At 44.7% G+C, this 135,000-nt stretch overlaps 3 protein-coding genes across 9 annotated transcripts in view; all 3 read left to right on the top strand.

The window, feature by feature from the left end:
- LOC118363952 (ras-GEF domain-containing family member 1C-like) overlaps nt 1–25,369 on the top strand; it is a 52,704-nt gene extending 27,335 nt beyond the window's left edge. For 2 of the 3 annotated variants that reach the window (XM_052488106.1, XM_052488108.1), the window contains exons 2-14: nt 1,911–2,140; nt 8,174–8,296; nt 8,479–8,616; nt 13,325–13,549; nt 14,824–14,898; nt 15,209–15,310; nt 15,833–15,935; nt 16,013–16,092; nt 18,709–18,804; nt 18,905–19,000; nt 19,375–19,498; nt 19,609–19,681; nt 20,816–25,369. In XM_052488106.1, the coding sequence (XP_052344066.1) occupies nt 1,922–2,140; nt 8,174–8,296; nt 8,479–8,616; nt 13,325–13,549; nt 14,824–14,898; nt 15,209–15,310; nt 15,833–15,935; nt 16,013–16,092; nt 18,709–18,804; nt 18,905–19,000; nt 19,375–19,498; nt 19,609–19,681; nt 20,816–20,867 (1,506 nt within the window). In that variant the 5' untranslated portion in view covers nt 1,911–1,921 and the 3' untranslated portion in view covers nt 20,868–25,369. The remainder of the gene's footprint in view (nt 1–1,910; nt 2,141–8,173; nt 8,297–8,478; nt 8,617–13,324; nt 13,550–14,823; nt 14,899–15,208; nt 15,311–15,832; nt 15,936–16,012; nt 16,093–18,708; nt 18,805–18,904; nt 19,001–19,374; nt 19,499–19,608; nt 19,682–20,815) is intronic. The other variant, XM_052488109.1, reaches the window with a different exon arrangement.
- A 6,654-nt stretch (nt 25,370–32,023) lies between these two features.
- On the top strand, nt 32,024–47,730 carry clk4a (CDC-like kinase 4a). Of its 5 annotated transcripts, none has more exons than XM_035744129.2 (12): nt 32,024–32,192; nt 32,740–32,894; nt 34,001–34,247; nt 34,942–35,041; nt 35,417–35,483; nt 43,010–43,126; nt 43,443–43,609; nt 43,958–44,052; nt 44,211–44,340; nt 45,779–45,861; nt 46,522–46,692; nt 46,875–47,730. In XM_035744129.2, the coding sequence occupies exons 2-12, from the start codon at nt 32,740–32,742 to the stop codon at nt 47,022–47,024; spliced, it is 1,482 nt and encodes a 493-aa protein (XP_035600022.1). In that variant the 5' UTR covers nt 32,024–32,192; the 3' UTR covers nt 47,025–47,730. The 5 variants fall into 5 exon arrangements, with proteins under 5 accessions (XP_035600022.1, XP_035600021.2, XP_035600024.1 ...); XM_035744128.2 differs by having other exon boundaries at nt 32,027–32,107; XM_035744131.2 differs by having other exon boundaries at nt 32,041–32,227.
- Nucleotides 47,731–55,493: 7,763 nt separating this feature from the next.
- Nucleotides 55,494–120,126, top strand: LOC118363951 (collagen alpha-1(XXIII) chain-like). The gene is made up of 3 exons (XM_052488105.1): nt 55,494–56,120; nt 59,290–59,359; nt 119,863–120,126. Exons 1-3 carry the CDS (start codon nt 55,824–55,826, stop codon nt 119,925–119,927), a joined length of 432 nt encoding a protein of 143 aa, XP_052344065.1. The 5' UTR covers nt 55,494–55,823; the 3' UTR covers nt 119,928–120,126.
- The last annotated feature ends 14,874 nt before the right edge of the window (nt 120,127–135,000 follow it).

Genomic DNA, 135,000 nt, shown 5'->3' with positions numbered 1-135,000 from the left:
TTAACATACTTAATTACAATTTCAATCATAATGGAATTAATTAAGGTCATATTTCATAGAACTCTGGAAACACTGAGCAGTTACTTTAAAGGTCGACTTTGGGTAAAAAACTAAAATATAGAGAGTGATGTCTTGAGATCCAGATGAGGGGTAGAGAGAGGGATGAGGGGTAGAGAGAGAGGGATGAGGGGTAGAGAGAGATGAGGGGTAGAGAGAGAGGGATGAGGGGTAGAGAGAGAGAGGGATGAGGGGTAGAGAGAGATAGATGAGAGGTAGAGAGAGAGAGGTGAGGGGTAGAGAGAGAGATGAGGGGTAGAGAGAGAGGGAGAGATGAGGGGCAGAGAGAGGAATGAGTGGTAGAGAGAGAGACCAGGGGTACAGAGAGAGAGAGATGAGGGGTAGAGAGAGAGATAAGGGTTAGGGAGAGAGATAAGGGTTAGGGAGAGAGATAAGGGTTAGGGAGAGAGATGAGGTTTAGGGAGAGAGATAAGGGTTAGGGAGAGAGATGAGGGGTAGAGAGAGAGAGATGAGGGGTAGAGAGAGGAATGAGTGGTAGAGAGAGAGACCAGGGGTACAGAGAGAGAGAGATGAGGGGTAGAGAGAGAGATAAGGGTTAGGGAGAGAGATAAGGGTTAGGGAGAGAGATAAGGGTTAGGGAGAGAGAGATGAGGTTTAGGGAGAGATATGAGGGTTAGGGAGAGAGATGAGGGGTAGAGAGAGAGAGATGAGGGGTAGAGAGAGGAATGAGTGGTAGAGAGAGAGACCAGGTGTACATAGAGAGAGAGATGAGGGGTAGAGAGAGAGATAAGGATTAGGGAGAGAGATAAGGTTAGGGAGAGAGATAAGGTTAGGGAGAGAGATGAGGGGTAGGGAGAGAGATAAGGGTTAGGGAGAGAGATAGGGTTAGGGAGAGAGATAAGGGTTAGGGAGAGAGATAAGGGTTAGGGAGAGGAATGAGTGGTAGAGAGAGAGACCAGGGGTACATAGAGAGAGAGATGAGGGGTAGAGAGAGAGATAAGGATTAGGGAGAGAGATGAGGGGTAGGGAGAGAGATAAGGGTTAGAGAGGGAGATGAGGGTTAGGGAGAGAGATAAGGGTTAGGGAGAGAGATAAGGGTTAGGGAGAGGAATGAGTGGTAGAGAGAGAGACCAGGGGTACATAGAGAGAGAGATGAGGGGTAGAGAGAGAGATAAGGGTTAGGGAGAGAGATAAGGGTTAGGGAGAGGAATGAGGGGTAGGGAGAGAGATAAGGGTTAGGGAGAGAGATATGGGTTAGGGAGAGAGATAAGGGTTAGGGAGAGAGATGAGGGTTAGGGAGAGAGATAAGGGTTAGGGAGAGAGATAAGGGTTAGGGAGAGGAATGAGTGGTAGAGAGAGAGACCAGGGGTACATAGAGAGAGAGATGAGGGGTAGAGAGAGAGATAAGGGTTAGGGAGAGAGATAAGGGTTAGGGAGAGGAATGAGTGGTAGAGAGAGAGACCAGGGGTACATAGAGAGAGAGATGAGGGGTAGAGAGAGAGATAAGGGTTAGGGAGAGAGATAAGGGTTAGGGAGAGGAATGAGTGGTAGAGAGAGAGACCAGGGGTACATAGAGAGAGAGATGAGGGGTAGAGAGAGAGAGATAAGGGTTAGGGAGAGAGATAAGGGTTAGGGAGAGAGGAAACAGAACACTTTCTTACGGCAAAGGTCTCGACGGCGACAGTATGACACACATTTCCCCTCTTGTATTGCATCGTCATTCGAGACGGCCTGCTGGGGGTTCCATTTCCCCCAACAACGGAGGCTGTGGCTGGCAGGTTGTAAAGTCACTGGGATGGAATGAGTGTGTAGTGGAGACTGAACTTGAGATAACGCTCTGAGAGGGTAAACAGCTAGCCTGCTGAATGTATCTCTCTGTCTGTCCATCCCAGCCAGGAGAGGAATGCCCCAGACTGTGTTCCCAGCAGCAGGCACCATGTTCACCCCCAGTGGCTTCAGCCCCCACCTGGCCTCCACCTGCTCTGAGGCTGACCCTGAGGAGGAGGGCCCCCAGGAGGCCAGAGGACCTGGGGCTTGCGTGGCCGACGGACCCCCCATTACCTCCGCCTCTCTGGACACTCTCATCCAGCACCTAGTGCCCACCACAGACTACTACCCAGAGGTAAACACTACACTGGTTGTAGTGGCCCCAGCCTCAGCAGTATAAATAGTAGTAGGAATATAATGTTAATGAAAATGGAAATACTGGATGTGTTTAACCCATTGTTTCCCTCCACAGAAAGCCTATGTGTTTAACCCATTGTTTCCCTCCACAGAAAGCCTATGTGTTTAACCCATTGTTTCCCTCCACAGAAAGCCTATGTATTTAACCCATTGTTTCCCTCCATGGAAAGCCTATGTGTTTAACCCATTGTCTCCCTCCACAGAAAGCCTATGTGTTTAACCCATTGTTTCCCTCCACAGAAAGCCTATGTGTTTAACCCATTGTTTCCCTCCACAGAAAGCCTATGTGTTTAACCCATTGTCTCCCTCCACAGAAAGCCTATGTGTTTAACCCATTGTTTCCCTCCATGGAAAGCCTATGTGTTTAACCCATTGTCTCCCTCCACAGAAAGCCTATGTGTTTAACCCATTGTTTCCCTCCATGGAAAGCCTATGTGTTTAACCCATTGTCTCCCTCCACAGAAAGCCTATGTGTTTAACCCATTGTCTCCCTCCACAGAAAGCCTATGTGTTTAACCCATTGTCTCCCTCCACAGAAAGCCTATGTGTTTAACCCATTGTTTCCCTCCACAGAAAGCCTATGTGTTTAACCCATTGTCTCCCTCCACAGAAAGCCTATGTGTTTAACCCATTGTCTCCCTCCACAGAAAGCCTATGTGTTTAACCCATTGTTTCCCTCCACAGAAAGCCTATGTGTTTAACCCATTGTTTCCCCCCACAGAAAGCCTATGTGTTTAACCCATTGTTTCCCTCCACAGAAAGCCTATGTGTTTAACCCATTGTTTCCCTCCACAGAAAGCCTATGTGTTTAACCCATTGTTTCCCTCCACAGAAAGCCTATGTGTTTAACCCATTGTCTCCCTCCACAGAAAGCCTATGTGTTTAACCCATTGTTTCCCTCCACAGAAAGCCTATGTGTTTAACCCATTGTTTCCCTCCACAGAAAGCCTATGTGTTTAACCCATTGTTTCCCCCACAGAAAGCCTATGTGTTTAACCCATTGTTTCCCTCCACAGAAAGCCTATGTGTTTAACCCATTGTTTCCCTCCACAGAAAGCCTATGTGTTTAACCCATTGTCTCCCTCCACAGAAAGCCTATGTGTTTAACCCATTGTTTCCCTCCACAGAAAGCCTATGTGTTTAACCCATTGTCTCCCTCCACAGAAAGCCTATGTGTTAACCCATTGTTTCCCTCCACAGAAAGCCTATGTGTTTAACCCATTGTTTCCCTCCACAGAAAGCCTATGTGTTTAACCCATTGTCTCCCTCCACAGAAAGCCTATGTGTTAACCCATTGTTTCCCTCCACAGAAAGCCTATGTGTTTAACCCATTGTTTCCCTCCACAGAAAGCCTATGTGTTTAACCCATTGTTTCCCTCCACAGAAAGCCTATGTGTTTAACCCATTGTTTCCCTCCACAGAAAGCCTATGTGTTTAACCCATTGTTTCCCTCCACAGAAAGCCTATGTGTTTAACCCATTGTTTCCCTCCATGGAAAGCCTATGTATTTAACCCATTGTTTCCCTCCATGGAAAGCCTACATGTTTAACCCATTGTTTCCCCCCACAGAAAGCCTATGTGTTTAACCCATTGTTTCCCTCCATGGAAAGCCTATGTGTTTAACCCATTGTTTCCCTCCACAGAAAGCCTATGTGTTTAACCCATTGTTTCCCTCCACAGAAAGCCTATGTGTTTAACCCATTGTTTCCCTCCACAGAAAGCCTATGTGTTTAACCCATTGTTTCCCTCCACAGAAAGCCTATGTGTTTAACCCATTGTTTCCCTCCACAGAAAGCCTATGTGTTTAACCCATTGTTTCCCTCCATGGAAAGCCTATGTATTTAACCCATTGTTTCCCTCCATGGAAAGCCTACATGTTTAACCCATTGTTTCCCTCCACAGAAAGCCTATGTGTTTAACCCATTGTTTCCCCCCACAGAAAGCCTATGTGTTTAACCCATTGTTTCCCTCCATGGAAAGCCTATGTGTTTAACCCATTGTTTCCCTCCATGGAAAGCCTACATGTTTAACCCATTGTTTCCCCCCACAGAAAGCCTATGTGTTTAACCCATTGTTTCCCTCCATAGAAAGCCTATGTGTTTAACCCATTGTCTCCCTCCACAGAAAGCCTATGTGTTTAACCCATTGTCTCCCTCCACAGAAAGCCTATGTGTTTAACCCATTGTCTCCCTCCACAGAAAGCCTATGTGTTTAACCCATTGTTTCCCTCCACAGAAAGCCTACGTGTTTAACCCATTGTTTCCCTCCATGGAAAGCCTATGTGTTTAACCCATTGTTTCCCTCCACAGAAAGCCTATGTGTTTAACCCATTGTTTCCCTCCACAGAAAGCCTATGTGTTTAACCCATTGTCTCCCTCCACAGAAAGCCTATGTGTTTAACCCATTGTCTCCCTCCACAGAAAGCCTATGTGTTTAACCCATTGTTTCCCTCCACAGAAAGCCTATGTGTTTAACCCATTGTTTCCCTCCACAGAAAGCCTATGTGTTTAACCCATTGTTTCCCTCCACAGAAAGCCTATGTGTTTAACCCATTGTTTCCCTCCACATAAAGCCTATGTGTTTAACCCATTGTTTCCCTCCACAGAAAGCCTATGTGTTTAACCCATTGTTTCCCTCCATGGAAAGCCTATGTATTTAACCCATTGTTTCCCTCCACAGAAAGCCTATGTGTTTAACCCATTGTTTCCCTCCACAGAAAGCCTATGTGTTTAACCCATTGTCTCCCTCCACAGAAAGCCTATGTGTTTAACCCATTGTTTCCCTCCACAGAAAGCCTATGTGTTTAACCCATTGTTTCCCTCCACAGAAAGCCTATGTGTTTAACCCATTGTCTCCCTCCACAGAAAGCCTATGTGTTTAACCCATTGTTTCCCTCCACAGAAAGCCTATGTGTTTAACCCATTGTTTCCCTCCACAGAAAGCCTATGTGTTTAACCCATTGTTTCCCTCCATGGAAAGCCTATGTATTTAACCCATTGTTTCCCTCCATGGAAAGCCTACATGTTTAACCCATTGTTTCCCTCCACAGAAAGCCTATGTGTTTAACCCATTGTTTCCCCCCACAGAAAGCCTATGTGTTTAACCCATTGTTTCCCTCCATGGAAAGCCTATGTGTTTAACCCATTGTTTCCCTCCATGGAAAGCCTACATGTTTAACCCATTGTTTCCCCCCACAGAAAGCCTATGTGTTTAACCCATTGTTTCCCTCCATAGAAAGCCTATGTGTTTAACCCATTGTCTCCCTCCACAGAAAGCCTATGTGTTTAACCCATTGTCTCCCTCCACAGAAAGCCTATGTGTTTAACCCATTGTCTCCCTCCACAGAAAGCCTATGTGTTTAACCCATTGTTTCCCTCCACAGAAAGCCTACGTGTTTAACCCATTGTTTCCCTCCATGGAAAGCCTATGTGTTTAACCCATTGTTTCCCTCCACAGAAAGCCTATGTGTTTAACCCATTGTTTCCCTCCACAGAAAGCCTATGTGTTTAACCCATTGTCTCCCTCCACAGAAAGCCTATGTGTTTAACCCATTGTCTCCCTCCACAGAAAGCCTATGTGTTTAACCCATTGTTTCCCTCCACAGAAAGCCTATGTGTTTAACCCATTGTTTCCCTCCACAGAAAGCCTAAGTGTTTAACCCATTGTTTCCCTCCACAGAAAGCCTATGTGTTTAACCCATTGTTTCCCTCCACAGAAAGCCTATGTGTTTAACCCATTGTTTCCCTCCACAGAAAGCCTATGTGTTTAACCCATTGTTTCCCTCCATGGAAAGCCTATGTATTTAACCCATTGTTTCCCTCCATGGAAAGCCTACATGTTTAACCCATTGTTTCCCCCCACAGAAAGCCTATGTGTTTAACCCATTGTTTCCCTCCATGGAAAGCCTATGTGTTTAACCCATTGTTTCCCTCCACAGAAAGCCTATGTGTTTAACCCATTGTTTCCCTCCACAGAAAGCCTATGTGTTTAACCCATTGTCTCCCTCCACAGAAAGCCTATGTGTTTAACCCATTGTTTCCCTCCACAGAAAGCCTATGTGTTTAACCCATTGTTTCCCTCCACAGAAAGCCTATGTGTTTAACCCATTGTTTCCCTCCATGGAAAGCCTATGTATTTAACCCATTGTTTCCCTCCATGGAAAGCCTACATGTTTAACCCATTGTTTCCCTCCACAGAAAGCCTATGTGTTTAACCCATTGTTTCCCCCCACAGAAAGCCTATGTGTTTAACCCATTGTTTCCCTCCATGGAAAGCCTTTGTGTTTAACCCATTGTTTCCCTCCATGGAAAGCCTACATGTTTAACCCATTGTTTCCCCCACAGAAAGCCTAAGTGTTTAACCCATTGTTTCCCTCCATAGAAAGCCTATGTGTTTAACCCATTGTCTCCCTCCACAGAAAGCCTATGTGTTTAACCCATTGTCTCCCTCCACAGAAAGCCTATGTGTTTAACCCATTGTCTCCCTCCACAGAAAGCCTATGTGTTTAACCCATTGTTTCCCTCCACTGAAAGCCTACGTGTTTAACCCATTGTTTCCCTCCATGGAAAGCCTATGTGTTTAACCCATTGTTTCCCTCCACAGAAAGCCTATGTGTTTAACCCATTGTTTCCCTCCACAGAAAGCCTATGTGTTTAACCCATTGTTTCCCTCCATGGAAAGCCTATGTGTTTAACCCATTGTTTCCCCCCACAGAAAGCCTATGTGTTTAACCCATTGTTTCCCTCCACAGAAAGCCTATGTGTTTAACCCATTGTCTCCCTCCACAGAAAGCCTATGTGTTTAACCCATTGTCTCCCTCCACAGAAAGCCTATGTGTTTAACCCACTGTCTCCCTCCACAGAAAGCCTATGTGTTTAACCCATTGTTTCCCTCCACAGAAAGCCTATGTGTTTAACCCATTGTTTCCCTCCACGGAAAGCCTATGTGTTTAACCCATTGTTTCCCTCCACAGAAAGCCTATGTGTTTAACCCATTGTCTCCCTCCACAGAAAGCCTATGTGTTTAACCCATTGTCTCCCTCCACAGAAAGCCTATGTATTTAACCCATTGTTTCCCTCCATGGAAAGCCTACATGTTTAACCCATTGTTTCCCCCCACAGAAAGCCTATGTGTTTAACCCATTGTTTCCCTCCATGGAAAGCCTATGTGTTTAACCCATTGTCTCCCTCCACAGAAAGCCTATGTGTTTAACCCATTGTCTCCCTCCACAGAAAGCCTGTGTGTTTAACCCATTGTCTCCCTCCACAGAAAGCCTATGTGTCTAACCCATTGTTTCCCTCCACAGAAAGCCTATGTGTTTAACCCATTGTCTCCCTCCATGGAAAGCCTATGTGTTTAACCCATTGTTTCCCTCCACAGAAAGCCTATGTGTTTAACCCATTGTTTCCCTCCACAGAAAGCCTATGTGTTTAACCCATTGTTTCCCTCCACAGAAAGCCTATGTGTTTAACCCATTGTTTCCCTCCATGGAAAGCCTATGTATTTAACCCATTGTTTCCCTCCACAGAAAGCCTATGTGTTTAACCCATTGTCTGCCTCCACAGAAAGCCTATGTGTTTAACCCATTGTCTCCCTCCACAGAAAGCCTATGTGTTTAACCCATTGTTTCCCTCCACAGAAAGCCTATGTGTTTAACCCATTGTTTCCCTCCATGGAAAGCCTATGTATTTAACCCATTGTTTCCCTCCACAGAAAGCCTATGTGTTTAACCCATTGTCTCCCTCCACAGAAAGCCTATGTGTTTAACCCATTGTTTCCCTCCACAGAAAGCCTATGTGTTTAACCCATTGTTTCCCTCCACAGAAAGCCTATGTGTTTACCCCATTGTCTCCCTCCACAGAAAGCCTATGTGTTTAACCCATTGTCTCCCTCCACAGAAAGCCTATGTGTTTAACCCATTGTTTCCCTCCACAGAAAGCCTATGTGTTTAACCCATTGTCTCCCTCCACAGAAAGCCTATGTGTTTACGTTCCTGCTGTGTGCTCGTCTGTTCATCTCTCCTCCTGAGCTGCTGGCCAGACTCTGTGACACCTGCATCAAACAACAACAGTTGGACCAGAGTCCAATGGACACGGTCAGCACTGCTTACACACACACACACACACACACACACACACACACACACACACACACACACACACACACACACACACACACACACACACACACACACACACACACACACACACACACACACACACACACACACAAACCCAAACTTTCCATCCCAGTGACTCTGACTGTGTCTACTCACAGGCTAAAGTGAGGAAGTTTGGTCCCAAGATCCTGCAGCTGCTGACTGAGTGGACAGAGACGTTTCCCACAGACTTCAGAGAGGAGAAGATGGTGGGCCTTTTCAAAGATATCATCCACAGGATAGCACCCTGTGATGAGGTGAGAGGGAGGGAGGGAGTATGAGAGGCTACCATCCATACTCTCAGAAAGGAGACTCAGTCGGGTGAATGGGTGTGGCACTCTGAATGTACAAAACAGTGCAATGTTATGCATTCCTCTTCTACTGCATTACAGGAGAGAGCGGGATAGGGGGAGAGAAAAGAGTAGAGAAAGAACGAGAGAGAGAGAGAGAGGGAGGGAGGGAGAGAGAGAGAGAGAGAGAGAGAGAGAGAGAGAGAGAGAGAGGAGAGAGAGAGGAGAGAGGAGAGGGAGAAAGAGCGAGAGAGGAGGGAGAGAGCGCGCGAGAGAACGGAGAGAGAGAGGGAGAGAGAGAGGAGGGTGAGAGAAAGAATGAAAGAGAGAGAGAGAGGGAGAGAGAGGAAGGAGAAAGAGAGAGAGAGCGACGGAGAGGGAGAGGGGGTGAGAGAAGAGAGAGAGGAGGGAGAGGGAGAGAGAGAGAGAAGGAGAGAGAGAGATGGGTCACAACTCCTGCAGCTCTGTCGCACGCTGGGTCTGTCCATAGTCAATGGTAGGCTTCGAGGCGACTCCTATGGTAGGTACACCTACAGCTCATCCCTTGGGAGTAGTACTGTAGAATACTTTATCACTGACCTCAACCCAGAGTCTCTCAGAGCGTTCACAGTCAGCCCACTAACACCCCTATAAGAAAATAAACAACAACGAAAAATAGTTTGATGAAGAATGCAAAAACCCAAGGAATAAAATGATTAACCTATCCAACCAAAAAGATACAGACCCAGAAAACCTGGATCTACGCCTTCACTATGACGAATCACTTACACTATACACTAAAAATACTTGAATCAGTTCTTGAACCCATTATGAGGGACAAACACCAAATTGAAATGGGACAAACACCAAATTGAGACTCCATGTACAACGTAAAACACCAAGTAATGCATGCAGAGCAGAATTAGGCCGATACCCGCTAATGAACCAAATCCAGAATAGAGCCGTTAAATTCTACAACCACCTAAAAGGAAGCGATTCCCAAACAAGCCATGAACAAGCCATCACCGACAGAGAGATGAATCTGGAGAAGAGTCCCCTAAGAAATCTGGTCCTGGGGCTCTGTTCACAAACACACCCTACAGAGCCCTAGGACAGCAACACAATTAGACCCAACCTAATCAAGAGAAAACAAAAAGGAAAACAATCAAGGAAATCAAGGAAATCAAGGAAATCTTTGACTATTTACAGACTCAGTGAGCATAGTCTTGCTATTGAGAAAGGTCGCTGTAGGCAGACCTGGCTCTCAAGAGGAGACAGGCTATGTGCTCACTGCCCACAAAATTATCAAAATCCAGAAAAGAGACTTTAAATTCTACAACCACCTTAAAGAAAGTGATTCTTCACTTGAGAGGTTAACAGTTGTTTCCCTTTCCAATAAAGCCCTTAAATTGAAATTGAGAGGGAGAGAGAGAGAATAGAAAGAGCGACGAGGGGTTCTTGCATTGGCTCTGCAGCCTCAAGGAAAGAGAGAGAAAGAAATGGATGATGATGAAGGATTAGGGGGGCATGGGGATGAGGGGGAGGTAGAGAGGGATGGAAAAGGGAGAGCAGGAAGGGGAGGAAGAGCAGGGAGGGGAAGTGGAGTAGGATGAAAGGGGGTAGATGCGAAGAAGGAAGAAGAGGGATGGAGAGAGAGCAAGAGGAGGGTGATGGTGATGAATTTGCAGCTATTTGTGGTTGCAGAGCAGGGCCCAGGCAGTGTTCTGGCTTCAGGTCATTTATGACACGCTATGGGTGATTTACTGAGACTCGACCTACCAGCCCCAACCACCAGCCTTACAGCCACACAGCTCAGCGGGGGATGGACACACACACACACACACACACACACACACACACACACACACACACACACACACACACACACACACACACACACACACACTGTGGGGAACACAACACACACTCACACACACAGATGAAAAGGGACACATGCTCGCACGCGCACGATGGTGTGAAAGAGGGGTGTAAAACTGTGAAGGAGAGGGATGTAGTCTGGAGAGATGATGAGGGTGATGATTATGATGTTGATTGTGATGATGATGAGGAGGAGAATGCTGATGATATTGGGGGTGATGATTGTGATGGTGATGATGATGATGATTGCGGTGATGGTGATAATGCTGATTATTTATTTTATTTATTTAAACTTTATTTAACCAGGTAGGCCAGTTGAGAACAAGTTCTCATTTACAACTGCGACCTGTCCAAGATAAAGCGAAGAAGTGCGACAAACACAACAACACAGTTACACAAAAACAAAAGTACAGTCAATAACACAATACAAAAATCTATGTACAGTGTGTGCAAATGTAGAAGGGTAGGTAGGTAGGCAATAAATAGGCCCTAGAGGTGAAAATAATTACAATTTAGCATTAATGGAGTGGAGATGATAAATGATAGATGTGCAGATGATGATTTGCAAGTAGAGATACTGGGGTGCAAAAGAGCAAGAGGGTAAGTAATCATTTGGGGATGAGGTGTGATATTTACAGATTGGCTGGTACAGGTAAGCTGCTCTGATAGCTGATGCTTAAAGTTAGAGAGGGAGATATAAGACTCTAGCTTCAGAGATTTTTGCAATTCGTTCCAGTCATTGGCAGCGGAGAACTGGAAGGAAAGGTGGCCAAAGGAAGTTTTGGCTTTGGGGATGACCAGTGAAATATACCTGCTGGAGCACGTGCTGCGTGTGGGTGTTGCTATGGTGACCAGTGAGCTGAGATAAGGAGGGGCTTTACCTAGCAGAGACTTATAGATGACCTGGAGCCAGTGGGTTTGCGACGGATATGTAGTGAGGGCCAGCCAACGAGAGCATACAGGTCGGAGTGGTGGGTAGTATATGGGGCTTTGGTGACAAAACGGATGGCACTGAGAAAGACTACATCCAGTTTGCTGAGTAGAGTGTTTGGGGCTATTTTGTAAATGACATCGCTGAAGTCAAAGATCGGTAGGATAGTCAGTTTTACGAGGGTATGTTTGGCAGCATGAGTGAAGGATGCTTTGTTGCGGAATTGGAAGCCGATTTTAGATTTAATTTTGGATTGGAGATGCCGAATATGAGTCTGGAAGGAGAGTTTACAGTCTAACCAGACACCTAGGTATTTGTAGTTGTCCACATATTATAGGTCAGAACCGTCCAGAGTAGTGATGCTAGTCGGGCGGGAGGGTGCGGGCAGCAATCGGTTGAAGAGCATGCACTTAGTTTTACTTGCATTTAAAAGCAGTTGGAGGCCACGGAATGACTGTTGTATGGCGTTGAAGCTCATTTGGAAGTTTGTTAGCACAGTGTCCAAAGAAGGGCCAGATGTATACAGAATGGTGTCATCTGCATAGAGGTGGATCAGAGAATCACCAGCAGCAAGAGCGACATCATTGATATATACAGAGAAAAGAGTCGGCCCGAGAATTGAGCCCTGTGGCACCCCCATAGAGACTGCCAGAGGTCCGCACAACAGGCCCTCCGATTTGACACACTGAACTCTATCTGAGAAGTAGTTGATGAACCAGCCAAGGCAGTCATTTCAGAAGCCAAGGCTATTGAGTCTGCCAATAAGAATATGGTGATTGACAGAGTCCAAGGCCTTGGCCAAGTCGATGAAGACTGCTGCACAGTACTGTATTTTATCGATGGTGGTTATGATATTGTTTAGGACCTTGAGCTGAGGTGCACCCATGACCAGCTCGGAAACCAGATTGCATAGTGGAGAAGGTACGGTGGGATTCAAAATGGCCGGTGATCTGTTTATTAACTTGGCTTTCGAAAAATGTAGAAAGTTAGGGCAAGATGGATATAGGTCTATAAAAGTTTGGGTCTAGAGTGTTTGGGGATCTCAGACGATACGAAAGATAGGTTGTATAGGCTAGTAATAGGGGTTGCAACCATTTCTGCAGATTATTTTAGAAAGAGAGGGTCCAGATTGTCTAGCTCAGCTGATTTGTAGGGATCCAGATTTTGCAGTTCTTTCAGAACATCAGCTTTCTGGATTTGGGTGAAGGAGAAGTGCGGGGGTTGCTGCAGGGGGTGCTGAGATGTTGGAAGGGGTAGGGGTAGCCAGGTGGAAAGCATGGCCAGCCGTGGAAAAAATATTATTGAAATGATCATAGATTTATCGGTGGTGACAGTGTTTCCTATCCTCAGTGCAGTGGGCAGCTGGGAGGAGGTGCTCTTATTCTCCATGGACTTTACAGTGTCCCAGACCTTTTTTGAATTAGTGTTACAGGAAGCAAATTTCTGTTTGAACTGACTAACTGACTGAGTATATTGGTTCCTGACTTCCCTGAAAAGTTGCGGGGGCTATTCGATGCTAATGCAGAACGCCACAGGATGTTTTTGTGCTGTTCAAGGGCAGTCAAGTCTGGTGTGAACCAAGGGCTACATCTGTTCTTAGTTCTACATTTTTTGAATGGGGCATGCTTATATAAGATGGAGAGGAAAGTGCTTTTGAAGAGCAACCAGGCATCCTCTACTGACGGGATGAGGTCAATATCCTTCTAGGATACACGGGCCAGGTCAATTAGAAAGGCCTGCTCGCTGAAGTGTTTTAGGGAGCGTTTGACAGTGGTCGTTATGATGATTGTGGTGATGATGATGAGGAGGGTGAGAATGATAATGATGGTGTTGATCATGATTATTATTAGTTGTCTAATCATTCTAAAGTATATATTTCCTTTCCAGGCGTATTGGAAGACACTGAACCAGGTTTTGCAGACACTGAACCAGAAGCTGGCAGCCATCGCCCAGGGAGAGGAGAGCATTGTCAAAGTGAATGCCTCCTCAGTCTCCTCAATCTCAGACAAGCTGGTGGGCTTCAAGACCAAGCCTCCACCTATCCAGAAGGATATACTGTCTATCTGCAATGACCCATACACACTGGCACAGCAACTGACCCATGTGGAACTGGTAAGAAGAGTGGTAGGAAGAATGTGAGGAAGGAATGAAAGGAGAGAGAGGAGATGAAAGAGAATGAGATAAGGGTGTGATCGGAGGGAGAGATGATGAGAAGAGGAGAGAGGGGGAGGGAAGAGGAAGGCAAACAGGCAAAGACAGAGAAAGACTATGAGAGATAAATGACAATAAGAGAGAGAGGACGCAGAGGGGAGAAAGGAATAGACACAGAAATTAATTGGAGAATCAAGACAGAGAGAGAAAGAGAGAGAGAGAGATGGAGCACCTAAATCTTCCAAACAAACCAGGGGATATTTAGTTCTAACATTTGCTTGATTACCAGCTGTATTAGCTTTGAATGGTCCTCTGTTAGCTTTAGCCTACAGCTAATTAACAGGCTTTGAATGGTCCTCTGTTAGCTTTAGCCTACAGCTGAGTAACATACTTTGAATGGTCCTCTGTTAGCTCTAGCCTACAGCTGAGTAACAGGCTTTGAATGGTCCTCTGTTAGCTTTAGCCTACAGCTGAGTAACAGGCTTTGAATGGTCCTCTGTTAGCTCTAGCCTACAGCGGAGTAACAGGCTTTGAATGGTCCTCTGTTAGCTCTAGCCTACAGCTAATTAACAGGCTTTGAATGGTCCTCTGTTAGCTCTAGGGCCATCCTCCGTAGGCCTGAGTAAGCGTGTATCCTGGTCTGAAAAGCGCGACATCATCTCAAAGTCAGTGGTTTGCCTGGTGCCTTTAAGGGAATACATCCAGTTGATGTATATGACCTGACAGCTTTACACACACACACACACACACACACGCACGCACGCACGCACGCACACACACACATGCACACACACACACACACACACACACACACACACACACACACACACACACACACACACACACACACACACACACACACACACACACAGGGTGAGGGAAGGGGAAGCGGCTTACTTTGGGCTCCCACTAAATGTTGGGACAGATTTGTGACAGATCTCTTAGCTGCATTCCTTTCAGAGTTTGGGTCAATCTGTGGGTGAAGATGTACTGTAGCTGTGGGTGATTCTCTTTGTTGATATAACAACAGTGACATAGTATGTGTGTTTTCTTATGTTTGTGTATTTTTGATTTGCGTTGCTTAGCCTGTGCATACCAGGGTTCAGCTGTTGCTTTAATGGAATGTGAGATTTCTCAATGATTCATGACTTCCTGTATTGCTTGGCTTCTATTACTGAGATGAATCTAGTTAATATGCACGGCCATGTAGCTCTACTCTGCTCTCTCTGTTTCAGGAACATCTCAGTTATATCGGTCCTGAGGAGTTTGTCCAAGCCTTTGTTCAGAAAGACCCACTAGATAGCACTCAGGTATAGTATAATATACTGCATATCAAAACCTTTTCAGTGGGAATAACATTATAGTACACCGTTGTGTAAATCATTTGTTTACTTTTTGAAAAGAGAGAGAGAGAGAGAGAGAGAGAGAGAGAGAGAGAGAGAGAGAGAGAGAGAGAGAGAGAGAGAGAGAGGGAAAAGAGAGACAGAGAGAATGACAGAAAGGACAGAGCGAGAGAGAGAGAGAGAGAGAGAGAGAGAGAGAGAGAGAGAGAGAGAGAGAGAGAGAGAGAGAGAGGCCCTGTCTGGTCCTGATTTGCAGTATTCTGTGTTTGTGTCCCAGCAGCCGTGTTTCAGTGAGCAGAAGAAGAAGACCACTAACCTGGAGGCTTATGTCAGGTGGTTCAACAGGCTGTGCTACCTGGTAGCTACTGAGATCTGTATGGTAAATGACGTAAATTCACGTTATTCTCTTCGTTCTGGTCCCGTATTGCTCATTTGGTAGAGCATGGTGTTTGTGATGTAAGCGCTGTGGGTTTGATTCCCGTGGCCACCCATATGTAAGCATGTATGCATGCATGACTGTAAGTCCCTTCGGATAAAAACGTCTGCTAAATGGCATGTATTATGATATATTATATTATGCCAGTCTTTCCTCACTGAGGTTGATGATTCATTCATGGTTCTTTAGTGTCACCTGCTGGCCATGTAACATTACTACACTCCTATACCCTTTTGTGAGGCATTGATACTTTCTTCCCAGACCAGGGCCTGTATCCACAAAGCGTCTCAGAGTAGGAGTGATGATCAAGGATCAGGTCCCAACCTCTCCATATAATCCTATTCATTATGATCTAAAAGGCAAAACTGATACTAGATACGGGCCCTGGGGACAAATACTGTATTATTTTGCATGTCATTTACATCCATTATATCCTACTAGCAGCCTGTGTCTATCTCCTCTCAGCCTGCTAAGAAGAAACAGAGAGCCCAGGTGATTGAGTTCTTCATCGACGTGGCCAGAGAGTGCTTCAACATTGGCAATTTCAACTCCCTCATGGCCATCATCTGTGAGTACATCATACATGACCCAAATACTACTATATTTGGCAAAACACCGATATTTGACTTGTGTCTGCTCCTCTAGCTGGTATGAATATGAGTCCTGTGTCTCGGTTGAAGAAGACATGGGGTAAAGCCAAGACTGCCAAGTTCTTCATCCTGGAGGTAAGACTAGCCAACCAGCACAGCCTTAGATATATACCTTGTTAGAATTTGTATGATTTCATTGTTGTTATTATTATTAAACAGTAGTTGTTAAAGTTCATTGTTCTTTGGTTTGGGATGAATTGTTAAACTCATCCCAAACCATCTCAAGGTGTGTTTTGGGTCACTGTCCTGTCCTCACAAATGATAGTCCCACTAAGCACAAACCAGATGGGATGGCGTATCGCTGCAGAATGCTGTGGTAGCCATGCTGTTTAAGTGTGCCTTGAATTATAAATACCAGCAAAGTAACCCCACACCATCACACCTCCTCCTCCATGCTTCACGGCGGGAACCGCACACGCAGAAATTCCCGTTCACCTACTCTGCGTCTCACAACGACACGGAGGTTGGAAACAAAAATCTCAAATTTGGACTCATCAGACCAAAGGACATATTTCCACCAGTCTAATGTCCATTGCTCATGTTTCTTGGCCCAAGCAAGTCTCTTCTTATTATTGGTGTCCTTTAGTAGTCGTTTCATTGCAGCAATTCGACCATGAAGGCCTGAATCATGCAGTCTCCTCTGAACAGTTGATGTTGAGATGTGTCTGTTACTTGAACTCTGTTAAGCATTTATTTGGGCTGCAACTTCTGAGGCTGGTACCCCTAATGAACTTATCCTCTGCAGCAGAGGTAACTCTAATGAACTTATCCTCTGTAGCAGAGGTAACTCTAATGACCTTATCCTCTGTAGCAGAGGTAACTCTAATGAACTTATCCTCTGTAGCAGAGGTAACTCTAATGAACTTATCCTCTGTAGCAGAGGTAACTCTAATGAACTTATCCTCTGTAGCAGAGGTAACTCTAATGAACTTATCCTCTGTAGCAGAGGTAACTCTAATGAACTTATCCTCTGTAGCAGAGGTAACTCTAATGAACTTATCCTCTGTAGCAGAGGTAACTCTAATGAACTTATCCTATGTAGCAGAGGTAATTCTAATGAACTTATCCTCTGTAGCAGAGGTAACTCTATTGAACTTATCCTCTGCAGCAGAGGTAACTCTATTGAACTTATCCTCTTAAGCAGAGGTAACTCTAATGAACTTATCCTCTGTAGCAGAGGTAACTCTAATGAACTTATCCTCTGTAGCAGAGGTAACTCTATTGAACTTATCCTCTGTAGCAGAGGTAACTCTAATGAACTTATCCTCTGTAGCAGAGGTAACTCTAATGAACTTATCCTCTGTAGCAGAAGTAACTCTAATGAACTTATCCTCTGTAGCAGAGGTAACTCTATTGAACTTATCCTATGTAGCAGAGGTAACTCTATTGAACTTATCCTCTGAAGCAGAGGTAACTCTATTGAACTTATCCTCTGTAGCAGAGGTAACTCTAATGAACTTATCCTCTGTAGCAGAAGTAACTCTAATGAACTTATCCTCTGTAGCAGAGGTAACTCTATTGAACTTATCCTATGTAGCAGAGGTAACTCTATTGAACTTATCCTCTGAAGCAGAAGTAACTCTAATGAACTTATCCTCTGTAGCAGAGGTAACTCTAATGAACTTATCCTCTGTAGCAGAGGTAACTCTAATGAACTTATCCTCTGTAGCAGAGGTAACTCTAATGAACTTATCCTCTGTAGCAGAGGTAACTCTAATGAACTTATCCTCTGTAGCAGAGGTAACTCTAATGAACTTATCCTCTGTAGCAGAGGTAACTCTAATGAACTTATCCTCTGTAGCAGAGGTAACTCTAATGAACTTATCCTCTGTAGCAGAGGTAACTCTAATGAACTTATCCTCTGAAGCAGAGGTAACTCTAATGAACTTATCCTCTGTAGCAGAGGTAACTCTATTGAACTTATCCTCTGAAGCAGAGGTAACTCTAATGAACTTATCCTCTGTAGCAGAGGTAACTCTATTGAACTTATCCTCTGAAGCAGAGGTAACTCTAATGAACTTATCCTCTGTAGCAGAGGTAACTCTAATGAACTTATCCTCTGAAGCAGAGGTAACTCTAATGAACTTATCCTCTGAAGCAGAGGTAACTCTAATGAACTTATCCTCTGTAGCAGAGGTAACTCTATTGAACTTATCCTCTGTAACAGAGGTAACTCTATTGAACTTATCCTATGTAGCAGAGGTAACTCTATTGAACTTATCCTCTGTAGCAGAGGTAACTCTATTGAACTTATCCTATGTAGCAGAGGTAACTCTATTGAACTTATCCTCTGAAGCAGAGGTAACTCTAATGAACTTATCCTCTGAAGCAGAGGTAACTCTATTGAACTTATCCTCTGTAGCAGAGGTAACTCTAATGAACTTATCCTCTGTAGCAGAGGTAACTCTATTGAACTTATCCTCTGAAGCAGAGGTAACTCTGGTTCTTCCATTCCTTTGGCGGTCCTCATGATTGCCCCTGTATATAGCCTCATTATTGTTATTTTATTGTCTTTTTTTACTTTAATTTATTTAGTAAATATTTTCTTCACTCTACTTTCTTATAACTGGGCTTGTAAGTAAGCATTTAATGGTAAGGTCTGTTGTATTTTGCGCATGTGACAATTACATTTTTATTTCATTTGACTAATATATTATTATTTTACTATAATAATATTATTTTACTATACAGCATCAGATGGACCCTACTGGAAACTTCTACAACTACAGAACAGCACTTAGGGGAGCCGTCCACAGGTCCCAGACTGCTAATAGCATCAGGGAGAAGGTACAGGCCATCATTCACTTTGTAACTATCCTTACCTGACCCCTACTCATGCACTGAAACCAAGGACACACATCATTAACTCTCTCTCTCTTTTTCTTAGATTGTTATTCCCTTCTTCAGCCTATTGATCAAAGACATATACTTCCTGAATGAGGGATGTGCCAACCGCTTGCCCAACGGCCATGTACATTTTGCGGTAAGGCTGAAAAGTTCATACTAATACGTACAAATGTGGATTGTACTCTCTCAATTCAATTCCAATGGCTTTATTGGTATGGTAAATATGTTTACATTGCTAAAGCAATCTCTCTCTCTCTCTCTCTCTCTCTCTCTCTCTCTCTCTCTCTCTCTCTCTCTCTCTCTCTCTCTCTCTCTCTCTCTCTCTCTCTCTCTCTCTCTCTCTCTCTCTCTCTCTCTCTCTCTCTCTCTCTCTCTCTCTCTCTCTCTCTCTCTCTCTCTCTCTGTCTCTCTCTCTGTCTCTCTGTCTCTCTCTCTCTCTGTCTCTCTCTCTCTCTCTCTCTCTCTCTCTCTCTCTCTCTCACTCTCTCTGCTTTCTTATTTTGTTTTCAGAAATTTATGGAATTGGCTCGCCAGGTGGGAGAGTTTATGACATGGAAACAGATAGAGTGTCCGTTTGAGACAGACAGGAGCATCCTCCACTACCTCCACACTGCTCCCATCTTCAGTGAGGACGGTAAGACACGGTCTCACCTAACATGAGTCTTGAAGTAAAAACATTTAATCACACATTACAGTTAAACATTATAGTCACATATCATATATATTTATTCATTTCATCCCTAGGCCTCTACCTGGCATCCTATGAGAGTGAGAGCCCAGAGAACCAGGTGGAGAAGGACAGATGGAAAGCACTCAGGTATGACAGATATCAGTGATGTAACATAATGAGTCAGTGATGTAACCCAATGAGTCAGTGATGTAATCTAATAAATCAGTGATGTAATCTAATGAGTCAGTAGCCTAATGAGTCAGTGATGTAACCTAATGAGTCAGTGATGTAGCCTAATGAGTCAGTGATGTAGCCTAACAAGTCAGTGATGTAACCTAATGAATCAGTGATGTAGCCTAATGAGTCAGTGATGTAACCTAATGAGTCAGTGATGTAACCTAATGAGTCAGTGATGTAACCTAATGAGTCAGTGATGTAATCTAATGAGTCAGTGATGTAACCTAATGAGTCATTGATGTAACCTAATGAGTCAGTGATGTAACCTAATGAGTCAGTGATGTAACCTAATGAGTCAGTGATGTAACCTAATGAGTCAGTGATGTAATCTAATGAGTCAGTGATGTAATCTAATGAGTCAGTGATGTAACCTAATGAGTCATTGATGTAACCTAATGAGTCAGTGATGTAACCTAATGAGTCAGTGATGTAATCTAATGAGTCAGTGATGTAACCTAATGAGTCAGTGATGTAACCTAATGAGTCAGTGATGTAACCTAATGAGTCAGTGATGTAACCTAATGAGTCAGTGATGTAATCTAATGAGTCAGTGATGTAACCTAATGAGTCATTGATGTAGCCTAATGAGTCAGTGATGTAACCTAATGAGTCAGTGATGTAACCTAATGAGTCAGTGATGTAACCTAATGAGTCAGTGATGTAACCTAATGAGTCAGTGATGTAATCTAATGAGTCAGTGATGTAACCTAATGAGTCAGTGATGTAACCTAATGAGTCAGTGATGTAATCTAATGAGTCAGTGATGTAATCTAATGAGTCAGTGATGTAACCTAATGAGTCAGTGATGTCGCCTAATGAGCCAGTGATGTAACCTAATGAGTCAGTGATGTAATCTAATGAGTCAGTGATGTAACCTAATGAGTCAGTGATGTAACCTAATGAGTCAGTGATGTAACCTAATGAGTCAGTGATGTAACTTAATGAGTCAGTGATGTAACCTAATGAGTCAGTGATGTAGTCTAATGAGTGACATAGTCTTAGCTTGTTAAAACCACCTACATTTTCCCTCCTATCTGTCTCCAGGTCTAATATTCTGGTGAAGACAAAAGAGCTAAAAGAGCACCATGGCAGCTAACCCTCAGGCCAGCCCAGCGAGGGATGGAGGGAGGGAGTGGAATCACTGCACTAAAACAAACTGTGAAGGAGCCTAGCTGGTGCCAAGGTGTTTTTCTACACATGAAGTATAGAAGTGATGAAACAATAATGATGAACAGGATTCATCAACATCATGACCAGTAAAAACACAATGGAAGAACAAAGGTCAACAAGCAGTGAAAAGTGAAGCTACTGTATGCACACTAACTGGGGGAGTACAATGGGGTACATAATAAGGGATAGATCAATCCCGCAATCTTGGTGTTTATTTACTCTTTATCATCTTTCTTTGTCTCTCCCTCTCTCATCTTTCTCTCCAACGCCTTGTGTAAGTTTTCTATTGTACTGTTAGAATCCTTTAAAAGTAAGAGTAACTATGATGTGAAGGGTGCTGGCTTGCCCACTTAGCTGCCGGACTGTGTTTGGTCCTCTACTACTGAAGACTCCTTCTAAAGACCACTACTGAAGACTACTACTGAAGACTACTACTGAAGACTACTTCTAAAGACTACTTCTAAAGACTACTACTGAATACTACATCCAAAGACTACTTCTAAAGACTCCTACTGAAGACTACTACTGAAGACTACTTTTAAAGACTACTTCTAAAGACTACTTCTAAAGACTACTATCGATGACTTCTACTAAAGACAACTTCTAAAGACAACTTCTAAAGACTACTTCTAAAGACTACTTCTAAAGACTACTACTAAAGACAACTTCTAAAGACTACTATCAATGACTTCTACTAAAGACTACTTCTAAAGACTACTATTGATGACTTCTACTAAAGACTAGTATTGATGACTTCTACTAAAGACTAGTATTGATGACTTCTACTAAAGACTACTATTGATGACTTCTACTAAAGACTACTATTGATGACTTCTACTAAAGACTACTATTGATGACTTCTACTAAAGACTAGTATTGATGACTTCTACTAAAGACTAGTATTGATGACTTCTACTAAAGACTACTATTGATGACTTCTACTAAAGACTACTATTGATGACTTCTACTAAAGACTACTATTGATGACTTCTACTAAAGACTACTATTGATGACTTCTACTAAAGACTACTATTGATGACTTCTACTAAAGACTAGTATTGATGACTTCTACTAAAGACTACTATTGATGACTTCTACTAAAGACTACTATTGATGACTTCTACTAAAGACTACTATTGATGACTTCTACTAAAGACTACTATTGATGACTTCTACTAAAGACTAGTATTGATGACTTCTACTAAAGACTAGTATTGATGACTTTTACTAGACTACTTCTAAAGACTACTATTGATGACTTTTACTAGACTACTTCTAAAGACTACTATTGATGACTTCTACTAAAGACTACTATTGATGACTTATACTAAAGACTACTTCTAAAGACTACTATTGATGACTTCTACTAAAGACTACTATTGATGACTTCTACTAAAGACTAGTATTGATGACTTCTACTAAAGACTACTATTGATGACTTCTACTAAAGACTAGTATTGATGACTTCTACTAAAGACTAGTATTGATGACTTCTACTAAAGACTACTATTGATGACTTCTACTAAAGACTAGTATTGATGACTTCTACTAAAGACTAGTATTGATGACTTCTACTAAAGACTACTATTGATGACTTCTACTAAAGACTACTATTGATGACTTCTACTAAAGACTACTATTGATGACTTCTACTAAAGACTACTATTGATGACTTCTACTAAAGACTAGTATTGATGACTTCTACTAAAGACTACTATTGATGACTTCTACTAAAGACTACTATTGATGACTTCTACTAAAGACTACTATTGATGACTTCTACTAAAGACTACTATTGATGACTTCTACTAAAGACTAGTATTGATGACTTTTACTAGACTACTTCTAAAGACTACTATTGATGACTTTTACTAGACTACTTCTAAAGACTACTATTGATGACTTCTACTAAAGACTACTATTGATGACTTATACTAAAGACTACTTCTAAAGACTACTATTGATGACTTCTACTAAAGACTAATATTGATGACTTCTACTAAAGACTAATATTGATGACTTCTACTAAAGACTAGTATTGATGACTTTTACTAGACTACTTCTAAAGACTACTATTGATGACTTCTACTAAAGACTAGTATTGATGACTTATACTAAAGACTACTTTTAAAGACTACTATTGATGACTTCTACTAAAGACTAATATTGATGACTTCTACTAAAGACTAGTATTGATGACTTCTACTAAAGACTAATATTGATGACTTCTACTAAAGACTAATATTGATGACTTCTACTAAAGACTAGTATTGATGACTTTTACTAGACTACTTCTAAAGACTACTATTGATGACTTCTACTAAAGACTACTATTGATGACTTATACTAAAGACTACTTCTAAAGACTACTATTGATGACTTCTACTAAAGACTACTATTGATGACTTCTACTAAAGACTAATATTGATGACTTCTACTAAAGACTAGTATTGATGACTTTTACTAGACTACTTCTAAAGACTACTATTGATGACTTCTACTAAAGACTACTATTGATGACTTCTACTAAAGACTACTATTGATGACTTCTACTAAAGACTAATATTGATGACTTCTACTAAAGACTAGTATTGATGACTTTTACTAGACTACTTCTAAAGACTACTATTGATGACTTTTACTAGACTACTTCTAAAGACTACTATTGATGACTTCTACTAAAGACTACTATTGATGACTTCTACTAAAGACTCATATTGATGACTTCTACTAAAGACTAGTATTGATGACTTTTACTAGACTACTTCTAAAGACTACTATTGATGACTTCTACTAAAGACTAGTATTGATGACTTATACTAAAGACTACTTCTAAAGACTACTATTGATGACTTCTACTAAAGACTAATATTGATGACTTCTACTAAAGACTAATATTGATGACTTCTACTAAAGACTAGTATTGATGACTTTTACTAGACTACTTCTAAAGACTACTATTGATGACTTCTACTAAAGACTAGTATTGATGATGACTACTACTGAGTACCATGAACCACTGGAGATACATCCTGCATTATATCATTCCACATACATAAATACGTGTGTGTGTGTGTGTGCGTGCGTGCCTGCGTGTGTGTGTGTTTGGGTGTGCATGTGTGCATGGTCTCAGTTGAGGGGCTTATTCTTATTCAAATGTAAATCTCTCATCCTCAGTGGAGAGACTGTTGTTGAAACCATGAAACCAGGATATTTTCATCTCCATGTCTGAATCTAGTCTACCTGTACATTGTAGGTGTGGAGGGCTGGAGATATCAGCATTGTCTACTCCTATGCGAAAATGGATTGTGCCATGAAAGCGACAGCAAAACAATCAATCATGGCAAGAGCCAGGCCTGTGTATAGATTGTGTATAAAGGACTACTTTTCCCATGTACCCCTGACATCTTTCTGGTCTCCAGGAAGAAGTCTCTCTCTGACTGATGTTCAGTTGTCAGATATTTATGGTTTTGTTGTTCTTTTATTTTATTCCTCTATTGAAAATGAAGTCTGCTAAATGTCATGCAAAAGACAGTGTTTTAAAGGGGCATTATATGTAGGGTTCCACCACTGAAATACTGAAGATGTTTTAGGCCATTGGAATATGAGCTAAATGATCAAATGGATACTTTCACCAAAAACATCTGCCATTGTCTTTCTACTGTTGGAGAGGGAACGTTGTGCCAGTTTGTCACTACTAGTTGTTACAATTATCCAGGTTCTTTTAACTTGAAACTTGCTGTTGTTTATGACTTTGTTGTCCTGTGGGATAATCACATGTTGTGATCCCTGGGGGTGATCATAAAGGAGGAATATGGTGGGGGAGGGATGTGTGTTATTCCATGTTTTTAAGAGACAGTTTGATTCAATTTTATATGATTGGTGTTCAAGTGATGCACCCATCGCCCTGTCATTTTAACAACAGTCTGGTTCACTCTCTCTCTCTCTGTCTCTCTCTATCTCTGTGTGTCTCTGTCTCTCTCTCTCTCTGTCTCTCTCTATCTCTGTGTGTCTCTGTCTCTCTCTCTCTGTCTCTCTCTGTGTGTCTCTGTCTCTCTCTCTCTCTCTCTCTCTCTCTCTCTCTCTCTCTCTCTCTCTCTATCTCTGTGTGTCTCTGTCTCTCTCTCTCTGTCTCTCTCTCTCTCTCTTCTCTGTAACACACTGAAGACAGGTACATACCCCTAAACACTTTCCCTGCCCAGTTACCTACACCCGTGCCATGCCACACTGTCTTGTAGGATCAGGAGGCATCCAAGGTAACAGTTTTCAGTGCAGTGTTTTCAGTGAAGAGTGTTTGCGTGTGTGACACCCTGAAGCAGGCAGATCATTGATACTTTTTTGTTTACTGGCCAGTTTACAGGATTCTGGCCCCATCGATAGCACATTGGAAAGAGGCCGACTTAAATAAATGGCTTTTAATAAAATGCATTCTTGGCACGGTGTGCTGATTTCATAGTAGCAGGCCCATAGGTCTGTAGCCTACATTGTAGTCTCATGAAAAACGTTTTATGCACCCAGATCTAGGGGAGGTATGTTCTGATGGGAAACATTTTAGCCCATGGAGTAGAAATAGTGTTAGTGTCTTCATACCTCCTATTTGCAGAATAAGGAAGTTGACAATACCAACTAGAGGCAACGAGGTTATTAAGGACACAGTCAAAAGTAAAGATGCTCAACGTGGTTTCCATGTGTGAAAAATAAATGTACACTGGGAACACTAAAATAACACATCCTAGATCTGAATGAATGAAATATTCTTATTAAATACTTTTTTCTTTACATAGTTGAATGTGCTGACAACAAAATCACACAAAAATGATCAATGGAAATCAAATTTATCGACCCATGGAGGTCTGGATTTGGAGTCAATTAAAGTGGAAAACCACACTACAAGCTGATCCAACTTTGATGTAATGTCCTTAAAACAAGTCAAAATGAGGCTCAGTAGTGTGTGTGGTCTCCACGTGCCTGTATGACCTCCCTACAATGCCTGGGCATGCTCCTCATGAGGTGGCGGATGGTCTCCTGAGGGATCTCCTCCCAGACCTGGACTAAAGCATCCGCCAACTCCTGGACAGTCTGTGGTGCAACGTGGCGTTGGTGGATGGAGCGAGACATGATGTCCCAGATGTGCTCAATTGGATTCAGGTCTGGGGAACGGGCGGGCCAGTCCATAGCATCAATGCCTTCCTCTTGCAGGAACTGCTGACACACTCCAGCCACATGAGGTCTTTTGCAGGGCTCTGGCAGTGCACCTCCTGCTCCTCCTTGCGCAAAGGCGGAGGTAGCGGTCCTGCTGCTGGGTTGTTGCTCTCCTACGGCCTCCTCCACGTCTCCTGATGTACTGGCCTGTCTCCTGGTAGCGCCTCCATGCTCTGGACACTACGCTGACAGACACAGCAAACCTTCTTGCCACAGCTCGCATTGATATTCCATCCTGGATGAGCTGCACTACCTGAGCCACTTGTGTGGGTTGTACCACTAGAGTGAAAGCACCGCCAGCATTCAAAAGTGACCAAAACATCAGCCAGGGAGCATAGGAACTGAGAAGTGGTCTGTGGTCACCACCTGCAGAACCACTCATTTATTGGGGGTGTCTTGCTAATTGCCTCTGATTTCCACCTGTTGTCTATTCCATTTGCACAACAGCATGTGAAATGTATTGTCAATCAGTGTTGCTTCCTAAGTGGACAGTTTGATTTCACAGAAGTGTGATTGACTTGGAGTTACATTGTGTTGTTTAAGTGTTCCCTTTATTTTTTTGAGCAGTGTATATTATCATCTTTTGGCTAAATGACAAACAACATAACATTTAGTAGTGCTTATCTATGCTCTTCTCTCATCCTCTCCATCATTGGTTGTTTGCACTGTTGCTATGGAGTGGAAGTAGTTTTCAGCTCTTCTCACCTCCTATGTTCAGAATAAGGACGTTGACCATACCAAGAGACAATAAGTGTGAATACAGTCTAACAGTGCTGCCAATAGCCACAGGACACGGAGGACAGCCACAGATAAACTATATATACAAAAGTATGTGGACATGCCTTCAAATTAGTGGTTTCGGGTATTTCAGCTACACTCGTTGCTGACAGGTGTATAAAATCGAGCACACAGCCATGCGATCTCCATTGACAAACACTGGTAGTATAATGGCATGACTGAAGAGCTCAGTGATTTTCAATATGGCACCATCATAGTATGACACCTTTCCAACATGTCAGTTTGTCAAATGTCGGCCCTGCTAGAGCTGCCCTGGCCAAATGTAAGTGCTGTCATTGTGAAGTGGAAATGCCTAGGAGCAACAACGGCTCAGCTGCTAAGTGGTAGGCCACACAAGCTCACAGAATGAGACTGCCGAGTTCTGAAGCATGTAGCACGTAACAATCGTCTGTCCTCGGTTGCAACACTCACGACCAAGTTCCAAACTGCCCCTGGAAGCAACGTCAGCACAATAACTGTTCATCAGGAGCTTCATGAAATGGGCCGCACACAAGCCTAAGATCACCATGTGCAATGCCAAGCGTCAGCTGGAGTCTTGTGAGGTCCATACAGAAATGGTTTGATCGAGATCAGTGTGGAAGAACTTGACTGGCCTGCACAGAGCCCTGACCCCAACCCCATCAAACACCTTTGGGATGATTAGGAATGTCGACTGTTATCCAGGCCAAATTGTATCTAGACACTGTTGGCCTAGAGCACACAAAGAATTACACCTACCTTGGCCTAAACATCAACACCACAGGTAACTTCCACAAGGCTGTGAACGATCTAAGAGACAAGGCCACAAGGGCCTTCTATGCAATCAAAAGGAACGTAAAACTCAACATCCCAATTAGGATCTGGAAAATAAAATACCCTCTATGGCTGTGAGGTCTGGGGTCCACTCACCAACCAAGAATTCACAAAATGGGACAAACACCCAATAGAGACTCTGCGTACAGAATTCTGCAAACATATACTTAGTGTACAATGCAAGACCCAAAACAACACATGCAGAGCAGAATTATGACTATACCCACTAGTTATCAAAATCCAGAAAATAGTTGTTAAATTCTACAACCACCTAAAAGAAAGCAATGCCCACACGTTCCACCACAAAGCCCTCACCTACAGAGAGATGAACCTAGAGAAGACTCCCCTCAGTCAGCTGGTTCTGGGGCTCTGTTCACAAACACAAAAAAATACTACAGAGTCTCAGGACAGAAACAGATTTAGACCCAACCAAATTATGAGAAAGCAAAAAATAACTAATTGACAAACTGGAAAGAATCAACCAAAAAACAGAGCAAATTGGAAAGCTATCTGGCCCTCAACAGAGAGCACACAGTGGCAGAATACCTGACCATTGTGACTGACCCTAAATTAAGAAAATCCTTGACTATGTACAGACTCAGTGAGCATAGCCTTGCTATTGAGAAAGGTTGCCGTAGGCAGACCTGGCTCTCAAGAGAAATCAGGCTATGTACACACTGCCCACAAAATGAGGTGGAAACTGAGCTGCACTTTCTAACCTCCTGCAAAATGTATGACCATGTTAGAGACACATATTTCTCTCAGATTACACAGACCCACAAAGAATTCAAAAAACAAATAAAATTTTACTGAACTCATATTGGGTGAAATACCACAGTGTGCCATCACAGCAGCAAGATTTGTGACCTGTTGCCACATGAAAAGGGCAACCAGTGAAGAACAAACACCATTGTAAATACTAGGCCACTCGGGAGGCCCCAGTATATGTCTCCTTATGGTAATACTGCACTTCTCCTGACATACATCTTGTTCTTGTCCTCTCAAGGGATGCCATTTAACCAGCTGTCACAATCTCCATATAATCAGCACACAAAAGCCTCGGGATTCAGTGCTCAACAATGCATCCCACTTGTAAAGCAGATGCTTTGTCTTGATGTTCTTCTTTCCTCCCATTCACTCCTTGAAGGAGAGCTCTCCTCGTCCCAAAATAGCCCAGAATGCACCGCACATTGACGACACATGTGCAACGTACACAATACGCGTTAATACGATTTCAATGGAGTTTCCCCATCTCCGCAAATGTGTCGGTAGGTGGCGGTAGTGCACCATAACGTTGGTTGCAACCACTGATAACCCCCACCGAAGAAGAACATTAGAACAAAGATGTTTTAAAGTTCCATGTCCCCTCCTTCAAAAATAGACAATTCAAGAATTTAAACCTGTTGTATTGATATAAAAAATAACGGTGCATCTTTAATTGCTATGAACTTTATAATTGGCTTACTTATTTTTATACTACGCCGTGCATCTGTTGCAGAATGAGGGGGTGGATTCCTGCAATTTATTCTGGTTGGTACTGCCTCGGAGGACAGTGTCTCCCGTGAACCCTGTTGAAAGAGACATTTTTACCAGAAAAGTATCATATGACTGAAATGTATTTTTATTGACAACAATGTAGCTGTACCTTAATAAGAATAAAACACTCTTCAAAGTGCTCCTCGTATACAGCATAGCCCTTTCTTCTGGTCCTCGAAGGACTTCGGCAGACTGATGTCTCTACGGCTGATGTTTCTCACCCATATCTTCCTTCAGAGTAGTTGCAAAAGTGTTTAAGGTTTAATCTCACATTTGATTGAATTTTTTTTTTTTAAATGTAATTACCGGCTGTGTTTTCCATTTTATGGAAATATGACTGACTCTCGTCTCTCTTGAGACCTGCAAGAGCAGCTTGCAGCTGCAGAAGAGACCTCAGCAGTTTCTAGGAATCTACAACACCAGTTGTTTTTTAACCTCTTTCTCTGGGACCCCCAGCCATTGTGTGTGTATAGGTCAGTGTTTAGTTTAAAGTGTATGGTTGTGTTCTCAAACCTTGTTCTCGTATACCTCTACTTCCGAGTGGCGCAGCGATCTAAGGCACTGCATCTCAGTGCTTGAGGCGTCACTACAGACACCCTGGTTAGATTCCAGGCTGTATCACAAACGGACTGTGATTAGGAGTCCAATAGGATGGCGCACAATTGGCCCAGCGTCATCCGGGTTTGGCTGGTGTAGGCCGACATTGGAAATAAGAATTTATTCTTAACAGCTTGCCTAATTAAATAAAGGTTACATTTAAATATTTATATATAATAAATTACACACTACACTGACATTTGAAATAGTCCTTTAGATACTTGTGAGTCTGAGGACACCTCCTGTCAACCTGAACCTCCTGCAGACCACCATAACTACATTTGGCATCATCTGCTGGATTTGGGTCTATGCTCATTAACTCCTGTTCTCTTTCTCACCTCTACTGTACTTTCTGCTGGATGTTGGTCAATGCTTAAGTTCTCCTGTTTTATAGTTCATTTAGTAGTGTAGTGGTAGTATATTGTAGTTTGGAGATAATAGTTTATGATTATGTCCTCTATCCATGTTATTCACCCTAAATGTTTTTAATAGTCCTATACAGTTCATTTAAACAGTAGCCATGTGGTTTTTCTCTCTGTATGTGTAAGGGGATTGTGATGTGAACTCCAGAAGTGAGCAGAAAGGCAGTATTTCTTGCTACTCCTGTGACCAGTGTCCAAATGAGGACCTTACTGATCTTGTCCTGCTATAGTTAGTAGTGTATATGGACTCCATCCCTGTAGTCTGCAGACTTCTGGGGTCTACGTCACACTCCTTCTCTTCAATCAAAACTGACTCATTCCTCCATAACAACCAGTGCCTGATTAGCAACACCCCCAATATGAAGAACATATTATAGAATAAAGACCCACACTTTATCCTGTCCTGTGAAACATTAGAACAAGGACCCACACTTTATCCTGTCCTATGAAACATTAGAACAAAGACCCACACTTTATCCTGTCCTATGAAACAGAATAAAGACCCACACTTTATCCTGTCCTATGAAACAGAACAAAGACCCACACTTTATCCTGTCCTATGAAACATTAGAACAAAGATCCACACTTTATCCTGTCCCATGAAACATTTTCAGTTGCTGTCCTTAAACCTGATTGATCTTGTGAAGCGATGCTCTAATGCTACACATGGTGTATGTCTTTTGGAACATTTTCCTATTGAGGGGATGTATGTGCAGTGTGTTCTGTCAGGTTGTGATGAAATGCTCTACTTTCATGGGTTCGATATGTTCTATATTTTTCAACATGTTAACAGGCATTTAATAAAAGGTGCAACCTTTTGAATTTTGTCTATTTTCTGAAGATGCAAATAATTACAGTATACTATATTTTATGGTATTCTAACCTAATCTTATCAGAGGGCAACAGAACATAAGTAGTTGCCTAGACAATGTTTTACAGACATCTACCATCATTTAAGGAGGTACTTAGTGGTGTTCTACAGCTCGATAAATTACTTTGCAATGACTCAGTGTGACAAATGATGGCTTTTATTGATTGTACAGCATACCCTGGGATAGTCTCATATGTAATATAGCTGGACACATTAGTAAACAAACGTTAGCTGGCCATGCTGCCTCATGCTAGCTATGTTAAACCCAGCTGTAGTTTTGTTTCACTATTGGTAGCTAGTTGGTTTAATCTATCAGTGATCATTTCTTTGGTGATTGATTCGATGGGTAGTCATGGATACAGCACACTACTGATTACACAGCCAACAACATGTGCCTCACCATGCAATAATTACTCCAAATGCATCTTCTCATTATTTATTACATACCTTGGAAACTGGAAAAATAATTTTCCTCCCTTGCTCTGCACAGTATTGCTGCACATCGTTTCATATTTGTATCTCCGTAATAATTGTAATAGTTATCAGTATCTTTGACAACAAACACATGAGATTCCAGCTCAACAATTTAATAATCAAACTGGAAATTATCTTTGCGTAATGATTCGTTTTTTGTACTGCTTCTCCCTCACTTAAACTAACAGAGAACAGTTTACATTAAACACGGTATTTATTGATGACATATGTTTTGGAAACAGAAAACATCAATCGAGAAGATTTGCAGATTGTCGGCCATAATCCATTTTTTTCCCACTGCCACTCACTGGGCTTCCTCTTACTAATTTATTTGGTAGCGCTAGGAAACGCCAACCGGATGCTTCACATTTATACATCCTGTGAAATATCTGTCTCATTGTTCTATCTATGACAAGAACTTCGAGCAGCAGCAGAGTTCGCCATTTTGGAAGGCAGCTTTGTTCGTACACAAAAGTACAGATAAAACCATCGGGTTTTTTTTTTGTTTCGTTTTTTAAAAACCTATTAGTTGTTTGGGGTGCATCAGTCGATATATAAAGTGAGGACAGATGATTTGATGTGTAATACTACAATGTAAACATATAATCTTATATTAATCTTGCTAGCCTTCACGTTTCGTCGACGAACCAGGAAGCTAACGTTAGTAGGCTGGCTTGCCAATGTACAGATCGCTAGTTATTACTTTCTGAAAATTGTTGGCGTTGACGCTAACATTTATCAGATGCATGTTGTTGACGTTATCTGAAGAAGTTAGTCAAGCAGTTAGAAAGGTTTCACTTGGATTGTTGTTAATTTAGCTAGCAAGTTAACGTTAGGTAAATTAACGTAGCTAGCATGTTAGAACAAATACATCAGTCGGTGTCTGTAGAGGATAAATTGACCATGATTAGTTAGTTAGCGAATGCTAGAAAATATTGTACGCTATTTACTGGTTTATGGTTGAATTTACTTCATGACATCTAGAAGATTAACTAGCTATCTATATGTAGATTTGAATGATATTTTAGTTTGTTGGCACTGCAGCTATCCATGTGACGTTAGCTCGTTTTAGCTATTAATGTGAACGTTCATCACTTGTGTGGCAGATGCGACAGGCAAAGCGAATTCGTTCCCCTGGCGTTTGGCTCAGTGAGTTCAGCTGGGTGGAGAGCCGAAAGCGCCAGAAGCGAGATGATTCGAATAGCAGTGCAAGGGAGAATAAATCTCGAAGACGTCAACAACCCCTCAAAACACATGAAGGGTAAATATGACCCAATTTCCTCCCCCACCCAACATAACTTTTATAGGCCCCACCCACAACCAACCCCTAGATCTCTTCCTTTTTACATCTGGCTGGTCATTCTGTCTCTTCAGTTATGTTGGTAGGATCCAGCAGCTATACACATGCCAAATGTTTTCACAGCAATATATTAATGTGGTGAGGACAAGCCATCATCTTATAAATAACTAGTGAAATCTAATCTCACAGCATACGTTAGGCCAACGTTTATTTCAGGAGAATCTGCCTCTTTCCCTGCCCTTGACAGACGTGGTCACAATTAATTTTTGAAGTTGGAACTCTTTATTATTGGAAGTCACTGTCATTTGCCAATATATCACTGTACATTTTATTGCTGGAAGGTAAAACCATGTCTGGTTTCTGTGTCCGTCTCATTGAGTTTGTGCTTTGTGAGAGATGGAGGTTTATGGTGGAAGTTTCCAGGGCAGAATGGGTAGGGAAGCTCTAATAATAAGTCCCCCAGCAACGCAGACCTTTTCCTGGAAGAGACCTGATACCACCAGGGTGCCATCATGACTCTCTCTGACTCTGTGGGGCTCTGGAGGTCCAAAGACTCAGATCACATTCCCCTGCTGAAAGAGCTTCACAGATTCCTCACTGAACCAAAACAACTGTCGTAGCGGACACCTGTGCTTTCGATTTGTGTGTGTTGGTGTGAGAGAGGTAGAAGGGGATTCTGCTGTATTGGGGCGGGGGGGGGTTGTGCTGTGCTTTGAGTACACATACATTCAAGCTGGCTGCTCATATTTATAAGGTTGCTACATGATATGTACTAACAGCTCTTGAGACATATTGCCTGGCCAGTTTGTTGCGTCAGTTTACCCCCAAAACTAGGAATTTACACTATGCTCCACTATGTTAGGCTTTCACACCAAGAACCTCGGAGTGATGATGTTACACTCTGTAGTTGTAAATAAGCTTGTTACTAATTAAATATGTTATATATTAAGCCCCTTGGGATAGGGTGTCGAGGAGGACGTAGGTCCCGGCCATTAGAACCAAGCAGTGGGTAAGTAGGCAGGAGAAGGAGTCAGTCACTTAGCTATCTTGTTGTTTCTCTCTTTCAGGCACTACCTGGAGACCCACAGCCTGAACCAGCAGAGGATAGAGTCTAAGGACAGGAGGGCCAGAGAAGCCAGCCTGGAGATGGGCTACGACGAGGACAACAGGGCCGCCGCCACCAGGGACAGAGATCGGGAGAAGGACAAGGAGTGGCACCACTACAGCAAGTCATCAGGGCGGAGTGGCAAGAGTGGCCGTAGTAGCCGCAGAGGCCGGAGACGCAGCCCTTCTCATCAACGCTCCTCTTACTCGGTATGAGAACATCTTACAGTCTTCTCTCCTTTCCAACCAACTCCCTATATGGTTATTAGTGGTGTTAGCTTTTCTTTGTCAATCTTTCTCAATATGTACCACAGTGAAACACAGATGGGTTAGAATTATGGATCCAATGTTAGTACCAGAATTCACTGAATACCATCTAGGCATAACTGTAGCAGACTAAGCACAAACACCTTTACAAGGCTTCAATAAGAAGAGTCAAGGGAAAGGGAAACGTTATGTATCAGTCATTAACAGTCAGAAGATAACCAAAACTGTATCTTGAAAGACACAAAAATGCATATTTGCCTATTCTACTAGACTGATGGTTTATAATGTTTTGTACCGCTTACTTTGAGAAAGTCTCTCACATGAACCTTGTTGTTGCCATGTTTCTCTTCTGTAACACCCACTATGTGGTGACGCCCCCTATGCCTTTCTCTGGTGGGGCTGAATTTGAATGTGCTGCTCCCGCTGTGGTCCGCTGGCGCTGCCTGGTTCGCAACCCACCCACTCTGAATGGGCCGATCCATCCGAAATCTCTCCCCCACATCCGATCCCCCCCTCTGCCCGCTGAATGAATGAATGGCACGTTCCGTCCCGTTGTGGTGGCCTGGCCTGGTGATGGTGTTCTCTCTGGGCCGGTGATGGTGGTTGATGGTTGATGATGGTGGTGATGGGACAACAGAGGAGCCATCATCGCAGGAGCAGGAAAAGATCCCGGAGTGTTGAGGATGATGACGAGGGTCACCTGATCTATCACAGGGGAGACATGCTAAGAGCCAGATGTATAGAATATATCACTTTTCTCTCTCTGTCAACTAGCTATCTGTTATGTTGTTGCTTTTTCATATGGTGTAATGTTGCAAAATTCTATTCTATTGTAGACACTTGTATTTGAGTGGGTAGGGTTTATCATTGTATTGTTAAATGTGGATTAGTTATTACACCTCACTACATAACATCATTATTAGTGTGATGTGTGTACTGTGTATTATGTTTTGTTGGCTTGGAGCCCTGTCCTGTTCTAGTTAGACAGTATAATGCTAAATCCATATCAAACAAAGCAGCTAGGCAGACATTATGTGGCAGATCAGGTGTGATGGTAGTGGATGCCAGTCATCACTGCTCTGGTTCTAACTAATGCTCTTTATTCCCTGTAGATGAGATTGTGTCAACTCTAGGAGAAGGAGCCTTTGGGAAAGTCGTGGAATGCATCGATCACTCTAAGTAAGTCGCTCACTGGAAAGGTCTGGATGTCACTGTGACAATGCTACCCCTCTCCCCTTTCAATTCAATTTAACAGCTTTATTGGCATGGGGAAACATATGTTACATTGCCAAAGCAAGTGAAATAGATGATAAACAAAAGTAAAATAAGCAATCTAGAAAATAACAGTAAAACATTACATGAACAAAAGTTCCAAAATAATATACATTTCAAATGTCTGTGGAAATAGTTCAAGTACAAAAGGGAAAATAAATAAACATAAATATGGGTTGTATTTACAATGGTGTTTGTTCTTCACTGGTTGCCCTTTTCTTGTGGCAACAGGTCACAAATCTTGCTGCTGTCATTGCACCCAGTAGATATGGGAGTTTATCAAAATTGGTTGTTTTTGAATTCTTTGTGGGTCTGTGTAATCTGAGGGGAATGTGTGTCTCTAGTTTGGTCATACATTTGGCAGGAGGTTAGAAAGAGCAGCTCAGTTTCCACCTCCATTTTATGGGCAGTGTGCACATAGCCTGTCTTCTCTTGAGAGCCAGGTCGGCCTACAGTGGCCTTTCTCAATAGCAAGGCTATCCTCACTGAGTCCACATAGTCAAGGCTTTCCTTAAGTTTGGGTCAGTTACAGTGGTCAGGTGTTCTGCCACTGTGTACTCTCTGTTTAGGGCCAAATAGCACTCTAGTTTGCTATGTTTTTTTTTGTTACTGCTTTCCAATGCGTCAAGTAATTATCTTTTTGTTTTCTCATGATTTGGTTGGGTCTAATTGTGTTGCTGTCCTGGGGCTCTGTTCACAAACAGACCCCACAGAGCCCCAGGACAGCAACACAATTAGACCCAAGTCATGAGAGGACCTGCTTGCTTAGGGGACTCTTCTCCAGGTTCCTCTTTCTGTAGGTGATAGCTTTGTTTTGGAATGCTTGGGAATCTCTTCCTTTTAGGTGGTTGTAGATGTAACAGATGTGAAATGGCTAGCGGTGGTGCGCGCTAATAGCGTTTCAATCGGTGATGTCACTTGCTCTGAGACCTTGAAGTGGTTGTTCCCCTCGCTCTGCAAGGGCCGTGGCTTTTGTGGCACGATGCGTAACGATGCCTCGGGAGTGGCTGTTGTTGATGTGTGTAGAGGGTCCCTGGTTTGAGCCCAGGTTGGGGCGAGGAGAGGGACTGAAGCTATACTGTTACATAGAGTTGAACGTCCCTTTCCTGGATTTTCATCGTTAACGACTATCGGCATAATTCTTCTCTGCATGCATTACTTGGTGTTTTACGTTGTATACTGAGGATATTTTTGCTGAATTCTGTTTCAATTTGGTGTTTGTCCCAATTTGTGAATTTCTTGGTTGGTGAGTGGACCCCAGACCTCACAACCATAAAGGGCAGTGGGTTCTATGACTGATTCTAGAGGTCGACTGATTAATCGGAATGGCCGATTTACTTGGGGCCGATTTCAGGTTTTCATAACAATCAGAAATCGGTATTTTTGGACACGGATTTGGCCTTTTTTAAATTTATATTTTTACACCTTTTATTTAACTAGGCATGTCAGTTAAGAACACATTCTTATTTTCAATGATGGCCTAGGAACAGTGGGTTAACTGCCTTGTTCAGGGTCAGAACGACAGATTTTTACCTTGTCAGCTCGGAGATTCAATCTTGCAACCTTACAGTTAACTAGTCCAGCGCTCTAACCACCTTGCACTCCACAAGGAGCCTGCCTGTTACGCGAATGCAGTAAGAAGCCAATGTAAGTTGCTAATCATAATCACTAGTTAACTACACATGGTTGATGATATTACTAGTTTATCTAGCGTGTCCTACATTGCATATAATCGATGCGGTGCGCATTCCCGATAAAGGACTGTCGTTGCTCCAACGTGTACCTAACCATAAACATCAATGCCTTTCTTAAAATCAATACACAAGTATATATTTTTAAACCTGCGTATTTAGTTAATATTGCCTGCTAACATGAATTTCTTTTAACTAGGTAAATTGTGTCACTTCTCTTGCAACAGAGTCAAGGTATATGCAGCAGTTTGGGCCGCCTGGCTTGTTGTGAACTGTGTGAAGACTATTTCTTTCTAACATACACAGCCAACTTTGCCAAACGGGGGATGATTTAACAAAAGCGCATTTGCAAAAAAAGCACAATCATTGCACGACTGTACCTAACCATAAACATCAATGCCTTTCTTAAAGTCAATACACAGAAGTATATATTTTTCAACCTGCATATTTCGCTAAAAGAAATCCAGGTTAGCAGGCAATATTAACTTCTTATGGTATAGGGGATGGTTGGGCAAAAAACAGGGAAAATGCAGCGAGGCAATTTAAAAAAAAATTATATCAAAATCAAGATTTCATTAAATCACACATGTAAGATACTCAATTAAAGCTACACTCGTTGTGAATCCAGCCAACATGTCAGATTTTTTAAAGGCTTTTCGGCGAAAGCATAAGAAGCTATTATGTGATGATAGCACAATCGTAAATAAAGAGGGTAGCATATTTCAACCCTGCAGGCGCTACACAACGCAGAAATAAAATATAAAACATGCATTACCTTTGAAGAGCTTCTTTTGTTGGCACTCCAATATGTCCCATAAACATCACAATTGTTCCTTTTGTTCGATTAATTCTGTCCATATATATCCAAATGTCCATTTTATTTGACGTGTTTGATCTAGAAAACAGCTTCCAAAAAACGCAACGTCACTACAAAATATTTCAAAAGTTGCCTATAAACTTTGCCAAAATATTTCAAAGTACTTTTGTAATGCAACTTTAGGTATTTTTAAACGTTAATAATCGATCAAATTTTAAACTGGTGTATCTGTGTTCAATACAGGAAGACAACAAACCAACGCTACTTTTCACGTCTTGCGCTCTCAACAGTGTTACCTAGTCCCTAGATGGCCTACTTCTTCATTGCACAAATGAATAACCTCAACCAAATTCCAAAGACTGGTGACATCCAGTGGAAGTGGTAGGAACAGAAAACAGGTTCCTAAGAAATATAATTTGCCAATGAGAACTCAGTGAACAGACAGAGACCAAAAATAAATACAATCTGAACGGTTAGTCCTTGGGGTTTTGCCTGCTACATAAGTTCTGTTATACTCACAGACATGATTCAAACAGTTTTAGAAACTTCAGTGTTTTCTATCCAAATCTACTAATAATATGCATATCTTATATTCCTGGCATGAGTAGCAGGAAGTTGAAATTTGCCAGAATTTTACGTAATTATGACATAACATTGAAGGTTGTACAATGTAACAGTAATATTTAGACTTAGGGATGCCACCCGTTAGATCAAATACGGAACGATTTAGTATTTCACTGAAATAATAAACGTTTTGTTTTCCGGATGCGACCATATTAATGACCAAAGGCTCATATTTCTGTGTGTTATTATGATATAATTAAGTCTATGATTTGATAGAGCAGTCTGACTGAGCGATGGTAGGCAGCAGCAGGCTCGTAAGCATTCATTCAAACAGCACTTTCGTGAGTTTTGCCAGCAGCTCTTTGCAATGCTTCAAGCATTGAGCTGTTTATGACTTCAAGCCTATCAACTCCCGAGATTAGGCTGGTGTAACTAATGTGAAATGGCTAGCTAGTTAGTGGGGTGCGGGCTATTAGCGTTTCAAACGTCACTCGCTCTGAGACTTGGAGTAGTTGTTCCCCTTGCTCTGCAAGGGCCGTGGATTTTGTGGGGCGATGGGTAACAATGCTTCGAGGGTGGCTGTTGTCGATGTGTTCCTGGTTCGAGCCCAGGTAGCAGCGAGGAGAGGGATGGAAGCTATACTGTTACACTGGCAATACTAAAGTGCCTAGAAGAACATCCAATTGTCAAAGGTATATGAAATAGAAATGGTATAGAGAGAAATAGTCCTTAAATACTATATTAACTACAACCTAAAACCTCTTACCTTGGAATATTGAAATCTCATGTTAAAAGGAACCACCAGCTTTCATATGTTCTGAGCAAGGAACTTAAACGTTAGCTTTTTTACATGGCACATATTGCACTTTTACTTTCTTCTCCAACACTATGTTTTTGCATTATTTAAACCAAATTGAACATGTTTCATTATTTATTTGAGGCTAAATAGATTTTTATTGATGTATTATATTAAGTTAAAATAAGTGTTCATTCAGTATTGTTGTAATTGTTATTATTACATTTTAAAAATCGGCCAATTAATCGCTATCGGCTTTTTTTTGGGTCCTCAAATAATCGGTATCGGCTTTGAAAAATCATAATCGGCCGATCTCTAACTGATTAAATTATTTTTTTGCCAGATCCTAATTGGTATGTCGATTTTTATGGTCCTTTTGATGGCATAGAAGGCTCTTCTTGCCTTGTCTCTCAGATCGTTCACAGCTTTGTGGAAGTTACCTGTGGCGCTGATGTTTAGGCCGAGATATGTATAGGTTATTGTGTGCTCTAGGGCGATGGTGTCGAGGTTGATTTTGTATTTTTGGTCCTGGCAACTGGAGTAATGTAGGGTATGTAAACATTATATTAAGTGGCTACTGATACATTTTTTACATGTTTGGCAGCAGCCACTCAATGTTAGTGGTGGCTGTTTAACAGTCTGATGGCCTTGAGATAGAAGCTGCTGCGCCTTCTTCGCCACTGTCTGTGTGGGTGGACCAATTCAGTTTATCCGTGATGTGTACGCCGAGGAACTTAACTTACTACCCTCTCCACTACTGTCCCATCGATGTGGATAGTGGGGTGCTCCCTCTGCTTTTTCCTGAAGTCCACGATCATCTCCTTTGTTTTGTTGACGTTGAGTGTGAGGTTATTTCCCTGACACCACACTCCGAGGGCCCTCACCTCCTCCCTGTAGGCCGTCTCGTCGTTGTTGGTAATCAAGTCTACCACTGTAGGGATGTCTGCAAACTTGATGATTGAGTTGGAGGCGTGCAAGTGCAAGGCCACGCTGTCATGGGTGAACAGGGAGTACAGGAGAGGGCTAAGAACACACCCTTGTGGGGCCCCAGTATTGAGGATCAGCGGGGTGGCGATGTTGTTACCTATCCTCACCACCTGGGGGCGGCCCGTCAGGAAGTCCAGTACCCAGTTGCACAGGGCGGGGTCGAGACCCAGGGTCTCAAGCTTGATGACAAGTCTGGAGGGTACTATGGTGTTAAATGCTGAGCTGTAGTCGATGACCAGCATTCTCACGTAGGTATTCCTCTTGTCCAGATGGGTTAGGGCAGTGTGGTTGCGATTGCGTCGTCTGTGGGCCTATTGGGGCGGTAAGCAAATTGGAGTGGGTCTAGGGTGTCCGGTCGGGTGGAGGTGATATGGTCCTTGACTAGTCTCTCAAAGCACTTCATGATGACGGAAGTGAGCGCTACGGGGCGGTTGTCATTTAGCTCAGTTACCTTAGCTTTCTTGGGAACAGGAACAATGGTGACCTTCTTGAAGCATGTGGGGAAAGCAGACTGGGATAAGGATTGATTGAATATGTCCGTAAACACACCAGCCAGATCGTCTGCGCATGCTCTGAGGACGCGGCTGGGGATGCCGTCTGGGCCTGCAGCCTTGCGAGGGTTAACACGTTTAAATGTTTTACTCACGTCGGCTGTAGTGAAGTAGAGTCCGCAGGTTTTTGGTAGCGGGCCATGTCAGTGGCACTGTATTGTCCTCAAAGCGAGCAAAGTTGTTTAGTCTGTCTGGGAGCAAGACATCATGGTCCGCGACGGGGCTGGTTTTCTTTTTGTAATCCGTGATTGACTGTAGACCCTGTAGACTTATCCCAATCCACGTGATCAAAGTAATCTTGAAGCGTGGAATTAGATTGGTCGGTCCAGCGTTGAACAGACCTGAGCGCGGGAGCTTCCTGTTTTAGTTTCTGTCTATAGGCTGGAAGCAACAAAATGGAGTCGTGGTCAGCTTTTCCGAAAGGAGGGTGGGGGAGGGCCTTATATGCATGGCGGAAGTTAGAATAACAATGATCCAGGGTTTTACCAGCCCTGGTAGCACAATCAATATGCTGATAGAATTTAGTCTTGTTTTCAGATTAGCCTTGTTAAACAGCTACAATGAATGCAACCAGTTACATAGAGTCAAATAAAGTTTGTTCAGGGCCATCGATGTGTCTGCTTGGGTGGGGATATATATGCGGCTGTGATTATAATCGAAGAGAATTCTCTTGGTAGATAATGTGGTCGACATTTGATTGTGAAGAATTCTAAGTCGGGTGAACAGGTGACTTGAGTTCCTGTATGTTATGATCACACCACGTCTCGTTAATCTTAAGGCATACCCCCCCCGCCTCTCTTCTTACCAGAAAGATGTTTGTTTCTGTCGGCGCGATGCGTGAAGAAACCAGCTGGCTGTACCGACTCCCATAGCGTGTCTCATGTGAGCCATGTTTCCGTGAAGCAAAGAACGTTAGTCTCTTATGTCTCTGAAATGCTACCCTTGCTCAGATTTCATCAACCTTGTTGTCAAGAGACTGGACATTGGTGAGTAGTATGCTAGGAAGTGGTGTGCGATGTGACCAGAAGACCGCTTTGTCTGCCCCTTTTACGGCATCGTTGTATTGGTTCGCTCACTGGGATCCGATCCATTGTCCCCGGTGGTGGGCAAAACACAGGATCCGCTTCGGGAAAGTCGTATTCCTGGTCGTAATGATGGTGAGTTGACGTTGCTCTTATATCCAGTAGTTCCTCCTGACTGTATGTAATAAATCCTAAGATTACCTGGGGTGCTGCGGCCTTTGTGGAGCGATGGGTAACGATGCTTTGAGGGGTGACTGTTGTTAATGTGTGCAGAGTGTCCCTGGTTCGCGCCCGGGTATGGACGAGGGGACGGTCTAAAGCTATACTGTTACACTTACGGAGATCATCCATTCACCTACACTGCGTTTCACAAAGACATGGCGGTTGGGACCAAAAATCTCAAATTTGGACTCATCAGACCAAAAGCCCGATGGAAATCTGTCCAATGTCCAGTGTTTCTTGGCCCAAGCAAGTCCCTTCTTATTATTGGTGTCCTTTAGTTGTAGTTTCTTTGCAGCAATTCAACCATGAAGGCCTGATTCACCCAGTCTCCTCTGAACAGTTGGTGTTGAGATGTGTCTGTTACTTGAACTCTGTGAAGCATTTATTTGGGCTGCAGATTGACGCTGGTAACTCTAATGAACCTATCCTCTGCCCTAGAGGTAACTCTGGGTCTTCCTTTCCTGTGGCGGTCCTCATGAGAGCCAATTTCATCGTAGCACTTGATGGTTTTTGCGACTGCACTTGAAGAAATGTTCAAAGTTCTTGACATTTTCTGGATTGACTGACCTTCATGTCTTAAAGTAATGATGGACTGTCGTTTCGCTTTGCTCATTTGAGCTGTTCTTGCCATAATATGGACCTGGTCTTTTACCAAATAGGGCTATCTATTGTATACCTACAGTGTGCTCTCAAACTTAATATCTCTGTTTCTCTCTGTCGTTCTAATCTGAAAGCCTCAATCTCTTTCACAGTTAGATATGTGTGTCTCGTCTGTGATTTCAGAATTGGTTCTCGTGTGGCACTGAAGATCATTAAAAACATTGACCGGTACCGCGAAGCAGCAATGGCTGAGGTGGAGGTGCTGGAGCAGATGAACTCTCTGGACTGTGACCGGAGATAGTAAGTCACGACATGTTATTAGAACAAGCCCCATACATAAACAGAAATCATGTAGACTTTCCATTACGAGGATGATGTGCAGTCTCGCATACAAGTAGTTGGTTATCTGCCAGGCGTACACTTTAATTATGGATTGTAACTTAAATATCCCACTTTAATGATCGGTGTGTCATCAATATCAGACACCATTGTTTTGTCTTGCCTAGCTACATAATCCACTAACTGTGATTGGCTCTGAATAAGATTCTGCTATATTACTGAAATGTAAATCCCTCTTCTTTCTTTCCTCCCCTCTCTCTCCCCTCTGCCGTCTCAGTGGATGTGTGAGGATGCTGGACTGGTTCGACCACCACGGTCACGTGTGTATATCGTTTGAGCTGCTGGGGCTCAGTACCTATGACTACCTGAAGGAGAACAACTTCCAGCCATTCCCAGTAGAACACATCAGGATCATGGCCTATCAGATCATCAGGGCCGTACGATGTGAGTAGTTACCATACAATTACACTTTATAACATGCTGGAATAGTCATTTCATTGGATTTCTGTGGTAGTAAGCACCACCAACACTGGATAAGAGCAATGCTACATGTCTCAACTTAAAGGTTATTGTGTGTTTCCCAAATGGAACCCTATTCTCAATCTAGTGCACTACTAAGTATTTAATTTTGGGGGGGGATAAGTCACCGTTTAGGAGACATACACTACATGAAAAGCTGTTGGGTTATAGTGGGGACTTCAGAGTATATTCCATTGTGGTGTAATAGAACAAAGGGTTGTCTACTCTCCTGCCTGTGTTGACAATGTTCTCTGTGGCTGCTGTTTGTTTCAGTCATGCATAAGAACAAGCTGACACACACTGACCTGAAGCCCGAGAACATTCTGTTTGTGGACTCAGAGTACGACATCAAGTACAACGCCAAAATGGTACGAGTCTGTTACCTGCCACATTGATCTGTGCTGACAAAACACTCACCATGAATGAACTGTGAAGTTGACTGATTTGGTTGTCACCCCTTTTTGAATTTGTGTGCTGTCTGACTCAATCAAATGAATATTTGTCATGACTCATATCTGCCCTACAGAAGCGCGACGAGAGGACGTTGAAGAACCCGGATGTGAAGGTGGTTGATTTTGGCAACGCCACATATGAACACAACCACCACACCTCCGTAGTGTCCACACGCCACTACCGCGCTCCAGAGGTCATTCTGGGTAAGACACATACTTCCTCAATGCTAATTCATGATATTACTGATGTTATGTGATAATGCTGCTTATCGTTGTTGTCTGATGAAAACTTAATCTTCAAAACAGAAACAATTAAAAACTTCAGAAGCTATTTGTAATACATTTTCTTGGTCTTAGAGTCCTGAAATGTTTAGAGTACATTAAGGGGAGTTACTGATTTCATTAAATGTACAAAACTGAAAATGAGGAATAACAGAGTTCCAGGGTTTTCATCAGACTGCGACATTACTCAGACCTAGACTGCATCCAGGTGGCATAGGGAACCATTTGGGCTGCATCCCTGTTTCTCTGTTGCTGATGTCACGCTTCTCTCTCTGTGTAGATCTGTGGAGTCTGGGTTGTAATGCTTCTCTCTCTGTGTAGATCTGTGGAGTCTGGGCTGTAATGCTTCTCTCTCTGTGGAGTCTGGGCTGTAATGCTTTTCTCTCTGTGTAGATCTGTGGAGTCTGGGTTGTAATGCTTCTCTCTCTGTGTAGATCTGTGGAGTCTGGGCTGTAATGCTTCTCTCTCTGTGGAGTCTGGGCTGTAATGCTTTTCTCTCTGTGTAGATCTGTGGAGTCTGGGTTGTAATGCTTTTCTCTCTGTGTAGATCTGTGGAGTCTGGGTTGTAATGCTTCTCTCTCTGTGTAGATCTGTGGAGTCTGGGTTGTAATGCTTCTCTCTCTGTGTAGATCTGTGGAGTCTGGGTTGTAATGCTTCTCCCTCTGTGGAGTCTGGGCTGTAATGCTTCACTCTCTGTGTAGATCTGTGGAGTCTGGGCTGTAATGCTTCTCCCTCTGTGTAGATCTGTGGAGTCTGGGCTGTAATGCTTCTCCCTCTGTGTAGATCTGTGGAGTCTGGGTTGTAATGCTTCTCCCTCTGTGTAGATCTGTGGAGTCTGGGTTGTAATGCTTCTCCCTTTGTGTAGATCTGTGGAGTCTGGGCTGTAATGCTTCACTCTCTGTGTAGATCTGTGGAGTCTGGGCTGTAATGCTTCTCCCTCTGTGTAGATCTGGGCTGGGACCATGCCTGTGACGTGTGGAGTCTGGGCTGTAATGCTTCACTCTCTGTGTAGATCTGTGGAGTCTGGGCTGTAATGCTTCTCCCTCTGTGTAGATCTGGGCTGGGACCATGCCTGTGACGTGTGGAGTCTGGGCTGTAATGCTTCACTCTGTGTAGATCTGTGGAGTCTGGGCTGTAATGCTTCTCCCTCTGTGTAGATTTGTGGAGTCTGGGCTGTAATGCGTCTCCCTCTGTGTAGATTTGTAGAGTCTGGGCTGTAATGCTTCTCTCTCTGTGTAGATCTGTGGAGTCTGGGCTGTAATGCTTCTCCCTCTGTGTAGATTTGTGGAGTCTGGGCTGTAATGCGTCTCCCTCTGTGTAGATCTGTAGTCTGGGCTGTAATGCTTCTCTCTCTGTGTAGATCTGGGCTGGGACCATGCCTGTGACGTGTGGAGTCTGGGCTGTATCCTCATAGAGTACTACCTGGGATCAACTCTCTTCCAGGTGGGGGACTGTCGGCTATCCACAGTATCATCATACTAATAATACCTTCTGAATCATGTATTCATCTCAAGCTGTTCTATGCATAGGTAGATCACAGGGGTTTTCCTGCATAGAAAAGGTAAGTGTTAAGGGTCGCCTAAGTCCATACATTTTTTTTTTATATAATAATCATAATTTGTATGGAAAGACATTTTCAGTGTAAACTTGAAACGACTAAAACCAGATAATGTATGTGGAAAATATATATATTTTAAAAATAAGATCATATTTGAGAACTATTAATTGCTTAAATAAAAGCTACACAGTCAGCGAGAATCTAAAATTTAAAAAATGATCCCTTCAGGGCTATTTTGTCATGGCATGGGGCCCCCATTGATTTTGTTATAGGGTTTAAGACACTCAGATAGCATAAGAACACGGCATAAGCCATGGCAAAATGTGTAGATTTACTGGAAATTAGCTTTGAAACCGCAAATGTGTGGAATTGCAGGAAATTAGTTTTAGAACAGCAACATTTTGTTATTGCGGCCAATAGAGCTTTCAAATTTGCCACCACACCCACCACCTAAGCCCTATTTTGATCCAGAAAAAACTCTGGCTCACTGTGTCCTGGGTGTAACATTAGACTCCTCTCTGTGGCTCTTGTGTTCTCTCCTCCAGACCCACGACAGTAAAGAACACCTGGCTATGATGGAGAGGGTCCTGGGCCCCATACCGGTACATCTCCTGCAGAAAACCAAGAAGCGGCGGTATGTCCATCGGTACCAGCTGGACTGGGATGCACTCAGCTCCTCTGGGAGATACGTGAGGAAACACTGCAAACCACTCAAGGTAAGGAGGGCCTCCAGCAATATGGCCAACCTATTCTGTTTCCTCAATTCATTTAATGGAACTGGCCCTATAGATACCTGTGATATAAAGACGTCTGAATCAGTGTTGTTGTGGTCATTGATATCAATAAATTTGACCATCTCCTCTCCTCCACCTCTTCCATCCCCCCGCTGTCCCCTCAGCAATACATGATGGTCCAGAGCTTGGACCACGACCAGCTGTTTGACCTGATCCAGAAGATGCTGGAGTACGACCCAGCTAAACGCCTCTCCCTGGACCAGGCTCTCAGACACCCCTTCTTCACCTGCCTACGCAAGGCCACCAGGAAATGACCTTTAACCCCAGCGTGGACCCCAACCTGACCCTGCCTATCATCGTGACAATCATCACAACCGTTGTGGCCATGACCATCACCATGACAACTGTGATGATTGACGATCGCCATAGCCCTACATTGACTCTCCGAGAGAGATCGTTTACCTCTGGCTGTATCAGTCCGCCCACGTGGCTTTTGTCCATTGCTGTCATGCTAGTTAGTGTTAATGTATTGCGAGTTGTATCGTTGTAGCAACCAGGTTCACTGATGAAGCTGGTGCGTTATTCTATGGGCTGTCAGACTTAATCAGTTAGCTCCAGTTAACGTTGTTTTTTTAATTGCGATTTATCGCATTGCCTAAATGCTTTCCAAAGATACTGAAAACATCCCAAATACATAACCTATTCAGCTCAAAACTAGTTGACATTGAGGTTAAAGAAAGTGTGCTTTTTCAATTTACCTAATTCTGCTAACTGTTAGGCAAAATCAAGATGTCAATATTCTTGTAATGTTTTTGTATAAAAAAAATCTTACATTTCACCTTAATTTGAGCAAATTGAGAATTTGCGATTAATCAAAGCAAATGTTGTAAATGTTTTTTGTCTGACTGCCCTGAGGTTTTCCCCCAAGTCTCTTTTTTCAGTATGACTGGATTTGTAACTTTTGGAATATCGCTGTGTGTTTGCATTGGTCAATAAAAACGCAGTTATGTCACAACACAATGCCACAGATGTCTCATGTTTTGGGGGTGATTGCAGTTGGCATGCTGACTGCAGCAATGTCCACCAGAGCTGTTGCCATATAATTTCATGTTATTTTTTTCCAATAAGCCCCTTCCAATGTCGTTTTAAAGAATTTTGCGGTACATCCAACCGGCCTCACAACCACAGACCACATGTAACCGGGCCAGGACCTCCACATCCGCTTCTTCACCTGTGGGATCGTCTGAGACCAGCCACCAGAACAGCTGATGTAACTGGGTTTACAAAACCGAACAATTATTGCACAAACTCAGAAACCGTCTCAGAGAAGCTCATCTGCTTGCTCGTCGTCCTCACCAGAGTCTTGACCTGACTGTAGTTCGGCATTGTAACTTCAGTGGGCAAATGCTCGCCTTCAATGGCCCTGGCACAGAAAAGTGGTTTCAACTACCGGGCAGATGGTGGACAGCGTGTGGGTGAGGAGTTTGCTGATGTCAACGTTGTAAACTGCCTCATGGTGGGGTTATGGTATGGGCAGGAATAAGTAACAGATAACAAACACAATTGCTTTTTATCAATGGCAATTTGAATGCACAGAGAAACCATGACGAGATCCTGAGGCCCGTTGTCGTGCCGTTCACCCGCCGCCATCACCACATGTTTCAGCAGGACATCCTGTTGCAAGGATCTGTACACAATTCCTGGAAGATGAAAATGTCACCGTTCCTCCATGAACTGCATACTCACCAGACATGTCACCCATTGTACTTGTTTGGGATGCTCTGGATCGATGTGCACGACACCATGTTCCAGTTCCTGCCAATATCCAGCAACTTCGTACAGCCATGGAAGAGGAGTGGGACAACACTCCACAGGGCGCAATCAAAAGCCTGATCAACTCTATGCGAAGGAGATGTGTCGCGATGAACGAGGAAAAAGGTGGTCACACCAGATACTGACTGGTTTTCTGATCCACGGCCATGCCTTTTTTTAAAGGTACTGTATCTGTGACCAACAGATGCATATCTGTATACCAGTCATGTGAAATCCATAGGTCAGGGCCTAATGAATTAATTTAAATTGATTGATTTCCTTATATGAACTGTAACTCGGTAAAATCTTTGAAATGGTTGTATGTTGTGTTTTTATGTTTGTTCAGTGTATAGCAGTGGAGGCTGCTGAGGGGAGAACGACTCATAATAATGGCCGGAGCAGCGCAAATCGATTGGCATCAAAAACCTGGAAACCATGTGTTTAATGTATTTGATGCCATTCCACTGATTCTGTTCGTCATTGCCACGAGCCCGTCCTCCCCAATTAAGGGGCCACCAACCTCCAGTGGTGTATACAGTGACAAGAAAAAGTATATGAAACTTTTGGAATTACCTGGATTACTGCATAAATTAGTCATAAAATTTGATCTGATCTTCATCTTAGTCACAACAATAGACAAGCACAATATGCTTAAACTAATAACACACAAATTATTGTATTTTTCTCGTCTATATTGAATACATATTTTAAACAATCACAGTATATGTTGGAAGAAGTATGTGAACCCCAAGGCTAATGACTTTTCCAAAAGCTAATTGGAGTCAGGAGTCAGCTAACCTGGAGTCCAATCACGTAGATGAGATTGGAGATGTTGGTTAGAGCTGCCCTGCCCTATAAAAAAACACACAAATGTTGAGTTTACTATTCACATGAAGCATTGTTGGATGTGAACCATGCCTTGAACAGAAGAGATCGCAGAAGACCTAACTAAGATTAGGAATTGTTGACTTGCATAAAGCTGGAAAGGGTTACAAAAGTATCTCTAAAAGCCTTGATCTTCATCAGTCCACGGTAAGACAAACTGTCTGTGACTGGAGAAAGTTCAGCATTGTTGTTACTCTGCCTAGGAGTGGCCATCCTGCAGAGATGACTGCAAGAGCACAGCGCAGAATGCTCAATGAGGTTAAGCAGAATCCTAAGAGTGTCAGCTAAAGACTTACAGAAATCTCAGGAACGTGCTAACATGTGTATTGACGAGTCTACGATACGTAAAATACTAAACAAGAATGGTGTTTATGGAAGGATACCACGGAAGAAGCCACTGCGGTCCAAAAAAAACATTGCTGCACGTCTGAAGTTCGCAATAGAGCACCTGGATGTTCCACAGCGCTACAGGCAAAATATTCTGTGGACAGATTAAACTAAAGTTGAGTTGTTTGGAAGGAACACACAACACTATGTGGAGGGAAAAAAAGGCACAGCACACCAACATCAAAACCTCATCCCAACTGTAAAGTATGGTGGAGGGAGCATCATGGTTTGGGGCTGTTTTGTTGACTCGGGGCCTGGATAGCTTGCTATCATCGACAGAAAAATGAATTCCCAAGTTTATCAAGACATTTTGCAGGAGAATGTAAGGCTATCTGTCCTTCAATTGCATCATCCAAGTTCTGAGCTTCAACAGGACAACAACCAAAAACACAGAAGTAAATCAACAACCCCAAAAAATATGCCTTCTGGAGTGGCCCAGTCAGAGTCCTGACCTCAACCTGATTTTAAAATGCTGTGGTATGACCTCGGTTGGTTCACACCAGACACCCTAAGAATATTGCTGAACTGAAACAGTTTTGTAAAGCTGAATGGTCAAAAATTTCTCCTAACTGTTGTGCAGGTCGGATCCGCATTGACAGAAAACATTTGGTTGAGGTTATTGCTGGCAAAGGAGGGTCAACCAGTATTAAATCCAAGGGTTCACATACTTTTCCCACCCTGCGCTCTGAATGTTTACACAGTGTGTTCAATAAAGACATGACAACGTATAATTGTTTGTGTTATTAGTGTAAGAGGACTGTTTGTCTATTGTTGTGACTTAGATGAAGATCAGATCAAATTTGAGGACCTATTTATGCTGAAATCCAGGTAATTCCAAAGGGTTCACACACTTTGTCTTGCCACTGTATGTCTGCCTTATTCATGGTTTGTGTTCAGCCCAATAACTAGGGTTTCTGCCTTTTCACTCTAAAATGTGCAATTTTTGTAATAGGAAAAACAACTAAATTGTATGTTCTGTCCATAACAATCCTTCAACCACATCAGGAGACGATTTTTGAGGTCTGGGAAAAATCCCAAAAATCTTGACTTGTGTGTAGTTGCCCTTTAATTCAAGTGTGCAGGCACCTAGCACTGTTTGGTTAGCTGTGTTCCTGTAGCAAACAAGCTGTAGTCTGCAAAAGAAATAGTCACTGGACTGGTGCAAATAATCATGCAGCCTGGTAGGCATAGGCTACTTTGTAGTTAGTTAACATTTAATAGAAAAGGGTTTTGGGAAAGCCTTTACCAGAAGATGGTTAGGGAGATGGTTAGGCCTATCATTAGCATTGCTATATTTTTCCTGTTACTTGTTTGAAACCTGGATGTTGTAATTCATATTACAAGGCATGTCTTACCTTTTTTTCAAAGTAGCCTATAGACTTTGAATTTCTATCAGCATGTTGCATGTGCAACAAGAGGGGAAAAAACTCTAGACCGCCTTTACTTCAATCAGAGACTTGTACAAAGCTCTCCCTCGCGCTCCATTTGGCAAATCTGACCATTATATCCTCCTGATTCCTGCTTACAAGCAAAAACTAAAGCAGGAAGTACCAGTGACTCTCTCAATACGGAAGTGGTCAGATGACGCGGATGCAACACTACAGGACTGTTTTGCAGCACAGACTGGAATATGTTCTGGGATTCATCCAATGGCATTGAGGAGTATATCACCTCAGTCACTGGCTTCATCAATACATGCAGCGATGATTTCGTCTTCACAGTGACCGTACATCCATACCCCAACCAGAAGCCATGGCATACAGGAAACATCCGCACTGAGCTAAAGGGTAGAGCTGTCGCTTTCAACGAGCGGGACTCTAACCTGGACGCTGATAAGAAATCCCGCTATGCCCTCAGATGAACCATCAAACAAGCAAATTACCAGGACGTGCACTCCGAGCATGCGCTGACCAACTGGCAAGTGTCTTCACTGACATTTTAAACCTGTGCCTGGCCGAGTCTGTAATACCTGCATTTTTCCATGCAGAACCCCATAGTCCCTGTGCCCAAGAACACCAAGGTAACCTGCTAAATGACTACCGACCGTAGGACTCATAGTCATGAAGGGCTTTGAAAGGCTGGTCATGGCTCACATCAACACCATCATCCCAGACACCCAAGACCCATTACAATTTGCATACCACCACAACAGATCCACAGATGATGCCATCTCTATTGCATTCAACACTGCCCTTTCTCACCTGGACAAAAGGAACACCTATGTGAGAATTGACTACTGCTCAGCGTTCAACACTATAGTGCCCTCAAGGCCCATCACTAAGCTTAGGGCCCTAGGACTAAACACCTCCCTCAGCAACTAGATCCTGGACTTCCTGACGGGCCACCCCCAAGTGATAAGGGTAGGATACAACACATCTGCCATGCTGATCCTCAACAAGCGGGCCCCTCAGGGATGTGTGCTTATTCCACTCCTGTGCTTACACCATTCAGGTCTATTCATGGCATTTCTATCTGCAACGTTAGAAAACGCAACATGCTACAATTTCAGTTCATATAAGGAAATCAATCGATTTAAATCAATTCCTTAGGCCCTGATCTATGGATTTCACATGAATGGGATACAGATATTAATCTGTTGGTCACAGATACCTGAAATAAAAAAGACAGTGGCGTGGATCAGAATACTTGTCAGTATCTGGTGTGACCACTATTTTCCTCATGCAGCACGGCACATCTCCATCACATAGAGTTGATCAGGCTGTTGATTGTGCCCTGTCAAGGGTTGTCCCACTCCTTGTCAATGTCTGTGCTAAATTACTGGATATTAGGGGGAACTGGAGCACACGTCGATACACACGTCGTACACGTCGATTCAGAGCATCCCAAACATGCTCAATGGGTGAGATGTCTGGTGAATATTCAGGCCATGGAAGAACTTGGACATTTTCAGCTTCTATGAATTGTTAACAGATCCTTGTGACATGGGTCCATGCATTATCATGCTGAAACATGAGGTGATGGCAGTGGATGAATGGCACGACAACGGACCTCAGGATATCCTCACTGTATCTCTGTGCATTCAAATTACCATTGATAAAATGCAATTGTGTTTGTTGTCCGTAGCTTATGCCTGCCTATATCATAATCCCACCACCATGGGGCACTCTGTTCACAACGTGGACATCAGCAAACCGATCGCCCACTTAACGCCATACATGTGGTCTTCGGTTGTGAGGTCGGTTGGACGTACTTCCAAAGTCTCAAAAACGACGTTGGAGTTGGCTTATGGAAGAGAAATTAACATTAGATTATCCGGCAGCAGCTCTGGTGTACATTTCTGCAGTCCGCATGCCAATTGCACTCTCCCTCAAAATGTGAGACACAGAGACATCTGTGGCATTGTGTTGTGTGACAAAACTGCACATTTTAGAGTGGCCTTTTATTGTCCTCAGAAGAAGGTGCAGCTGTGTAATGATCATGCTGTTTAATCATCTTCTTGACATTTCACACTTGTGAGGTGTATGGATGATCTTGGCAATGTAAAAAGGCTCACTAAGAGGGCTGTAAACAAATGTGCACAATATTTGAGAGAAATAACCTTTTTGTGCATAAGGAATCTTTCTGGGATCTTTCATTTCAACTCATGGAACATGAGACCAACACTTTACATGTTGCGTTTATATTTTTGTTCCGTTTAAATGTTACCCTGGTTTCCTTGAACGTCTATAATGTAAAGGGTGTGAGCTTGGTGTTGCAGCTATGATGAGCAGTAGGTGGCAGTAGAGAGCTTATCTTCTTCCAATTTCTGTTTGTAGCACAATCCTCGACAAACTCATTGCCTGCCTATGACATTTTCTCTGAAAACCTGGTACTTTGTTGGATAACTTGAAGAGTAGCCTAGGCCTAAGTATCCTCGAGTCGACTACAGTAATAATCTTATCCTGTCAGCATCCGATGTGTAGTTGACAGGTCACATGCATATATATTATTACATTTATTTGATTTCAACAACGAGAACAGAAAACAGATGAACAAATTACGGCTATAGGGACAAATATAATTTGGAGGTTGAAATTCAAGTCCCAAACCCCTCAAATAAAATGGACAATGTTGATTGCCAGGGATTGAATCCCCAAAAAGTGACATGTGCACGGTTATAGTCTGCACATTATATCTTCGCTGACCGCATATAAACTAAGCAAAAAAAGAAACATCCTCTCACTGTCAACTGCGTTTATTTTCAGCAAACTTAACATGTTTAAATATTTGTATGAACATAACAAGATTCAAGAACTGAGACATAAACTGAACAAGTTCCACAGACATGTGACTAACAGAAATGGAATAATGTGTCCCTGAACAAAGGGGGTCAAAATCAAAAGTAACAGTCTGGTGTGGCCACCAGTTGCATTGGGTACTGCAGTGAATCTCCTCCTCTGGACTGCACCAGATTTGCCAGTTCTTGCTGAGCGATGTTACCCCACTCTTCCACCAAGGCAACTGCAAGTCCCCAGACATTTCTGGGGGGAATGGACCTCACCCTTCGATCTCACAGGTCCCAGACGTGCTCAATGGGATTGAGATCCGGGCTCTTCGCTGGCCATGGCAGAACACTGACATTCCTGAAATCACTCACAGAACTCACTGAAATCACTCACAGAACGAGCAGTATGGCTGGTGGCATTGTCATGTTGGTGGGTCATGTCAGGATGAGCCTGCAGGAAGGGTACCACATGAGGGAGGAGGATGTCTTCCCTGTAATGCACAGCGTTGAGATTGCCTGCAATGACAACAAGCTCAGTCCGATGATGCTGCGACACACCGCCCCAGACCATGATGGACCCTCCACCTCCAAATCGATCCCCCTCCAGAGTACAGGCCTCAGTGTAACGCTCATTCCTTCGACGATAAACGTAAATCTGACCATCACCCTCGGTGAGACAAAACCGCGACTCGTCAGTGAAGAGCACTTTTTGCCAGTCCTGTCTGGTCCAGCGACGGTGGGTTTGTGCCCATAGGCAACGTTGTTGCCGGTGATGTCTGGTGAGGACCTGCCTTACAACAGGCCTACAAGCCGTCAGTCCAGCCTCTCTCAGTTTATTGCGGACAGTCTGAGCACTGATGGAGGGATTGTGCGTTCCTGGTGTAACTTGGGCAGTTGTTGTTGCTATCCTGTACCTGTCCCGCAGGTGTGATGTTCAGATGTACCGACCCTGTGCAGGTGTTGTTACACGTGGTCTGCCACTGTGAGGGTGATCAGCTGTCAGTCCTGTCTCCCTGTAGTGCCGTCTTAGGCGTCTCACAGTACGTACATTGCAATGTATTGCCCTGGCCACATCTGCAGTCCTCATGCATCCTTGCAGCATGCCTAAGACACATTCACGCAGATGAGCAGGGACCCTGGGCATCTTTTTTTGGTGTTTTTCAGAGTCAGTAGAAATGCCTCTTTAGTGTCCTAAGTTTTCATAACTGTGACCTTAATTGCCTACCATCTATAATCTGTTACTGTCTTTAACAACATTCCACAAGGGGGATGTTCATTAATTGTTTATGGTTCATTGAACAAGCATGGGAAACAGTGTTTAAACCCTTTACAATGAAGATATGTGAAGTTATTTGGATTATCTTTGATAGACAGGGTACTGAAAAAGGGACGTTTCTTTTTTTGCTGAGTTGATTATCTTCCTCTGTAGACTGCATCCCCACGTGGTCCACAGGGCGGGCGCATCTCAACTAGCCGAATGTGACTGTTGCCTAATTGCCCATCTCATCTATCCACTCTAGCAGAGGAACGAAAGACCTGGGATCGAGGACGCAACTTCTCTGGTCTGAATCCAGATTGCTACCATCTGGATCTGCCATATGCAAGCCACGCGAAACACGCTTAACATTTCAGGCTGTTGTTCCAAGGCTAATTTCGGTTAACACCGCTTTGAACCAGGTGCAGTGTTAGGGTGAGTTGAATGTGCAGCACCAGTACACTACAACGTTTGACAGAGTGCAGTTACTAAATGCGCATATTGATAAATTCCCCAATAGCATTTGTTTTCTAACTGGGAGTTAAAGTTATGGATTCAACAGTGGATAACCGGGAGAGCAAGGCAGCGCTCCGTCCATGCGTGCCCAGGTCCCTTCTCATGCGCTGTCTGGTGGGGTTCCCTACCGTGGTGTGTTTCATGTTGTCCGTGAGCTCCATAGCCGTGTGCCTGCTCATGAGCTTAAAGACTTACCAACTGGAGAACCGACTGCATGCGCTAGAGATGGAGAAAAACACAGTGTTCAACCCGCCGGAGAGCGCCTTCATGAGCGAGGATGGGACTGTAATACCGACGCCGAGGAGAACTATCGATACGCTACTGCAAGAGGTAGGCTACACACCGTTGTTTGGGGACATTTCAAATGTAACAGTGAACATATCAAAGTGTATTCCTATTGATTTTGATTCATGAGTTTCCTGCTTGTATCCATACAGTTTTTCCAAATGCGGTGCGTAATGTTGCGCGCAATGACAGTAACATGACTGATATCGATTCCTCAGACGACGGACTGTATTGATCAAGGCGCTGCTATGTGAGGGATTCCTTCTGTCAGTTATTGCCTGATAAAAGATAACTGGTGTAAAGCTTGCAGATACCTACTGCCTGTCTGTGTGCTATGACAGTAGTCTTTTTCACCACATCTCTTTGGAAAAAGCTGTTAGATAGATCTCTCAAAAAGTTGCCTCTTGATAACTGAATAAGGACAGGTCATTGAAAACCTGGTGATGTTTTAAATGTTACATCCATTACTTACCTGAACTGTTAAAAGTATCATTATGTAATTACCTTAACTTTATACTTTATTTGATTATATTCATATTACCAAGGCGTTATACAATGATAGATGCCTGAAGAGATTCATGTTCTTTCTTAAGTCATAACATGATTTGTCCACATATTATGTGCCACATTATTCACTAGGGTTGCACATTGAATAGCGGTGGCTTTATTTGGTCTTCTTGTAACGAATCAAATAAAATACATTTTTATTTGTCACATGCGCCGAATACAATGAAATTCTTACTTACAAGCCCTTAACCAACAATGCAGTTTTAAGAAAAATAAGTGTTAAGTAAAAAAATTCATAAGTAAAAATTAGAAAATAAAATAGCAGCAGTAATATAACAACAGTGAGGCTACATACAGGGGGTACTGGTACAGAGTCATTGTGCCTGGGGCACCGGTTAGTCTAGGTAATTGAGGTAATATGTAACTGTAGGTAGAGTTAAAGTGACTATGCATAGATAATAAACAGAGAGTAGCAGCAACATAAAAGAGGGAGGCAATGCAAATAGTCTGGGTAGCCCTTTGATTAGCTGTTCATGAGTCTTGTGGCTTGGGGGTAGAAGCTGTAAAGAAGCCTTTTGGACCTAGACTTGGCGCTCTTGTACCTCTTTCCTTGCGGTAGCAGAGAGAACAGTCTATAACTAGGGCGGTTGAAGTCTTTGGCAATTTTTAGGGCCCTCGTCTGACACCGCCTGGTATAGAGATCCTGGATGGGAGGAACCTTGGTCCCAGTGATGTACTGGGCCGTACGCATTACCCTCTGTAGAGCCTTGCAGTCGGAGGCCGAGCAGTTGCCATACCAGGCAGTGATGCAACCAGTCACAATGTGCTCGATGGTGCAGCTGTAGAACCTTTTGAAGATCTGGGGACCCATGCCAAAACTTTTCAGTCTCCTGAGGGGGAATAGGCTTTGTTGTGCCCTTTTCACAACTGTCTTAGTGTGTTTGGACCATGATAGTTTGTTGGTGATGTGGACACCAAGGAACTTGAAGCTCTCAACCTGCTCCTCTAGAGCCCCATTGATGAGAATGGGGGCGTGCTCGGTCCTCCTTTTCCTGTAGTCCACAATCATCTCCTTTGTCTTGATCACGTTGAGGGAGAGATTGTTGTCCTGGCACCACACGGCCAGGTCTCTGACCTCCTCCCTATAGGCTGTCTCATTGTTGTAGGGGATCAGGCCTACTACTGTTGTGTCATCAGAAAACTTGATGATTGTGTTGAAGTTATGCCTGGCCATGCAGTCATTGGTGAACAGGGAGTACAGGAGGGGACTGAGCACGCACCCCTGAGGGGCCCCCGTGTCGAGGTTCAGCATGGCAGATGTGTTGTTACCTACCCTTACCACTTGGGGGCGGCCCGTCAGGAAGTCCAGGATCTAGTTGCTGAGGGAGGTGTCTAGTCCCAGGGTCCTTAGCTTAGTGATGAGATTTGAGTGCGCTATGGTGTTGAACGCTGAGCTGTAGTAAACTAATAGCTTTCTAACGTAGGTGTTCCTTTAGTCCAGGTGGGAAAGGGCAGTGTGGAGTGCGATTGAGATTGTGTCATCTGTGGATCTGTTGGGGGAGTATGCGAATTGGAGTGGGTCTTGGGTTTCTGGGATAATGGTGTTGATGTGAGCCATGACCAGCCTTTCAAAGCACTTCATTGCTACAGACATGAATGCCAAGGGTCGGTAATCATTTAGGCAGGTTACCTTAGTGTTCTTGGGCACAGGGACTGTGGTGGACTGCTTGAAACATGTTGGTATTACGGTCAGGGACAGGTTGAAAATGTCAGTGAAGACACTTGCCAGTTGGTCATGCTCGGAGTACACATCCTGGTAATACATTTTGCCCTGTGGTCTTGTGAATGTTGATCTGTTTAAAGGTCTTACTCAAATCGGCTACAGAGAGTGTGATCATACTGTCACCCAGGACAGCTGATGCTCTCATGCATGTTTCAGTGTTACTTGCCTCGACGCGAGCATAGAAATGATTTAGCTTGTCTGGTAGGCTCGTGTAACTGGGCAGCTCGCGGCTGTGCTTCCCTTTGTAGTCTGGAATAGTTTGCAAGCCCTGCCACATCCAACGAGCGTCGGAGCCGGTGTAATATGATTCAATCTTAGTCTTGCATTGAAGCTTTGCCTGTTTGATGGTTCGTCGGAGGGCGTAGCGAGATTTCTTATAAGCTAGAGTTCCGCTCCTTGAAACCGGCAGCTCTACCCTTTAGCTCAGTGCGGATGTTGCCTGTAATCCATGGCTTCTGGTTGGGGTATGTACGTACGGTCACTGTGGGTATGACGTCATCAATGCACTTATTGATGAAGCCGGTGACTGATGTGGTATACTCCTCAATGCCACCGGAGAAATCCCGGAACATATTCCAGTCCGTGATAGCAAAACAGTCCTGTAGTTGAGCATCTGCTTCATCTGGCCACTTTTTATTGACCCGAGTCACTGGTGCTTCCTGCTTTAGTTTTTGCTTGTAAGCAGGAATCAGGAGGATAGACTTAGGGTCAGATTTGCCAAATGTAGAGTGAGGGAGAACTATCAACTGGCTTAAGTCAAACCAACTGGAATGTGCAGTAATCCTCAATCCTGGGCTTCACTTTCCCCTAGAAGTCTGATATATGAATGTTTCTACATAAAGTTTGCATTGTTTCAGAACCTCACTCTCTCTTTCTGTTTCTCTCTGTCTGTCCCTCTCTCTCTCTCTCTCTCTCTCTCTCCAGAGACTGAGTGAAGTGATGCCCAAGCTGCGCATGGCGAGAGACATCCCACAAGAGTGTTCCTGCCCACCAGGTACGTCTCTTTCTTCTCTGCTATTGGCTCGTGGTTAGATCATGTTCAACAAAGCCTCTATGCACGCAACACATGAACATCACATGAACGTCACATGAACGTCACATGTATTCAAACACACTCACACAGACATATGCACTCACACACATGCTGGACCGTTTTACACTAGCGTCGATTAATGCTGGGTTGGCTATGTGTAGAAGGAATCCAGAAGAGAGCGTTGAGCTCTCTCTACCACCAGGTGATTTTGACAGTGGTTGACAACATCAAGTTTCCCGGAGGTGTGTATTCAGTGTAAAGGATTGGTGTAGTTAAGCCTGTAGGCATTAGATTAGGATCCTAATTACCTGTTGCAAAAGCAGCAGCTACTCTTCCTGGGGTCCACATAAAACATGACATAATACAGAACATGAATAGAGAAGAACAGGACAGAACTACATCAATTAAAAAATAAATGCAAAAAGGCACACGTAGCGTAGATATCAATACCAATATATACCCACAAACTCTCTAGGTCAAATAGGGGAAAGGCGTTGTGCCGTGAGGTGTTGCTTTATCTGTTTTTGGAAACCAGTTTTGCTGTTCTTTTGAGTAATATGAGATGGTACAGAGTTCCATGCAATAATGGCTCTATATAATACTGTAAACTTTCTGGAATTTCTTCTGGATTTGGAGACTGTGAACAGACCCCTGGTGGCATGTCTGGTGGGATAAGTGTATGTGTCAGAGCCATGGGTACGTTGACTCTGAAAACTATTTGGGATTTTCAACACATTAATGTTTCTTATAAAAAGAAGAAGTGATGCAGTCAGTCTCTCCTCAACTCTTAACCAAGAGATACTGGCATGTATAGTATTTATATCAGCCGTCTGATTACAATGAAGAGCAAGACATACCTCTGTTCTGGACCAGCTGCAGCTTAACTAGGTCTTTCATTGCAGCACTCGACCGCACAACTGGACAATAATCAAGATAAGACAAAACTAGAACCTGCAGAACTTGCTTTTTGGAATGTGGTGTCAAAAAAGCAGAGCATATCTTTATTACAGACCGATCCCCATCAACCATTGAATCTATATGTTTTGACCATGACAGTTTACAATCTAAGGTAAACTGCTCTTAGTTTTAGTCATATTCAAACCAGTTTATTACTGACCACGCATTCCAAAATTGCAACTCTTTCTTAAGCGTTTCAGTGACTTCATTTAGCTGTGGTTGCTGATGCATATATTGTTGAATCATCAGCATACATGGACACACAGGCTTTGTTTAGTGCTAGCTGCAGGTCATTGGTAAAAAAAAATAAGAGTAAAGGGGCTAGAGAGCTGCCCTGCGGTACACCACACTTTACATGTTTGACATTAGAGAAGCGTCCGTGAAAGAAAACCCTTTGAGTTCTATTAGATAGATATCTCTGAATCTCAGAGGGACCAGACTGGGACAGGGTTAGGGAGAGGGGCTCAGAGGGACCAGACTGGGACAGGGTTAGGGAGAGAAGCTCAGAGGGTCCAGACTGGGACACGGTTAGGGAGAGGGGCTCGGAGGGACCAGACTGGGACAGGGTTAGGGAGAGGGGCTCGGAGGGACCAGACTGGGACAGGGTTAGGGAGAGGGGCTCGGAGGGACCAGACTGGGACAGGGTTAGGGAGAGAGGCTCAGAGGGACCAGACTGGGACAAGGTTAGGGAGAGGGGCTCAGAGGGAGAGTGTGTGATAAATACCCTCCTAATGTCTCTGGGATGGCCAGGCCAGGGTTGCTCAGTGCCAGTGAGGCCTACTCACATTAATAGACATTCCATCGATATGCCAAGTTTGGCCATGTTTGTGGTGTATATTACATGGCCTGATAGTCTGTGAGATACAGACAAACACATAGGCACACACACCGTCAGATTATTATTAAACACAGACACCCGAACAGTCGTCGGCTATTCATGTATTTCTCTAATTGTAACTGATGAGTAATCCTGGAATTTCCCTTTTTTGGGGGAAATTCAAGTTTCAGTATTTGCCATGCATGTTTCCTCTACTGTAGGACCCAGTTTGATAATGTGTGAACATGACTGACTGTTCCCTTGAAGTTGTTATTGTTACTTATCTAATCGTTGACACGAGAGCTTTTCCTCTGAACTTGTGAAGTACAGAACGGGATCCTAATTCACCATGACTGAGAAAACCTCTGGCTTTGAGGAAGAGTAAAACATAAGGGTGTGTGTGTGCGCATGCGTGCAGGGCGGTTTTCTTGCTGCTTTCTGTAGTTGGATGGCTCTTGTCTCCTCTGTCGCCAGCCTGGTTTCGACTGACCCCGTGGGAAGGGCAGAGGTTCCAGAACAGGTGAAAGCGTTCACATGCCGTCATTTCTGGAGCACCTTCAAAAACATTCCAGGTCCACGGGTGGCTCTGCTGCGTACTGTTGTTTCTCTCTGCTGGTTGTTGGAGGCCTGTTCAGTATGTACTCAATTAGGAGAGGCAAAGCAGAAAGTCTACTGTTTTACTTCCTATGTACATCATCTCAATGAGTAGAATAGAGTGTTATAGTAACCTGGTCTTGTAAAAGTAATGTGATTACTCATGATTTTCATGTAATTAGGTTGCTATTGTATTATTTCAGATGTTTGGTTTTATTCTATAGTTAATTATACAAAATGACTGTGTAATCAATGTGGTTTCACTATGGTTGCTCTGGTTTCGGAATATATTCTGAATCTATTTGTAGATCTTCTTTTTTTCTCTATTTAGCCCTAAAGCAGTGTTTGTACATTCTTAGCCAAAATGTGAGTCTTAAATGTAACCAAATAGCCCTTAACCACATTTTTACCATCTCTTAACAATTAGCCCATCTTTGTCCAGGGTTGTTAAGTTAATTGACCAGCTGATGTGTATATTTCAGATGGATGTCAGCCAATGAGAATGGGGTTTGTTGAGTCCTCTGCTTTCTTAATATGTTCTCATGGTCTGACTTCAGTATTCAACGTTTGTTGGTTACGTTTAGGCATGAATTCATTTAAGGGTTAAGGTTTGGGATAGGGTCAAAACCAAAACATTTAACTAGTGTGTAGCACTGGAATAGGACCTGCAATCCTCAGAGCCGGAGCTTGCGGCTTTCGCCCGTCCGCCCTCCATCCCCATCCACAACGCCTTAGCAAGCCGCAAGCCTACTTGATGGTAATAGTGCTCACCGTTGCTCCTAGTGGCCGGTTTTGAAGGCATCTCCCTCCATCCTTGATCTGGTGGGTCCTGGCTGCTGTTCCCGCACACATACTGTGTACTATATTTGATTAGTATATGTCACTGTGTGTATGCATGCTTGCAGACTGTGTGTGTGTGTGATTGTGTGCGTGCAGTGTGTGTGCTTGCGTGCGTGCGTGTTTCCGTACCAGCGTATATGTGTGTGTGTACATCAGAACCCCCTGTATGTGTGTGAGTCAGTGAGTCTGTCTGTCGGTCCCGGGTCCTTTGAGGGGCTGAAACGATCTCTGCACGGCTCTGTAAGTCGAGCCCCTCTCACTTCAGCACCCACGCTCGCCACCGGAAACCTAACACTCTCTCCGACCACAGCACACACTGAGTCATTTCTGTGTGTGTGTGAGGTAATTCTGTCTCTGCAGCTATCTCTTCACCAAGGAGCTTAGCCCTCAGCAGGCTGCTCCACCGCCAGCTATGGGCTCCTGCAGGTATAACATTTAATTAATTGTGCCTTACCAATTAATAATGAAGGTTTAATAGTTGTTTTAGTATCATTATTTGAATGTGGATCTATGGTATTGACTGTAGTCATTCTGGGTGTAAGTGTGAGTGTGTCTGCAAATAAATATAAATGCCTTGTCATGCAATGTGGGGGGCCAGAAGTCTAGACAAAACACGGGTCACTGCAGTGAAAGGCAGGACCATGACACTCGGCTAGTGTCAGCCTAGGAGCTATAAGGCTCAAGCCAAGCATGTCACTCAGTCTGTCAGTTTAAGATGTTCAGGTGTTTGCAATTAACACTATCCATGCACCCAACACACACAACACACTTTTGCACTTTATGAAAGCCATGTGTCGTCTGTAGCAGAGTGAAGGGGACATCTCTGTATTTTGCATGGAAGCCATTTTAACAGCCGTGGTATCAGTGGCAGTTCTAGCTTGTATGGCTCCCTGGGCGAACACCCCCTTCAGTGCTTTATTTATTTGGTAGCATTTCGTAGTGTGGCTGATTTTACTAATTGCATACGTACTGTACAAAGTTATGGGTGCGCTATTTGATAGATTCCCTCGCTCCCCCTACCTCAGGCTTTCAGTGGGGAGACCTGAGGTCAACCTAACCCCGCCCCCCTCTCCATCTCGTACTTCTGAGTGGGAGACCTTCCCAGGCAGTAGCCTGCCAAGCTCACAAACTAGAATCAGGGCGCCCACTCCGACAAGGTTAATTGACCCACAGTCCCACACGGTGACATGATATCATTGACGTGACGTGCAAATGAGCGATAGAAAACCAATCGAATGTCACCATTTCAAAAGGTTTCGTGCGGGCGCCTCAGGGCGGCTGCCCATGTCGCCTATACCTAAATCCGCCACTGCGTGGTATATAGGTTAGGGGCACCCGCAAAAATGAAAGCCCTTTTAACAGCCGTGGTACATAGGTTGGGGGCACCCACCCAAATATACATACAGCGCATGTCAACCGGGGGGGGGGCAGAGAGACCAGAGGGATAAGGGGTGAGAGGGTGACTGACGTCCTTCTCTGCCAGGTGGGGTGAAAATGTATGTGTGATGGGGGCTTCACGGAACCCTGGGTGGTATATGCGCATACACAGACACACAGACACACATACACACAGACACCACACTCGGGCCCTTTTACCTCCTTGTCTCTCATCGGCCATCTTATTAAAGTTAGCTTTGTAAAACCACCCTGTTTAGAGCTGGGCTGACTCGCACATTCTTCCCTTTGAAAAATAAACAGCTGGATGCAGGCAGGCCACAGTGCAGCCCGAGGAGGACCACGTGACCCCAGGAGAGAGAACCCTCTCATGCCCATAGAAATAGAATGAATAGAACAGGCTTGGGACCTCTAACCGTGCCACTGCACAGCACACACAGCCCATGGTTAGTGTGACACACACATATGCAAGGCTGAGGTTAGAGCTGCACACACACACACGCACAGTTCTGCACATGCTAATCCTGGCTGTTAGAAAACACTCCAGAATGGGACTAAAGTGGTGATATTGGCTGTAAAGTGGTGATATTGGCTGTAAAGTGGTGGTATTGGCTGTAAAGTGGTGATATTGGTTGTCATGTGGTAAAGTGGTGATATTGGCTGTAATGTGGTAAAGTGGTGATATTGTTTGTCATGTGGTGATATTGGTTGTCATGTGGTGATATTGGCTGTAATCCGTTGAATCCTGTAAATGATTAACTGCTGGGATTGGATTGATAAAGGGAAAATGAATGGGATAGGTCTTGGAAATTGAGACATTATGTGTGTGCATGTGTTCATATTCAAAGTGGAAATGACAGGGTTTTTAGCAACATTAAATCTTATTAAAATCTGTTCGTTTACATCCCCAGGAAGAATATGACAACACGTTTATGACTACCAATAAATGTACTGGAGAATATTATCTATCATGCATTGAACTGCATCCATCTACTTACTGTATTCTGCCAACAATTCTTTACTGTACGTCATGGAAGTTTGAGTCAAATAGAACCGATTTTTAAAACCTCTTATAAAGTTGGTTTTGAAGCGTAATCTGGGAATTTGATATTTTTAACTGATATTACGGTTGTCTGTTTGCATCATATCTGCAAAGTAGTTAAAACGCTGTCAGTTCCACCTTCGATGTCTGGCCGTAAACGGTCAGGAAAAGACAGTGAAGATCTCCTTCCACAGAGACCGTGAAGATCTCCTTCCACAGAGACCGTGAAGATCTCCTTCCACAGAGACCGTGAAGATCTCCTTCCACAGAGACCGTGAAGATCTCCTTCCACAGAGACCGTGAAGATCTCCTTCCACAGAGACCGTGAAGATCTCCTTCCACAGAGACCGTGAAGATCTCATTCCACAGAGACCGTGAAGATCTCATTCCACAGAGACCGTGAAGATCTCATTCCACAGAGACCGTGAAGATCTCATTCCACAGAGACCGTGAAGATCTCATTCCACAGAGACCGTGAAGATCTCCTTCCACAGAGACCGTGAAGATCTCCTTCCACAGAGACCGTGAAGATCTCCTTCCACAGAGACCGTGAAGATCTCCTTCCACAGAGACCGTGAAGATCTCCTTCCACAGAGACCGTGAAGATCTCCTTCCACAGAGACCGTGAAGATCTCCTTCCACGGAGACCGTGAAGATCTCATTCCACGGAGACCGTGAAGATCTCATTCCACGGAGACCGTGAAGATCTCATTCCACGGAGACCGTGAAGATCTCATTCCACGGAGACCGTGAAGATCTCATTCCACGGAGACCGTGAAGATCTCATTCCACGGAGACCGTGAAGATCTCATTCCACCGAGACCGTGAAGATCTCATTCCACCGAGACCGTGAAGATCTCCTTCCACGGAGACCGTGAAGATCTCCTTCCACGGAGACCTTGAAGATCTCCTTCCACGGAGACCGTGAAATCTCATTCCACGGAGACCGTGAAATCTCATTCCACGGAGACCGTGAAATCTCATTCCACAGAGTCCCATGCAGCAACTGAGCAGCAACACAAACGTATGTTTGACTTGAAGGTCCAGTATATTACAGCTTTGTGGGCGAGCTGACCAAATTCTAATTTAAAGCAAGTCTCTTTGAAACCAAGTAGATATGTTCTATGTGCACTATTTCTATGCTTTTTTTTTTACAAGCATCTCTCCAAGAGGAAGTGGAGACATGAGTTAGAGATGAAGTGGAGATGCGAGGTCGATTGATGACTGAGACATCTTTACAAGGTTATCTCACGCTCTGAACCTACCATAATGTAGAGAGTAGATAATAAACATGACATCATTTTCCAACATGCTCTTATTTCCCTCCGTTCTCCCCTCTTCTTCATGATTTCTGATTACTCTAGCAATGGCTACAGAAGGTAAGTCAACGTACAGTATATTGCAGTTCCCATATGTTTTGATATACCTGCACCACCATCTGGAGCAGCATAGCGTATGCTGACTTTCTTCCTTTATTCCTAGTAGTTTGGAAATATAGGATATTTCTCATAGTGCCCTTATTACTGCACTAAACCCATTCGGTCTCAGCCCAGCTCACAGAGGAGTCCACAGAACAGTATGTATTACTGCACTAAACCCAGTCAGTCTCAGCCCAGCACACAGTGGAGTCCACAGAACAGTATGTATTACTGCACTAAACCCAGTCAGTCTCAGCCCAGCTCACAGAGGAGTCCACAGAACATGCTCACAGAGGTCTCAACCCAGTCCAGAGGAGTCCACAGAACACTGTAAACCCAGTCAGTCTGCCCACTAAACACCAGTCAGTGTCTCAGCCCAGCTCACAGAGGAGTCCATAGTACAGCCCATGTATTACTGCACTAAACCCAGTCAGTCTCAGCCCAGCTCACAGAGGAGTCCACAGCACTAAAACAGTCAGCCCATGTCCATTACTGTATTACTGCACTAAACCCTCAGCCCAGCTCACAGAGGAGTCCATAGTACAGTATGTATTACTGCACTAAACCCAGTCAGTCTCAGCCCAGCTCACAGAGGAGTCCATAGTACAGTATGTATTACTGCACTAAACCCAGTCAGTCTCAGCCCAGCTCACAGAGGAGTCCATAGTACAGTATGTATTACTGCACTAAACCCAGTCAGTCTCAGCCCAGCTCACAGAGGAGTCCACAGTACAGTATGTATTACTGCACTAAACCCAGTCAGTTCAGCCCAGCTCACAGAGGAGTCCATAGTACAGTATGTATTACTGCACTAAACCCAGTCAGTCTCAGCCCAGCTCACAGAGGAGTCCACAGTACAGCATGTATTACTGCACTAAACCCAGTCAGTCTCAAATGTTGTACTCTCAAATGTTGTATTTTGCCATCATTGTAAACCTGCCACACACACACTATACATTTATTAAACATAAGAATGAGTGTGTTTTTGTCACAACGCAGCTCATGAGAAGTGACAAAGAGCTCTTATAGAACCAGGGCACAAATAATACTATAATAACAATCTGTCAGTGGCTTCTGATTAAATTACATTTTCACAGAACCGCTTGTTGCAATTTCTATTAGTCTCTCTTGTTCAGATATTGGTAAGTGAACTGGAGGCAGGGCATGAAAGGGATAACGAATCCAGTTGTTTGTGTCGTCTGTTTCGGGAAAGTACTTGCGTAATTGCTCACCCAGCTCAATCTGTGCTTTGCTATATCACGACGCCCAGACGGTAAAGCTTCTCCGTATACTCCTGGACGCGTTTCTCCACCTCCATGTTCGGGGTATTTTCTCCTGCTGACTTCGTATTGGGGTCAGAGATTCTGTCACGTTGTGCATGTAGGTGGCAGGGAAGTCAAGTGCAGGAGAATTCATCTTGGTATAAATGGAGTATGTTAATAACTCAAAACACAAACTCCAAAACCAAAGTCCATAATAATATAAATGTGGCTACCAGAACCCGTCGACACCAATCCATAAAACATGAACATAATAATAAACAATCTCTGACAAGGACATGAGGGGAACAGAGGGTTAAATACACAACATATAATGAATGGGATTGGAACCAGGTGTGTAAGAGGACCAGACAAAACCAATGGAAAATGAAACATAGATCAATGATGGCTAGAAGACCGGTGACGTCGATCGCCGAGCACCGCCCAAACAAGGAGAGGTATCGAAGTCGTGACAATAGCAATTAAACACTGGAATGGTAGATGTGCAGAAGATGAATGTGCAAGTAGAGATACCGGGGTGCAAAGGAGCAAGATAAATAAATAAATACATTATGGTGATGAGGTAGTTGGATGGGCTATTTACAGATAGGCTATGTACAGGTGCAGTGATCTGTGAGCTGCTCTGACAGCTGGTGCTTAAAGCTAGTGAGGGAGATTTGAGTCTCCAGCTTCAGTGATTTTTGCAGTTCGTTCCAGTCATTGGCAGCAGAGGACTGGAAGGAAAGGCGGCCAAAGGAAGAATTGGCTTTGGGGATGACCAGTGAGATATACATGCTACTGGTGGGTGCTGCTATGGTGACCGGTAAGATGAGATAAGGTGGGGCTTTACCTAGCAGAGACTTGTAGATGACCTGGAGCCAGTGAGTTTGGCGATTAGTATGATGCGAGTGCCAGCCAACGAGAGCATACAGGTTGCAGTGGTGGGTAGTATATGGGGCTTTGGTGACAAAACAGATGTCACTGTGATAGACTGCATCCAATTTGTTGAGTGGAGTGTTTGGGGCTATTTTGTAAATGACATCGCCGAAGTCGAGGATCGGCAGGATGGTCAGTTTTACGAGGGTATGTTTGGCAGCATGAGTGAAGGAGGCTTTGTGTCATGGTCGGCATGAGAGACGGACCAAGGCGCAGCGTGATTAAAGTTCCACATCTTTTAATAAGGCGAAACTTCCAAACAAAACCATAAACAAACAACGAAACGTGACATCAGTGGTGCTACATCCACATGCACAAAACACAATATCCCACAAAGCAGGTGGGAGAAAGGGCTTCCTAAATATGATCCCCAATTAAGAGGCAACGATTACCAGCTGCCTCTAATTGGGAACCATACATCCCAGCCACATAGAAAATCGATGACTAGAACACCCCCCTAGTCACGCTCTGATCTAAACACCATAGAGAACCGAGGGCTCTATGGTCAAGGCGTGACACTTTGTTGCGAAATGGGAAGCCGATTCTAGATTTAATTTTGGATTGGAGATGCTTAATGTGAGTCTGGAAGGAGAGTTTACAGTCTTACCGAACACCTAGGTATTTGTAGTTGTCCACATATTCTAAATCAGAACCTTCCAGAGTAGTGATACTGGACGGGCGGGCAGGTGCGGGCAGCGATCGGTTGACGAGCATGCATTTAGTTTGCTTTTTTTGCTAAAATAAAAGTAAAACACTTGATATTTCGATGGGGTTGAATGTGGATTGCCTGTCATTGGCCAAATGCACAGCCAACAATTCCTGTCCCTTCAAAATAAAAGTTCTCCCTTCTAACATCATTCTATTAATCTACTATCTATTAAGTCATCTATTAATGCCAAGATAAATTGATATTTCTCCATTTATATTTCATGTTTAAGATGATAAAATATGTCAGGATACATTTATATTTCCCAATTTCTATTTTTGATTTAAGATAGTCACAAAAATGTGTGTTTATTGACCACCCACACACACACACACTTCCCGTCAAATATTTGCTTCCTCTGTCCTTGTTTCCTCCATTCCTCGCCTTTCAAAGCACATCGGAGGAGGAGGCCCAAGGGGAGGAACCTTCAATCCTCTCCCGCAATGTGCTTTGAGAAGGAGGTGAGGAATGAAGAAAACAAGAATAGAGGAAGCAAGGAGTGTGAGTGAGTGAGTAGCCGTGATACCCAGGCCCTGTCCAGACACAAACCCTAGTCTGAGAGGGATTGATGGGTGGTGACATGGTGAGAGCTGCACATTACCCTCTGATAGTCTTGGTGGCGTTTTGGCCGTATTGCTTCCAATGTGTCTAATCCTCTCAGATCTCCACAAGTGTCTAGCGAGTAGGCGCTAGGGGTTGTTTCCTTCATTCCTCACCTCCTTCTCAAAGCACATTGGGGGGGGGATTGAAGGTTCCTCCCCTCAGGCCTCCTCTTACGATGCTTTGAAAGAGAGACGAGGAATGGAGGAAACAGGGATGGAGGAAGCAAGGATTTGACGGCAAGTGGGCGGGTGGGTCAAATGCAATATAAACCAAAAGAAAACATAGTGATAAAATAGTCTGACTGCCTCTCTTTTTAATGCAGTGTGTGTGTGTGTGTGTGTGTGTGTGTGTGTGTGTGTGTGTGTGTGTGTGTGTGTGTGTGTGTGTGTGTGTGTGTGTGTGTGTGTGTGTGTGTGTGTGTTTATGTGTATATGTATGTGTGTGTGTGTGTCAGTCCTACTTATCATCTGCCATTTTAAAGCTGTAAGTACCAACAGGGTTCCAATAGAATCCAGGCTGTAACACATCCGGCAGTGATTGGGAGTCCCAAAGGGCGGCGGACAATTGGCCCAACATTGTCCGGGTTTGGCCGGGGTAGGCCGTCGTTGTAAATAAGAATGTGTTCTTAACTGACTTGTCAAGTTATATAAAGGTAAAATACAATAAATAAAAGACTCCAGGATTAATTGCTGCTCATTACTGTCATCTAGTGGAATTTAAAAGTTTACTACATACTATTAAACTTCTAAAATGTTGATAAGAACCCCCAAAATCATTGTTTATGTCCATGAAAGAATATATCTGATTGTCAATACTGATGAGTTTTAGGTCTGCATATGTGAGAGTGTTAAAAATATTGGACATTTGTAGAATAATTTTGTGCACTGTGGCACAGAATCAGGATGACAGGGTATGGTCCCTTGATAGGATAGAATGGAGAGACCTGTGAGCTTGTCTCATGAAAACCCTGTGGTTGCACATCTTGTACAACATGATATATGGTTCCATATATAGTTACATAGCCTCGTCTCATAGACTAGATGTAACATAGTACATGTAAATTCGGGACAAACGTGTATTATATTTTACGTTTGATATGGTTACATAAGACAGATGGTTACTTAAGGCAAAAACAAAAGTAGGGCGATTGGTCGGTGTGGATGGGTGTATAACATTAACTTCTAGCAACCCAAAGGTTGCAAGTTAGAGTCTCAATGCAGACAACTTTGACATTTTAGCTAATGAACAACTTTTCAACTACTTACTACATTTTAGCTAATTACAACTACATAGCAACTAGGTAGAATGTTAGCTAACCCTTTCCCTAACTCTAACCTTAACCTTAACATCTAACCCTAAACCCGACCCTAGCTAAAGTTTGCAAATTAGCTAATGTACATGGATAAGGGGGACCTAATCAGTCATCCTAGATCAGCTACTCTGAGACACTTTGTGAGTACAGGCCTAGAGCTCCCTAAATGTTAGGGGTGTGAATACGTGGGGGCGGGAGTAGACTGCAGGTGTGTGATGACCTGGCCAGTCATTTGTAGGTCATCTCTGTAGCCTCAGATCTTTAAGCTCTTAATCTGAATATCTCACCCTGGTCTCTACCTCTTCGTTGTCACTCTGTTGAATGATGTCATTCTCTGACCTCTCCCCTCGCCCCTCCTCCTGAGCCCATGCCCTAAAACAGACAGAATAGCGACACGAGCAGAGCTACAGTACCCCTCATTCTGAAATGACACAGTCTACAATGCTCAGATAACCACTGGTTAACTAGGTGGCTAGGAAATATCAGTTCGCTATCATTTACAGTTACAGATGTTCATTAATAGGTCAGTAAACACTATAATTGTTGTGACTATCTTATCATCTTAAACATGAAATAGAAATGGAGAAATATATCTTAATATTGGCATTAATAGATGACTTAATAGATAGTAGATTACAAGAAAGATGTTACAAGGGAGAACTCGTATTTTGAAGGGGCAAAATGTTTTTGCGCAAAAAATGAATACTCACATGTATTTGAATACCGAAGTCCATTCGGATATTCAAATAACCGTGCACATCACTATTTTCCCATGTCTTCTTCCCTGCCCCTCCGACGTATAACCATGCGAAGTATCCCTCCCTGTGACCGAGGTGCTGAGAGTTAGAGTGAGGAAGATGGTGAAAGGTGAAAAGAGTCATTTTTCAAATCCAAATCTTACGACAGGATACTACCACACACACACACACACACACACACACACACACACACACACACACACACACACACACACACACACACACACACACACACACACACACACACACACACACACACACACACACACACACACACACACACACACACACACACATATACACAGATGCACACACCTGCACATACACACACTTGCTCCCAGATGTGATATTTAATGATGCCCTTGTGATAGAATAACAGTTTCCACCTCTCTGCAGTGACCCTGACCACTTCACAGCCCCAACAAGCCCTGGTTAGTATTAAAACGCTTCTCTGTAGACACGTCATTCTCCCACCACCTCCCAAATGAGAGGTTGTAAAAGCTTTTAAATCTGGAGCTGAACTCTTTGAATGGCCCTCAGCATCACTGATCCCTGTCAGTCTGAAAGTCGGTCATTATGCTGCCTGGCTCTCAAACACTCAACATCAGTCACTCTATAAGGTATCTAATGGTGGTTATTAGGACATTCAGCACATGGGTATCAACACCACTCACTCCTAAGGTGTGTGTGTGTCTCTAATGATTAGTAGGACATTCAGCACCTGGGTATCAACACCACTCACTCCTAAGGTGTGTGTGTGTGTCTCTAATGATTAGTAGGACATTCAGCACCTGGGTATCAACACCAGTCACTCCCTCCAGATGTGAGTGTCTGAATTCTTCATGGTTTGTAAGTCCAGGGTTCCAGCCCTAGGCCTTTTCTGTACTCTCTCTCTCTCTCTCTTTTCGACTCTATATGTTTTCAAGTAGGGAATGTTTGACTGTATCCCAGAGCTTTACTAACCTGTTATCATGGAGGTCCTAGGGATCTATAGTTGGGCAATCTGTTAATGTTGTGTATACGTTAGCACAAAGTTCGCTAATAGTGAGGGGAGGGGACTGAGATGGCTATTGCACACCCTGTATAAACACAGTCAGGATGTAGAGTATGATTTACGTCCCACGTTAAAAGTGGTCCCCTGCAGGTGCGTCCAACCCACAAGCTCTTTCCCTACAGTAGTACTCTCTCCCTCACACAGTCAGCCAATGGCAGGCGGACAAAGTGACAGGGGACAGACAAATGTTCAGGCACAGAGTTTTAGCCCACATCCACCTAGTTCTTCAATCCCCAAATCTTGGACTGCTACAGGAACAACCCAGGAGGTCAAACTAACATAAGTATTTTGCCATTTACCCTGAGAAAGACATCTATCATTCAGCCGCTGTTGTTCAGCTGTCACACTGTAAACAACACTGTCTGCCAATGAACTGAGATGACTTCATACGGCCATACAAGTTGATGATGAGGACATAACATAATTACAGTTATGTTTTACAACCATTCTTCTGTCTCTCTTGATTATGAGGTTGAGGATCTGCCAAAGCTACGTCAGAGAATGAGCTATGAGAGATGACAGGTCTGCATCCCAAATGGCACCCTATTCCCTATGTAGTGCACTGCAGTGCCCTGGTCAAAAGCAGTACCCTGGTCAAAAGTAGTGTACTACATAAGGAATAGGATGGATGCCTATGGGGCTGAGTTCAGGCCGTCAGGGCCGCTAGTACAGATGAGAGTTCTCTGTCTCTGTCTCTCCTCTCTCTCTCCTCTCTGTCTTTCCCTCCAGTCTCCGGTTCTAGAGGCTTGAAAATGCTTTAGATAGGATTTAAACCTTTAAGGGTGCGTAGCCCAACCTCATTTAGAAAGCTTCTGCTGTGGAGAGAGTGTGTGTGTGTGTGTGTGTGTGTGTGTGTGTGTGTGTGCGTGCGTGCGTGTATGTGTGCGCAGGCATGTTTGTTTGTGTGTGTGCGTATGCGTGTGTGTGTGTGTGCCACAGCCCAGGCTCGTTAACCTAGTGTCGCAGTTCAGGAGCTCTCTTCTGGCCACAAGCGGAGTAGAGGCTGGTTGCTGCGCTTTTACAAGGTGGGAGAGAATACAAACCCCCACACACACACGTTATATCTACATCTCCATAGTCAACAAATAGGTGGGCACGGGCGAGGAGATGCTGGCCAATGCCACCCCTATTGTTCTAGGACCCCTGCCCAGGGCCCATAAAACCTAATGCCCTGTGTCTCTGACAGAACCTGTTTATTTATTTAGAATGCTGTGTCATCATCTGCATCTGGTTATCATGAGAGAGAGAGAGAGAGAGAGAGAGAGAGAGAGAGAGAGAGAGAGAGAGAGAGAGAGAGAGAGAGAGAGAGAGAGAGAGAGAGAGAGAGAGAGAGAGAGAGAGAGAGAGAGAGAGAGAGAGAGAGAGAGAGAGAGAGAGAGAGAGAGAGAGAGAGAGAGAGAGAGAGAGAGAGAGAGAGAGAGAGAGAGAGAGAGAGAGAGAGAGAGAGAGAGAGAGAGAGAGAGAGAGAGAGAGAGATTGAGAGATTTTCATTTTTCTTTACTGAAACGTACTCATTTCACTTAAACCCCCCCCCCCAATAAAAATAAAACAAATATATCCTGTACTGCATACATGTACCATACTCACCTTGCCCTCTACCACATGATACAAAACAACATCACAATACCCACTCCTACAACTGTATATCCAAAACATCTTCCCCAGCTATACAAACCATTTCTCCTGAAACATCTCTACACTTTTTATCATTCTATAGAACTCAAACTCAACACTAAGGAGCGCAGAGACCATCCCATTAAATAATAGTAAAGGGTCTGTTATCCCCCCACCTTTGACCCTGTTCCTCCCCTCCCTTTCTCCCAAATAGACAACTTTGCCTGAGCAAACAGAAAACAGAAAATCCTTATTTGAATATCTGTACCCCATTACAAACATCCCAACAGTAAAAACCACCTCCAACCTCTCACACAGACATTCCAACAGAGACATTAAAGGCATTAACCTGGTGCACACAGAAAACACATGAATCACAGTTTCTTTCATTACACAGAAAGGAAAGGACTCCCCTGCCCGATTCCCGGTTCAACTCTCCTGTCTACTCTCTCCTGTCTCCTCTCTCCTGTCTCCTCTCTCTCTTGTGCAAGTTCTCCCACTTAAAAAGATGAGAGGCCTGTAATTTTCATCATAGGTACACTTCAACTATGACAGACAAAATGAGAGAAAAAAAATCCAGAAAATCACATTATAGGATTTTTAATTAATTAATTTGCAAATTATGGTGGAAAATAAGTATTTGGTCACCTACAAACAAGCAAGATTTCTTTCTTCTTTAAGAGGCTCCACTGTCCTAAAAATAAAAAGATGAAATGCACTATGCATTATGTGGGTTGAATGCTGTAACTTCACAGAATAAAACAATTAATACAAGTTCCCATGATGGTAGTGACTGTCCATTACTGCTTATCACTTATTCACCATCATTTATTCACATTATTTTAATCAAATATTTCAGTTGTGTATATTACATTTTTTTTAATGTAGTGACTTTATTATTTTGTTCCAAGTCATCATCTCTGCTGCCTATGCTGTCTGACAAAAACACTATTTTAGTAGTTCTTTAATGTAAATAAGGCATACTTTTATGATGCCACAGGGTTCAATTCTAGGGCCGACTCTTTTCTCTGTATATATCAATGATGTTGGTCTTGCTGCGGGCGATTCCCTGATCCACCTCTACGCAGACGACACCATTCTATATACTTTCAGCCCGTCATTGGACACTGTGCTATCTAACCTCCAAACGAGCTTCAATGCCATACAACACTCCTTCCATGGCCTCCAACTGCTCTTAAACGCTAGTAAAACCAAATGCATGCTTTTCAACCGATCACTGCCTGCACCCGCATGCCCGACTAGCATCACCACACTGGATGGTTCCGACCTTGAATATGTGGACACCTATAAGTACCTAGGTGTCTGGCTAGACTGCAAACTCTCCTTCCAGACCCATATCAAACATCTCCAATCGAAAATCAAATCAAGAGTCTGCTTTCTATTCCGCAACAAAGCCTCCTTCACTCACGCTGCCAAGCTTACCCTAGTAAAACTGACTGTCCTACCGATCCTCGACTTCGGCGATGTCATCTACAAAATCGCTTCCAACACTCTACTCAGCAAACTGGATGCAGTTTATCACAGTGCCATCCGTTTTGTCACTAATGCACGTTATGCTACCCACCACTGCGACTTGTATGCTCTAGTCGGCTGGCCCTCGCTACATATTCGTCGCCAGACCCACTGGCTCCAGGTCATCTACAAGGCCATGCTAGGTAAAGCTCCGCCTTATCTCAGTTCACTGGTCACGATGGCAACACCCATCCGTAGCACGCGCTCCAGCAGGTGTATCTCACTGATCATCCCTAAAGCCTCATTCGGCCGCCTTTCGTTCCAGTACTCTGCTGCCTGTGACTGGAACGAATTGCAAAAATCGCTGAAGTTGGAGACTTTTATCTCCCTCACCAACTTCAAACATCAGCTATCTGAGCAGCTAACAGATCGCTGCAGCTGTACATAATCTATTGGTAAATAGCCCACCCATTTTCACCTACCTCATCCCCACAGTTTTTATTTATTTACTTTTCTGCTCTTTTGCACACCAATATCACTACCTGTACATGATCATCTGATCATTTATCACTCCAGTGTTAATCTGCAATATTGTAATTATTCGCCTACCTTCTCATGCCTTTTGCACACATTGTATATACACTCCCCTATAGACTATTGTATATAGACTCCCCTTTTTTTCTACTGTGTTATTGACTTGTTAATTGTTTACTCCATGTGTAACTCTGTGTTGTCTGTTCACACTGCTATGCTTTATCTTGGCCAGGTCGCAGTTGCAAATGAGAACTTGTTCTCAACTAGCCTACCTGGTTAAATAAAGGTGAAATAAAAAATAAATAAAATACCAACTATCAATGACTTAGATCATGTATTTTCAGGTAGAGATACCTCACGAAGCAACTGCTCTCTATCCCTCTCCAACCTGCATTCTTCTGTCTCTTTTACATAGCGAGCGTAAACGAGACGCACACCAGACAAATCGGAGCGCAATGGATTATAGTTTTTGTAGTTAATTACCAGTTTTCTGCGTAAACTATGTGGAATATTGGCCTGTTGGAAACTTCAATTCCATTCTACATTGCACAGTTCTGGCTTGATCTGCTTTACCTCTCGAGAAACTGCAGTGTCTGCATTGAGATCACAGAACAAAAACAGAGGGAATGGAATTCAAGCAATTGAACCGACATTGTTATTTAAAAAAATGAAAGTTTGGTTAATCGCTCAGTCCTTTTAGTTAGATATTGTCTATGCTTTATTTGTGTAAATGAAAAGGTGTTGGAGGTCTTTTTGAACTTTGTGGACATTATGAACTGCTTTGAGATGAGACTGACTGGGAGAAGAATTGAAACCCAATCCGCCCGTCATGTCTTGGAATGACTGTCATGTATATTGAGCTGCACTGGCATGGTATGAAGGCCACACAAAAACAGCTGTTGTTGTTGACCACATGCACATCTATTTTGCCTCCCGTCCATAATGATATTTTAGGACAGTCCACATCTCTGACATTTCAATGCACGCTGTTTGAATTTTACATTAAAGTGCCAGGGAGTTCTGATTCTAATAACACTAATAAATTGAACTGACTTTGACCTTGACCGGTCACTGATAGACATCTGACCTGTAACTGTTACATACTTTAACACAGTTCCAAACCAGTAATGGGGTTACTGGGGATACTGGGGTTACTGAGGATACTGGGGTTACTGAGGATACTGGGGGTTACTGAGGATACTGGGAGTACTGAGGATACTGGGGGTTACTGAGGATACTGGGGGTTACTGAGGATACTGGGAGTACTGGGGATACTGGGGTTACTGGGGATACTGGGGGTTACTGAGGATACTGGGGGTTACTGAGGATACTGGGAGTACTGGGGATACTGGGGGTTACTGAGGATACTGGGGGGTACTGGGGATACTGGGGTTACTGGGGATACTGGGGGTTACTGAGGATACTGGGAGTACTGAGGATACTGGGGGTTACTGAGGATACTGGGAGTACTGGGGATACTGGGGTTACTGGGGATACTGGGGGTTACTGAGGATACTGGGAGTACTGAGGATACTGGGGGTTACTGAGGATACTGGGAGTACTGGGGATACTGGGGTTACTGGGGATACTGGGAGTACTGGGGATATTGGGAGTACTGGGGATATTGGGAGTACTGGGAGTACTGGGGATACTGGGGATACTGGGAGTACTGGGAGTACTGGGGTGGGGGTACTGGGGTTACTGGGAGTACTGGGGATACTGGGGTGGGGTACTGGGGATACTGGGAGTACTGGGGATACTGGGGGTACTGGGGTGGGGGTACTGGGGTTACTTGGGACACTGGGGATACTGGGGTTACTGGGGTGGGGGTACTGGGGTTATTTGGGACACTGGGGATACTGGGGTTACTGGGGTGGGGATACTGGGGTTAGTGGGGATACTGGGGTTACTGGGGATAGTAGGGTTACTAGGGTTACTGGGGTGGGGGTACTGGGGATACTGCGGTTACTGGGGATACTGGGGTTACTGGGGTGGGGGTACTGGGGTTAGTGGGGATACAGGGGTTACTGGGGATACTGGGGTGGGGTTACTGGGGATAGTGGGGTTACTGGGGTAGGGGACCTGGGTGTACTGGGTTGGGTTAGGGGACCTGGGTGTACTGGGTTGGGGTACGGGGCTGGGTGGCTGAGGTGGGGGCACTGGGTGTACTGGGTTGGGGTATTGGGGGTAATGGGGTGGGGGACCTGGGTGTACTGGGTTGGGGTACTGGGGGAGGGGCTACTGGGGGTAATGGGGTGGGGGAACTGGGTGTACTGGGTTGGGGTACTGGGGGGCTACTGGGGGTAATGGGGTGGGGGACCTGGGTGTACTGGGTTGGGGTATTGGGGTGGCTACTGGTGGTAATGGGGTGGGGGACCTGGGTGTACTGGGCTGGGGTACATCCTCCATCTAACCATGTTTAAACATGATCCGACCTGCAACGTTATCCATGACCTTAGCCTATATGCTGTATCTCTCTATCACCCTAACCCCTAGTCTTTCTCTTCCTTCATCCATCCATTCAGAACATTGTCTTTCCCACTCTGATACCCACACACTCACTCTCTGTGACCTTCCCCTTCTACAGTTCACAGAACAGGAAAATAGTCCTGCTGCCATAGGAAATTTGAATTGTTATGTGGATTATAATGAATGGACATATTGTGTAGGGGTTGATACATTTCTCCTTAGGGCAAATCAAGTCTGACAACTCCTCCATACAGCCCAGTACACAGTCCCTACCTCTCTCCTCCATACAGCCCAGTACACAGTCACTACCTCTCTCCTCCATACAGCCCAGTACACAGTCCCTACCTCTCTCCTCCATACAGCCCAGTACACAGTCCCTACCTCTCTCCTCCATACAGCCCAGTACACAGTCACTACCTCTCTCCTCCATACAGCCCAGTACACAGTCACTACCTCTCTCCTCCATACAGCCCAGTACACAGTCACTACCTCTCTCCTCCATACAGCCCAGTACACAGTCCCTACCTCTCTCCTCCATACAGCCCAGTACACAGTCACTACCTCTCTCCTCCATACAGCCCAGTACACAGTCACTACCTCTCTCCTCCATACAGCCCAGTACACAGTCACTACCTCTCTTCTCCATATAGCCCAGTACACAGTCCCTACCTCTCTACTCCATATAGCCCAGTACACAGTCACTACCTCTCTCCTCCATACAGCCCAGTACACAGTCACTACCTCTCTCCTCCATACAGCCCAGTACACAGTCACTACCTCTCTCCTCCATACAGCCCAGTACACAGTCACTACCTCTCTCCTCCATACAGCCCAGTACACAGTCCCTACCTCTCTCCTCCATACAGCCCAGTACACAGTCCCTACCTCTCTCCTCCATACAGCCCAGTACACAGTCCCTACCTCTCTCCTCCATACAGCCCAGTACACAGTCACTACCTCTCTCCTCCATACAGCCCAGTACACAGTCACTACCTCTCTACTCCATACAGCCCAGTACACAGTCCCTACCTCTCTCCTCCATACAGCCCAGTACACAGTCCCTACCTCTCTCCTCCATACAGCCCAGTACACAGTCACTACCTCTCTCCTCCATACAGCCCAGTACACAGTCCCTACCTCTCTCCTCCATACAGCCCAGTACACAGTCCCTACCTCTCTCCTCCATACAGCCCAGTACACAGTCACTACCTCTCTCCTCCATACAGCCCAGTACACAGTCACTACCTCTCTCCTCCATACAGCCCAGTACACAGTCACTACCTCTCTCCTCCATACAGCCCAGTACACAGTCCCTACCTCTCTACTCCATACAGCCCAGTACACAGTCCTACCTCTCTCCTCCATACAGCCCAGTACACAGTCCCTACCTCTCTCCTCCATACAGCCCAGTACACAGTCACTACCTCTCTCCTCCATACAGCCCAGTACACAGTCACTACCTCTCTCCTCCATACAGCCCAGTACACAGTCACTACCTCTCTCCTCCATACAGCCCAGTACACAGTCACTACCTCTCTCCTCCATACAGCCCAGTACACAGTCCCTACCTCTCTCCTCCATACAGCCCAGTACACAGTCCCTACCTCTCTCCTCCATATAGCCCAGTACACAGTCACTACCTCTCTCCTCCATATAGCCCAGTACACAGTCACTACCTCTCTCCTCCATACAGCCCAGTACACAGTCACTACCTCTCTCCTCCATACAGCCCAGTACACAGTCCCTACCTCATACAGCCCATTGTGTCACCAGAGACACACACGTTAGCCTATTAGCATGCTGAGTAGCACTCTGTGAATTCCTGTGTTTCTTTTTAATGAAGCCACTTGTTGTTGGGGATCAGGGTTTATATATAGTCTTTCATTATCCCCTGTCTCAGATCCCAGTTCCTTCTCAGGTGTCTATCGTAAGACTGATGGCACAAGTGTTGGCCTGTTCCAGACAGGAGGGTGTGTGGATGGGGCTTAGTGTGTGTGTGGGTGTGGGTGTGTGCGTGTGTATGTGTATGTGCGTGCGTGTGTCCGTGCTTGGCATGTAAACCTGGTCTTGCTGCTGATCAGGCCCGGAGATACAGAGTAATGAAGAGTGGGATTGTCACCTCTGTGAGTAGACTGATGGAGGCATGAAGAGACAGACAGAAGGAGGTGTGATGGAATGGATTCCTCTGATCCAACAGAGTTACAGAGGTCATGACCTCTGACAGGTGTGAGGGATGGTTCTTATTGGCTGACTGACCATGTGGCATCTGTTGGAACAGGTGAGGACAGGAGAGAGAGGGAAGAGTTACACTCCCACTAACGGGTTAGTGCTGGGTGGCAAGTCATGCTTCAACACCTCACCTCTTCTGCTCCTCGTGTGTGTGTGTGTGTGTGTGTGTGTGTGTGTGTGTGTGTGTGTGTGTGTGTGTGTGTGTGTGTGTGTGTGTGTGTGTGTGTGTGTGTGTGTGTGTGTGTGTGTGTGTGTTACATGTGATTATAATAGTCTGTGTGATACCTCTCGTTACACAAACTCTCGTTACACTAACTGTTGTCCACTAACTTCAATAACATCAGATATTTTCCTGTGAAGGTTAAAACACCTCCACCTTCCTCGATTGCCACATTAGCAACATATCACTCGCCAATCTAATTGGCTGCGTGTTTTCTCAGCCCCACATTAGGCATTTAGACTTACACGTAACTTCCAAAATAAAGGAACCAGTGTCCAAATAGGGCGTTGGGCACCACAAACCAGAACAGCTTCAATGTGCCTTGGCATAGATTCCACAAGTGTCTGGAACTCTATAGGAGGGATGCAACACCATTCTTCCACCAGAAATCACATCATTTGGTGTTTTGTTGATGGTGGTGGAAAACACTGTCTCAGGCGCCACTCCAGAATTTGTGTGTTCTATTGGGTTGAGATCTGGTGACTGAGACGGCGATGGCATATGGTTTACATAGTTTTCATGATCATCAAACCATTCAGTCACCTCTCGTGCCCTGTGGATGGAGGCATTGTCAAACTATGGGGGCATAGCCATGGTAGCCATAATAATATCCAAACAGTTACCTGTATGTTAATGAGAGGTTCTCCTGCCAAAGTCCAAACAATTACCTGTATGTTAATGAGAGGTTCTCCTGCCAAAGTCCAAACAGTTACCTGTATGTTAATGAGAGGTTCTCCTGCCAAAGTCCAAACAGTTACCTGTATGTTAATGAGAGGTTCTCCTGCCAAAGTCCAAACAGTTACCTGTATGTTAATGAGAGGTTCTCCTGCCAAAGTCCAAACAGTTACCTGTATGTTAATGAGAGGTTCTCCTGCCAAAGTCCAACATAATGATGATAACCTGATAATGAGTCCTGACATTGGCCCTGTCCCTACCATAGAAATATTATCTAGATTAGAGTTCTATGGTCCCTACACTGCTGGAAGCCTATAGGTTTGGATGAAGGCCTCGGCAATACATACAGACAATCTTTTCTTTCAAGTTATATCTAAGACATGTTTGTCCTGATAGAGGGGAATGAGATGATTGGCCACAGACTGAATTCCTACAGTCTTGACCTCTAACCTCTGGATTACCCGTTGCAATATTTATGATTCTCCCAGGTTGTTTTCAATGCTTGGCACGCCATCCTGCATTTCTCTAGCATTACTACAGTAGTAAAAGTTAAAGAAAGATACCCAGACCTCACTATGTTAACATGGACACGCACGCACGCACACACACACACACACAACCACACACACACACACACATGCACAAACGCACGCACGCACACACACACACACACACGCACACACACGCACACACACACACAACCACACACACACACACACGCACACACACACCACACACACACACACACACACACACACACACACACACACACACACACACACACAGCAATGTGTGGTATGTCCATGTGTCCATCATCCAGGTGAGGATGGGATATGGACAGAGCGTGACTGTGGAGACACACAGCATGCACCACCACCCAGGTGACACTGAGATGTGGTGTAGAGGTGGGGTGGTGTAGAGGTGGGGTGGTGTAGAGGTGGGGTGGTGTAGAGGTGGGGTGGTGTAGAGGAGGAGTGGTGTAGATTAGGAGTGGTGTAGAGTAGGAGGAGTGGTGTAGAGTAGGAGTGGTGTAGAGGAGGAGGAATAGTGTAGAGGAGGAGGAGTGGTGTAGAGGAGGAGGAGTAGTGTAGAGGAGGAGGGGTATAGAGGTGGAGTGGTGTAGAGGTGGAGTGTTGTAGAGGACGAGAAGTGGTGTAGAGTAGGAGTGGTGTAGAGGAGGAGGAGTGGTGTAGAGGAGGAGGAGTGGTGTAGAGGAGGAGGAGTGGTGTAGAGGAGGAGGAGAGGTGTAGAGGAGGAGGAGAGGTGTAGAGGAGGAGGAGTGGTGTAGAGGAGGAGGAGTGGTGTAGAGGAGGAGGAGTGGTGTAGAGGAGGAGGAGTGGTGTAGAGGAGGAGGAGTGGTGTAGAGGAGGAGGAGAGGTGTAGAGGAGGAGGAATAGTGTAGAGGAGTGGTGTAGAGGAGGAGTGGTGTAGAGTAGGAGTGGTGTAGAGTAGGAGGAGTGGTGTAGAGGAGGAGGAATAGTGTAGAGGAGGAGGAGTGGTGTAGAGGAGGAGGAGTGGTGTAGAGGAGGAGGAGTGGTGTAGAGGAGGAGTAGTGTAGAGGTGGGGTGGTGTCGAGGTGGAGTGGTGTAGAGGAGGAGGAATAGTGTAGAGGAGGAGGAATAGTGTAGAGGAGGAGGAATAGTGTAGAGGAGGAGTGGTGGTGTAGAGGTGGAGTGGAGTGGTATAGAGGGGGAGTGGTGTAGAGGAGGAGGAGTGGTGTAGAGGAGGAGGAGTGGTGTAGAGGAGGAGTAGTGGTGTAGAGGTGGAGTGGTGTAGAGGAGGAGGAGTGGTGTAGAGGAGGAGGAGTGGTGTAGAGGAGGAGGAGTGGTGTAGAGGAGGAGGAGTGGTGTAGAGGAGGAGGAGTGGTGTAGAGGAGGAGTGGTGTAGAGGGGGAGGAGTGGTGTAGAGGAGGAGTGGTGTAGAGGAGGAGGAGTTGTGAAGAGGAGGAGTTGTGAAGAGGAGGAGTGGTGTAGAGGAGGAGTGGTGTAGAGGAGGAGTGGTGAAGAGGAGGAGTGGTGAAGAGGAGGAGTGGTGTAGAGGAGGAGGAGTATTGGTGTAGAGGAGGAGGTATAGAGGTGGGGTGTAGAGGTGGGGTGGAGTAGTGGTGAAGAGGAGGAGTGGTGGTATAGAGGAGGAGTGGTGGTATAGAGGAGGAGTGGTGGTGTAGAGGAGGAGTTGTGGTGTAGAGGAGGATTAGTGGTGTAGAGGAGGATTAGTGGTGTAGAGGAGGAGTAGTGGTGTAGAGGAGGAGTAGTGGTGTAGAGGAGGAGTAGTGGTGTAGAGGAGGAGGAGTGGTGTAGAGGAGGAGGAGTGGTGTAGAGGAGGAGGAGTGGTGTAGGGGAGGAGAGGGGTTGAGGAGGAGTGGTGTAGAGGAGAGGGGTGGTGTAGAGGAGGAGTGGTGAAGATGAGGAGTAGTGGTGTAGAGGAGGAGTGGTGTAGAGGAGGAGGAGTGGTGTAGAGGAGGAGGAGAGGTGTAGAGGAGGAGTGGTGTAGAGGAATATTGGTGTAGAGGAGGGGTATAGAGGTGGGGTGGTGTAGAGGTGGGGTGGTGTAGCTGGAGTGTTGTAGAGGAGGAGTGGTGTAGAGGAGGGTAGTGGTGTAGAGGAGGAGTAGTGGTGTAGAGGAGGAGGAGTGGTGTAGGGGAGGAGGGGTTGAGGAGGAGTGGTGTAGAGGAGAAGGGGTGGTGTAGAGGAGGAGGAGTGGTTTAGAGGAGGAGTGGTTTAGAGGAGGAGTGGTGAAGAGGAGGAGTGGTGAAGAGGAGGAGTGGGGTAGAGGAGGAGGTGTGGTGTACAGGAGGAGTGGTGTAGAGGTGTGTTGTAGAAGAGGTGGTGTGGTGTAGAGGAGGAGGTGTGGTGTAGAGAAGGTGGAGTGTTGTAGAGGAGGAGTGGTGTAGAGGAGGTGTGGTGTAGAGGAGGTGGTGTAGTGGAAAAGTAGTGGTGGAGAGGAGGAGTGGTGTAGAGGAGGAGGAGTGGTGTAGAGGAGGAGGAGTGGTGTAGAGGAGGAGAGGTGTACCTGTGGAACTGAACGTTCCTAAGAACACTGAGGATAACCTGTGGAACTGAACGTTGCTTAGAAGACTGAGGATAACCTGTGGAACTGAACGTTGCTTAGAACACTGAGGATTACCTGTGGAACTGAACGTTCCTTAAAACACTGAGGATTACCTGTGGAACTGAACGTTCCTTAGAACACTGAGGATAACCTGTGGAACTGAACATTGCTTAGAACACTGAGGATTACCTGTGGAACTGAATGTTTCTTAGAACACTAAGGATAACCTGTGGAACTGAATATTGCTTAGAACACTGAGGATAACCTGTGGAACTGAACATTGCTTAGAACACTGAGGATAACCTGTGGAACTGAACATTGCTTAGAATACTGAGGATTACCTGTGGAACTGAACATTGCATAGAACACTGAGGATTACCTGTGGAACTGAACGTTCCTTAGAACACTGAGGATTACCTGTGGAACTGAAAATTCCTTAGAACACTGAGGATAACCTGTGGAACTGAACATTCCTAAGAACACTGAGGATTACCTGTGCAACTGAATGTTGCTCAGAACACTGAGGATTACCTGTGGAACTGAACATTGCTTAGAACACTGAGGATTACCTGTGGAACTGAACATTGCTTAGACCGCTGAGGACAACCTGTGGAACTGAATGTTGCTTAGAACACTGAGGAGTACCTGTGCAACTGAATGTTGCTTAGAACACTGAGGGCAACCTGTGGAACTGAACGTTGCTTAGAACACTGAGGATTACCTGTGCAACTGAATGTTGCTTAGAACACTGAGGATTACCTGTGGAACTGAACATTGCTTAGAACACTGAGGATTACCTGTGGAACTGAACATTGCTTAGACCACTGAGGACAACCTGTGGAACTGAACATTGCTTAGAACACTGAGGATTACCTGTGGAACTGAACATTGCTTAGACCGCTGAGGACAACCTGTGGAACTGAATGTTGCTTAGAACACTGAGGATGACCTGTGGAACTGAACATTGCTTAGAACACTGAGGATTACCTGTGCAACTGAATGTTGCTTAGAACACTGAGGAGTACCTGTGCAACTGAATGTTGCTTAGAACACTGAGGGCAACCTGTGGAACTGAACGTTCCTAAGAACACTGAGGATAACCTGTGGAACTGAACATTGCTTAGAACACTGAGGATTACCTGTGGAACTGAATGTTTCTTAGAACACTAAGGATAACCTGTGGAACTGAACATTGCTTAGAACACTGAGGATTACCTGTGGAATTGAATGTTTCTTAGAACACTAAGGATAACCTGTGGAACTGAATATTGCTTAGAACACTGAGGATAACCTGTGGAACTGAACATTCCTAAGAACACTGAGGATAACCTGTGCAACTGAATGTTGCTTAGAACACTGAGGGCAACCTGTGGAACTGAACGTTCCTTAGAACACTGAGGATAACCTGTGCAACTGAATGTTGCTTAGAACACTGAGGATTACCTGTGGAAATGAACGTTGCTTAGGCCGCTGAGGACAACCTGTGGAACTGAATGTTGCTTAGAACACTGAGGATTACCTGTGGAACTGAACATTGCTTAGAACACTGAGGATTACCTGTGGAACTGAACGTTGCTTAGATGCTTAGAACATTGAGGATTACCTGTGGAACTGAACATTGCTAAGAACACTGAGGATTACCTGTGCAACTGAATGTTGCTTAGAACACTGAGGGCAACCTGTGGAACTGAATGTTGCTTAGAACACTGAGGATTACCTGTGGAACTGAACGTTCCTAAGAACACTGAGGATTACCTGTGCAACGGAATGTTACTTAGAACACTGAGGATTACCTGTGGAACTGAACGTTCCTCAGAACACTGAGGATTACCTGTGGAACTGAATGTTGCTTCGAACACTGAGGATTACCTGTGGAACTGAACGTTCCTAAGAACACTGAGGATTACCTGTGCAACTGAATGTTGCTTAGAACACTGAGGATTACCTGTGGAACTGAACGTTGCTTAGAACACTGAGGATTACCTGTGGAACTGAACGTTGCTTAGAACACTGAGGATTACCTGTGGAACTGAACATTGCTTAGACCGCTGAGGACAACCTGTGGAACTGAATGTTGCTTAGAACACTGAGGATGACCTGTGGAACTGAACATTGCTTAGAACACTGAGGATTACCTGTGCAACTGAATGTTGCTTAGAACACTGAGGAGTACCTGTGCAACTGAATGTTGCTTAGAACACTGAGGGCAACCTGTGGAACTGAACGTTCCTAAGAACACTGAGGATAAACTGTGGAACTGAACGTTCCTAAGAACACTGAGGATAAACTGTGGAACTGAATGTTGCTTAGAACACTGAGGATTACCTGTGGAACTGAACGTTCCTAAGAACACTGAGGATTACCTGTGCAACTGAATGTTGCTTAGAACACTGAGGATTACCTGTGGAACTGAACGTTCCTAAGAACACTGAGGATTACCTGTGCAACTGAATGTTGCTTAGAACACTGAGGGCAACCTGTGGAACTGAACGTTCCTAAGAACACTGAGGATTACCTGTGGAACTGAACGTTCCTAAGAACACTGAGGATAAACTGTGGAACTGAATGTTGCTTAGAACACTGAGGATTACCTGTGGAACTGAACATTCCTTAGAACACTGAGGATTACCTGTGGAACTGAACGTTCCTAAGAACACTGAGGATTACCTGTGGAACTGAACGTTCCTAAGAACACTGAGGATAACCTGTGGAACTGAACATTGCTTAGAAGACTGAGGATAACCTGTGGAACTGAACGTTGCTTAGAACACTGAGGATTACCTGTGGAACTGAACGTTGCTTAAAACACTGAGGATTACCTGTGGAACTGAACGTTCCAAAGAACACTGAGGATTACCTGTGGAACTGAACGTTCCTAAGAACACTGAGGATTACCTGTGCAACTGAATGTTGCTTAGAACACTGAGGGCAACCTGTGGAACTGAACGTTCCTAAGAACACTGAGGATTACCTGTGGAACTGAACGTTCCTAAGAACACTGAGGATAAACTGTGGAACTGAATGTTGCTTAGAACACTGAGGATTACCTGTGGAACTGAACGTTGCTTAGAAGACTGAGGATAACCTGTGGAACTGAACGTTGCTTAGAACACTGAGGATTACCTGTGGAACTGAACGTTCCTTAAAACACTGAGGATTACCTGTGGAACTGAACGTTCCTTAGAACACTGAGGATAACCTGTGGAACTGAACATTGCTTAGAACACTGAGGGCAACCTGTGGAACTGAACGTTCCTTAGAACACTGAGGATAACCTGTGCAACTGAATGTTGCTTAGAACACTGAGGATTACCTGTGGAAATGAACGTTGCTTAGCCGCTGAGGACAACCTGTGGAACTGAATGTTGCTTAGAACACTGAGGATTACCTGTGGAACTGAACATTGCTTAGAACACTGAGGATTACCTGTGGAACTGAACGTTGCTTAGAACACTGAGGATTACCTGTGGAACTGAACATTGCTAAGAACACTGAGGATTACCTGTGCAACTGAATGTTGCTTAGAACACTGAGGGCAACCTGTGGAACTGAATGTTGCTTAGAACACTGAGGATTACCTGTGGAACTGAACGTTCCTAAGAACACTGAGGATTACCTGTGCAACGGAATGTTACTTAGAACACTGAGGATTACCTGTGGAACTGAACGTTCCTCAGAACACTGAGGATTACCTGTGGAACTGAATGTTGCTTCGAACACTGAGGATTACCTGTGGAACGTTCCTAAGAACACTGAGGATTACCTGTGCAACTGAATGTTGCTTAGAACACTGAGGATTACCTGTGGAACTGAACATTGCTTAGACCGCTGAGGACAACATGTGGAACTGAATGTTGCTTAGAACACTGAGGATGACCTGTGGAACTGAACATTGCTTAGACCGCTGAGGACAACCTGTGGAACTGAATGTTGCTTAGAACACTGAGGATGACCTGTGGAACTGAACATTGCTTAGAACACTGAGGATTACCTGTGCAACTGAATGTTGCTTAGAACACTGAGGATTACCTGTGCAACTGAATGTTGCTTAGAACACTGAGGGCAACCTGTGGAACTGAACGTTCCTAAGAACACTGAGGATTACCTGTGGAACTGAACGTTCCTAAGAACACTGAGGATAAACTGTGGAACTGAATGTTGCTTAGAACACTGAGGATTACCTGTGGAACTGAACGTTCCTAAGAACACTGAGGATTACCTGTGCAACTGAATGTTGCTTAGAACACTGAGGATTACCTGTGGAATTGAACGTTCCTAAGAACACTGAGGATTACCTGTGCAACTGAACGTTGCTTAGAACACTGAGGATTACCTGTGGAACTGAACATTGCTAAGAACACTGAGGATTACCTGTGCAACTGAATGTTGCTTAGAACACTGAGGATTACCTGTGGAACTGAACATTGCTTAGAACACTGAGGATTACCTGTGGAACTGAACATTCCTTAGAACACTGAGGATTACCTGTGGAACTGAACGTTCCTAAGAACACTGAGGATTACCTGTGGAACTGAATGTTCCTAAGAACACTGAGGATAACCTGTGGAACTGAACATTGCTTAGAAGACTGAGGATAACCTGTGGAACTGAACGTTGCTTAGAACACTGAGGATTATCTGTGGAACTGAACGTTGCTTAAAACACTGAGGATTACCTGTGGAACTGAACGTTCCAAAGAACACTGAGGATTACCTGTTGAACTGAACATTGCTAAGAACACTGAGGATTACCTGTGCAACTGAATGTTGCTTAGAACACTGAGGGCAACCTGTGGAACTGAACGTTCCTTAGAACACTGAGGATTACCTGTGAACTGAACATTGCTAAGAACACTGAGGATTACCTGTGCAACTGAATGTTGCTTAGAACACTGAGGAACCTGTGGAACTGAATGTTGCTTAGAACACTGAGGATTACCTGTGGAAATGAACGTTGCTTAGAACACTGAGGACAACCTGTGGAACTGAATGTTGCTTAGAACACTGAGGATTACCTGTGGAACTGAACATTGCTTAGAACACTGAGGATTACCTGTGGAACTGAACATTGCTTAGATGCTTAGAACACTGAGGATTACCTGTGGAACTGAACATTGCTTAGAATACTGAGGATTACCTGTGGAACTGAACATTGCATAGAACACTGAGGATTACCTGTGGAACTGAACGTTCCTTAGAACACTGAGGATTACCTGTGGAACTGAAAATTCCTTAGAACACTGAGGATGACCTGTGGAACTGAACGTTGCTTAGAACACTGAGGATTACCTGTGCAACTGAATGTTGCTTAGAACACTGAGGATTACCTGTGGAACTGAACATTGCTTAGAATGCTGAGGACAACCTGTGGAACTGAATGTTGCTTAGAATACTGAGGATTACCTGTGGAACTGAACGTTCCTTAGAACACTGAGGATTACCTGTGGAACTGAAAATTCCTTAGAACACTGAGGATAACCTGTGGAACTGAACATTCCTAAGAACACTGAGGATTACCTGTGCAACTGAATGTTGCTCAGAACACTGAGGATTACCTGTGGAACTGAACATTGCTTAGAACACTGAGGATTACCTGTGGAACTGAACATTGCTTAGACCGCTGAGGACAACCTGTGGAACTGAATGTTGCTTAGAACACTGAGGATGACCTGTGGAACTGAACATTGCTTAGAACACTGAGGATTACCTGTGGAACTGAATGTTGCTTAGAACACTGAGGATGACCTGTGGAACTGAACATTGCTTAGAACACTGAGGATTACCTGTGCAACTGAATGTTGCTTAGAACACTGAGGAGTACCTGTGCAACTGAATGTTGCTTAGAACACTGAGGGCAACCTGTGGAACTGAACGTTCCTAAGAACACTGAGGATAACCTGTGGAACTGAACGTTCCTAAGAACACTTGAGGATTACCTGTGCAACTGAATGTTGTTTAGAACACTGAGGATTACCTGTGGAACTGAACATTGCTTAGAACACTGAGGATTACCTGTGGAACTGAACATTGCTTAGAACACTGAGGATTACCTGTGGAACTGAACGTTCCTAAGAACACTGAGGATTACCTGTGGAACTGAACGTTCCTAAGAACACTGAGGATAACCTGTGGAACTGAACGTTGCTTAGAAGACTGAGGATAACCTGTGGAACTGAACGTTGCTTAGAACACTGAGGATTACCTGTGGAACTGAACGTTGCTTAAAACACTGAGGATTACCTGTGGAACTGAACGTTCCAAAGAACACTGAGGATTACCTGTTGAACTGAACATTGCTAAGAACACTGAGGATTACCTGTGCAACTGAATGTTGCTTAGAACACTGAGGGCAACCTGTGGAACTGAACGTTCCTTAGAACACTGAGGATAACCTGTGCAACTGAATGTTGCTTAGAACACTGAGGATTACCTGTGGAAATGAACGTTGCTTAGGCCGCTGAGGACAACCTGTGGAACTGAACGTTGCTTAGATGCTTAGAACATTGAGGATTACCTGTGGAACTGAACATTGCTAAGAACACTGAGGATTACCTGTGCAACTGAATGTTGCTTAGAACACTGAGGGCAACCTGTGGAACTGAATGTTGCTTAGAACACTGAGGATTACCTGTGGAACTGAACGTTCCTAAGAACACTGAGGATTACCTGTGCAACTGAATGTTACTTAGAACACTGAGGATTACCTGTGGAACTGAACGTTCCTCAGAACACTGAGGATTACCTGTGGAACTGAATGTTGCTTAGAACACTGAGGATTACCTGTGGAACTGAACGTTCCTAAGAACACTGAGGATTACCTGTGCAACTGAATGTTGCTTAGAACACTGAGGATTACCTGTGGAACTGAACATTGCTTAGAACACTGAGGACAACATGTGGAACTGAATGTTGCTTAGAACACTGAGGATGACCTGTGGAACTGAACATTGCTTAGAACACTGAGGATTACCTGTGCAACTGAATGTTGCTTAGAACACTGAGGGCAACCTGTGGAACTGAACGTTCCTAAGAACACTGAGGATTACCTGTGGAACTGAACGTTGCTTAGAACACTGAGGATTACCTGTGGAACTGAACGTTCCTAAGAACACTGAGGATAAACTGTGGAACTGAATGTTGCTTAGAACACTGAGGATTACCTGTGGAACTGAACGTTCCTAAGAACACTGAGGATTACCTGTGCAACTGAATGTTGCTTAGAACACTGAGGATTACCTGTGGAATTGAACGTTCCTAAGAACACTGAGGATTACCTGTGCAACTGAACGTTGCTTAGAACACTGAGGATTACCTGTGGAACTGAACATTGCTTAGAACACTGAGGATTACCTGTGGAACTGAACGTTCCTAAGAACACTGAGGATTACCTGTGGAACTGAACGTTCCTAAGAACACTGAGGATAACCTGTGGAACTGAACGTTCCTAAGAACACTGAGGATAACCTGTGGAACTGAACATTGCTTAGAAGACTGAGGATAACCTGTGGAACTGAACGTTGCTTAGAACACTGAGGATTACCTGTGGAACTGAACGTTGCTTAAAACACTGAGGATTACCTGTGGAACTGAACGTTCCAAAGAACACTGAGGATTACCTGTTGAACTGAACATTGCTAAGAACACTGAGGATTACCTGTGCAACTGAATGTTGCTTAGAACACTGAGGGCAACCTGTGGAACTGAACGTTCCTTAGAACACTGAGGATTACCTGTTGAACTGAACATTGCTAAGAACACTGAGGATTACCTGTGCAACTGAATGTTGCTTAGAACACTGAGGGCAACCTGTGCAACTGAATGTTGCTTAGAACACTGAGGATTACCTGTGGAAATGAACGTTGCTTAGGCCGCTGAGGACAACCTGTGGAACTGAATGTTGCTTAGAACACTGAGGATTACCTGTGGAACTGAACATTGCTTAGAACACTGAGGATTACCTGTGGAACTGAACGTTGCTTAGATGCTTAGAACATTGAGGATTACCTGTGGAACTGAACATTGCTAAGAACACTGAGGATTACCTGTGCAACTGAATGTTGCTTAGAACACTGAGGGCAACCTGTGGAACTGAATGTTGCTTAGAACACTGAGGATTACCTGTGGAACTGAACGTTCCTAAGAACACTGAGGATTACCTGTGCAACTGAATGTTGCTTAGAACACTGAGGATTACCTGTGCAACTGAATGTTGCTTAGAACACTGAGGATTACCTGTGGAACTGAACATTGCTTAGAACACTGAGGATTACCTGTGCAATTGAATGTTGCTTAGAACACTGAGGATTACCTGTGCAACTGAATGTTGCTTAGAACACTGAGGGCAACCTGTGGAACTGAACGTTCCTAAGAACACTGAGGATAACCTGTGGAACTGAATGTTGCTTAGAACACTGAGGATTACCTGTGGAACTGAACGTTGCTTAGAACACTGAGGATTACCTGTGCAACTGAATGTTGCTTAGAACACTGAGGATTACCTGTGCAACTGAACGTTGCTTAGAACACTGAGGATTACCTGTGCAACTGAATGTTGCTTAGAACACTGAGGATTACCTGTGCAACTGAATGTTGCTTAGAACACTGAGGATTACCTGTGGAACTGAACGTTCCTAAGAACACTGAGGATTACCTGTGCAACTGAACGTTGCTTAGAACACCGAGGATTACCTGTGGAACTAAATGTTGCTTAGAACACTGAGGATTACCTGTGGAACTGAATGTTGCTTAGAACACTGAGGATTACCTGTGGAACTGAATGTTGCTTAGAACACTGAGGATTACCTGTGGAACTGAATGTTGCTTAGAACACTGAGGATTACCTGTGGAACTGAATGTTGCTTAGAACACTGAGGATTACCTGTGGAACTGAATGTTGCTTAGAACACTGAGGATTACATGTGGAACTGAACGTTGCTTAGAACACTGAGGATTACCTGTGGAACTGAATGTTGCTTAGAACACTGAGGATTACCTGTGCAACTGAATGTTGCTTAGAACACTGAGGATTACCTGTGCAACGGAATGTTGCTTAGAACACTGAGGATTACCTGTGCAACTGAATGTTGCTTAGAACACTGAGGATTACCTGTGGAACTGAATGTTGCTTAGAACACTGAGGATTACCTGTGCAACTGAATGTTGCTTAGAACACTGAGGATTACCTGTGCAACTGAATGTTGCTTAGAACACTGAGGATTACCTGTGGAACTGAATGTTGCTTAGAACACTGAGGATTACCTGTGCAACGGAATGTTGCTTAGAACACTGAGGATTACCTGTGGAACTGAATGTTGCTTAGAACACTGAGGATTACCTGTGGAACTGAATGTTGCTTAGAACACTGAGGATTACCTGTGCAACTGAATGTTGCTTAGAACACTGAGGATTACCTGTGGAACTGAATGTTGCTTAGAACACTGAGGATTACCTGTGGAACTGAATGTTGCTTAGAACACTGAGGATTACCTGTGCAACTGAATGTTGCTTAGAACACTGAGGATTACCTGTGGAACTGAATGTTGCTTAGAACACTGAGGATTACCTGTGGAACTGAATGTTGCTTAGAACACTGAGGATTACCTGTGCAACTGAATGTTGCTTAGAACACTGAGGATTACCTGTGGAACTGAACGTTGCTTAGAACACTGAGGATTACCTGTGGAACTGAATGTTGCTTAGAACACTGAGGATTACCTGTGGAACTGAACATTGCTTAGAACACTGAGGATTACCTGTGCAACTGAATGTTGCTTAGAACACTGAGGATTACCTGTGCAACTGAATGTTGCTTAGAACACTGAGGATTACCTGTGGAACTGAATGTTGCTTAGAACACTGAGGATTACCTGTGCAACTGAATGTTGCTTAGAACACTGAGGATTACCTGTGGAACTGAATGTTGCTTAGAACACTGAGGATTACCTGTGGAACTGAATGTTGCTTAGAACACTGAGGATTACCTGTGGAACTGAATGTTGCTTAGAACACTGATGATTACCTGTGCAACTGAATGTTGCTTAGAACACTGAGGATTACCTGTGCAACGGAATGTTGCTTAGAACACTGAGGATTACCTGTGCAACTGAATGTTGCTTAGAACACTGAGGATTACCTGTGGAACTGAACATTGCTTAGAACACTGAGGATTACCTGTGCAATTGAATGTTGCTTAGAACACTGAGGATTACCTGTGCAACTGAATGTTGCTTAGAACACTGAGGGCAACCTGTGGAACTGAATGTTGCTTAGAACACTGAGGATTACCTGTGGAACTGAATGTTGCTTAGAACACTGAGGATTACATGTGGAACTGAACGTTGCTTAGAACACTGAGGATTACCTGTGGAACTGAACATTGCTTAGAACACTGAGGATTACCTGTGCAATTGAATGTTGCTTAGAACACTGAGGATTACCTGTTGAACTGAATGTTGCTTAGAACACTGAGGATTACCTGTGGAACTGAATGTTGCTTAGAACACTGAGGATTACCTGTGCAACTGAATGTTGCTTAGAACACTGAGGATTACCTGTGGAACTGAATGTTGCTTAGAACACTGAGGATTACCTGTGGAACTGAATGTTGCTTAGAACACTGAGGATTACCTGTGGAACTGAATGTTGCTTAGAACACTGAGGATTACCTGTGGAACTGAATGTTGCTTAGAACACTGAGGATTACCTGTGGAACTGAATGTTGCTTAGAACACTGAGGATTACCTGTGCAACTGAATGTTGCTTAGAACACTGAGGATTACCTGTGCAACTGAATGTTGCTTAGAACACTGAGGATTACCTGTGCAACTGAATGTTGCTTAGAACACTGAGGATTACCTGTGCAACTGAATGTTGCTTAGAACACTGAGGATTACCTGTGGAACTGAACGTTGCTTAGAACACTGAGGATTACCTGTGCAACTGAATGTTGCTTAGAACACTGAGGATTACCTGTGGAACTGAATGTTGCTTAGAACACTGAGGATTACCTGTGGAACTGAATGTTGCTTAGAACACTGAGGATTACCTGTGGAACTGAATGTTGCTTAGAACACTGAGGATTACCTGTGGAACTGAATGTTGCTTAGAACACTGAGGATTACCTGTGGAATGTTCCATAAAATGACATATGAAATATTGAACGCTCCTTTAGAAGTGTCAGGACTACACGTGGAACACTAAATGTTCTCATGGATCAGTAAGACCAGGGTGGAAATTCTTGGCCTGCTGTTGTCTCTGTGATATGATGCTGAATGCCTGGTGTCATATTCTCTGTCTGTGTATGTGTGTGTTTGTGCGTGTCTAGTTAGCATTCTCCACGGCCCTCTGCCCCCTGGGTGTGTAACGTTAGCCAGTCTGATGCCTCCATGGCATGTACAAGCTGGGCATTATTGTAGAGCAGGCCCCCTCACCCCCTTGTCAGCCCCCACACCCCCTGTCAGCCCCCTCACACCGTCATCCACCTCACCCCCCGTCATTCCCCTCACCCCCGCCAGCCCCCTCACCCCCTGTCAGTCCCCTCACCCCCTGTCAGCCCCCTCACCCCGTCATCCCCCTCACCCGCTGTCAGCCTCCTCACCCCCTGTCAGCCCCCTCACCCCGTCAGCCCTGTCAGCCCCCTCACCCCTGTCAGCCCCCTCACCCCTGTCAGCCACCTCACCCCGTCAGCCCCATCACCCCCTGTCAGCCCCCTCACCCCTGTCATCCCACTCACCCCCTGTCATCCCACTCCCCCTCATCCACCTCCCCCTGTCAGCCCCCTCAGCCCCTGTCAGCCCCCCACCTGTCATCCCCCCTCCCTGTCATCCCCCTCACCCCCTGTCAGCCCCCTCACCCCCTGTCATCCCCCTCACCCCTGGTAGCATTTTACATGCCATGTTATACCAAGATGAGACATTGGAGACTTAGTGGCATTATAAAGCTGAATTAACTTAATGCCACCCCAAAGCCATTTCATCATTGTTTGTCTGTGTGAGTACTGTGGGGCATCATACTGCTGACTGCACAGTTGATAATGAACATCAACTTCCCTTCAGTGGCCATAATTAACCAGTTAAATGATAGAACACAAGCCAACGCTGTGTGTGGCCATGCATGGCCTGGCCTGCTCTCTCTCCCTCTCTCACCCTCATACCGCACTGTTCTAAATGGTATAAATGCTTTCTGTCCCCTCAGGGAGGCTTGTCTTACCACTGTCCCATCAAGGCTTTCTGTAAGAGGTTTCAGGCCTCTTCTAGAATATTCCAACACAATCACTTTTAGAAATGGAATGTGAAATGTGGGATGGAGGTGGTGAGTCAGCCAATTGGCATAGACAGAAGAGAGACTGCGATATAGTGTGCGTGTGTGTGTGTGCGTGCATGCGTGTGTGTCCTTAAACAAACCCTAGATCTGACGACACCAGATAAGTGATCATATATGGAAGATCTGAAGACGCCAGATAAGTGAGCAGGCACCCTTGTGGGGCCCCTGTGTTGAGGATCAGCGTAGTGGAGGCGTTGTTTCCTACCTTCACCACCTGGGGGCGGCTCGTCAGGAAGTCCAGTGCAAAAGATAAGCTATCTTGAATCTAAAACGATCAAATTGTATGTATATTTGTCCAACACATCTCAACAGGCTACTTACTAAAGTAGTGTAAACATTGATGTTACCCAATTCTACGCAATCGATCAGCTAACAGTAATGTACTTGAACAACTAAGCGTATAGCTAGGGCTAAGCTAGCACTTAGCATGAGGCTAGCTAGAGAACTTTCTAATCATTAATTAGTGCAATAATATAAATTATTAAAACATTATCGACAAGGATTCAATAGTGCAACATATATCTATATACATCTGAGCCTTTGTTTTATAAAATAAAGTCATCCGGTGCTTAAACATTTATAAATGCAGTATATAACTTAAAGTCTGCAAAGCCATTTTGTTAGGTTCAGCTCCATGTTAAATCATTTTCATCTAGTCTGGTTTCATTACTTATAATGGGGAGACTCAGCATTTTCTAGCTATTGAAAAATCAAATAAAAAATGCACTTTAACATCACACAAACAATGTGTGAGGTCACGATCATAAGTGTAAAGGCCACCAACCAACAGATCTGCTCGCTCCTGGAGGACTCCAATAATGAAATCAAAGTAAGAAAGGTTATGGCTCACGAATATAAAACAAATATACACAAAACTGAGACCATACATTTTGTGTGCGTCACATGTTCATATGCTATCTGGGGGGCACAACGAAGGCTGGTCTCCAGCGAAAACACAACGAAGGCGGGTCTGCCAGAATATCAAATCAAATCAAATTTATTTATATAGCCCTTCGTACATCAGCTGATATCTCAAAGTGCTGTACAGAAACCCAGCCTAAAACCCCAAACAGCAAGCAATGAAGGTGTAGAAGCAGGTGTAGAATAACCAGCTAGACCACACTGGTCGACAAGCTTGAAAGCTTGACCCAGAATCGCGTGCCTCGTGGCCATGCCTGTGTGACACATTTACAGCTGACTGATTTGCACATTGATTTACACATTGACATAGTGGTATGGTATTATAAGCTTTAACATGTCAAATTAAACATTATTTCATTAAGGGCTAGGCCCCTTTTTTCTCAATTTCCTGCCTGAATGACGTGCCCAAAGTAAACTTCCTGTTTCTCAGGCCCTGAAACCAGGATATGCATATAATTGGTACCATTGGAAATAAAACACTTTGAAGTTTGTAGAAATGTTAAAATAATGTAGGAAAATATAACACGGTTATATGGTAGGAGAAAATCCAAAGACAAAACAACCAGATTTCTTTTGAGAGAGAGACCATCCTCTTACAATGGCAAGTATGAAATCATCTCAAAAACTAGCTCCCTGCATGCAAATCCTATAGCTTCCACATGGTGTCAGCAGTATATGTTCAAGGTTTCAGGCTTGTAACTTCAAAAACGAATAAGAAATAACAGTTTTAGTAGGACACAGTCTTGTAAATGTGTGTTTGTGCACGCCATGAAGACAGGCTGCACTTCTTTCCGTAAGAAACATTATAGTTTGATTACATTTTAATGTATCTGAGGAGCAAATAGAAACGTATTTTGACTTGTTGAAACAAAGTTTAGGGGTAGATTTTCGGATTCCTTTCTTTGCAAGTTCAACGAGTGGATTACTCAAATCTAACTAAACAGACTTTTTGGGCTATAAAGAAGGATTTTATCTAACAAAATGACACTACATGTTACAGCTTAGATCCTTTGGATGACAAATCAGAGGAAGATTTTCAAAAAGTAAGTGAACATTTAATCTTTATTTGTGAATGTATGAAACCTGTGCCAGTGGAAAAATATTTTGATGTGGTGCGCCGTCCTCAAACAATCACATGGCATGTTTTCACTGTAATAGCTACTGTAAATCGGACAGTGCGGTTAGATTAACAAGAATTTAAGCATTCAGCCCATATAAGACACTTATATGTACCTACATATTTAATATCCATAATGTGAATGATTATTTATTTGAATTGCGCGCCCTCCAGTTTCACCGGAAGTTGTCCCCCTCGCAGGACGCCTAGCCCTAAATGAACACTAGAACTGCTGGGCCTCAACAGACTCTCTTCAAGCTAACGAGCAGTCATTCTGACTGCAACATTCTAATAGTGTCATTCATTTCATACATGCTATAGCAAAAATAATAATTTGATTCTGTTTATGAAGGGATTTGGTAACATTAGAATACATAGTTTATTTTATTTGAACACAATAGCATTCTCATCAGTTTATGTTACTGTAGGCTATATGACACAAACCACTAAAAACAACACAATTCAACTGTTCAGTCAATTGTATTTGTGGAGTGGCTTTGTTACAACTGTGAAATAGAAAGCATATGTGGAACACAGTAACAGCTTCAAAATAAAAAAAATACCTCAACCACCAAGACGCACGGTCAAGACGCGGTCAAGACACGGTAAAGACACGGTCAAGACACGGTCAAGACACGGTCAAGACACGGTCAAGACACGGTCCAATGATGAAAGCATCAGTAGCCTAAACATCATTATAAGCACCAAGTGGCCTTGATAAATAGCGAAACTAAAGCAATAATGACACTATAGTGAATGTGGCGAAGTGACAGCAGTCAAAAATAGTAATATATTGTTAGCTCATGCTTGCGTGCATCTTCACACAATGGCTTCAGTTGGATTTAATTTAGCTGTTACTCCTTTTCCTAACATTTGGGACGGCTCCCGTCTGCCGGACAGATTTGTTTTCTTTACAAGCAAATTGTTTGCCTATGAAAGTGGCAAAATTGTCAATGGTGACATTTCTCCCCTTGCCGACATAAAGTAGGCCAGAGAAGACTGATTTGATTGGGTGGATTGATATAGGATACATACCATTTTAAGAGTATAATTACAATATAGCAATACAATAGTTCCCCTCTCTCATCAACTCCCTCTTTCTCCCCTTTCTCCCCCTGTTCTCCCCATCATACTTAATTTATTTGATCTGTTGTTGTACAGTATCTGTGAAATTTATTTCAATATAGTTTAGGTTCAGGCATTTATCGGGGTGATTATCAGCAAGGCACGTTCAACTGTTGGCAGAAGAGACGGATCAGGCCCTACTGTTGGGAGAAGGGGGAGCTAGAGGGGAAAACCATTATTTTTTTAAATTATAACTTCAGTTCTGTTAGTGTTATTAAGATTCTAACAAGACAGTGTGTTTTATAGACTTACTTGGGAAAAGTCAAGGATGGAGGTATTTAGGAAAGGTCAAGGACGGAGGTATTTAGGAAAAGTCAAGGATGGAGGTATTTAGGAAAAGTCAAGGATGGAGGTATTTAGGAAAGGTCAAGGACGGAGGTATTTAGGAAAAGTCAAGGATGGAGGTATTTAGGAAAAGTCAAGGATGGAGGTATTTAGGAAAGGTCAAGCACGGAGGTATTTAGGAAAAGTCAAGGATGGAGGTATTTAGGAAAAGTCAAGGATGGAGGTATTTAGGAAAAGTCAAGGATGGAGGTATTTAGGAAAAGTCAAGGATGGAGGTATTTAGGAAAAGTCAAGGATGGAGGTATTTAGGAAAGGTCAAGGACGGAGGTATTTAGGAAAAGTCAAGGATGGAGGTATTTAGGAAAAGTCAAGGATGGAGGTATTTAGGAAAGGTCAAGGATGGAGGGGGGCATGACTTAAAAATGGCAGAGTAATAAACTAAACAAATGAATGAGCAGTGAAAATGACTGCTTTAGCGGTTCTAGTGTTAAAGTGTATATTAAAACTCTGTGTCTATAAAATCCCTCTCCTCAGGCGCTCAGGGCAGATTAACCCTATGTGGTCTGGACACTGGAGTGGTGCAGTACAATAGTCTTATAATGTATCTGTAGTGTGTGTTTGTGTGTGTGTGTTTGTCTTTGGCACGTTAGTCATTTCAGGGGGATGGAAGAGGACTGAATTCATGTAGAATACACTGTGTGTCTGTGTCGCTGCTAGATTGGCCTTGTGTACAGCCTGTGTGTTTATCAGATGTTTGTGTGTAAACACTCCTACACTACAGATGTGAATCAAAGGAGAAATATGTCCTTCACTCTGTTTTAATAGCTGATTTATTAATACTCAGATTGGATATAAAAGTCGTTTGGCACAGCTGATCTTCCCACGTCTCGAGCCAGAGTGTAATGGACGTCATCAATGTTAATGTTTAGTAAATGTGTTTATTTCTCCCCTATTTTGATTTCTAAAGCACTGATCTAGCTAATGAAACGACTTCCCATAATGATGTTCTGTCTTTCACTATGTCTTAATGTGATTCACATTGTATCGGGGGGGTAAGTTATTAACTCACACATTTAACAAGTAGTTTATTTAACACAATACCAACAGATATTTTGGTCTAGATTCCTGTTTGAACTCAGATAGTCTCCTCTTTCAGTCTGTCTGCTCAGTGGAATGTCTGAAGACAGGACTATGGTAGTAGTAGTGATCTGTCTAAGGCATGCTGTCTGAAGTGTGTCTGTCACGACTTCCACCGAAGTCGGCTCCTCTCCTTGTTTGGGCTGCGTTCGGCGGTCGACGTCACCGGCCTTCTAGCCATCGCCACTCCATTTTTCATTGTTCCATTTGTTTTGTCTTGTTCCCCGCACACCTGGTTTACATTCCCTAATCACATTGTGTATATATATTCCTCTATTCCCCCCGTGTCCTTGTGTGGAATTGTTTTGTGTTACGTGTTTTATGTGACGCGCCAGGCTGGTGTTCCATGTTCCGTGTTGATTTCACGGAGTATGTTTACTTGGTAACTATAGCTTTTGTGATTGTTTTCACACTTTGCACTTTTGCCATTTTTGCTGGAGGTTTTGACGCAGTGGCGTCCGCCTGCTGTTTGCTGCTGCCTAAATAAAGTGTGCTCTTTAATAAACACTCTGCTCTCCTGCACCTGACTTCGCTACCAGTACGCACACCCGTGACAGGGTCATCCTCGCATCCTCGTACACATCTTTGTCTTTCTGCCCCTGTGCCCCACCCTTACCTCATCTCCCCCCCATGTCCCCTTACCCCAATCAATTAATACATCAATCAATCAAATTCACTAAGTGCCTATACAGAAACCCAGCCTAAAAGGAGTACATTTCAGTTAGTTTTCATAGCCGAGCATTCAGTGGTCGAGACAGCAGGTGCGGTAGAGAGAGAGAGAATTTAAATACTTTATTTGAATCCACAAATCGCAATACATAAAGAAGCATTCAAGCATTTCAAATGCCACACACACACAGTTTTATTTATTTATTTTACCTTTATTTAACCAGGCAAGTCAGTTAAGAACACATTCTTATTTTCAATGACGGCCTAGGATCAGTGGGTTAACTGCCTGTTCAGGGGCAGAAAGACAGATTTGTACCTTGTCAGCTCGGGGGTTTGAACTTGCAACCTTCCGGTTACTAACCACTAGGCTACCCTGCCGCCCCTGTGGCCCTGGTCCCTGGGTTAGATGTGAGTTCGCTTTATTGAGAAGATGAGAAATGTCAGCCATCTTTCCTCCCTCAAAACGTGTGTGCGTGTGTGCGTGTGTGTGTGTGTGTGTGTGTGTGTGTGTGTGTGTGTGTGTGTGTTTTTAAATGAGGGAAACACTAACTGTGGTCTGACATGGAAGACAGGTGATGAATAGAAACATGTGGTTCCTGTGGACTCAGTTAATCAATATAATACTGCAGCTCCACAATCAATCTTCCTTTATGGACCATCTTTCTGTCTGTAAGGAAAATAACTAAATGAATAATGCCTGTCTATTAATCTAATGATCACAGTCACCAGGTCCTCTTCCATTGCCCTGCTCTTTGCTGGATGTAGAGTGATCGCACATGTGTGTTGTGTGTGTATGTGTTTGTGAGAGAGTGTGTGTGCATGTGAGTTGAGTCATAACTGGGATATGATGCTAAGCTAATATAACAGCGCTGACCTCTGAGTCTGGTCCCTGAGTGACTGTTCTGTACCAGGAATGGAAACATCACTCCCCCACTGCCTTCAGTAGAGTGAGCCCAACACAAAGCCAGTTTCCTGCCCCCTAATTGATTCAACCATACCTAGAACGGAAACTGTGACCCGCCCACACATGAGCAAGGATGTCCATGTTGGCTTCTTGGTATTGACCCAAGTGAAGTACTGTACATGTTTACCTGTAAGTGGAACAAAGAAACACACATTCATCCATTCAATATCACTACATCTCTCTTCTCTTTGAGTAGACACACTATTCGAGATGTCGAGGTTTTGTAGATCAGACGAGAGTGTGAGAAAGATGATCCACCAATGTTACTGATGGAGAAATGGATTTGTTTTACATAATAGTATTAGCAGAGGTTGGCCTGAATGTATGCCAGGTATTTACTAGGTTCTAGCTGCTTCATGCTGGTCTGGTAGACAGCTGTGGTGCACTGGAGACATCTCGATCGTAACTTTTTTCTCCTGCACTTACTGTATCCACACACACACACACACACACACACACACACACACACACACACACACACACACACACACACACACACACACACACACACACACACACACACACACACACACACACACACACACACACGCGCGCGCGCGCTCTCCATACATAAACTAAATACTTCATGCTCTGCATTATGGTCAACATTTTCTCCATACACTATACCTGTGACATGGACCTCTGACTTGGAAATTCACTTTCTGCTTTATTGGGGAATAAAAAAAGTGAATCAAAATAGTCTCCTTCACAGTATTCTACTACCCCCCCCAAACTTGGGACTCACAGGTCACTCAGTGATAGATCAGTGATAGATCAGTGATAGATTAGTCATGAGTGGTGGCTTTGATCTATTCTTCTTCACTCCATCTTCATTTAGCCCATGCTGGGGAGGGTTGCCTGAGCTGGCTGCTGATAAGGAACCCTGGGGGGGGCTATAGGGGTCAGGGGTCATGTCAGAGGTCAGGTGTGAGGAACATGAAGAGAGCCTAGGTCACAGCACAGATGGTGTTAGGTGGGGTAATAGGAGAAGATGTCTGGTCTGGTCTGGTCCAGGCCTGTGCATGGGAACTAGGGCTGACCCCATTTAGTCAACTGGTCGATTGTTTGGTCGGTAGGCTGTTGGTCGACCAAGATTTTTTGTTTATTGTTTTGCAGAGCGTACAACCTAGGCTACACTTGAGAAAAACCTTTTGGTTTATTTCATTCCATTTACAAGTTGTCCATTTATTCATAGTTTTTTGTTTGGAGAGCTCATCTTGTGTAAGGACACGCACCTGATGACACATGAAGTAGGCCGAGGCTACCTGGCCTGCTTGTAAATGTTGGTCTATGAATGTTCCCATTTGGGGATCTGATACCATTTCTGATGAGTGAAACCACTCAACACCACTGTGGAGCTTCTCAAAGTCATTTTTTCTTTGCCTCAAACAGCAAGTAAACCAAGTCTATTTTTACATCCATCTCTCCCTTTCGATATCCACTCAGCATGAAAGGGGGAAAGATGCTCTGATCCGGTGGAAACATCATATACCTGATTACTTCTTTTCCCAAATATCTGTGCCTGTCTTTCCGGAGCTCACTGGTGTGGGAAACTCTGAGGTCCCCGAATATTTTGTACAATGTTGCATGTTTGCGGCAGGACCAAGTTAATAGTTGATACAATGTTTCAAGTTTCTTGCAGAAAGGCCATGTGTAGCCAATGTGATTTATAGGATATTTATCTTCATCAGGATATTTTCTACCTGTGGGCTGCGATGTTTTTGTTTGTTGGCTTTATGTAGGCTTTTTTTACATATTGGCAATGGCAATAAAAGTTACTTTTAGATTTGTATCATTTTCATTCAGGTAGACTTTTGATTAACCTCATGAAATTGATTTTGAGATATGAATACGTTATTGTAAATTAAAGTGTTCCATGTGAATGTGCATATGAAAACCTTGGCAGGAGTGTAATGGCAGAAGACCTGCAGCTGAGGGCAGCAGGAGGAGGAGGCTGGCTTCCTCTTTAGTCATTTGTTTGTGTCTTAATGTTTAATCACAGTGCTTAAAGCATCAGACAAGCTCAGTAGCCTACATATAGTTGATTTTATTCAAATGCAAGGTGTGTCTATAATTATTTATTCACATTGTTTAAACAGACGACTCTTGGCCGATCAAGATTGGTTTTAGTCGGAGAAAGACCTAATGGGAACAAAGAGGATGAATACTAAAACTCTTCAGTTAAAAATGGTTATGCTAAAATTGTCACGGGCGTCGTTAGGAGTGGACCAAGGTGCAGCGTGGTGGGCGTGCATATGACTTTTTATTAGAATGTCGCCAACAAAAACAATACAAACCGTGACGCTTAACAGGGTTATGATGCCTCTAACAAAGTTAACGACCCACCCTGAAAGTAGGGAAAAAAGGGCTACCTAAGTATAATTCCCAATCAGAGACAATGATAGACAGCTGTCCCTGATTGAGAACCATACCTGGCCAAAACATAGAAATAAAGAAACATAGAAAACAAAACATAGAATTGCCACCCAAATCACACCCTGACCAAACCAAAATAGAGACATAAAAAGGCTTTCTCAGGTCAGGGCGTTGAAAACTGTGTTGCCACGGTAATTAAGGAGATTTGGCATGCTGGTCATTCATCTCTCACGATGTTAGGGAGAGAAAAAGTCACCACTGGATTGACAAAGGTGTACGTTTAGTGACTTGTATATTTAGAATGAAATGAACACTAACATAGTGATTAGATTGGATTTTAATTTGTGTAATATGCATTTCTGACATAGTGTAGATTTACAGTAATGTGGAACTGTATTATGGTGTGGGTTTACAATAATGTGGAGCTGTATTATGGTGTAGGTTTACAGTAATGTGGAACTGTATTATGGTGTATGTTTACAGTAATGTGGAACTGTATTATGGTGTAAGCTTACAGTAACTTGGAGCTGTGTTATGGTGTAGGTTTACAGTCATGTGGAGCTGTGTTATGGTGTCAGTATACAGTCATGTGGAGCTGTGTTATGGTGTAAGATTATGGTAATGTGGAACTGTGTTATGGTGTAGATTTACAGTAATGTGTAACTGTGTTATGGTGTAGGCTTACAGTAATGTGAAGCTGTGTTATGGTGTAGACTTACAGTAATGTGGAATTGATTAAGAGTTGGGAAGGGTGGCAGGTGTGATTGATTAGTGTGTGTGTGTGTGTGTGTGTGTGTGTGTGTGTGTGTGTGTGTGTGTGTGTGTGTGTGTGTGTGTGTGTGTGTGTGTGTGTGTGTGTGTGTGTGTGTGTGTGTGTGTGTGTGTGTGTGCGTGCATGCACATGTGTGCATATTTTTATTTGAACTGGGGCATAGGGTCAACTGTGAGCATGGTTCGTGGCTGACCTTTATATTTAGGTCCTGTGGCCCCTGGGGGTCAGATCGTGAAATTAGTCCCTGATGTCTCAATGGGGGCTCTGGTTAACAGTCTACTGTTGCTCTGCTGGTGTGAACTGGAATAATGAACACAGTGAAAGCATTATATTATATTATCAGCTTGATAACAGAGTTAAACTCTGGAAGTAAGGGGAAACAAGGCAACAAGACTGCGTTTGTTAGACGGTATTTAGTCTTTGTGTCAGTTAAGTGTTGGTGTGTCTCTGTGTGTGTGTGTGTGTGTGTGTGTGTGTGTGTCTGTGCATCTGTATGTGTGTGTCTGTGTGTGTTTGTGCACGTGTCTTTACTTTGTGTGCGCGTTTCTCTCTGCGTGTGTCTGTGTGTGTTATAGTCCTAATTACTTCCTGTCCCAGTTCCTCGTATCCAGACGGGCATTTCCTTTATGGCAGGAAATGCTGCAAGGCATTAGAGATAAGGCTGATTTGCATAAAAATGGCCGTGCGCAGAGAGAGGGTTATAGAGGGATAACTGGAGACAGGACCAGAGAGAGTAGAGTCAGAGACACTTCCTGCTCTAGAGGATGGATGCCTTAGGCCTGTGACTGTTGTGGAGATACCGTGTTGTTTATCTTCATCAGAATCCTTTCATTCATTTGATGTCCCAAGTAGAGTTCACATGGACGGAGCACTACTAGTCACTGAGCATGCAGTATCCAAATCTGCTGATTCATAGCAGTAAGTGAAGGTGAACTTGCCTCTCAGGGTTTTGTGTCTCTATCATCAGACACAGTTAACTATTAAACTACTACATTACTTTGAAATGGTAACAGCCTTTCTGAACATAAAGACTAAATAAAAACGTTGAAACATCAAGCTAAAAGGAGGATGAGACTAAGTTAGCATTTTGATTCAGTTCGCTGGTAAGTGGTATTTTGACCATAACGAGCTGTTGTCACCCTGTGTTACCCCAACAATCACAGGCAATGAAACCAACCTATTATTAGCATAGGTTCTCTTTCCACAGCCTGGTAATGTTTAAAGGAAGACTTAGCCTGTTTATGGTAACGTTAAGTGTGGTTATTGTGTCAAACAAGACATGTTTTAGTGACTGTGGAGATGTCTATGTGTGGTAGGAACGCAGAGCTAGTGCTTTGTCTAAGTGAGGACATACCTGGACTGGAGTTTGTATGTGTACATGTGTAACAGTATAATTTTAAACCGTCCCCTCGCCCATACCCGGGCGCGAAAAAGGGACCTTCTGCACACAACGACAACAGTCACCCTCGAAGCATCGTTACCCATCGCTCCACAAAAGCCGCGGCTCTTGCAGAGCAAGGGGAACTAGTACTTCAAGGTCTCAGAGCAAGTGACGTAACCGATTGAAACGCTATTTAGCGCACACCGCTAACTAAGCTAGCCGTTTCACATCCGTTACACATGTCTGTGTCACTTAAAAAACATGTATTAACTTAATTGTCATGTAGATTAACTTGACCTAATAGTGGGAGTGTTTTCTAATGATTATAAGTGATTGTTTAGCTAACTTTGTCTGTTAAACTTTCTACATCTCCTCATTCCAACTGTGGTCTGATGCTGGGTGTAGAGTGATGCTGGAGCAGCTATCCTCTAGATGCACGTGGGTGTAGAGTGATGCTGGAGCAGCTGTCCGCTAGATGTGCATGGGTGTAGAGTGATGCTGGAGCAGCTGTCCGCTAGATGTGCGTGGGTGTAGAATGATGCTGGAGCAGCTGTCCGCTAGATGTGCGTGGGTGTAGAATGATGCTGGAGCAGCTGTCCGCTAGATGTGCGTGGGTGTAGAATGATGCTGGAGCAGCTATCCTCTAGATCAGATCAAAATCAAATTTTATTTGTCACATACACATGGTTAGCAGATGTTAATGCAAGTGTAGCGAAATGCTTGTGCTTCTAGTTCCGACAATGCAGTAATAACCAACAAGTAATCTAACGAACAATTCCAAAACTACTGTCTTATACACAGTGTAAGGGGATAAAGAATATGTACATAAGGATATATGAATGAGTGATGGTACAGGGCAGCATACAGTAGATGGTATCGAGTACAGTATATACATATGAGATGAGTATGTAAACAAAGTGGCATAGTTAAAGTGGCTAGTGATACATGTATTACATAAGGATGCAGTCGATGATATAGAGTACAGTATATACGTATGCATATGAGATGAATAATGTAGGGTAAGTAACATTATATAAGGTAGCATTGTTTAAAGTGGCTAGTGATATATTTACATCATTTCCCATCAATTCCCATTATTAAAGTGGCTGGAGTTGAGTCAGTGTCAGTGTGTTGGCAGCAGCCACTCAATGTTAGTGGTGGCTGTTTAACAGTCTGATGGCCTTGAGATAGAAGCTGCTTTTCAGTCTCTCGGTCCCAGCTTTGATGCACCTGTACTGACCTCGCCTTCTGGATGATAGCGGGGTGAACAGGCAGTGGCTCGGGTGGTTGATGTCCTTGATGATCTTTATGGCCTTCCTGTAACATCGGGTGGTGTAGGTGTCCTGGAGGGCAGGTAGTTTGCCCCCGGTGATGCATTGTGCAGACCTCACTACCCTCTGGAGAGCCTTACGGTTGAGGGCGGAGAAGTTGCCGTACCAGGCGGTGATACAGCCCGCCAGGATGCTCTCGATTGTGTATCTGTAGAAGTTTGTGAGTGCTTTTGGTGACGAGCCAAATTTCTTCAGCCTCCTGAGGTTGAAGAGGCTGTCTGTGTGAGTGGACAAATTCAGTTTGTCTGTGGTCCTTCTGTAGCTCAGTTGGTAGAGCATGGCGCTTGTAACGCCAGGGTAGTGGGTTCGATTCCCGGGACCACCCATACGTAGAATGTATGCACACATGACTGTAAGTCGCTTTGGATAAAAGCGTCTGCTAAATGGCATATATATATATATGTCTGTGATGTATGCCGAGGAACTTAAAACTTGCTACCCTCTCCACTACTGTTCCATCAATGTGGTTAGGGGGGTGTTCCCTCTGCTGTTTCCTGAAGTCCACAATCATCTCCTTAGTTTTGTTGATGTTGAGTGTGAGGTTATTTTCCTGACACCACACTCCGAGGGCCCTCACCTCCTCCCTGTAGGCCGTCTCGTCGTTGTTGGTAATCAAGCTGTTGACACTGTTGTGTCGTCCGCAAACTTGATGATTGAGTTGGAGGCGTGCGTGGCCACGCAGTCGTGGGTGAACAGGGAGTACAGGAGAGGGCTCAGAACGCACCCTTGTGGGGCCCCAGTGTTGAGGATCGATCAGCGGGGAGGAGATGTTGTTGCCTACCCTCACCACCTGGGGGCGGCCCGTCAGGAAGTCCAGTACCCAGTTGCACAGGGCGGGGTCGAGACCCAGGGTCTCGAGCTTGATGACGAGCTTGCAGGGTACTATGGTGTTGAATGCCGAGCTGTAGTCGATGAACAGCATTCTCGCATAGGTATTCCTCTTGTCCAGATAGGGCAGTGTGCAGTGTGGTTGAGATTGCATCGTCTGTGGACCTATTTGGGCGGTAAGCAAATTGGAGTGGGTCTAGGGTGTCATGTAGGGTGGAGGTGATATGGTCCTTGACTAGTCTCTCAAAGCACTTCATGATGACGGAAGTGAGTGCTACGGGGCGGTAGTCGTTTAGCTCAGTTACCTTAGCTTTCTTGGGAACAGGAACAATGGTGGCCCTCTTGAAGCATGTGGGAACAGCAGACTGGTATAGGGATTGATTGAATATGTCCGTAAACACACCGGCCAGCTGGTCTGCGCATGCTCTGAGGGCGCGGTTGGGGATGCCGTCTGGGCCTGCAGCCTTGCGAGGGTTAACACGTTTAAATGTCTTACTCACCTCGGCTGCAGTGAAGGAGAGACTGCATGTTTTCGTTGCAGGCCGTGTCAGTGGCACTGTATTGTCCTCAAAGCGGGCAAAAAAGTGATTTAGTCTGCCTGGGAGCAAGACATCCTGGTCCGTGACTGGGCTGGATTTCTTCTTGTAGTCCGTGATTGACTGTAGAACCTGCCACATGCCTCTTGTGTCTGAGCCGTTGAATTGAGATTCTTCTTTGTCTCTGTACTGACGCTTAGCTTGTTTGATAGCCTTGCGGAGGGAATAGCTGCACTGTTTGTATTCGGTCATGTTACCAGACACCTTGCCCTGATTAAAAGCAGTGGTTCGCACATTCAATTTCACGCGAATGCTGCCATCAATCCACAGTTTCTGGTTAGGGAATGTTTTAATCGTTGCTATGGGAACGACATCTTCAACGCACGTTCTAATGAACTCGCACACCGAATCAGCGTATTCGTCAATATTGTTATCTGACGCAATACGAAACATATCCCGGATCCATTCCGTTGTCCTGTTTGAAAGGCAGAACACAGGATCCGCGTTGCGAAAAACATATTCTTGGTAGTACTGATGATGCTGGAGCAGCTATCCACTAGATGTGTGTGTGTGTGTGTGTGTGTGTGTGTGTGTGTGTGTGTGTGTGTGTGTGTGTGTGTGTGTGTGTGTGTGTGTGTGTGTGTGTGTGTGTGTGTGTGTGTGTGTGTGTGTGTGTAGAATGATGCTGGAGCAGCTATCCACTAGATTTGCATGTGGAGCGCTATAGGCTAAAAATAGTTTAATTGGTGGACTTTCTTTTGTACGATGCACATTTTTATGACTTGCTAGTAAATAAATAAAAAAGGTTGGATGTGTCTGAAATCTCATTCATTATTCAACAGCAGTCAAAAAGGTTGTTCTGGCTCTGAGGCCTATAATGTGCTAATGTTGTGTCAAATGGACAATGCACCAATCCTCTCCAACCTGGCATGGTATAGTTTGATACAGAATATTTTCTTAATTTATAGAGTAATCAACACTGATCAGGCCCGATCCTTGCCGATATGCTGCCCTAAGCGAAACCCCAAAAAATGTACCTCCTCTTATCCCCGCGAAGTAGAATAGTAGTAGAGGCTATACAATGTCGGTTGTTAATCCCTGTCATTTGGTTACTTTAATTTATTTTAATTCATGTCGGCTATTAATTACAGTCATTTACCTTTCTCATTCTCGGAGTAGAAATGTTGTTTGAAGAGTTCTCAACCTGCTACACTTGTGAGAAACAAGTTTGGTGAATTTCATACCATAATTTAAGCACCCCGTAGTGCCGGAAGACGTGTGTCTGTAGGGCTGTAGGAAGACCGGGCAAGAGATGACAGCGACCAGGATCGTGGTGTTACCCTGTGAAGGTGGAAGATCGGTTATAAAATCCACCGACAGGTGCGACCACGGCCGTTGTGGAACGGCTAATGGTTGTAACTTACCTCTGGTCAGGTGTCTAGGAGCCTTGCACAGGGCGCACACTGAGCAGGAGGAAACATAAACCCTTACATCTCTTTCTAAAGTCGGCCACCCGTACTTCCCACCAAGACAGCACACCGATCCCAGGATGACCAGAGGGTGACGTGTGGGCCCAATAGATCAGCCGATCGCGGACAGCAGACGGAACGTACAGACGCCCAGCTGGACACTGAGGGGGAGCGGGCTCTGCACGTGACGCCCGCTCAATGTCCGCATCCAGCTCCCACACTACCGACACCACCAAACAAGAGGCAGGGAGTACGGGAGTGGGATCCATGGACCGCTCCTCTGTGTCATACAGCCGGGACAGTGCGTCTGCCTTAACGTTCTGGGAGTCTGGTCTGTAAGAGAGGGTAAACACAAAATGAGTGAAAAACATGGCCCACCTTGCCTGACGAGGATTCATTCTCCTCGCCTCGCCGCCCGGCTGTACTCCAGATTGCGGTGGTCAGTCCAGATGAGAAAGGGGTGTTTAGCCCACTCAAGCCAATGTCTCCACACCTACAAAAGCTTAAACGGCAGCCAACAGCTCCCGATCCCCACATCATAGTTTCGCTCCGCCGGGCTGAGTTTCTTAGAGAAGAAAGCACAGGGGCGGAGTTTCGGTGGCGTACCCGAGCGCTGAGAGAGCACAGCTCCTATCCCAGCCTCGGAGGCATCCACCTCCACTATGAAGACCAAAGAGGGATCCGGATGCGCCAACACAGGAGCCGAGGTAAACAGCCTTCAAGTGCCTAAAAAACCTTTCCGCCCCAGCTGACCACTGCAAGCGCACCAGGCCCCCTTCATAAGTGAGGTAATGGGAGCAGCCACCTGACCAAAACCCCGAATAAACCTCTGGTCGTAGTTGGCACACCCTAATAATCACTGCACTTCCTTCACAGTGGTGGGAGTCGGCCAATTACGTACGGCTGCAATGCGGTCACTCTCCATCTTCACTCCTGACTTGGAAATGGGATGCCCTAGGAAGGAGACGGACTGTTGAAAGAACAAGCATTTCTCAGCCTTGACATGCAGGTCATGCTCCAGCAGGCGACCAAGCAACTTGCGCACCAGGGAGAAATGCTCGGCGCATGTAGCGGAGGATGTAGCGGAGAATGTCATCAATATACACCACTACACCCTGCCCGTGCAGATCCCTGAAAATCTCATCTACAAAGCATTGGAAGACTGATGGAGCATTCATCAACCCGTACTGCATGACGAGGTACTCATAATGCCCTGAGGTGGTACTAAATGCCGTCTTATATCCCTCTTGGATACGCACCCGGTTATACGCACTCCTGAGATGCAGTTTAGTGAAGAAGCACGCCCCGTGCATTGACTCAATCACCGTGGCGATAAGAGGTAGCGGGTAACTGTACCTCACCATGATTTAATATAGACCTCAGGAAAAGCGACAGACACAACTAATTGTGCGACAGAGGGCGCAAGAGCGCCCTGCCTGCTGCCTCGATTGCCAGAGGAACCAACCCGGCACCGACCAGCAGTATGCCTTCTGCGGCCACAGATGGTGCACATGCGGGAACCCCCTCCGGTCTCCCTGCGCACCGTCCCTCTCAGCTCCATGGGTATCGGAGAGGGGGTGCGGGAGGATGGAACCACTAGACCCAGATCTGGACGTCCACAAGTAGCCAGCATGTTGTCCAGCCGGATGGACAGGTCCACCAGCTGGTTGAAGGTGAGGGTGGCCAGCTCCTGACGGACGTCCTCGTGTAGACTGCAGTGGTAATGGTCGATCAGGGCCCTGTTGTTCCATCCCGCACTGGCAGCCAGGGTCCTAAACTCCATAGCAAACTTCTGCGCACTCCTCGTCTCCTGCCTCAGATGGTAGAGATGCTCACCCGCCACTCTGCCCTTGGGTGGGTGGTCGAAAACCAAATGAACTCCTCCTCAAAATGGTCCAACGCTGCATCCTCCCCTCCACACACGGCGCTGGCCCACACCAGTGCTTTCCCGGTGAGGCACGAGACGAGGGCAAAAGCCTTCTCGTGGTCTGATGGAGCTGGTTGGACCGTGGCCAGATAAAGGTTTTATTGGCGGAGGAAACCCTGGCAGTTGGCAGCACTTCCGTCGTACCCCCGTGGCATGGATAGACAGATCCCACTGGCTTCAGGTGGTCAAGGAGCGCCCAGGATAGACCCTGTTTGTGCTGGTGGAGGGACTGGAAGAAATCCCTCTCTCTCCCAGCGGTCCATATTCTGGACAACGCGATCCATGGCGATGCTCAGACGGTAAAGCTTCTCCGTATACTCCTGGACGTGTTCCTCCACCTCCGTTCAGGGTATTTTCTCCTGCTGACTTCGTATTGGGGTCAGAGATTCTGTCACGTTGTGCATGTAGGTGGCAGGGAAGTCAAGTGCAGGAGAATTCATCTTGGTATAAATGGAGTATTTTAAAAACTCAAAACACAAACTCCAAAACCAAAGTCCATAATAATATAAATGTGGCTACAAGAACCCGTCGACACCAATCCATAAAACATGAACATAATAATAAACAATCTCTGACAAGGACATGAGGGGAACAGAGGGTTAAATACACAACATATAATGAATGGGATTGGAACCAGGTGTGTAAGAGGACCAGACAAAACCAATGGAAAATGAAACATAGATCAATGATGGCTAGAAGACCGGTGACGTCAACCACCGAGCACCGCCCGAACAAGGAGAGGCATCGACTACAGCAGAAGTCGTGACATGCTGATTCTCTCTATAGTCCTATATGTCCATTCAGAAAGTTTCCTAAAGTAGCCTGGGTAACATCACCGGGGCAGCCAAACCAGAAAGAATATGACATATTACAACCTATGTGTTGTGATAATTGCGTTGTTTGCTCTATAACCTGTTGCCACAGTGATATATAGGCCTAATGCCGAGACAATAAGAAGACACAGTGGCAGAATAAACACCTTTGATTCATCACAAAACCAGAGAGCAACATCTGTCCGGTGGAGTCCACACAGCATGTTGCATGTAACAAACAGTTACATGAGCTACAGCATCATCAAGCAAGGTAATGTTTCTGACATTTTCGGACTACTCAACAACTATTGATTTAGAGTTAGTGTAAATCGCAAAGACAACAGGAGCTGCCTCCACTATTCCAGCACCATTTCAACTTCAACATTTCAGCATCATCAAATCACCTCTGCTTAGTCTAATACAGTGACCCCTAAAATACACTAAATTCAATTTAGTCCAATCAACGTAAGCTAAATATGATGTGTCTGTCCATGGTACTGATTTCTGTATGTGTGCGTGTGTGCGCGCGTTGAAAAGTAGAAGTAGAAAAAGTAGAAAAAACATGTTGACCTACCCTACTTGTAGAGAAACGCCAAAGCCATTCTGTTTCTGTTTCCTGTTTCGTTCCTGTTTTGTTCGGTTGGAGGCTTTCTCCTGTGAGATACAGCCTTTTGCAAATTGAAGGACATTTATGAAACACGGAGAGGTGAAAGATAAATAATTGTGTATGTTTGTTTGATCATTTTGGGGTAAAGTATGGCTTCCCTTGGCATCCATGAATACACACCACTGTGCCAATGCCAATGCCATCGAATGACCGCAGCAGCAGGATTTATAACTTGCAAGTATTTTGGGAAAAGTGGGAGAAAACCCATCAGACTTCATTTTGTATGGTTTTATGTGTCAAAATAGGATCTGTATTTCATTTTTTTATATACAGCAAAGCAAACAGGCAAGGACAAGGTGAGGCATATATCTTTATTTTGACTCCATAAATGTTGTTGATATATACAGAGAAGATTTGGCCCGAGAATTGAACCCTGTGGTACCCCAATAGAGACTGTCAGAGGTCCGGACAACAGGCCCTCGATTTGACACACTGAACTCTATCTGAGAAGTAGTTGGTGAACCAGACGAGGCAGTCATTTGAGAAACCAAGGCTGTTGAGTCTGCCGATAAGACTGAGGTGATTGACAGAGTTGAAAGCCTTGGCCGGGTCGATGAAGATGGCTGCAAAGTACTGTCTTTTATCGATGGTGGTTATGATATTGTTTAGTACCTTGAGCGAGGGCAGTCAGGTCTGGAGTGAACCAAGGGCTATACAGTTGAAGTCGGAAGTTTACATACACCTTAGCCAAATTTAAACTCAGTTTTTCACAATCTTTGACATTTAATACTAGTAAAGATTCCCTGTCTTAGGTCAGTTAGGATCACCACTTTATTTAAAGAATGTGAAATGTCAGAATAATAGTAGAGAGAATGATTTATTTCAGCTTTTATTTCTTTCATCACATTCCCAGTGGGTCAGAAGTTTACATACACTCAATTATTTGGTAGCATTGCCTTTAAATTGTTCAACTTGGGTCAAATGTTTCAGGTAACCTTCTACAAGCTTCCCACAATAAGTTGGGTAAATTTTGGCCCATTCCTCCTGACAGAGCTGGTGTAACAGAGTCAGGTTTGTAGGCCTCCTTGCTCGTACACACTTTTTCAGTTCTGCCCACAAATCTATGGGATTGAGGTCAGGGCTTTGTGATGGCCACTCCAATACCTAGACTTAGTTGTCCTTATGCCATTTTGCCACAACTTTAGAAGTATGCTTGGGTTCATTGTCCATTTGGAAGACCCATATGCAACCAAGCTTTAACTTCTTGACTGATGTCTTGAGATGTTGCTTCAATATATCCACATAATTTCCCATCCTCATGATGCCATCTATTTTGTGAAGTGCACCAGTCCCTCCTGCAGCAAAGCACCCCCACAACATGATGCTGCGACCCTCATGCTTCATGGTTGGGATGGTGTTCTTCGGCTTGCAAGCCTCGCCCTTTTTCCTCCAAACATAATGATGGTCATTATGGCCAAACAGTTCTATTTTTGTTTCATCAGTCCAGAGGACATTTCTCCTAAAAGTACAATCTTTGCCCCCATGTGCAGTTGCAAACCGTAGTCTGGCTTTTTTGTGGCGGTTTTGGAGCAGTGGCTTCTTAATTGCTGAGCGGCCTTTCAGGTTATGTTTATATAGGACTCGTTTTACTATGGATATCACAAGGTCCTTTGCTGTTGTTCTGGGATTGATTTGCACTTTTCGCACTAAAGTACATTGATCTATAGGTGACAGAACGCGCCTCCTTCCTGAGCGGTATGACTGCTGCATGGTCCCATGGTGTTTATACTAACGTGGTACCTTCAGGTGTTTGGAAATTGCTCCCAAGGATGAACCAGACTTTTGAAGGTCTGCAATTTTTTTTCTGAGGTCTTGGCTGATTTCTTTTGATTTTCCCATGATGTTAAGCAAAGAGACACTAAGTTTGAAGGTAGGCCTTGAAATACCTTCAATTGACTCAAATGATGTCAATTAGCCTGTCAGAAGCTTCTAAAGCCATGACATCATTTTCTGGAATTTTCCAAGCTCTTTAAAGGCACAGTCAACTTAGTGTATGTAAACTTCCCACTGGACCCACTGGAATTGTGATACAGTGATTTTTTTCTGAAATAATCTGTCTCTAAACAATTGTTGGAAAAATTACTTGTGTCATGCACAAAGTAGATGTTCTAACCGACTTGCCAAAACAATAGTTTCTTAACAAGAAATTTGTGGAGTGGTTTGAAAACAAGTTTTAATGACTCCAACCTAAGTGTATGTTAACTTCCAACTTCAACTGTATCTGTTCTAAGTTCTACATTTTTTGAAAGGGGCATGCTTATTTGAGATGGTATGGAAATGACTTTTAAAGAATAACCAGGCATCCTCTACTGACAGGATGAGGTCAGTATCCTTCCAGGATACCCGGGCCAGGTCGATTAGAAAGCAGAAGTGTTTTAGGGAGCGTTTGACAGTGATGAGGGGTGGTGGTTTGTCCGCGGGCCCATAACGGATATAGGCAATGAGGCAGTGATTACTGAGATCCTGATTGAAAACAGCAGAGATGTATTTGGAGGGCAAGTTGGTCAGGATAATATCTATGAGGGTGCCCATGTTTACGGTTTTAGGGTTGTACCCGGTGGGTTCCTTGATAATTTGTGAGATTGAGGGCATCTAGCTTAGATTGTAGGACGGCCAGGGAGTTAATCATATCCCAGTTTAGGTCACCTAACAGAATGAACTCTGAAGATAGATGGGGGGCAATCAATTCACATATGGTGTCCAGGGCACAGCTGGGAGCGGAGGGGAGTTTATAACAGGTGGCAACAGTGAGGAACTTATTTCTGGAGAGATAATTTTTTAAAATTAGATGCTCAAACTGTTTGGGCATAGACCTGGAAAGTATGACAGAACTTTGCAGGCTATCTCTGCAGTAGATTGCAACTCCTCCCCCTTTGGCAGTTCTTTCTTGACGGAAAATTTTGTAATTGGGGATGGAAATCTCTCATTTTTGGTGTCCTTCCTAAGCCAGGATTCTGACACGGCAAGGACATCAGGGTTGGCGGAGTGTGCTAAAGCAGTGAGTAAAACAAACTTAAGGAGGAGGCTTCTAATGTTTAACTTGCATGAAACCAAGGCTTTTACAGTTACAGAAGTCAACAAATGAGAGCACCTGGGGACACACACGGCCTGGGTTAACCTCTACATCACCCGAGGAACAGAGGAGTAGGATGAGGGTACAGCTAAAGGCTATCAAAACTGGTCGTCTAGTGCGTTGGGTACAGAGAATAAAAGGAGCAGATTTCTGGGCGTGGTAGGATATATTCAGGGCATAATGTACAGACAGGGGCATGGTATGGTATGGGTACAGTGGAGGTAAACCTAGGCATTGAGTGATGATAAGAGAGGTTGCATCTCTGGAGGCACTAGTTATGCTAGGTGAAGTCACCGCATGTGTGGGAGGTGGGCCAAAAGAGGTATCTGAGGAATGTTGAGTGGGGCTAGGGGCTCTGCAGTAAAATAAAACAATGATAACTACCCTAAACAATAGTATACAAGGCATATTGACATTAGAGAGAGACATAAAGCGAGGCATAAAGCAATCACAGGTGTTGATTGGGAGAGCGAGCTAAGACAACAACGGGTAAGACAACAACAGCTAATCCACTAAGACAACAACAACAGGTAAAATGGCAATGAATGGGCAGAGAGGGTTGGTTAACAATACACGTGTGTAGTTAATGTTTCAACCCCTACAAAATGTCCATTAATTATAATCCACATAATAATTCACATTTCCTGTTGCTGCAGGATTATTTTCCTGCTGTAGCAAACTGGCTCAAATGAAGATCCTACATCTGTAGACTGCACATGATGATCTTGCATACCTTCAGTAAAACAGTCCCCTCCAGAATGACTGTACACTGGTGACTCTCTGAAGTATGTTTTCCAGTTCCTCTGGCTGTCTTCAGGTACATCTGGTTGGATAGCTCTGGCTCTGGTAAGAGCTGTTACTGATACCGTCTGGGGTCCAGTGGAACTTCGGACCCAAATTCCAGAATCATCTTTTTCTTCTTCTCCTGTCTTTGTAATGAAGCCATGGTCTTCAGAGTGAGTGTGTCTGTGTGTGCGTGAGTGTGTGTGCATGCATGCGCGCATGATCCTAGACTCGCTCTCTGTGTCTGTCACAGATTAGAATGTTGTAGGATGTACATTTATGACCAGTTAGCATTAAAGAGCTATCAAGGCCTGCAACATGCTGTTTTAGGTGGCGCGATACACACACCTCAACACCCGTTGCAGCTCGCTCGATGACTTTCACACATGTCCTACTATCACGTCAAACATGTCCTACTATCACGTCAAACATGTCCTACTATCACGTCCTACATGTCCTACTATCACGTCACATATGTCCTGCTATCACGTCCTACATGTCCTACTATCACGTCACATATGTCCTGCTATCACGTAAAACATGTCCTACTATCGCGTCAAACATGTCCTACTATCGCGTCAAACATGTCCTAATACCATGTAAAACATGTCCTACTGTCGCGTCAAACATGTCCTACTATCGCGTCACATATGTCCTGCTATCACGTAAAACATGTCCTACTATCGCGTCAAACATGTCCTACTATCACGTAAAACATGTCCTGCTATCGCCTCACACATGCCCTACTATCACGTAAAACATGTCCCACTATCGCCTCACACATGCCCTACTATCACGTAAAACATGTCCTACTATCGCGTCACACATGTCCTACTATCACGTCAAACATGTCCTACTATCGCGTCAAACATGTCCTACTATCACGTAAAACATGTCCTGCTATCGCCTGACACGTGTCCTACTGTCGCGTCACATATGTCCTACTATCGCGTCCTACATATCCTACTATCACATCACACATGTCCTACTAACATGTCTAACATGTCCTACTATCTCGTCAAACATGTCCTACTATCGCATCACACATCTCCTACTATCACGTCAAACATGTCCTACTATCGCGTTAAACATGTCCTACTATCACATCAACCATGTCCTACTATCGCGTCAAACATGTCCTACTATCGCCTCACAAATGTCCTACTATCATGTAAAATATGTCCTACTATCTCGTCAAACATGTCCTACTATCGCCTCGCACATGCCCTACTATCACGTCAAACATGTCCTACTATCACGTCAAACATGTCCTACTATCGCGTCAAACATGTCCTACTATCGCCTCACACATGTCCTACTATCACGTCAAACATGTCCTACTATCACGTCAAACATGTCCTACTATCACGTAAAACATGTCCTACTATCGCCTCACAAATGTCCTACTATCATGTAAAATATGTCCTACTATCTCGTCAAACATGTCCTACTATCGCCTCACACATGTCCTACTATCACGTCAAACATGTCCTACTAACATGTCTAACATGTCCTACTATCACGTCAAACATGTCCTACTATCGCATCAAACATGTCCTACTATCTCGTCAAACATGTCCTACTATCGCCTCACACATGTCCTACTATCACGTCAAACATGTCCTACTATCACGTCAAACATGTCCTACTATCGCGTCAAACATGTCCTACTATCGCCTCACACATGTCCTACTATCGCCTCACACATGTCCTACTATCACGTCCAACATGTCCTACTATCACGTAAAACATGTCCTACTATCGCCTCACAAATGTCCTACTATCATGTAAAATATGTCCTATCTCGTCAAACATGTCCTACTATCGCCTCACACATGTCCTACTGTCACGTCAAACATGTCCTACTATCGCCTCACAAATGTCCTACTATCATGTAAAATATGTCCTACTATCGCGTCAAACATGTCCTACTATCGCCACACACATGTCCTGCTATCACGTAAAACATGTCCTACTATCATGTAAAACATATCCTACTATCGCCTCACATATGTCCTGCTATCACGTAAAACATGTCCTACTATCGCGTCAAACATGTCCTGCTATCGCCTCACACATGTCCTACTATCACGTCAAACATGTCCTGCTATCGCCTCACACATGTCCTACTATCATGTCAAACATGTCCTACTATCACCTCACACATGTCCTGCTATCGCCTCACACATGTCCTACTATCACGTCAAACATGTCCTACTATCGCCTCACACATGTCCTAATATCATGTCAAACATGTCCTGCTATCGCCTCTCACATGTCCTACTATCGCCTCACACATGTCCTGCTATCGCCTCACACATGTCCTACTATCGCCTCACACATGTCCTACTATCACACCAAACATGTCCTACTATCACGTCAAACATGTCCTGCTATCACCTCACACATGTCCTGCTATCGCCTCACACATGTCCTACTATCATGTCAAACATGTCCTACTATCACCTCACACATGTCCTGCTATCGCCTCACACATGTCCTATCATGTCAAACATGTCCTACTATCACCTCACACATGTCCTGCTATCGCCTCACACATGTCCTACTATCGCGTCAAACATGTCCTACTATTGCATCAAACATGTCCTACTATCGCATCCTACATGTCCTACTATCACGTCAAACATGTCCTACTATCGCCTTACACATGTCCTACTATCACGTAAAACATGTCCTACTATCGCCTCACAAATGTCCTACTATCATGTAAAATATGTCCTACTATCTCGTCAAACATGTCCTACTATCGCCTCACACATGTCCTACTATCACGTCAAACATGTCCTACTATCACGTCAAACATGTCCTACTATCGCGTCAAACATGTCCTACTATCGCGTCACATATGTCCTACTATCGCGTCACATATGTCCTACTATCGCGTCACATATGTCCTACTATCGCATCACATATGTCCTACTATCGCGTCACATATGTCCTACTATCGCGTCAGATATGTCCTACTTTCGCATCACATATGTCCTACTATCACGTCTAACATGTCCTACTATCGCATCACACATGTCCTACTATCGCATCCTACATGTCCTACTATCACGTCAAACATGTCCTACTATCGTCAAACATGTCCTACTATCGCATCAAACATGTCATACTATCGCCTCACACATGTCCTACTATCACGTCAAACATGTCCTGCTATCGCCTCACACATGTCCTACTATCATGTCAAACATGTCCTACTATCACCTCACACATGTCCTGCTATCGCCTCACACATGTCCTACTATCACGTCAAACATGTCCTACTATCGCCTCACACATGTCCTAATATCATGTCAAACATGTCCTGCTATCGCCTCTCACATGTCCTACTATCGCCTCACACATGTCCTGCTATCGCCTCACACATGTCCTACTATCGCCTCACACATGTCCTACTATCACACCAAACATGTCCTACTATCACGTCAAACATGTCCTGCTATCACCTCACACATGTCCTGCTATCGCCTCACACATGTCCTACTATCATGTCAAACATGTCCTACTATCACCTCACACATGTCCTGCTATCGCCTCACACATGTCCTATCATGTCAAACATGTCCTACTATCACCTCACACATGTCCTGCTATCGCCTTACACATGTCCTACTATCACGTCAAACATGTCCTACTATCGCCTCACACATGTCCTAATATCATGTCAAACATGTCCTGCTATCGCCTCTCACATGTCCTACTATCGCCTCACACATGTCCTGCTATCGCCTCACACATGTCCTACTATCGCCTCACACATGTCCTACTATCACACCAAACATGTCCTACTATCACGTCAAACATGTCCTGCTATCACCTCACACATGTCCTGCTATCGCCTCACACGTGTCCTACTATCGCGTCACATATGTCCTACTATCGCGTCACATATGTCCTACTATCGCGTCACATATGTCCTACTATCGCGTCACATATGTCCTACTATCGCGTCACATATGTCCTACTATCGCGTCAGATATGTCCTACTTTTCGCATCACATATGTCCTACTATCACGTCTAACATGTCCTACTATCGCATCACACATGTCCTACTATCGCATCCTACATGTCCTACTATCACGTCAAACATGTCCTACTATCGCGTCAAACATGTCCTACTATCGCATCAAACATGTCCTACTATCGCATCACACATGTCCTACTATCGCATCCTACATGTCCTACTATCACGTCTAACATGTCCTACTATCGCATTACACACATCCTACTATCGCATCCTACATGTCCTACTATCACGTCAAACATGTCCTACTATCGCATCAAACATGTCCTACTATCGCATCCTACATGTCCTACTATCGCATCCTACATGTCCTACTATCACGTCAAACATGTCCTACTATCGCGTCAAACATGTCCTACTATTGCATCAAACATGTCCTACTATCGCATCCTACATGTCCTACTATCACGTCAAACATGTCCTACTATCGCCTTACACATGTCCTACTATCACGTAAAACATGTCCTACTATCGCCTCACAAATGTCCTACTATCATGTAAAATATGTCCTACTATCTCGTCAAACATGTCCTACTATCGCCTCACACATGTCCTACTATCACGTCAAACATGTCCTACTATCACGTCAAACATGTCCTACTATCGCGTCAAACATGTCCTACTATCGCGTCACATATGTCCTACTATCGCGTCACATATGTCCTACTATCGCGTCACATATGTCCTACTATCGCATCACATATGTCCTACTATCGCGTCACATATGTCCTACTATCGCGTCAGATATGTCCTACTTTCGCATCACATATGTCCTACTATCACGTCTAACATGTCCTACTATCGCATCACACATGTCCTACTATCGCATCCTACATGTCCTACTATCACGTCAAACATGTCCTACTATCGCGTCAAACATGTCCTACTATCGCATCAAACATGTCATACTATCGCCTCACACATGTCCTACTATCACGTCAAACATGTCCTGCTATCGCCTCACACATGTCCTACTATCATGTCAAACATGTCCTACTATCACCTCACACATGTCCTGCTATCGCCTCACACATGTCCTACTATCACGTCAAACATGTCCTACTATCGCCTCACACATGTCCTAATATCATGTCAAACATGTCCTGCTATCGCCTCTCACATGTCCTACTATCGCCTCACACATGTCCTGCTATCGCCTCACACATGTCCTACTATCGCCTCACACATGTCCTACTATCACACCAAACATGTCCTACTATCACGTCAAACATGTCCTGCTATCACCTCACACATGTCCTGCTATCGCCTCACACATGTCCTACTATCATGTCAAACATGTCCTACTATCACCTCACACATGTCCTGCTATCGCCTCACACATGTCCTATCATGTCAAACATGTCCTACTATCACCTCACACATGTCCTGCTATCGCCTTACACATGTCCTACTATCACGTCAAACATGTCCTACTATCGCCTCACACATGTCCTAATATCATGTCAAACATGTCCTGCTATCGCCTCTCACATGTCCTACTATCGCCTCACATGTCCTGCTATCGCCTCACACATGTCCTACTATCGCCTCACACATGTCCTACTATCACACCAAACATGTCCTACTATCACGTCAAACATGTCCTGCTATCACCTCACACATGTCCTGCTATCGCCTCACACGTGTCCTACTATCGCGTCACATATGTCCTACTATCGCGTCACATATGTCCTACTATCGCGTCACATATGTCCTACTATCGCGTCACATATGTCCTACTATCGCGTCACATATGTCCTACTATCGCGTCAGATATGTCCTACTTTCGCATCACATATGTCCTACTATCACGTCTAACATGTCCTACTATCGCATCACACATGTCCTACTATCGCATCCTACATGTCCTACTATCACGTCAAACATGTCCTACTATCGCGTCAAACATGTCCTACTATCGCATCAAACATGTCCTACTATCGCATCACACATGTCCTACTATCGCATCCTACATGTCCTACTATCACGTCTAACATGTCCTACTATCGCATCACACATGTCCTACTATCGCATCCTACATGTCCTACTATCACGTCAAACATGTCCTACTATCGCATCAAACATGTCCTACTATCGCATCCTACATGTCCTACTATCGCATCCTACATGTCCTACTATCACGTCAAACATGTCCTACTATCGCGTCAAACATGTCCTACTATTGCATCAAACATGTCCTACTATCGCATCCTACATGTCCTACTATCACGTCAAACATGTCCTACTATCGCCTTACACATGTCCTACTATCACGTCAAACATGTCCTACTATCGCCTCACAAATGTCCTACTATCATGTAAAATATGTCCTACTATCTCGTCAAACATGTCCTACTATCGCCTCACACATGTCCTACTATCACGTCAAACATGTCCTACTATCACGTCAAACATGTCCTACTATCGCGTCAAACATGTCCTACTATCGCCTCACACATGTCCTACTATCACGTCCAACATGTCCTACTATCACGTAAAACATGTCCTACTATCGCCTCACAAATGTCCTACTATCACGTAAAACATGTCCTACTATCACGTCAAACATGTCCTACTATCGCCTCACACATGTCCTACTATCACGTCAAACATGTCCTACTATCACGTCAAACATGTCCTACTATCACGTCAAACATGTCCTACTATCACGTCAAACATGTCCTACTATCACGTCAAACATGTCCTACTATCACGTAAAACATGTCCTACTATCGCCTCACAAATGTCCTACTATCATGTAAAATATGTCCTACTATCTCGTCAAACATGTCCTACTATCACGTCAAACATGTCCTACTATCACGTCAAACATGTCCTACTATCACGTCAAACATGTCCTACTATCGCCTCACACATGTCCTACTATCACGTCAAACATGTCCTACTATCACGTCAAACATGTCCTACTATCACGTCAAACATGTCATACTATCACGTCAAACATGTCCTACTATCGCCCTCACACATGTCCTACTATCACGTCAAACATGTCCTACTATCATGTCAAACATGTCCTACTATCGCCTCACACATGTCCTACTATCACGTCAAACATGTCCTACTATCACATCAAACATGTCCTACTATCACGTAAAACATGTCCTACTATCGCCTCACAAATGTCCTACTATCACGTTAAACATGTCCTACTATCACGTCAAACATGTCCTACTATCGCCTCACACATGTCCTACTATCACGTCAAACATGTCCTACTATCACGTCAAACATGTCCTACTATCACGTCAAACATGTCCTACTATCACGTCAAACATGTCCTACTATCACGTCAAACATGTCCTACTATCACGTCAAACATGTCCTACTATCACGTAAAACATGTCCTACTATCGCCTCACAAATGTCCTACTATCATGTAAAATATGTCCTACTATCTCGTCAAACATGTCCTACTATCGCCTCACACATGTCCTACTATCACGTCAAACATGTCCTACTATCACGTCAAACATGTCCTACTATCGCCTCACACATGTCCTACTATCACGTCAAACATGTCCTACTATCACGTCAAACATGTCCTACTATCACGTCAAACATGTCCTACTATCACGTCAAACATGTCCTACTATCACGTCAAACATGTCCTACTATCACGTCAAACATGTCCTACTATCACGTCAAACATGTCCTACTATCACGTCAAACATGTCCTACTATCGCCTCACACATGTCCTACTATCACGTCAAACATGTCCTACTATCACGTCAAACATGTCCTACTATCGCCTCACACATGTCCTACTATCACGTCAAACATGTCCTACTATCACATCAAACATGTCCTACTATCACGTAAAACATGTCCTACTATCGCCTCACAAATGTCCTACTATCATGTAAAATATGTCCTACTATCGCGTCAAACATGTCCTACTATCGCGTCAAACATGTCCTGCTATCGCCTCACACATGTCCTACTATCACGTCAAACATGTCCTGCTATCGCCTCACACATGTCCTACTATCATGTCAAACATGTCCTACTATCACCTCACACATGTCCTGCTATCGCCTCACACATGTCCTAATATCATGTCAAACATGTCCTGCTATCGCCTCTCACATGTCCTACTATCGCCTCACACATGTCCTGCTATCGCCTCACACATGTCCTACTATCGCCTCACACATGTCCTACTATCACACCAAACATGTCCTACTATCACGTCAAACATGTCCTGCTATCACCTCACACATGTCCTACTATCGCCTGACACGTGTCCTACTATCGCGTCACATATGTCCTACTATCGCGTCAGATATGTCCGACTATCGCATCACATATGTCCGACTATCGCGTCACATATGTCCGACTATCGCATCACATATGTCCGACTATCGCATCACATATGTCCGACTATCGCATCACATATGTCCTACTATCACGTCTAACATGTCATACTATCGCGTCCTACATGTCCTACTATCGCATCCTACATGTCCTACTATCACGTCAAACATGTCCTACTATTGCATCACACATGTCCTGCTATCGCCTCACACATGTCCTGCTATCACCTCACACATGTCCTACTATCGCCTGACACGTGTCCGACTATCGCATCACATATGTCCGACTATCGCGTCACATATGTCCGACTATCGCATCACATATGTCCGACTATCGCATCACATATGTCCGACTATCGCATCACATATGTCCTACTATCACGTCACATATGTCCTACTATCACGTCTAACATGTCCTACTATCACGTCTAACATGTCATACTATCGCGTCCTACATGTCCTACTATCGCATCCTACATGTCCTACTATCACGTCAAACATGTCCTACTATTGCATCACACATGTCCTATTATCGCCTAACACATGTCCTACTATCGCCTCACACATGTCCTACTATCGCCTCACACATGTCCTACTATTGCGTCCTACATGTCCTACTATCACGTCAAACATGTCCCACTATCGCGTACCATATGTCCTAATATCGCCTCCACATGTCCTACTATCACGTCACACGTCCTAATATCACATGACACATGTCCTACTATCACATCCCATATGTCCTAATATCACATCACACATGTCCTACTATCCACTTCTATTTTATTACTATAATCCTGAATACAGGTTTTAAACCATCAGGGAGGCTACTATGTTATATTGGGCATCTCATTACCTGAGGAAGCTTACTGACATAACTGGGCCCGTATCCACAAAGCATCTCAGAGTAGGAGATCTGTCCATGTAATCTTAATTATTATGATCTAAAAGACCAACTGATCCGAGATCAGCACTCTTACTCTGAGAACCTTTGTGGATATGGGCCCTGTCCATGTCCTCTCCTCTCCATGTCCTCTTCTCTCCATGTCCTGTCCTCTCCATGTCCTGTCCTCTCCATGTCCTCTCCTCTCCATGTCCTCTTCTCTCCATGTCCTGTCCTCTCCTCTCCATGTCCTCTCCTCTCCATGTCCTCTTCTCTCCATGTCCTGTCCTCTCCATGTCCTCTCCTCCCTTTGTCCTGTCCATGTCCTCTCCTCTCCATGTCCTCTCCTCCCTTTGTCCTGTCCATGTCCTCTCCTCTCCATGTCCTCTCCTCCCTTTGTCCTGTCCATGTCCTCTCCTCTCCATGTCCTCTCCTCCCTTTGTCCTGTCCATGTCCTCTCCTCTCCATGTCCTCTCCTCCCTTTGTCCTCTCCATGTCCTCTCCTCCCTTTGTCCTGTCCATGTCCTCTCCTCTCCATGTCCTCTCCTCCCTTTGTCCTGTCCATGTCCTCTCCTCTCCATGTCCTCTCCTCTCCACGTCCTGTCCTCTCCATGTCCTCTCCTCTCCATGTCCTCTCCTCTCCATGTCCTCTCCTCCCTTTGTCCTGTCCATGTCCTCTCCTCTCCATGTCCTCTCCTCTCCATGTCCTCTCCATGTCCTGTCCTCTCCTCCCTTTGTCCTGTCCATGTCCTCTCCTCTCCATGTCCTCTCCTCTCCATGTCCTCTCCTCCCTTTGTCCTGTCCATGTCCTCTCCTCTCCATGTCCTCTCCTCTCCATGTCCTGTCCTCTCCATGTCCTCTTCTCTCCATGTCCTCTCCTCTCCATGTCCTCTCCTCCCTTTGTCCTGTCCATGTCCTCTCCTCTCCATGTCCTCTCCTCTCCATGTCCTGTCCTCTCCATGTCCTCTTCTCTCCATGTCCTCTCCTCTCCATGTCCTCTCCTCCCTTTGTCCTCTCCATGTCCTGTCCTCTCCATGTCCTCTCCTCTCCATGTCCTCTCCTCTCCATGTCCTCTCCTCTCCATGTCCTCTCCATGTCCTGTCCTCTCCATGTCCTCTCCTCTCCATGTCCTCTCCTCTCCATGTCCTCTCCTCTCCATGTCCTCTCCTCTCCATGTCCTGTCCTCTCCATGTCCTGTCCTCTCCATGTCCTCTCCTCTCCATGTCCTCTCCTCTCCATGTCCTGTCCTCTCCATGTCCTCTCCTCTCCATGTCCTCTCCTCTCCATGTCCTCTTCTCTCCATGTCCTGTCCTCTCCTCTCCATGTCCTCTCCTCTCCATGTCCTCTTCTCTCCATGTCCTGTCCTCTCCATGTCCTCTCCTCCCTTTGTCCTGTCCATGTCCTCTCCTCTCCATGTCCTCTCCTCCCTTTGTCCTGTCCATGTCCTCTCCTCTCCATGTCCTCTCCTCTCCATGTCCTCTCCTCCCTTTGTCCTGTCCATGTCCTCTCCTCTCCATGTCCTCTCCTCCCTTTGTCCTCTCCATGTCCTCTCCTCCCTTTGTCCTGTCCATGTCCTCTCCTCTCCATGTCCTCTCCTCCCTTTGTCCTGTCCATGTCCTCTCCTCTCCATGTCCTCTCCTCTCCATGTCCTCTCCTCTCCACGTCCTGTCCTCTCCATGTCCTCTCCTCTCCATGTCCTCTCCTCTCCATGTCCTCTCCTCCTTTGTCCTGTCCATGTCCTCTCCTCTCCATGTCCTCTCCTCTCCATGTCCTCTCCATGTCCTGTCCTCTCCTCCCTTTGTCCTGTCCATGTCCTCTCCTCTCCATGTCCTCTCCTCCTTTGTCCTGTCCATGTCCTCTCCTCTCCATGTCCTCTCCTCTCCATGTCCTGTCCTCTCCATGTCCTCTTCTCTCCATGTCCTCTCCTCTCCATGTCCTCTCCTCCCTTTGTCCTGTCCATGTCCTCTCCATGTCCTCTCCTCTCCATGTCCTGTCCTCTCCATGTCCTCTTCTCTCCATGTCCTCTCCTCTCCATGTCCTCTCCATGTCCTGTCCTCTCCATGTCCTCTCCTCTCCATGTCCTCTCCTCTCCATGTCCTCTCCTCTCCATGTCCTGTCCTCTCCATGTCCTGTCCTCTCCATGTCCTCTCCTCTCCATGTCCTCTTCTCTCCATGTCCTGTCCTCTCCATGTCCTGTCCTCTCCATGTCCTCTCCTCTCCATGTCCTCTTCTCTCCATGTCCTGTCCTCTCCTCTCCATGTCCTCTCCTCTCCATGTCCTCTTCTCTCCATGTCCTGTCCTCTCCATGTCCTCTCCTCCCTTTGTCCTGTCCATGTCCTCTCCTCTCCATGTCCTCTCCTCCCTTTGTCCTGTCCATGTCCTCTCCTCTCCATGTCCTCTCCTCCTTTGTCCTGTCCATGTCCTCTCCTCTCCATGTCCTCTCCTCCTTTGTCCTCTCCATGTCCTCTCCTCCTTTGTCCTGTCCATGTCCTCTCCTCTCCATGTCCTCTCCTCCCTTTGTCCTGTCCATGTCCTCTCCTCTCCATGTCCTCTCCTCTCCATGTCCTCTCCTCTCCACGTCCTGTCCTCTCCTCTCCATGTCCTCTCCTCTCCATGTCCTCTCCTCTCCATGTCCTCTCCTCCCTTTGTCCTGTCCATGTCCTCTCCTCTCCATGTCCTCTCCTCTCCATGTCCTCTCCATGTCCTGTCCTCTCCTCCCTTTGTCCTGTCCATGTCCTCTCCTCTCCATGTCCTCTCCTCCCTTTGTCCTGTCCATGTCCTCTCCTCTCCATGTCCTCTCCTCTCCATGTCCTGTCCTCTCCATGTCCTCTTCTCTCCATGTCCTCTCCTCTCCATGTCCTCTCCTCCCTTTGTCCTGTCCATGTCCTCTCCTCTCCATGTCCTCTCCTCTCCATGTCCTGTCCTCTCCATGTCCTCTTCTCTCCATGTCCTCTCCTCTCCATGTCCTCTCCTCCCTTTGTCCTCTCCATGTCCTGTCCTCTCCATGTCCTCTCCTCTCCATGTCCTCTCCTCTCCATGTCCTCTCCTCTCCATGTCCTCTCCTCTCCATGTCCTGTCCTCTCCATGTCCTGTCCTCTCCATGTCCTCTCCTCTCCATGTCCTCTCCTCTCCATGTCCTCTCCTCTCCATGTCCTCTCCTCTCCATGTCCTCTCCTCTCCATGTCCTCTTCTCTCCATGTCCTGTCCTCTCCTCTCCATGTCCTCTCCTCTCCATGTCCTCTTCTCTCCATGTACTGTCCTCTCCATGTCCTCTCCTCCCTTTGTCCTGTCCATGTCCTCTCCTCTCCATGTCCTCTCCTCCTTTGTCCTGTCCATGTCCTCTCCTCTCCATGTCCTCTCCTCCCTTTGTCCTGTCCATGTCCTCTCCTCTCCATGTCCTCTCCTCTCCATGTCCTCTCCTCCCTTTGTCCTGTCCATGTCCTCTCCTCTCCATGTCCTCTCCTCCTTTGTCCTCTCCATGTCCTCTCCTCCTTTGTCCTGTCCATGTCCTCTCCTCTCCATGTCCTCTCCTCCCTTTGTCCTGTCCATGTCCTCTCCTCTCCATGTCCTCTCCTCTCCATGTCCTCTCCTCTCCACGTCCTGTCCTCTCCATGTCCTCTCCTCTCCATGTCCTCTCCTCTCCATGTCCTCTCCTCCCATTGTCCTGTCCATGTCCTCTCCTCTCCATGTCCTCTCCTCTCCATGTCCTCTCCATGTCCTGTCCTCTCCTCCCTTTGTCCTGTCCATGTCCTCTCCTCTCCATGTCCTCTCCTCTCCATGTCCTCTCCTCCCTTTGTCCTGTCCATGTCCTCTCCTCTCCATGTCCTGTCCTCTCCATGTCCTGTCCTCTCCATGTCCTCTCCTCTCCATGTCCTCTCCTCTCCATGTCCTGTCCTCCTTTGTCCTGTCCATGTCCTCTCCTCTCCATGTCCTCTCCTCTCCATGTCCTGTCCTCTCCATGTCCTCTTCTCTCCATGTCCTCTTCTCTCCATGTCCTGTCCTCTCCATGTCCTCTCCTCTCCATGTCCTCTTCTCTCCATGTCCTGTCCTCTCCTCTCCATGTCCTCTCCTCTCCATGTCCTCTCCTCTCCATGTCCTCTCCATGTCCTCTCCTTCCTTTGTCCTCTCCATGTCCTGTCCTCTCCATGTCCTCTCTCTCCATGTCCTCTCCTCTCCATGTCCTCTCCTCTCCATGTCCTGTCCTCTCCATGTCCTGTCCTCTCCATGTCCTCTCCTCTCCATGTCCTCTTCTCTCCATGTCCTGTCCTCTCCATGTCCTGTCCTCTCCATGTCCTCTCCTCTCCATGTCCTCTTCTCTCCATGTCCTGTCCTCTCCTCTCCATGTCCTCTCCTCTCCATGTCCTCTTCTCTCCATGTCCTGTCCTCTCCATGTCCTCTCCTCCCTTTGTCCTGTCCATGTCCTCTCCTCTCCATGTCCTCTCCTCCTTTGTCCTGTCCATGTCCTCTCCTCTCCATGTCCTCTCCTCCCTTTGTCCTGTCCATGTCCTCTCCTCTCCATGTCCTCTCCTCTCCATGTCCTCTCCTCCCTTTGTCCTGTCCATGTCCTCTCCTCTCCATGTCCTCTCCTCCCTTTGTCCTCTCCATGTCCTCTCCTCCCTTTGTCCTGTCCATGTCCTCTCCTCTCCATGTCCTCTCCTCCCTTTGTCCTGTCCATGTCCTCTCCTCTCCATGTCCTCTCCTCTCCATGTCCTCTCCTCTCCATGTCCTGTCCTCTCCATGTCCTCTCCTCTCCATGTCCTCTCCTCTCCATGTCCTCTTCTCTCCATGTCCTCTCCTCTCCATGTCCTCTTCTCTCCATGTCCTGTCCTCTCCATGTCCTCTCCTCCCTTTGTCCTGTCCATGTCCTCTCCTCTCCATGTCCTGTCCTCTCCATGTCCTCTCCTCTCCATGTCCTCTCCATGTCCTGTCCTCTCCATGTCCTCTCCTCTCCATGTCCTCTCCTCTCCATGTCCTGTCCTCTCCATGTCTTCTCCATGTCCTCTCCTCCCTTTGTCCTGTCCTCTCCTCTCCATGTCCTCTCCTCTCCATGTCCTCTCCTCTCCATGTCCTCTCCATGTCCTCTCCTCCTTTGTCCTGTCCATGTCCTGTCCTCTCCATGTCCTCTCCTCTCCATGTCCTCTCCATGTCCTGTCTTCTCCATGTCCTCTCCATGTCCTCTCCTCCCTTTGTCCTGTCCATGTCCTGTCCTCTCCATGTCCTCTCCTCTCCATGTTGTTTCCTCTCCATGTCCTCTCCTCTCCATGTCCTCTCCTCTCCATGTCCTGTCCATGTCCTCTCCTCTCCATGTCCTGTCCTCTCCATGTCCTCTCCTCTCCATGTCCTCTCCTCTCCATGTCCTCTCCTCTCCATGTCCTCTCCTCTCCATGTCCTGTCCTCTCCATGTCCTGTCCTCTCCATGTCCTCTCCTGTCCATGTCCTCTCCTCTCCATGTTGTTTCCTCTCCATGTCCTGTCCTCTCCGTGCTCTGTCCTCTCCATGTCCTGTCCTCTCCATGTCCTGTCTTCTCCATGTCCTGTCTTCTCCATGTCCTGTCCTCACCATGTCCTGTCTTCTCCATGTCCTCTCCTCTCCACGTCCTGTCTTCTCCATGTCCTGTCCTCTCCATGTCCTGTCCTCTCCATGTCCTCTCCTCTCCATGTCCTGTCCTCACCATGTCCTGTCTTCTCCATGTCCTGTCCTCTCCATGTCCTGTCCTCTCCATGTCCTGTCCTCTCCATGTCCTCTCCTCTCCATGTCCTGTCCTCTCCATGTCCTGTCCTCTCCATGTCCTCTCCTCTCCATGTCCTGTCCTCTCCATGTCCTCTCCTCTCCATGTCCTGTCCTCACCATATCCTGTCTTCTCCATGTCCTGTCCTCACCATG

This window comes from Oncorhynchus keta, chromosome 30, assembly GCF_023373465.1.
Source record: "Oncorhynchus keta strain PuntledgeMale-10-30-2019 chromosome 30, Oket_V2, whole genome shotgun sequence".
Lineage (NCBI taxonomy): Eukaryota > Metazoa > Chordata > Actinopteri > Salmoniformes > Salmonidae > Oncorhynchus > Oncorhynchus keta.
This window is presented reverse-complemented; position numbering and strand designations above follow the sequence as displayed.

What these genes read in the sequence shown, in the direction of transcription:
- clk4a (XM_035744128.2), top strand. Translation starts at nt 32,042, where the DNA reads ATGACAAGAACTTCGAGCAGCAGCAGAGTTCGCCATTTTGGAAGGCAG. An exon ending in AGACATGCTAAGAGCCAGAT is followed by an intron (nt 35,042 to 35,416) that starts GTATAGAATATA and finishes TATTCCCTGTAG; the next exon opens with ATGAGATTGTGTCAACTCTA. An exon ending in TGGGATCAACTCTCTTCCAG is followed by an intron (nt 45,862 to 46,521) that starts GTGGGGGACTGT and finishes TCTCTCCTCCAG; the next exon opens with ACCCACGACAGTAAAGAACA.
- LOC118363951 (XM_052488105.1), top strand. Translation starts at nt 55,824, where the DNA reads ATGGATTCAACAGTGGATAACCGGGAGAGCAAGGCAGCGCTCCGTCCA. An exon ending in TCGATACGCTACTGCAAGAG is followed by an intron (nt 56,121 to 59,289) that starts GTAGGCTACACA and finishes CTCTCTCTCCAG; the next exon opens with AGACTGAGTGAAGTGATGCC. An exon ending in AGAGTGTTCCTGCCCACCAG is followed by an intron (nt 59,360 to 119,862) that starts GTACGTCTCTTT and finishes TATGTTTTCCAG; the next exon opens with TTCCTCTGGCTGTCTTCAGG.